Below are 144,179 nucleotides of genomic sequence, written 5' to 3' on the forward strand. Positions count from 1 at the left end.
TGTTTTTAATTAACTAAAAGAGGCTCTCTTTAGTCACAGCCTAGAGCTGTGTACCATTTTTGAGGCTTCTTTATTGTTAAACAACAAGGAAGAGGGTTGCTGAAGACAAGCTAAAGTAAGCAATAGCAATAGCAGTTAGACTTATATACCGCTTCATAGGGCTTTCAGCCCTCTCTAAGTGGTTTACAGAGTCAGCATATCGCCCCCAACAACAATCCGGGTCCTCATTTTACCCACCTCGGAAGGATGGAAGGCTGAGTCAACTTTGAGCCGGTGAGATTTGAACTGCCGAACTGCAGATAGCAGTCAGCTGAAGTGGCCTGCAGTACTGCACCCTAACCACTGTGCCACCTCGGCTCTTGTGAAGCAAGTGTGAAGGATCTTTTCTTTTTAATTTTGATGGAGAAACAAGGATAAAAAGTTGTGGGTTTATTTTATTTATTTACTACTTTTAAAGTAATCTGTTGCCTTGGATTGGGTAGTTGAAATTCTCCAAGGAGGATGAGGGGAAGGGTAAAGGGGAGGAAGGGGAAGGAGAGAAGGGAAAGGAGAGGAGGAAAGAAGGAAGGAGAGAAGAAAGAGAAGAAAGGGGGGAAGGAAGGAGGGAAGCAAGGAGGGAAGGAAGGAGGGAAGGAAGGAGAGAAGGAGAGAAAGGAGGGAAGGAAGGAGGGAATGTAGGAGAGAAGGAAGGGGGAAGGAAGGAGGAAAGGAAGGAGGAAAGGAAGGGGAAAGGAAGGAGAGGAGGAGAGAAGAAAGGAGGGAAGGAAGCAGGGAAAGAGGAGAGAAGGAGAGAAGAGAGGGGGAGGGAAGGGGGAAGGAGGGAGGGAAAGAAGGAGGGAAGGAAGGAGAGTAGGAGAGAAGAAAGGAGGGAAGGAATTGGGAGACACGGGGGGGGGGGAATTTAAATTTAAAAAATTAATTAAAAAAAAGAAATTCTCCAATTTCCATGAACTCTGATTGGCCAGAAAACAAACAAACAAATAAATTTATTTCTTGACCACAAGAGGGAGCTAAGAAAATGCTTAAAACTGAGCTCAAATCTGTCATTACGGAAGTCTCCGAAAACTTTTTACAGAGAATCACCGATATTATAAAATCAATTGGGTACTAAAGATACAAATCATACAGATGATATAAAAAGGAGCAAGAGTTGCAATTAGGTGTAGAAAACTATCAACCCACTGAGATAATTCCAAGCAGGTAATGGAAATAATTTAACTGTAACTTCGGAATACAAACCAGTTTTCATGATGATGATGGCTTGAATATAACTCTCTCAGCACAATTGAAACAAGAGTTCCAAATAAACTTGCAACTTATAAGAGGTGATGTTTGGGGACTGTTTCTTCATGGATACTAAGAAGGTCGAGAATCCTTTGAGAAAAAAAAGATTTGATAGACATATCAGAGAAGATTTTATTCCACAAGGAAATGATCCAAGCTAATCTACAATTTTTTAATAGAACAACTTTGGGACTCTTTTTTTTTAATGGATATTAACAAGATTGAGAATTTCTTGAAGAAAATACTTGATAGACATTCCTGGGAAGAAAAAGATTGTATTCTATGGAGACAAGCTGGAGGGATCCGATCCCCGGCCGGATAGGAACCAGGCCACACAGCTGGAGGATTCCTCCTCTTCCTCCCCCTGTTCTTTCTGTTACCTCTTCTTCTTCTTCTTCTTCTTCTTCTTCTTCTTCTTCTTCTTCTTCTTCTTCTTCTTCTTCTTCTTCTTCTTCTTCCTCCTCCTCCTCCTCCTCCTCCTCCTCCTCCTCCTCCTCCTCCGGAACCACAGTCTTGGGCACATAAAGTGTTAAGGAGAAGGCTTGTTTCTGCAGCTTTTGGCAAAAAGGCAAGGTAGAATCAAAGCCAAAAGCAGGTTTTTCACGAATTGATGGGTTCCTCGTAAAGTGAGAGGTTTTCTAAAGATCCTTGAAGCCGTTCAAATATATTCTCCACCCATCCTTCAGAATCTTGATTTCTCTTAACGATTTTTGAAGCCATCTCTTCTTTGGAACCGTTCCCCATTTTTCTTCAGCCTTTGGCAAGAGTTGGATGGCTTGAATTGATATTTCAAGCCATTCCTGTGGTGGTGAGGTATTCTTTGCTAGGCCTTCCATGCCGATATGTTTAAAGAGATATTTTTACCCAGCCGTCGCCTTCAAATTTTTCAGGATGTTCTTTCTGAAATTGTATCAACCCGTCCGGAAGCCAGATACCCAGTGACTCTGTTTCAGGTTAATAAAAAACTTGGTAGGCTTTTATTAAGCCCATTCTAGCACATTTTTTTTTCTTGACTCTGCAGAGGTCTTCACTTGGAGGTTATCGAAAAATGCCTTAAGCCACTGCTTTTTAATATAACTCAGTCCGTGATGTTTGTTTTCTTTCAGATGTTGTCGCCTTTTCGGTGTAATACCTCCTACACTTGTTTGCCGTAATTTTAACTCTCTAGATCAGTGGTCCCCAACCTTTTTATCGCCGCGGACCAGTCAGCCTTTGATAATTTTACCGTGGCCCGCTGAGCGCGCGCAGGGGTGAGGGGGGCGTTGTTTTAAATCCACCTTCCCAATTCAACACCTGACTCATATCCCACCTTCCATTTTGTATGTAGATTTTAAGGAATAAACAGCTGAATTAATCAAGGTCAAAGATAAAAAGAGCAAGGGCAAAATTAAATAAGCCAGAGGATAGCAATGTAAAAAGAATACAGTATTAAGGAGAGAAAGGAGAAGAAAAAACCTCGCTTCTGCTGAGGTCAGGGAAATGTTTGATACTGATCTGGCTGGGTAAGAGTCCAAGAGTCCATATCGCCAATAACTACGCGTGGGGGGAAAGGAAATGTGTTTTGTGAGGAAGAGAAAGAGCGCGCTTCACCGATGCCCGTTGGCGAAATTTTGGAAGAGAGGCAAGAGACTTCAGGCACCGAGCCCCCACCCCTGGCTGCGGCAACTGGAGCGGGCGGGAGGCAGGGAAGGGGTGGGCAAGACCACCGCTTTTCCACCGTGCGCTGCAATAGTGGCAGCGGCGGCCTGAATCTGGCGGCGGCCTGAATCTGGCGACTGCCCCTCACCACCTCAGGCGGTGCTCATACCCTCCCCTTTCCTGCGCTACCCTTAGACTCCTCTCAGCCCCCCACCCACGCCCGCGGAGGGCGCACACGTGCCAAAATCATGCACCCCCCATCTCCCCTCAAAAGACCCCCCCCCCTGCCCTCGGCTGCCCGACGTTCTCTCTCTCTCTCTCTCTCTCTCTCTACCTCTCCCGCCGTTCCTTCTCACAAGCCAAGGCTGGGCGGGGAAGCGCCGTCTCCGTCCCGGGCGCGCCGCCCCTCCTGGGCAACTCGGAGACGACTGAGCCGAGGAGGACAGCGAGAAAAAGAAGAGAGCGGCCAACAACGACCGCCGGGGAAGCCGCCAGGGCCTCCAAGGGCTCCGCTTCCAGCGCATGGTCCGCCCCCTCCTCGCCTCGCTTCCAGGCGAGCCGACTGAGGCGAGAAAGGAGAAAGAGGCGGAGGCGTTCACTGAGGGGACGGCTGACTCGGGGAGGGGGCGGAGGTGGTGTAGTAGCGGGGGATTCTTCCTCCTCGCCTCACTTGCTCCTGTGCTTCCACGCAGCTCCCCCCCTCCGGCGACGGCGCTGCATGAGTGAAGAGTCGGCCGTTGCATGGCCCCCGGCCGCTGCGCGGCCCGGTGCCAGGTACTCCACGGCCCGGCACCGGTCCACGGACCGGGGGTTGGGGACCACTGCTCTAGATGTTCTAGATGTAGCTACCTGGGCCTTCTGCATCGATGGTGAAAATCTATATATGTACAGCAGAGAGACGGGGAGAAGAGGAGGAGGGGGGAGGCAGTGAAATTTAAAGGGAATATCAGCTACGGGAGGATCCAGCCAAGTGAGAAGGTATAGCAAAAGGTAGATAGTAGAAACAGACTGACTTAAAGACACCAAATGTAATATATATAAAATATCTATATATGTACGCAGGGAGAGGAGGGGGGGGAAGCAGTGAAATTTAAAGGATTTAGAAATATCAGCTATGGGAGGATCTAGAGTGAGAAGTTATAACAAGTGGTAGATAGTAGAAACAGACTGACATGAAGACACCAAATGTAATATATATAATATATCTATATATGTACAGCAGAGAGACGGGGAGGAGGGGGGTGTGAAGCAGTGAAATTTAAAGGGAATATCAGCTATGGGAGGATCCAGCCAAGTGAGAAGTTATAGCAAAAGGTAGATAGTAGAAACAGATTGACTTGAAGACACTAAATGTAATATGTATAATATATCTATATATGTACAGCAGAGAGATGGGGAGAAGAAGGGGGGGTGTGAAGCAGTGAAATTTAAAGGGAACATCAGCTATGGGAGGATCCAGCCAAGTGAGAAGTTATAGCAAAAGGTAGATAGTAGAAACAGATTGACTTGAAGACACCAAATGTAATATGTATAATATATCTATATGTGTTGAAAGAAATGTCCTTCTGGGTTCGGCTCCAAGTGGGGAAGAAGACACTGGAGACATGGAGGCTGCTTGGAAAGATGGTTTTAATGGTGGACAGGACCACATGGCTTGAGCCCTGAACAGAAAAGGTGATCACATGCTTCAATGTTGGTGGAGAAGAAGAGAAAGGTTGAGGAAGGGGCTTGCTAGGCTTTTTATACCCTGTTCAGTCCCACCTCTCTGTTTCCTGTTCCTGTGTAAGAAATGTATTCTGACTGGTTGTCAGACTCCCATGGTGCCATGCAGGGGGCTACTCTCTAGGCCAGTGTTTTTCAACCACTGTGCCGCGGCACACTAGTGTGCCGTGACATAGTGTAAGGTGTGCCGTCAATATAGGCACAGAGTTAAAAATTTTTAACATTTTCTAATGGTGGTGTGCCTCATGATTTTTTTCATGAAAAAAGTGTGCCTTTGCACAAAAAAGGTTGAAAAACACTGCTCTAGGCTGTGATGAGTTCTCAGTTGTCTTGTGGTCAGTTGAGTAATATCCCTTCCCCCTACAGCTGCAGTGAGGAGAAGTCTTTATTATGTAAAGTGGGCTAGCCTGGCGATCTTAATGGCCCATTAACTGAGGATGGGCAGGAAGCTACAGGCAGCTATTCTGTCTTTTGAAACATGTTTCTTTTCACATCCAGAGAAATATTCTGCCTTTTCGATATTTCCTAGGATATTTCATTTTTCTGGGAGAGGGCTGGGTGATAACTTCCCACATATGTACGCAGGGAGAGGAGGAGGGGGGAAGCAGTGAAATTTAAAGGATTTAGAAATATCAGCTATGGGAGGATCCAGAGTGAGAAGTTATAACAAGTGGTAGATAGTAGAAACAGACTGACTTAAAGACACTAAATGTAATATGTATAAAATATCTATATATGTACAGCAGAGAGACGGGGAGAAGAGGAGGAGGGGGGGGAAGCAGTGAAATTTAAAGGGAACATCAGCTACGGGGAGGATCCAGCCCAGCCGAGAGAGGGGCGTGAACAAGGGGGCGGAGACTCCGCGTAAAACAGTCCCCGCCCACTCCGTCTCCTGACGCGTCGCGTCCTTCTCTCCCACCCACCCCTCCCACCCCGCTTCTTTTTCCCGGCGTCCTTTGCGTCGGGGCCTCCGCTGCTGTTTTGCCGCTGCCTGCCGCCATATTGGGCCGCTTCGCGAGGGAAAAAGGGGGGTGGGGGAGGGGCGGGCTGAGGCGAGCGGCGGTTCGAGGCGCCTCAGCCCTGGCTGCGGGTGGGGGAGTTGGGGGCGCCGGCGGCGGCGGCGGCCAAGACGGGCAGCAGCAGGAGAGCCAGGCGCGCGGGAGGGAGCGGGCCGGCCTCCGAGACCTCGCCAGCAACGGGGCCGGTGAGTGAAAAAACAAAACAAGGGGGCGGCGGGGCCTCTCTGGCTGGGTTACCTCAGCTGAGGCGGCTACAAAAGCCTCCCCTCTCGCGGCTGAAAGTCTCCAAGTCGTTATTGGGGGCGCTCAACGGGACGCGCCTCCTCTTCCTACCGTCCCCCCCTTTTCAGACTAAGAAAGACGGTCATTTTTCGTTCAAGATGTCAGCCGTGGTGGGGTAACCTTTCTCGGCTGCTCCCGCCTACCTAACGCGTAGCCTGAGGCGGTCGGAATCGCTCCGGGCCCCCCCGTGATGGCCCCCCCCCGGCCGGGCTTCGTGGTACAAATGGCGATTGTTTTTCCCCCGCGGGACTCTTCTTTGCCTGTGTGCCCTTCGCCCCGGCTGGTTTTTTTCCTTTGCCGAAGCTTCGGGTCTCGAACCTTTGACGGAAAAGGTTTGTGCGGGCGGCCCAGGGTCTCTCTTCTCGTCTATAGAAGAAGCGCAATTGGGGTACTTGTTGCCCCCCCCCCCGGGAAGCCAAGGATATTTTGCAGTCGGTGGGAAGTGAAAGTTAAGTCAGAGATGCTTTATTTTCATTTTTTTTGTCTCCTGTGGGACTCTGGCACTCGTTAAAAATGAAATTCTGTTACCTGATCTTAACGTACATATAGATATGCTATAACACACACATATATATGCTATAATGCACATATAGATATCCTCCTATAACACATAGATATGCTATAACGCACATATGGACATGCTATAATGCACATAGATATGCTATAACGCACATATAGATATGCTATAACACACATATAGATATGCTATAACATAGATATCCTATAACACACCTGTATATATGCTATAACGCACATATAGATATGCTATAACATAAATATGCTATAACGCACATATAGACATGCTATAACACGCATATAGATATGTTATAACGCACATATAGATATGCTATAATGCACATATAGATATGCTATAACATAGATATCCTATAACACACCTGTATATATGCTATAACGCACATATAGATATGCTATAATGCACATATAGATATGCTATAACATAAATATGCTATAACGCACATATAGACATGCTATAACACGCATATAGATATGTTATAACGCACATAGATATGCTATAACACATAGATATGCTATAACGCACATATGGACATGCTATAATGCACATATGGACATGCTATAACGCACATATAGATATGCTATAACAGATTAATAGAGTTGGAAAGGGACCTTCAACACCATCTAGTCTTACCCCCCCCCCCCAAAAGCAGGGGACTCTACACCAGGGGTAGTCAACCTTTTTATACCTACTGCCCACTTTTGCATCTCTGTTAGTAGTAAAATTTTCTAACCGCCCATCGGTTCCACAGTCATGGTGATTTATAAAGTAGGGAAGTCAATTAAATTAAAAAAAGGAAAGTGTTTCAGTATCGGACAAAACTCCTACCGCCCACCATGAAAGCTGGAATGCCCACTAGTGGGCGGTAGGGACCAGGTTGGTTACCACTGCTCTAGACCATTTTTGACGGATGGCAGTCCAGTCTGTTCTCGAAAGCTTCCACGACCTCTGAGGACAAGCTGTTCCTTTGTTTCATGGCTCTCACTGTCAGAAAATTTCTCCTTATTTCTAGGTTGAATCTCTCCTTGATCAGTTTTCCATCCATTATTCCTTACTGGTCTTCAGGTACTTTGGAAAACAGGTTGAACTGCTGCAGCTCCTCAAATATTGGAACACTGTCGCACCTGGTCCTTCCCGTCACTAAATTAGCCATGCCCCGTTCCTGCGTTAATTGCATGTTTTAGCCTCCAGTCCACTAATCATCTTGGTTGCTCTTCTCTGCAGTCTTTCTAGAGTGCATAATAAACATGCATATGTATATACCTACACACTAACATATAAATATTAAGTTAAGGTAGACTTGTGTTTTAATGAGCGATAGGTGTAACAATATGCAGTATTAGTCCCTTTGAAAGAGCTTTGTGTAACGTTCCCGTGGTTCGTCCATGAGGCCAATGTTGAGAAAAGACAGGACACAATCTTTCTCGGGATGGAGCGACCCAGATTGGGGGTCTGAGAGCCCCTTTTATTGAGATAGGACAAAGGCAGGAGGAGCAATAGCATGTGGTTAAAAACAGCCTGTAAAAGTACAATTTCTAATCTACTGCTCAGGGAAGTTCTGTCTATATATGGTCAAATCCTGGGCGTCGTTGGTAGGGCACATCTCAGGATGTTATGTTATGAACTATCAGGATGTTATGGAGTTTTAGGAGTTTGTTTTCTCCTGTGTGGTTCAGCGTGGCTCTGCATGCCCTGGTATGAACTGGGCCATGGGTGACCCACACCTACAGAAGGAACTATATTACAACAGCTTTGGTTGCTAGGGGTTGCTTTAAGAGCAGCCCTCAACTGATGACCGCAATTGAGCCTGACATTTCTGTTGCTAAGTGAAATATTTGTTAAGTGAGTTTTGTTCCCATTTTACAACTTTCCTTGCTGTCATTGTTAAGTGAATCATTGCAGTTGGCAAATTAGTAACATGGTTGTTAAGTGAAACTGATTTCCTCATTGACTTTGCTTCTCAGAAGGTTGCAAAAGGCGATCACATGACCCCTGGACACATCTACTATCATAATTATGAGTCAGTTGCTGAGCATCTGAATTTTGATCATGTGACCATGGGGATGCTGTAATGGTTATAAGTGTGAAAAACAGTCATAAGTCACTTTTTTCAGTGACGTAACTTTGAACGGTCACTAAATGAACTTGTAAGGTGAGGACTGCCTGTATTTTTAAAGATGGACTTTAAAGATGGACTCTTGTGGATTTTGAACTCTCTGAGCTTCCAAAAATTGTCAGGATTGACCAGAGATGTTGCTAGGGTGATAGCTGGGATGAAAATGGGAGCTCACCCAGTCACGTGGCACTAGGGTCTTGAACCCGGGTTTCTGGCTTTCCAGCTGACAAATCTAGTGTTTTAACTGCTACACAACCATGCCATTCCAGCAATATTCCAACATTTAAAATTGTAAAATTCAAAGTGTAGTTAAATGATGAGATTTAAAGATACTTATGTTTATGATAGTATTAGTTTCACTGAATATTTGTTGACTTTGTCATAGGTTAATCTATGGTAAAATGGTAACATTTAGATAATATTTGATTGATAATTAATCAGTATGCTTTAATGGTTAAAAGCAAAGTTGCAGAAAAACAGATTTCAAAAATTTTATTTAGATAGAATTTAATGTGGGTGGAGGTTCATTCTCATAGCGTGTGGATTGGTTTCCAAACATTTCCTTACCAGGCTAAGATAACAAACCTCCACTTGCATCCCTTTTCTGAGCTACAGATATTTGCCACTATTGCAAGAATTTAATGTATTAATAGTGCAAAAAAAATGCAAGATTATCTGTGTTCCACAGAGCCTGGATATTACCTATATATGAGTCACAATTTTATGTATACTTGTTTTAGTCAGTGTCTACCTGTAGATAAGGGATATTTGCAGCTGGTAGACTTTTCAGAAAGTTGATAACTCTGTCTAAAATTCAAGGTTAGAGATGCAGAAGGTGGCCTTGAGTCTTAGTTTGGAATCAAGGTATAGAGTGTTCTAAATATTTGTTACACAATTTGATTTGTGTCCAAAGAAAATTAGCTGTTGCAAAATTATTTATCCAAAAAAGTGTTCTAAATAAAATAATTCATTTAGCCTATTTTATATTAGGCAAAGAAGCAATCAAAGAAATTAGAATAGAATTCTAATAGAAGTTGAAGAGCCAGTTTGATGTAGTATTTAAGACAATAGGTTAGAAAGTGGGAAATCATGAGTTTTAGTCCCATCTTGTCCATGAAGCAGCTGGATGACCTTTGGCCAGTCATTTTCTCTCAGCCTTACAAAGAGACAATGGCAAGCCACCTCTGAAAAACCTTTCCAAAAAGCTACAGGTACTTTGTCTATGTAGTCTGTGAGAATTGAACGTGACTGAATGAAAGAAAGAAAAAATAGAAGTTCAAAATGAAGTTGAAGTGATGAATGATCATTCCCTTTGAATGAACTAAGAGAAGTCAAATATTTTTATATTATAAGTGATTTTGATTTAAAATGTTTATTGAAAAGTCTATTATATGCAAAATAATACATGTTTAAAAAGTATAAAATTTTATACATGTAAGTTCTTGTCTATAGAACTATGTATATATGACTAAGTGCATAAAAAGGAATGTGAATTATTGTATTAATATGTATACATGTACAGTATATATATTAAATACCAAATACACAAAATAAATGCAACCCCGTATATGCCTTTAGAAATGGCAAATAAGTACATACGTACATACACTACTTTGTGGCTTAGTTTCTGGATTAAGTGAAGCATGGAAATGTCTTAAATGGGAAAAAATATAATGTTGATTTCTGGTATGGGGCAAAGTAAATGGTTGTGAAATAGTCCATATAAGTCAGTTATACCCCAGCTTTTAATATTCCTACGCTGATTAGTCAAATAAAATAGTTAAAGTTAAAAATATGTCATGAACTCTCAGGAAAAAAAATGCAGAAAGAAAGGAATGTGAACAAAATATCATTGCTCTCTTGGTCTTCAACATTGCTTAATACAGCAATTGACATGTCTGAAATGTTTTTTCATACGTTGAGAATCTTTTCCTCTTTAGCTGAGTCTAAAGGCATTTCAAATGAATGTTGGAAATGTAAATGTAACGAAGGAACTTTTTATCATTTATTATGGACATGTGAGAAAACAAAGAAATATTGGAATAGGATTCACGTCTTAATACAGAATATTTTAAAATGAATATATTGATTTTTTTATTTTACTTTTGATGCTATACTGTATATGTTGATAGCAGCAAGAATACTTTTTGCACAAAAATTGATTCCCACAATGGACAAATGGCTGCAAAAGTTGATGGAGTTAGCAGGAATAGCTAAATTGACTGCTTTGATTAAAGAAAAGAATGCAATTAATTTTGTTTCCACTTGGAAACTGCTTTTCAACTTTCTGTTTGAGGTGGAAGAAAATGAAACCTTGGTTTTGCTGATTAGATAGGTTTGTTGTTATATAAATGGCTAGTACAGTGATGGCAAACCTTTTAGAGACCGAGTGCCCAAATTGCAACCCCAAACCCACTTATTTATCGCAAAGTGCTAACTTAGCAATTTAACCTGAATATTGAGGTTTTACTACCTAAAATAGTGATAAACAAGGCAGAGTTCAGCTAATTGTTCTAAGAAAAGCATGATAAATGGACTTTTATGCCCCTTCATTTTTGATGCTTTTGACATATTATGTTTAGCAACAATAAAAAAGAAAAACGTTTGTAATACCATTTCTCTTTCCCCCCTCTCTCTTTCCCTCCTCTCTCTCTTTCTGTTTCTCTGTCTCTCTTTCCCTCCCCCTCTTTGTTTCTCTCTGTCTCTCTCCCCCCTCTTTCTCTCCCTCCCCCCTGTATCTGCCTCTCTCCCTCCTTCTCTCTTTCTCTCCCTCCCTCTCTCCCTCCGTGTCTCTTTCTCTTCCCTCTCTCTGTTTCTCTCTCTTTCCCTCCCCCTCTCTCTGCCCCTGTTTCCTCTTTCCCTCCCTTTTTCTCTTTCCCCCCTCTCTCCCAGGAAGGAACCCCTGAACTGGTGCTGGGTGGTGGGAATCTAACATCTGTAGACCAATAAGATCAGGAGCAGCCCGCCAAAGTTCACCTGGCTGGCAGGAGGCAATGCATCCCAACACAGGCATCTCTGCAGGAAAAGCCACTGATTTTTTTATTTTTTTTTGGCCGAGTGAACACAGGGTCGCATTGTGGCTCCGTGTCACAATGGGCTTCAGGAGGAGGGGACCCCGTCTCCCCCATTGTGAAGCGCGCACGTGAAAAAGTTCACGCAATCAATTCCAACTTCACGAGATCTTTTTCTTTCGCGAGAAGTTGAAATTGATTGAGTGAAAATTTTTTTAGCCCCACAAACTTTTGTTTCCTTGCAAACGACGGCGAGAAACGCAATAGAGAAACGTGATAAAGCTAGGCTGAGGTGTTAGCGCACGCGCCCACAGAGAGGGCTCTGTGTGCCATCTCTGGCATGCGTGCCATAGGTTCGCCACCATGGGGCTAGTATATACTATCATATAATGAAGTTGAGTTTTAGCCATGTCTGCTAACTTCATCAACTTTGATGCCATTCATCCATTCTGGAAATCAAAGTATCCTTTCAAGGGTAGACAATCACTTTTGACCTCCAGCATTTTATGTAGCTATCTTACCTCAGGACTACAAAATCTGTGGTGATATCATGATATCAATGAAGAAGGCAGCGTTGGAATTTTTTGTTCTAATTTAGGGCTATAGAGAAATGCACCCATGTTGCTGCTTAAGTAACTGAAATGTGGAAAATCAACGTGATTTCAATTTTTCTAGTCTTTAGAAAAACAATATAAATCCTAAAATATTGTCCCTTCTACTTCATGAGGTTTATAATAAAAGTCTTGTGACTTACAGTAACATATTTAAAAATAATAGTTTGTGGCAAACAATAAAATAGTCTCCAACCTCAATTCCATTCTTACATGTGGGGGTTTCACTCAAAATTCCCAACAGTAACTATGTTGATGGGGAATTCTGGTAGTTGAAGATGTCACATCTGGAAAGCATCATATTTAAAAGAACCAAAAATATCTGCTTCTAAAAATAAAAGGACAGTGGAAATATGTGTTAGAGTCATGTATTAATTATACTTATGGAATGGCAGGATTGGCTTGCTGAGGCTTAGTATTGTATTAACCAATCTGTGTATTTCAGTTAATATATTATTTAAGTTTGGGGTGACCATGAAATGGAAAATATGTTTTGTCCAAACTTGAAACAAAACATTCATTCAGAAAGTTCCATCAGGCTGGTGCAATAGAACAAAACTGAAGCTGGCTTGGATGTTTTATGTTTTGTCAAAATAAAACTCAAAAACAATCCCAAGAGTTTCAACCATAAGAAGCAGTGGGACCTCAGAACAAGCCTCTTGGCATGAAGAAATCAAGAAGGCCCTGTGGTGACAACAAAGAGAAGATATTATATCTCTTGCCATCTAGAATGGTGGTCCCCAACCTTTTTGGCACCAGGGACCAGTTTCATGAAAGACAGTTTTCCCTGGATCAGGGATGGAGGTAGTTGTGTGCTACTGAAATCCCACATGTGCGCAGATGACACTTTGCTTGCTTGCATGGGCTGGTTCCAAACAGGCCAGGGACCGGGACCAGTCTGGGGTGGGGACCCCTGATCTAGAAGGCATCCAGATTATTGCATCCCAGCTATGGAAGTCTTAGTCCTAGTCTTCCTTGAACTTAGAATACAACAATAGTTTGTCCTGTTGTACAAGTATATTTAATAGAAAGGAATGTGAAGGGAATTGGGCAGGGAAGAGTGGGGAGGAGCCGGAGAGTCCCGGCTGCCTCTTGGGGACGGGGGCTCTCCATCCTTCCTGTTCTCCGGGGCCATCGTGGGTGAGGCAGCAGGCAGGAAGCTCATCTCGTGTGCGGCAGAGCTGGAGAAGGAGGTTTGGATGGCAGGGGCCAAGCCCCATGGTGGCGGCACCAGCAGCAGGTGACATAGTCACAGGGGAAGGCATGCAATTTGGTCTGCTAGGTGTCTGCGCAGCTGTCCCAGCTGTGGCGGCTGCAGGTAAAAACAGGACAGGCAGAGGTGCAGGGCAAGGCACGCAATTCAGGTGGCCACCTGCCCCAACCCAGCCGTGGCGGCTGTGGGCAAGCCAAAACAAATAGTGAGTGGGCAACTGCCCAGTGTGTCCAGCAGGGTGGATCACATGTTTTTGCCCCCACCCCTCCATCTCTGCTGCAGCCTGCTGCTGGGAGAGCTGGGCCGGCAGTTGCGGCTCTTGGACCCCCCCTGCGTGGGCTGCGGAACCTGTGTGCATGCCAGGGTGGTGGCAGCCGGTCCCTTGCCATCTCTGGGCCCATCATGGGCTGGATCCGGCCCACAGGCCTTGTGTTTGGATAGTGTCTGATGGATAGTGTAGAAGTCGACAGGGAGAAATTTTTCACACGGTTTGAAAACTTTATGACCTGTAGTCATCCAAGGAAACCAATTGAAACCAATATTCAAAAAAAATATAGTACTTCACACTATAAATAACCAAATAATGGAATTGATTACCACAAAACATGGTAATGGCCACTTACTTGAATGCTTTTAAAAGTGGTTGGCTAGATTCATGGTTAATATTCATGAGTTAAAAACCAGTAAGGTTGAAGACTCATTGTTATCTTTGTGGAGGCAGTTTGATTCCAATTTTAGGTGAACAGTGGTGGTATCTGTCTCCTACTTGGGAGCACCCTAGAGGTATTTCATTAATCACTATAAGAATGGATCTTATCCTGCTCTCTAGCAAAACTATTCTTATGCTTATGTCCAATCTCGTCAAGCTACATGGCTTATTAAAATTAGGAAAACTGCTTGGTGATTTTGGACTGGTCATTCTCTCTCAGGCCAATTCATCTCGCAAGGTTGTTGTGGGGAAAATAAGCAGGAATATTGGGCTTGTTTGCCATCTTGAGTTTTATATGAATATCTAAAAGGTAGGATAAAAAGATGATGATGGTGTTTCTTTTTCTTTTTTTAGTCATGTCTCAGGCTGTACAGACAAATGGCACGCAACCATTGAGCAAAACATGGGAACTCAGCTTATATGAACTTCAAAGGACACCTCAGGTATCATAGTTACTTTCTTCTCCATCTTTATATAGTGGTATGTAGCTTGTACCATCGTATTATATTGAGTGTGAACTTCCACACCACAAATAGTTTGTACCAAAAGAAATTAGGTAGAAGGAAAAGTAATACAACTGTATTAATAACAGTAATAAAAATGTAGCATTTGTAAATATTAGCTTCAATGGAGCAAGGAAATAACTTCTTGAAAACACTATTTTGATCATTAGGAAGCTATAACAGATGGCCTGGAGATAGTGGTGTCACCCCGAAGTCTCCACAGTGAGCTAATGTGTCCCATTTGTTTGGATATGCTGAAAAATACCATGACTACTAAGGAATGCCTACATCGATTTTGTGCCGATTGCATTATCACAGCCCTTAGAAGTGGGTAAGTTGAGTGACCAACGCCACCCCTCCTCCCCATCATGGTTACAGCACTGAATTATGTCTTGGAATTCTGTTCATAGTGTAAACCAGTGATTCAAAAGGCATTTTGGAGTTGAAACTGCATGGGATACAGTGATTCATGGATGTTTCAGATATGGATAAGGCTACTGTTTTTTTGCCCCATGCTGGAGTATGTGATTTGGGGTGGAAATTTTAAGAGTAATTATAAAAAAAAACTAGGTGCTTCTTATTTCAACAAGAAATGTGAGTGAATAGGAAAGGCAAAAAAAGCAGATTTCCACCAACATTTAATGATATTTGGGATTATATACACTAATACAGTGTTTTTCAACCTTGGCAACTTGAAGATGTCAGGACTTCAACTCCCAGAATTCCCCAGCCAGCGAATGCTGGCTGGGGAATTCTGGGAGTTGAAGTCCGGACATCTTCAAGTTGCCAAGGTTGAAAAACACTGCACTAATATATCTCTTCATGGTGCTTTACAGCCCTCTCTTAGCAGTTTATAGAGTCAGCATATTGCCCTCAAAAATCTGGATCCTCATTTTACTGATCTCAGAAGGGTGACTATACTCTGCTTGTTGCTGTCACAGCTCAATCACAAAGGAATTCTTTTGCTTTCTTTCTTCTCTGAAATTGTCTCCTGTCACCTATTATATGTGGCTGGCCACATTTGAGACCCAAAGAAGGTTATAAAGAATTTGCAATCAGAATGAGATGAGTATTTTTTTGCTGTCCTACTTAATCTTGTGAGATGGGGGTCCTTGGTGCTCTCTGATTTGATTGTTTCCTTGCAGACATTTCATTACCCAAACTAGTTAACATCGTCATCAATGAATATGTTACCTAGGTTGGGTAATGAAACATTTGCAAGAAAACCAAACTCAGAGAGCACCAAGGATCCTTCATTTCAACACTGAGCCCCAAATATTTACCTTTAATTGGCTTAAGAGAGATTTGCTGGAGCAATAACTGATCCAAGGCCATCCGGAGCATCTTATATCCAAGCAGAGCCTTCAAATCAAGATTTGTATCCAGCATAATACACTGACTCCAAGTAATAATTTACTTTTTTTCAATTTTTGAAAAAGTGGATGGATAAAGAATATGAGGTTCCTTGCACTGTTAAAGTTGTGATCAAATAATATACAGGACTAAGAGCAATGAGGGTCAGTGAGGATTGATCAAATCATTCTATTGAAGTCTGTACTGCCTCCTGCTCTTTAACTGCTATGTCTTTGTCAATTATGTACAAACCTTATAATGTCATTATGGAGTATAACAAATTTGTTAACCTTTAAGAATTCAGATTCTGAGATGTGAAAAATTAACAAATAACTGTTGCCCGTCCGAATAATAAAGTATTTCAAAAGAAATTGCAAAGATGTGCTAACTATCCAGTAATTATACAATTTTTTAGAATTCGATAAGAACATATTTTCGTAATTCTTTTTTTTTATTCTCAGAAACAAAGAATGCCCTACTTGTCGTAAAAAGCTTGTTTCCAAAAGATCTTTGAGACCAGATCCAAATTTTGATGCCCTCATCAGTAAAATTTACCCAAGTCGTGATGAATATGAGGCTCACCAGGAGAGAGTTTTAGCAAGGATCAGCAAGCACAATAATCAGCAAGCTTTGAGCCACAGCATTGAGGAGGGCCTGAAAATCCAAGCCTTGAACAGGTAAAAAATTATAGTGAAAAGATAGATATACAGGATTCTCTAGTTGGGTGATTGTCCGCATGCTTATTTGCATGAAGATCAATCTCCGTCTTCAGACCTCATCATAAAAAGAAAGAATAGAAAGAAAATGTTGTGAACCAGAAAGCTATATAATCGCTTCTATTTGAAATACGCATTACTGGATTGAATAGACCAGTGTCTCAGAGCTATATTGGATAGTGTCAAATGTATATTTATTTGAAATAATTGAAAAGCTTACATTTTGAAATAAATTCCTGCTTATTTTTCCTTTAATTTGAAAACTGTGGATGATGCAAAATTGACCACAAAAGCAAAATGAATTTCCTCATGGCAGAAGAAGAATGTAATGCATTGGTATTCAGCATTAATACTACCCCTGTTTTAAAACTACAGCTAGATAATTTTTTTGCCTGCTACTTACAGTATAAGCTCCTTGAAGATAAACTGCTATTTCATGGAACTATTGTATTTTTCCTACCATCTAGGTAGGGGCATGCTTAAATGCACCAGCATATCTAACGTCCCTTTCCTAATGTCCCCGTTTATTTTTATTCATTTCCTGTGTTCTTATTCCTATTTATTCTTATTCTTATCATCTTGTACATGAGTGACAAACTAAATAAGTGAAAATAAATAAATTTATACCCATAGGAGATCTATTTGATGTTTATTTACATAGCCCTCTCCCAAATTGGAAAAATCATTTCATTCTATCGCTATATGCTTTAGAATTAATCTAATCCACATTTTCTCCTGATTGAATTGAAAAATACCCTCCTTTATGGGGAAAATACTGCATTTTTAAAAATAATTTAAGGTAATATGTTTTGAATCTTAGCCAACTAGCCTTTAAGTGTAGGATATACTAAAGACTTATATTTATATCCTTCGAATATGCCTGCACAAATAAAAGGAAAAACAGGGTTGATTGTATATACTACCTTGGCATCAGCTTCCACACTTGTTCTTTTGTACATTATGAGCTGACTTACTACTGCCCCCCCCCCCCCTTTGAGTATTTTATAATTTAGAGAATCGGCTTTGATATCATTATAATTCAGCTGGAAGTTGTTGATTCTTAAAAGAGAATTTCACAACTTTGCATCCATAAAAGGACACATTGTTATTACATTTCAGAACTGAATTCAAAACAGCAGTGGAACTAGAATGCTGAATATTATATAGAGATGTTGGGCAGTTTTTTTATATTATGTAGCATAGTATCTATCTTATATAGACTAAATGGTGGGTGATGGGTTGTATGTTGTTTTTAATGACAAAATAATCATAGCATGGATTGGACAAAATCTGCTAGTTGACACAAAGACTCTAAAAATGAATAACTTGGATTCTTTCTTGATTGTACTAACTAGGTTGCAGAGAGGAAAGAAGCAACAAATAGAGAATGGCAGCGGAGCAGAAGACAATGGTGACAGTTCGCATTGCAGTAATGCTTCAACCCACAGCAATCAGGAGGCTGGGCCAAGTAACAAAAGGACCAAAACCTCTGACGATTCTGGGCTTGAACTGGACAATAACAATACAACAGTTGCCATAGACCCAGTACTGGATGGCGCAAGCGAAATCGAATTAGTTTTCAGACCCCATCCTACGCTTATGGAAAATGATGACAGTGCGCAGACGAGGTAAGCAGTAGTTCATTTTTATTTTAGAAGGAATACTGAATATGGTAGTAGGTGAATCTTGTTGAATCTTGTAGGGTCTGTATGATTTCATGTAAACAATAGAAAATAATAGATTGCTTTTACATATCTGTGGGATTGTTTTCCTTGCAAGCGTTTCTATATATGTCAGTCTTCCCTCTTGTAACCTGTAGGTACGTAAACTGTCTCTGCTTTTGTACAGGTATATTAAGACCTCGGGCAACGCTACTGTTGATCACTTGTCCAAGTACCTCGCTGTGAGGCTGGCCTTAGAAGAGCTTCGGAGCAAAGGAGAGTCTAATCAGATGAATCTGGAAACAGCCAGTGAGAAGCAGTACACAATTTATATTGCTACAGCTAACGGCCAATTCACCGTGAGTAACCGTTGGAGCAGAAATACAGTTGGGAAAAGACATGGTTTCAAAACAAATTTGAATTCTATTCAGAATGTCCTTATGCTAAACATAACAGAGGCAGAGCAAATAGGGCATGCTGTCAGGATGTGTGCGATGTTGACACTGTGTCTAAAAGGTATGATCTATATCAGTGTTTCTCAACCTTGGCAACTTGAAGATGTCCGGACTTCAACTCCCAGAATTCCCCAGCCAGCGAATGCTGGCTGGGGAATTCTGGGAGTTGAAGTCCGGACATCTTCAAGTTGCCAAGGTTGAGAAACACTGATCTATATACCCAGGCGTAACCCTCTATGTAGGAAATTTCTGAAAAGATTTTTTTTTCTATTTAATTTCACTTATGGTAACATAGCTATTTATGCATGTGTTACAATGTGAACTGGGGGGGGGGGAAGCACATGTGTGCATGTTGGTAAAAAGAGGTGATGGAAATCTAGTGTTGGTTGTGTTGCTTGGCCTCTGGCTTCTTTTGCAGCCGCAATGGGCTGCAAAACGACCTGCGTTTGCTAGAAGCAGAGGCCTGAGCGGCACCCGCGAATCAGCGGTTTTGTGAATGGAGCGGCTCAGCTGATCCGATTAAGGGGCGGAGAAGCCCTGAGGTGACCGGGGAAGAGAAGGGCTGCCCCCTGTTCTGGCTAAACCCACCCCTTCACTAGGACTTATTTTCGGGGGAGGGCTTATATTTTTGCCCACCCCAAAAATCTGGCATGGCCTTATTTTCAGGACATGTCTTATTTTCGGGGAAACGGTAGCAAGCAACCAGGATTATGTCCCGTGCTATTGCTAACACATTTGATGGGGAAATGTAAATATTTTCTGATTGTAATTGATGTGTTCTTGATGAAGGTTATCAGCGTGAAAGTTACTGGACAAAAATGCAGACAGCTAAAAGCTTTTGTCATTACTTAAACCCCAAAATTTAAATGCTGATAAGATTTTTTTCAAAGTGTTAAATGTTTGAAGATCTAAAGATATTCACTCTTCTGTCACATTCAGCGTTCAAAGATCAGAATTGGTATAATATTTCTTTCAGTTTGCAAAGCTGGAATGGCTTTTGACATTACTGTGCTTGGAACGAAGTAGCTTTATTTACCTTGATGGTAGAGTGCAGAAATTTCAAAATACACATTTGTTTATTAAAGCACTGGGCTCTATTTTGCAACTGGAAGAACATATTTAAAAAGATCTATAGCCTTTTTTTTAAATGGAAATATACTGTAACACCCTCATTTGCTCTGCAGCTGCTTTTCCTTTGGAACTGAAATATCTGGTTTAAATAGCCTATTCATAGACAGGAGTGAATGTTGTTGACCAGTTGTGATTTGTCAGTGTTGGTAATTTTCTAGTTATTGGTGGTTTTTCTTCTTTTATTATTCATTTTCCAATGGCAAGAACCCTTTTCTGTTTTTAACTTTGGCCCTATTTCTGACTCCCACTTTAGGTATTAAACGGTTCTTTTTCCTTGGAGTTGGTCAGTGAAAAGTACTGGAAAGTGAATAAGCCGATGGAGCTCTACTACGCACCAACAAAGGAACACAAATAAGCCTTATAAAAAAGGGTTGTTTTGAATTGGAACAATAATTGCTTTTATATCTTTGCTTTTAAGTTGAAGTACCATTCTCTGCATCATGGACAACTGCACATGGACTTGGATTCCCCAATGAGTATCTTTAGGCAGTATTTTGTGTGCTATTTAACTTATATTTTTCTTTCTGAAGAACTGAATGATCAGAACATTCCATTGTTACTGTCGTATGTGTTCTTTTGATTTGGTGGCTCTTGGTTCATGTGCGTGAAGTTAGTGGCAGCAAAATCTCTTTGGAACATGGAATGTTGGAAGGCTTTGGATGAGCAGACTCCACTAGCATCTTGATGTACATTGACAAAGGAAGAAGAGGTGTGATAATTCTGTTAAGTTACATATGATTAAGAATAGGTCTGCTAATAAATAACTAATTCAGATGCTAAAGAAGAAGCAGGCTGGAAGACAGATTTGCTCACAGCGGTACCTGAATTCTTATGTAATGCCCTGTCATTCTGCTTTGTAAATAAAAAAGCCACCTCATATACAACATTGTCTTCGTTCCCAGTGTCCATGGGAATGCAAGCTACTCCTTTTCCTGCTTTCATCATATTAAAGGTAAATTATTCTTTTCAAGTTCACACGATAGCTAAGGCAGCACTAACTGTAATACTGTTGCATTACTTAATTGCAGTTTGAAGAGTGAGATACAACTAGCTCTGGAAAAGACTTTATAGAATGAGCATACATTTCTGAGGCAAGTTCCAAATTTTATTAATCACAGTTCCTGAAGAGCTGATGATGTTACAATCATATTAACATTCCCAGAAAAAAAGGGAAAAATATACTGATTTGTACTGATACTGCTTAAAAATAGAAATCAATGATGCAAATGTTGACAAATTTCTTTGAAGAAACTTTCCCATGTCAACTATACTTGGCACTTGTACAAGTAAATGCAATGTGGATTGTAATGATCTTTAATTTTGATAGGCTCAAAACTATATTTACATATCGCATCATCCAGATTTCTGTAAGTCAGTTATCTATGACAGTAGAAGACTTATCCTTCTGTATGCCTGATGATGTAAAAAAAAAAACCCTTCTTTTCACTGAAATGTTGAGGGTTTTGAATATGCTAAGAAATGTTACAGAAAAGTGTGGACTTGTAGGGGATTAGCTTCAATATTTACCAACTTCTCACGGTTGGTCTAAAAATTATGATCTAGTGTAAAAGTCAAAAAAATCAATTACCACAGTTCAGAGCTGCAAATATGCCTACTAATTCGAAAGATCTGATGATCATACAAAAGAAAAAGCTTTATGGTACTCGGTTCAATGTTGGAGGTTCCTGAATTTTTTTTTTACCAGTTTGTGCCATGACAGCTATAAATCCAAGCTGGGTTGGGGGGGTGGGGTGGGGAAGATGTATCATGCTTATTCAGTTTTGTTCAGTATTTTTGGTGTAATGTACAAACTATATAGCTTGCTAGTGCATGTCCACTAAATATAATCACATTTCTTTTTATGTGAAAAATGGTTTTGTATAAGCAAACATCAGGTGCAAAAAAAGCTTGCTTTTATAACCCATCCAAGAAATTGTTTAGCCCTAGATGCAGATCAAATATAGCATTCTGAAAAGATTTTATTTGTCTAGGGGGAAGGTACATTGTTCCCAAGTTGGTGGGAAAGAATGTGAATTTTTAACTTCTGTTATGGTGAATTCGATAAGTATTTATATTTACTTAAATATATAAAGTAGCTGTTTTAATCAATGAATCGCACTGTGACTTTTTAATGGATCAACTATTGGCAGCTTTGAGACGTTGCCTTACTGCCACATTTTCACAAGCAAGCTTATTTTGGAAAAAGTGACAGTCCTGTCATTAAATGTTACATCTCATTCCTGAAGTTCAGAGATCATGGATATATATATATATATATAAGAAATCCCAAAGAGAAATAAGAGCCTGAATAATGCATCCTTTGTGACTAGCTAAGTTCTGATGTGATTCATATCCATTTACAGTAGTACTATGACTCTGAAGGAGAGGAGAATAATTCTGAAGAAGCAACTTGTCCATTTAGTGCCCTTCTCAACTCTCCGCCCAGCCCTAATAAATTTCACTGTTTTCTCTACAACAGCTCCCCCCCCCCTTTACTATATGGTAAAACAAGTGCTACAGAAGACTGTCTTTGATTGTCCCTTTTTGAGATTCCCTATCTCTGCAATAGTAGAAGCAGAAAAGGAAGACCATCTTGGATCATTGGACTCATCCATCAACTACCATACATACTGACCAAAGCAGCTGATTATTCTTCCCGGGAAGGTGCGGGATTTGGAGGAACAGAAAATTCCTCATTACAGTATAAACTAACTGCCCTTAATATATTGAGTACCGGAATGAATATGAGGGCAAGCTTAAGTGATTGCTTTTGTCTCTATGGCAATTAGCTGTCCAATATCAATCATGCTTGATAGTGGCAATGTGAACAATTCTGATGTGTGCTATTTTGCCTATTTAGATAGATACAACAATCCAAGGAAGGTAACTGAATTCCAGGAAGATGTATAGGGTTTGAAGGGTATACTTTTGTATTAAAAACATTGATAAAGACTATCCGAATATTTGTCCCTGATTTACATCTAACATCAAGGACCATATTTCAGTAATAGAATGCAAGCTTTAGAAGCAAATCTCTATATGTTGGGGAGGAGGAAGAAATTAAAGTCCATTTTGAGTTTTATCCAAATTGTTTAGAAACTACAGTATGTGAGTAGTTGCTATTTTACAAGCAATAAAAACATTAACGTTCTGACTTCTGATACTTTTAGCTACAGAAAGCAATTGGTGACAGAGCTAGACTCTTAAATATAATCCCTAGGTCAGGCTAACCAACCTCTTTCCTCTTATCCCTCCAAATCATATTTGAAAGCCACTAATGACTTGAGACTCAAAACAAACAAAAACACTTTATTGGTAGGTACCAGCTGTGCTTGCACACGTGCTCAACGTCTTTCACTTCCATGTTATCTTAAAAATATACACCTGAACAAAAAACGACAAGCCAGGAAAAACGGCGTTTACCAAGTTTAAATGCAAGCATTACATGAAAAAGTTTCCTGCTGAGCTGGGAAATTAACTGTACATTTGTGATTCCTCATCACTTTTTTTTTTCCCCTGAAAAATTTGAAATGTTAAAATAGTTGAACAAAAGTCGAGACAAAGGGCTCAGAGTAGGTTCTCTCAACGTAAATCTCCAGAAAAAGACAGCAGGTCCCAGGAGGACCCCTCTCAAATGCTCTCTTCCGCAAAGTCCCCTTCGGTTCCCGCTTGGACATCCTCAATCGCCTGCAAAGAGCCATCTGCTTGTCCCCCTGTGTACGTAGGAAGGCTGTACTTTACAAGGATGGATTTAAACTGCATCAAGGGGGCATTGGTGCGGATACCCATGGGGTCAAAATGAGTTCGGCTTACACGATATCCGGCTTCAAACAGAGAGTGCAAGAACTTATTTAACCTGGAGGGGGGGGAAAGTATAGGCATACGGTAAGTGCCTTTAGGCTTCCTCTTCCTATTCCCCCCCCCCCCCCCCCCAATTCCAACTCTTAACAGGAGCAGAGAATATGACCGGCTCCAAGATGCCCAGCTTTCCATATTCCTTAACATTTACACCATTGAGATGTTTTAAAATTGCACTTACTTTGGCATGTTCATTCCTTTAATGCTATGCCTGTGGATATTGTAGTAAAAAGCAGGATGCTCAGCATTACTTTCTAACTTCTGGCGCTTCGCTCCATTTTGGTTGAGGTCGACACTTTTCCTTTTCTCTGCAACAGAGGGCAAGCATCAGAACTTTTTAAATATCTTGGTAAATATTTGCTTAGCAAGGGAAATGGTGTATGGAATACGGAATGCGCAAAACATTTAAGTGCGTGCTTCAGCCAGCAATTACTGTTTCATGTGTATGCTGAATCTGGTCCAGACATAGATTTGCTGGCACAATTGTTCTGGATGTGAGTAGGTAGGAAAAGTCACAAAATGTTTGTTTCATACAGAGGTGGTTTCATGGATATCTAGTGCAAACCAACATTAAGAATGTTATCCCAGTGTTGTTGTTCAGTGAAAGTTTTTCTTGTTTCACTGACTTTCTAAACTCGAATATCCTAGAATAATTATTCCTGTTTTTGGATATTATTTTGCATTGATAATTACCTACCATGCACAATGTAGTAATCTGCTGCAGGATCTGATGTCTTAATGAATACACCACATTCTTCTAAAATTTAAGGAAAACAATGATAATTCAGTCATTATAAGGAACATGTATATATTTGATAAGATGAAAAGGTTGCGTTGGAGAAACACTCTAAATAACTGAAATAGTACCTTTATAGTTAAAGGACTCTTGCTTAGAATAACTTGCCCTTCAGAAGTCAGAAGACTTACTTTTTATTGTATAGCTCCAGAATTTAAAAAAAATTGATTTCTCTCATTGTTTCTTTAATATTAGAGAGGGTCTGTGTGCTTTTAGCTGCAGTTTCATTTCCAAGAACAATTTTAAATAGCTATGCATCAGAACAGTGATACACAGCATTAGCAAAGACTGATTTACTGCATATTGTGTCCAAATGAAAATACATTCAACACCAGTCCACAAATACTCAGTATGAGCTATTTAAATTAGTGCATGCTATTCTCTGCTATATGCCAAGACCTAGCACTGTTATGATCATTAAAAACTGCCATTTTAAAGAGGTGCATGGAAGTGCTAATTCTCATGCAACTTAAAGCACTTTCAAATCCCTAACCTACACATCTTATTACTCAATAAGTCGGGCTGAGAAAATATCTACAGATCCCTCACATCCTGGACATAAGCTGTTTCAATTACTGCCTTCAGGACACTGCTGCAGGGCATTGCATACCAAAACAATCAGAGACCATTTTTCCCCTTGTGCCATCACTCTGCTGAAGTACTGTCTTCTGTATATTTTACTCATGCAGTACAGCTTATTACTTTTAATCTTTTCTACTACCTTCTATTATTGGTATTATTAATATGATTATTTTGCATATACACTGAAAGCTTCTGCACCAGAGACAAATGCCTTTTATGTCTGAACACACTTGTCTAAATAAAAATTTATTTTTATTTCTATTCCTACTCCGTAACATACTACTTTATGGATGTTTTGCCTTTTTGCAAAAATTAACATCACAAATTTATTTTCCTTCTTCACATAAGTCAACAACCACCAGAACACAAAGCTTGATTTACAGCCCCTTGTTGGCTTTATGTATTAAATTGGACTTTTTAAAAATTACTAAACATTTTTTTACCATCATCATGCCTTCTCACCTTGTTTACTCTGACTGCTAGGAGCATGAATTGTAAACTGTTTCAGTGTTGTGCATTCTGCCTCACAGATCAGTGTTTTTAGAAGTGCCTGGATGTCTTCTAGGCCATACTGAACTGCTTCAAACAGCATTCTTCTAAGAAATCCTGTATTGAAGAGGGATCCCGACCTACAATGCAACAAAACTATAGAATGTAATGGAGAAATTTATTTTAAAATGAGAGAGTATTTATTTTAGGAAAAAAAATGTCATGGGGCGTTTATTTTCTAGATTTTAAAGGGATTTAAAGAATTTGGATTTGGATTTCTCTTGCAAACAACATATTTAGATAAATTAGTGGAGGTAAAAAAATCTTGGCCTGTTTCCCCACACAACAAAATTTTATTGTTCCCAACAAAAATAAAACTGGATTAAAAAAGTGTACTCAGCATATTTCTCCTAGTAAATCTTTAAAAAGAAGGAAGGAACCTATTAATTAGGGAAACTATATTCTAGTTATGCATATTCAAAATTATATAGCAAATATGTTTGCACTTTTTTTTTTTTTTTACAAAAATCCAAACTAATCAGAAATTTACCTTACGATGATCAAGCGAATGTTTTTATTCATTTCCTCTTGTTTCTAATAACCGCACAGAACTTTTTCAAACAGCATAAATCTCTTCTGGAGTGCAATGGGTAACATTTTAGGTAAAAATAAATTGCCCGATTTCAGATTGATTCTGATACAGCAGTAAATTAGAATGTAATAATAACAGAACAGCCAAGCAGAAGCGTTCTTTGAGATTCATTAAACCTCAGTGTTAATGCCTTATTGGGTTATGAGGAAGCCATAGATGAGAAACAAAGAGGCACATGGGTGAAAATCTGGATTAACAATAGAAAAGAAAACTTTATGCTGCTAAGTAAGAAATTTGTTAAATGAGTTTTGCCCCATTTTAAGATCTTTCTTGCCGCATTTGTTAATGTGAAATTTGTGAAATTATTAACATGTCTGTTAAGTGAATTGGGCTTCTCCATTGACTGCTTATCAGAGGTTCAGAAAAGGTGCTACCGTCATAAACATGAACCAGCTGTCAAGCATCCAAATGTAAATCATGTGACCATAGAAATGCTGCAATGGTTGTAAATGTGAAAAATGGTCGTAAGTCACTTTTTTCAGTGCCATTGTAACTTTGAACAGTTACTAAATGAACAATTGTATGTCTAGGACCAATTGTAACTGAAAATGGATATATTACATATATTTAGAATGCACTTCAGTGTTCAGTTAAAGCCAATGAAAAAATAGTCCCCTGAAGGATTATTTTTGCAACTGGACAGTGTAACTATTTAATTGCACAATGAAAAATACAATATAATATCCAACAAAAAGGTAAATGTAAGACGATAAGATACACCCAAATTTTCTTTTAGGGGTGTGTGTGCATCTTATACTCCAAAAGATACGGTACTTCCAAGTAAGTAAAAAAGGGATTGTACTTTAGATGCTAGGTATGGGAAAGAGTATTTTATTAATGTATTACACATCCTTCTCAATCTAATTTTTCATTCTTATTCTGAAGTGAGAAGAGACTCAGAAAGAATACTTACCACAAAGGTCCCAGTTCAAGTGCTGTCTTCCCAGTCATTTGGTTATGGCAGTCACATGGAAGCTGCCAGTAAGGATTATCTATGAAAAAGAATCAGTAAAACATGTTTTTCTAGACCAATATCTGAGTGATATATAATTTATGAATGTTATGGAAATTGAAATGCCAATAAATTAAAAGCCATTATAATTACAAAGTAATTTGTTCTGGCTGTTTAACTAAACGCTATAATTTCAGAAATGGGTGAATTAATCCCTGTAGGCATGCATAAAACATGAGCTTCTATTACAGCTTAGTTCCTCTGATTATACTTCCTAAACTTGATGGAGAGCTGAAGTTCCAGTGTAATAATAAATAGGCTTAACACTTGAACAATGAGATTGAAGTCAATCTCAATAAGTCAAAAGCTTAGGTTTTGATTTTGATCCAATCATTGTAACTTGATTTAACCTGCCTCATGGCACTACAAGAGACTAGTTTATTTCAGTAAATTTAAGGCAGATGCTTTTCCCTACGAAGCACTCCATGGAACAGACAAATTCAAGTCCTGGGAAATCATTATTCAACTCTATATGTTCACTTAGCATGTTTTACAAATATCATCTGAAGTTAAGTCCCAGTAATTGTGTACGTGATTACAGCCTTCCTGTACAATAAGTAGTTCTAATTTCTGTATAAATGTGTTTTTATTTTCCATTTTCATTTTCGTACAGTCACATATATACTGTGCATAACCGGGGCCATATAACATTAAACAATAAACACAGCCATTCCTCTTGTCAACAATACCCCCCAAAATAGAAACCCAATGTACCTCTTCGACCCTCCATACACCCTTTCTTTCGCCCCCCTCCAACTTTCCATCTTCCCTCCATCATTCTCCTCTACCCTACTTCCCCTCCCCCTCTACCACTCCTCTCTCCCGATACACTCCCTCCCTTCCTTCTCCCCCTCCCTCCCGTCCTCTCTCCCACCCTCGCTACCCCTCTTTCTTCTATCCCTCTACTCCTCCCTTCGGTGTATTTCTACAATCTATTAATATATTCAGCTTGTCCTATTTTTACAGTGGAATTAAAGAGCAACAGTAGTTCTAATTTCTCATGAAAATGATTCCGATATTGTTTTCAATTATTAGCTCATTAATTTTATTCGTCTTTATGCTGTTGCTATTTCTCATTGTTAGGAGCTTTCCGTTGCAAAAAGAGGAAAGGTATAAATAAAATTTATGGAGGACTATCATCTCGATTCTAATTCAGCACTGTACCGAAATAGTCTGCTGCACAGAAGTTAATTTGAGAATAGATTACAGTTGTGGCCCAGCAGGAGCCGTTGGAGGTGCCGCCGGACTCCGACAGCGAGGGGTCTTATGAGTCGGCCTTGGAGGAGGTGGGGGACCCTGGACAGGGTGCCGACTCCGAGCAGGGCGAGGAGGGACTGGTTGGCCACCAGGTGGCAGCAGAGCATTGGATCAGAGGGAGTGTTCAGGAAAACATTTGGGAGTTGTTTCAGGATGCACGCAGGCGAAGGGCTACTTGGCGTAAAGAACAGCTACAGGAGGTGATTACAAGCAGCTGATGCTGATTAAGATCCTCTCCTGATTATAAAAGGGGCTGTTTGTGCCACGCCCTGGTTGCAGGAGTCAACGTTCTCATTCATGTTCATGATTCAGAGAAACCAACTTGGACAAGTGGTTTGCTGTGAGAAGCTTGTTTAATTGCTGCCAGAGAGCTTATCTCTTTGTTTATTTTGGGCTTGCAGCCAACAAGAGTCTGGACTGATTCTTTTGTACGTCTATTTTGGCTTTCGTTCCTGGACGGAGAAGGGGGGGGGGGTCAGAACAGATTTACTATTGAACAAACAAGCAACAGAACACTAGCTGAAATTACAAAATAGGATTTACCTTCTATCATATTGCCCTCTCTTTTGAATATCCTCTCTTCACACCATTGACAGTGAATTAGGTACCGAATTTTCTTGACAGTGTCATCTGCAGAAGAGGGACCTCTCAACACTCTCACTTGTACTAGTACAAAATGTTCAAGAGCCACAGCAAACAAAACTTCAATGCCTTTGTTGCATCTAGCAGCAGCTCTGTAGAAAGAGAGACTATTAAGAATAGAATCCAGCAAAGGCCAAACTCTTCCCAAATGTCCTACTCCTAACTTCAATCACATTTGGCAAAGAGCTGGGCAGAGAGGCAGGGTTCCCACCAGAGCGGAGCTCGATTGAATCTCAGGGAGACCTCATCATAGCTGTCTAATTTTTTTTAAAAAAAATTCCTAATTCCATCAAATTGTTTTTTGCATGAAATCAGGCTTGATGAAGATGAACTCAAAATAAAAGTGTAATTCAAATTAGTGTTTTAAAATGTGTCTATTCGCATTGTGCAACTGATTTGTATCCACATAATGAAAAGAGAGATGTGGTTCTAGAGGGCAGGCGCCCAACAGGAGAAGAAAGTTCCTTGCATGTTATGACAGTGTTTTTATGTCAACAGTTCGATGCTGTCCCAGAATAATTTTTGGGCATTTCAAAGATCTATACATAATGGGGTTGCTGTTGACGCTTCCTAAACCAATTTGATTAAGAAACCACCTTCATAATTGCCTTAATCCTGGAATATTCTATCTGGTGATTATTCTTATGTAGCATAATTTTTTTGTTCTCCCTTTATTGAAATGGCTTTTTAGTAATTGTCTGGATGTGTTTTCTTGAAAGAAATCTATTTCAGTAAGGGCCCAAACTTGTGCAGTTGTTCCTTAGACCTGCAAACCAATAATTTACTAGACATTTAGTTTCTGCCTATTTTTGTTCACATTCAGAGACTAAAAAGGATGCAAGAGGCTCAAAAATACAACATTCAGCTTTGTGGATCAAACCTTTTGTATACAGGCTCTGAAGAAGTTTTCTGTTTACACATTCATAATTCTTGATCTAATCGCTGAAGGTTACTGAGAAACACGATGTAAAAATCAATTTTGCGTAGTCCCTTGTATAAGAATAAGCAAGGTAAAAACTGCAGCCATCTAATATTAGAATTTGAAAGAACTATTAAGAAATGCAAGTGCACCTTGCCACAGCAGCAAGTACCATCCTAGCAGCCAGCTCCTTATAGTATTCCGTCCTGATAATGTTGCAACCATAATGACGTTGGGCCACGTGCTGCGCCTTTGAATAGAGAGAACTTGTATCTGTTGATGTCACTGAAACAATTCCAAGATTTCTTATATTTCTGAAAGCTGCATCTAAGTAGTTTACTGATGATCCAAATGGGTCCAGGTGGCTGTATGATAATGTAGGAGACAGAACACAGCACAGTAAAAATTATACAAATAAGAAAATGTATGTACAACCTGTATCTTGCTTACTAAAATGCCATACACTTCAACAAAAATTCCTTTCAAAAAAGTCCTGTCTGCAATCTCATGAATTATATTGTCATGTTTTTTTTTAAAATCTACTGCCTCTTCATATCTAAAGTAAAACAAAATGTTGACAATATAAGCTGATTGTCAAAGCTATATAGATAGAAAAGTATGCAATGAGCCCAATTAACTACTTGAACCCAGATGAAGAATGCAAACAGTTTTCTAAAACTTGGGATTTAACAAGATATTGTAGGCAGAAGAAAGCAGCATGAAACCAAAGTGCAACAATGATTCTTAAGAGATATTTTTAGGCAATCTTAATTTGCCAAATCAAAGATTCCAGAACATAATTATAATTCCTTCAGCAAAAGCACTGATGTCCTTCTCCAATCAATCAGTTTGTGGCCCAGTTCACAGAATACTAAACCGTAATAGAATATCCTGTGAACTATGAATTTTAGTTGACTTAAAGAGGTAAACCTTGAACCTGCATATCAATCTCCTTTTTTGTGTTCTACATCTGTATTAGTCTCCATCTAAATATTGGAAAGCACAACTGGGGAAAGCGGGATTGAAGTAAGACAAGACACTTACATGAAATCAAATGCTCTCAAATGCATGATGACATTGGCATCCATTTTTGTCACCTCAATGGTAGGCAGGCTTTCTTCCCCTTCTTCCATTCCTTCATCACAGTCATCTTCCTCAAAATTCATCACAACTTTCATCTTATTTAAATGGCAATTTTCTCGTATCATGGTCACTGAATTTTCATTATAGTCATTAATTGTGACTTTTACTGAATTTCCGAGATGCTTTGCCCACTGTAATCCCATTATACCTGGAAGGCAGATGATACATACATAATGAACTCAGCAAAAGGCATGGGTACAGACTTGTGATCTCACTAGGCAGAATACAATATTAGGTTTGAATTATTTAGGAAATGCATATATACAGGAAGTCCTTCTTTAATTACCATAATTAGGATTAAAACTTGATTATTAAGCCAAATGGTCAATAAGTGAAACCATATCTATGCTTATGATCTTACTTCAGTTTTCCTTTGCTCTACAGACCTGAGAAGGTCATAAGTGCATGGATTGATAAAAAAAGTTACTTCTCATCATTCTCATTAATCGCTGCTACATAAGGCAGTCACTAAATAGCACATTTAATAAAAACCATGAAATCAATGCACATTTTCTCCAATTCTGTTACAAATATATATATATATATATATATATATATAGATAGATAGATAGATAGATAGATAGATAGATAGATAGATAGATAGATAGATAGATAGATAGAGACATAGAGACACACACACACACACACACACCCTGGTAAGCCCCAATTATGGGAGGAAGCTAACTGCTTCCATCATCTGTCAATCGGCTCATCACAAGAGTCCATCACGACAGAAACCCAATATATATATATATACATATGCATTCATAAAATTTAATGGCAGGACAAGCTTTTTAAAAAGGTGCATTCCTAAGCATCTTTATTCAGAAATAAATTCTATTAATAAGACTTATTCCCTCAGATTGCACTTAGATATACAAATTCTCGTCACAAATTATAAATCAAAATGCATAACAGCAATCTACCAGTGGCTCCAAATGCATCCAGACATTCCAAAGGTTTCCGTTCCTCAGTTAGAACAGTTAAAGCACAGACTATAAGTTGTCTAAAAGAAAAAGAAGGAAGTATACTGAAAATACATGTAAACCATGCATTTATTATTCTTATATCTTGTTTACAGGACAATGTCTGGAAAAAAAATAAACTATGGAACATATATAACATAATGCAGTTGTAATTATTCTCATTGTTTTTGCCAATCTAATGTACTAAGGTTTTTGGTAGGGATTCAATTGTATTAGCACTGCACAGGTACAGTATAGGTGGTACCTTGCTCAACAGTAGTAACTGTGAAAGGGATCTTGGAATCCTAGTGAACAACCACTTAAATATGAGCCAGCCGTGGGCAGCAGCTGCCAAAAAAGCCAACACAGTTCAAGGCTGCATAAACAGAGGGATGGAATCAAGATCACGTGAAGGGTTAATACCACTTTATAAGGCCTTGGTAAGGCCACACTTGGAATACTGCATTAAGTTTTGGTCGCCACGATGTAGAAAAGATGTTTGAGACTCTAGAAAGAGTGCAGAGAAGAGCAACAAAGAGGATTAGGGGACTGGAGGCTGAAACATATGAAGAACGGTTGCAGGAACTGGGGATCTCTAGTTTAATAGAAAGTAGAACCAGGGGAGACATGATAGCAGTGTTCCAATATCTCAGGGGTTGCCACAAAGAAGAGGGAGTCAAACTATTCTCCAAGGCACCTGAGAGTAGAACAAGAAGCAATGGGTGGAAACTAATCAAGGAGAGAAGCAACTTAGAACTGAAGGGAAATTTCCTGACAGTTAGAACAATTAATCAGTGGAACAGAAGTTGCCTCCAGAAGTTGTGAATGCCCCAACACTGGAAGTCTTTAAGAAGATGTTGGATAGCCCTTTGTCTGAAATGGTATAGAGTTTCCTGCCTAGGCAGGGGGTTGGACTAGAAGACCTCCTAGGTCCCTTCCAACTCTGCTATTGTATTGTATTGTATTGAATAGTTCACTTCACGTACAATGCTAAGACACAGCGCAATTAATATGATCAAAATTCAGGTGCTTGGCAACCAGTATCTATTTATGATGGTTGCAGTATCCTGGTATCGCCATTTGCAAAATTTTCCCAGCTGGCTTCTGAGAAGCAAAGTCAATGGGAGAAGCCCAATTCTATAATATGATTCATTTAATAACCAGGGCGAAAAAGGGTGTAAAATTGGGTGCACCTCAGTCAACAACTGCCTTGCTTAGCAGTGGAAATTCTGATCCCAATTATGATTGTAAGTCAAGGACTAATTGTAGTCCTAGTTTAATGATGAGATGCTATTTTAGTTCAAACCTCACTTGAATTCTTGGTTGACTGACTAGGTTTCTATAATTTATTAGGTTCTGTTTAACCCTTTATAACCCACAATACAGCAAAAATATATACAATTACAATAAGAAAATTCACAATATTTCTTTATAACTCTTCCTCAAACAATTTTATCATTTCTTACCTGCCAAGTTTCATTTTGGGGTTAAAATAGGAATCAGTTTTCTGAGGGGTTGAATAGTTAGGAAGGACTTGTACATCTGTGTCCGCTTCCTTCAATACTTCATATTTAGGAGCAAGGGCTAAGGATTATTTTCAGATGAAAGAGTGTTACAGCCCATTTCAGATGATCATTCAAAGTTCCACAAATCACAGATCAGAATCTATCCTATTCTCCTAACTTGCTAAATGATACTAAACAGAGTTTTCACATTGGGACCATATAAAAGCTAGAAAGTGGGTTCCAAAATGTACACATGAATGGAGAGATGGTTCTAGGAACAACTATCTGGTTATTGTTCCAGACTCCTTTTAATAAATTAATAAAGACATGAGTGAATGAAAGGGCCTATTGATGATACCTGCATAGTGTATAAAGTTTAAAACTACCATAATTAGATTCAAACTGAAATATGTGGAGCATTAAAAAGAGACATTGGAAGAAGTAAAACACGATTCTGATAATACTTAAAACTATGTTATGGTGAAATGTCACCACTATGCCATCATATTAAAGAGACTTTAAGCTGTGCTTGGATTCAGTCGCAATCCTTAAGAGATCCTTATTAGAAAACAAAGGATCTAATCATGTGGTAACATATATGACAGTTTTTATAGAAAACCTAGAGCAGAAGAGAGGAAACTTCTAGGTCAGGGATTATTTCTAATGGCATCTCCTACAACTGTTTTACATTGACTACGTCAGCTAGAACTGATAGGCGTTGTAGTTAAGAACACATTGAAAACCAACAGATACACATCACTATTTTGTTTGTTTCCCAATATCAATTCTCAGCAGCTTCAACAATGGTGGCATTGTAGTTCAGAAACTTTTGGGAGCCACAAGTTCACTACTTATGTCTTAAATGTATTTCATAATCAACATTTTAAAATTGTACAATTAAAAAAGAACAATGACTATTTAAGGACATATGCTTTTCCAGAGGAAGGAAACTACAAAATACGATCCTTGAATAAGTTATTTCCCCTGACAACTAAATCCAAAGATACAATAAAATAATACTTTACTATGTAACATTGTTAATAACTCAGCTTACCCTCTTTAAACAAATAAGGTCAAATAAAGATACATAAAAATTGTACCTAGAAATTACAGAAACCTTGTCCTTTTAAGATGTTCTGAGTTCCTAGACAGAAATATAAAATCATAAAGTTTCACTATTCTAAATTTATAATTTATTCAGTCTATGACACTGAATGTTCAAAATAATGAGAGCTTTATGAAGAAACAACAGAGATATGTTAACTACTTACTTGAAGTAAACCTTGATTCAGTTTCTCCTTTATTTACATGTCGTTTAATATGTCCTACCATGTCACTTCTTCGGCTGATTGTTGCTGAACAGATAATACAGTGATAATGCGACCCCATTTTTATGGATATCTATAATACACACCACATACACATTTAAAGTTCAATAAATGCTTTTATTAAAGTTATACTGTGACTGTGTCTTATATTTAAAAAAGAACCGTAGATAAATTATATTTTAATCCTTAATTCACCAAGAAAATTTAATTAAAATTAAGGTATTAACACTGATATTTTAATTTATTAAACTCAAAAAACATTTTTTTTAAATCAAAAGTGATACTGTTAGAATACTGCAATGTATGTATGTATGTTGTATTTGTGCTGATAAATAAGTAAAGGGAGACTAGTATAGATCTATTTCAAGCTATTTAACTCTCATCAGCTAGCCATACCCTTACTGGGATTCGAACCTGGGCTGTATTACATATTAGGCAGATGTGTTAACCACTAAGCCACAAGGTTCTCCTCCTTTATCAGCTGAGCCAGGGAAATAGGTATGTATTTAGTGTCACAATGCCTGGTATGCCCAAATTTATTTATCCCTTTATTTATTTATCAGCACAAATACAACACAAATGTAACAAGGGCAACAGTAAAAATATTGGGTTTCTGTATGGATGGTCTCTTGTGACGAGCCGATTGACAGATGATGGAAGCAGTTAGCTTCCTCCCATAATTGGGGCTTACCAGGGGTTGTGACTCACTCACTCACTCTCTCTTCTCTCTCTCTCTCTCTATATCTATCTATCTATCTATCTATCTATCTATCTATCTATCTATCTATCATCTATCTATCTATCTATCTATCTATCTATATATATATATACACACACACATACACATACACACACACACACATACATATATATATATATACATACATACATACATATATACACACACACACACACAAACACGCTTTTCAAAGTAGTTTAAATGGACATTTCAGTATCCAATAAACTAATGAGTAAAGCAAGGATAAGTTATCTGTTGAAAGGATTGCATTCATTTTCAACTTGTTTCTCGGTGCAATCTAATTATTTGCTATAGTACTTAAAGACAAAAAAGATATGAGAAACTTAATAATGTACTTCCACTTTTCTTACATGTCGCTATTGTGCATGAAGGCATACAAAACTGAGGTAAAAAGTTTATATTGTAAAGTGGACATTCTTTATAGTGAACGGAATATATATAGGTGAGAAATACATTGTCTAAAAGGAAAGCTTATTTCCCCCCCCCTCCGTTTACTAGAGAACTCGAGTTCAAAATTGAGATGAAGGTAATTCATAAATAACTAAAATGGAACTGATCACAGCAACAATCCACATAGCTGAGGAGCGGTTACCTGGTCTCCTACAACATTTGGTTTCACAGGCCGGCATGGCAAGTCACAGATGCACATTCTGTAGCCTGAAATTAAAAAAAGACATTGGACACCTCTAAATGATTACTCAGTTTTCAACAGTGAATTCATTCGTGTTCTGAAGTTCTATCTTGTCAAACTGTTTAATTTTAACTGCTTGAAATAAAATGTAACCACCACCAGTGATGTAAACTTCATAATATGAGATGGGGGAAGAGGAGGGCAATAGCTTCAAATAGTCTCCAAGGATTGTGCATCCATATTTTTAAAGCAAGTGCCTAATTATATAAAGCTGATGAGTGGGAGAGGCCTATTTTAACACAAAGTTCTTCTCATAAATAACATCAATGCAATTAAAGACTTCATCAATATCTCTATTGTTCAATCAAGTGTTCTAAAGAAAAAAAAACCTTTCCAGCCATAAGTAGTTGGAAATGATGCAAAGTTCTTTTAGGATGTGGGGAAGAGCTCATACTTTTTTTTAGACAACATAGTTGATGGGGTAGGAGGGGAAAAAAAGACAGCTCAAATAGGGCTTTCTTTTTATCTCATTCTAGTAAGACAAATGTAGAAAACTCAAGATTAATAGATTAACAATTAAAATAAATTAGTAATTAAAGCCAGCGGTCTTAATTTAAAAAAATCAAAACATTAAAGATATTTATGTATAAGGACAAACTACAATTCTGATTGGAATTAGGGTTTGATTTATATACTGCTATAGTATTCAGTAAATGTTCTAACATTTTACTTCACATGTTGTCTAAGAAAAATAAAAAGGTATATGGACATGTGAAACCAGCATAAGATATGATAAGATAAAATTAAGAATTAAAGAATGCCCCTGTAATCATGATGTTTAGTTACAACATTAATTACAAAGAGAAAGTAACAGTTGTCATCTAACTGCATTAGCATTAATTAATTAATTAGCATTACCTTCAAATTCAACAGATACTTTCCAATGAAGGTTCTGAAGGTGGCGACGGAGTTTGTGACTATTGCAAGCTTTGAATCTCTCTTCAGGACATAATGGGCAGGACCTCTTGTCAGCTGATATTTTAAATTAAACCAAAAATAAGAAGAAAATATGCAATAACCCAATCTTTCAGCATTGAAGTTTTTTTTGTCAATATACAGAAGTAGTATTTGCATCTCAACTCAAGACCTAAGAAACTTATTTGCTTTAAAAAGCCATGGTTTAAGGTTTATTTGAACTAGCGTTGAAATATCTGCAATCCAAGGCAGAAATCTTTTGTTTTTTTTCATACGGTTACGATAAGGTTACTAGAAAAAAGTAGCACATCATTTTCTTTATTCCTTTCCATGCTTTCCATCCATTAGGGATGATTTTGCTCCCAAGCCTCGGTGAAATTAATTCTATTGCATCTTCTTACTTGGACCTAACAACAAGGATAGAACTGCAAGTACAGCCCTAAATAAGTAAAACAATACTTCTGGATTTTTTTTCTTAAAAATATTTTATTCACTACTACTTTTGGTAATTCTTTACACATATTGCCTAGAATCATAACCATCACTGATGCACGATTCCTTACTTGGTTCCTATTTTAAGAAGATAGTTTCCTCAGATTATCTCAGTTTTCCACAGCGACCGAGCAAAGTACTTATCCAACAACTGAATGCCACAAGCATTGTATTTCCATCATTTATTGTTTCTTCTGGAAATATTTTAAATACCTGCCAGTTGTTGGTCTTCACTCTTGGAATCAGAGGAAATTAGGCAGCCTTCCTGTAAATCAGCCAGTTTTTCTAAATCATCAAGTGTCCGGTGAATTGAAATATGTTTCTCTAAAATAAACAGTTCAAATATACTTTTCAGCAAAGTCTGGGCATGTATATATGCACTATACATAATCAACTCCAATCTTTCAAAAGTTTTTTAAAAGTTTGGAGTCTTTGTATACTGTTTATCAAGCGATCCTGTTTTCATAATGGCCCATCTAATCATCTTGCCTATTATATCATAGCTATGTAATCGTTCTGTTGTGCCCTTTCCCCAAACAAATCCATAAGACTAAGAAAAAATTATTAAAAAATTCACAATAAATTTCCACAACAGCTCATACATTGACAACATATTTACATAGTACATAGGCTTCTAACTGGAATATCTGTGGATCTCATCAGCTACATTTCAGGATTATCTGACCAAAAGAGTGTGTTTGGTTTGCAAGTTTCAATGGTCACTCAATGAGTGGTTGTTAAATGAGGACTACTTGTAGGATCAAAAAATGTTTATGCTTTTTGTAAATTCATACGTGTCCATAGGTTGCACTGAAAGCAAAGAATTTCTTCTATGGAATTAGAGTACATCTTAAACTCTGATTTCTAGCTATAAAAAAGTTAACTATTTCCTATATTTTTGAACCCAGCCTATGGGAAACCATAGCCGGTCACAAGCCCGGATAAATGAGGAGTGTTGGTTCCCGTGGCGAAGGAACCGTGAAACAAGCTGAGAATCCAATGGCAGGACAACACACGGATAAACAACTCTGTAATCCGTGACGTTCTGCCTTTGGCCTTCACAATGCAACAGTCACTGCCTTGTGGACGTTGACATTTACGAAGATTAAGTCCAAGTAAGTCCTATATTTTTGGCTTAGTTGTCAGTGATAAAAAATAAATAGTGTATTTTGGTTTTATATATCTCCGGGCATAATTAGGAATGCCTGGTATTGAATATTTATTTTATGGCATATACTTAATTAGGGAAAAATCCCAGTGTATTCAATGGGCTTCCTCATTACTAACTGTATTGGGATTACATATTAAGTTTCATTGACTGGCTGGTGGCATAGGTTCCTTTCTAGAAATTTGGGGTAATTTTATAATTCATAGAAGAATTCTATTCTGTCGAACTTTGGCAGTGGCTCTAGGAGACTGCATATATATTTTAATAAACTTAAACTGGGTTTAGGCAAAGAAAAGGGAAAAGACAGGAACAGAGAAGTGGGACAAAAGACTAGGAAAAAGATCAGACAACTAGAAACTGTTACATGGGAAAATGTAAGCTAAGGTAAGGGCTTTATTTCTAAATATGACAATAAAATGGAGTTGCTAACTGGTTGAATATGATAATGGAAAGATAGCTAAATAAAGATTAAAATATATGGAATATGGACAAATATGAAACTGATATGGGGAGGTTGTAAAGCAGAGGTTTGCGATCCACTTTTATACATGATAATTAAACTGAGTTGTGAATTGATTGAATATGACAATGGGAGGACAAATAAGCATGGGTTAAGATATATGAAACATGGACTTATGAATAAAATGAGATGTTTACCACTTGTTATTCTATATAATAGATTAAAGCAATTGTATATGGAAAAATGAAGAGGGAACATGAAATATACCTACAATGGCAACTATGAGATTTAAAGACCGAATCACAACTTGGGGACATGTAAGGATGTATAATTATATAAAGATAATGATGAGAATAGCTGGGAATTGTAACCAGGTCTACATCTTGCCCAAAATTAGGCAGGGCGGGGTTTTTAAAGTATAATGACGATATATGTATACTTTTTTGTTCTATTTTTTTTTAAGGAGGAGAATACATGTTAAAATTAAACATGCATATTGAAAAGGAATTATAAATACCATCAACATAAAATGGAGCTTGCTCAGAAACTGAAATACACCAAGTAAATGAGATGAAGAGTGGGAAGTAGAGGAGGGAGGTAAGGGAAGAAGAGAGGGATAGGAGGACAAGGGGGAGGAGAGGGAGAAAAAAGTGATGGATAAGGTACAAATATGGTATATGGAGAGCAGAAGAGCCAATTATTGTTTTGGGGGGTTGATGGTAAGATGAATTGATGTAAACATTTAATAATACAATATGATGTTGGCTATGTAATAGTATACATGTGGTTATATGCTATGAAAATGAAAAAATAAAAAACTTTATTAAAAAAAACTGGGTTTAGGAACCAATAAGTAGAGGTAATACATGCCTGGCTAACATTATAAGGTTTTGTGACAATGCTATTACACTACTTCAAAAGTGATAAGCAGTGATAAGTGAGATTTGATTTATAAATATTGGGAGAAATAAATATGAACATATTGTACCAAGAATTCACATCATTCCGTGACGGTCTAATATCTTTCAAAATAACGTATTAAGAGGATGTACTTCATTTATACTCTTTAACTATATGTCTTTACTAATTTTAAAGACAGATGGAAAGAATATTTCATATCCTGTAAATCACTCCAAATAAAGCAAAGGTTTCCATATTATCCTAGCAAACCTTGTGGAGTTTTAGTGGATGCATCTAGTAGATTACTGTTAAGATCTTCAATGGAATTTTGCTCTGATTTTTTCATTTTGGCATTTATATCTTCATTAATGATTCCTCTATCTTGCCCGGGGCTATCAGGTTCCTTGGGGACATCCATCCCGTCTACAAAAATTAAGAAAGAAACAAGATTGTGAGGCAAAACAATATACATTAATTAACTACAATATTTTCTGTGTGAATCTACTACAGTGTTCTAATTAGTATATTTGCAACACAAAAAGTGTGAGATAAAAGATTAATTAGGCCCATTACAATCAACAGGATTTCAATATGTCACCACATGAATAAGACTTACAGAATTTAGTTGCATTTTTCCAAACAATAATTGAGCTTACATCTAACAATTTGAAAAGGAAAGTAGCATGTCTAGTGCCAGATTTACTAAAAATAACACTTGTGCAATATTGAAGACCAAAGGGAACAGGATTAAGCAATTAATTTTCCAAGGAGCAACATGAGAAACTGGGACTGTTGTGGAGGGCTGCTGCCCCCACATCATCACTCTCCCCCCCCCCCCGCTGCAGGACAGATAGGGATGGTCAAAGGGCTGGATATGCCTGTGGGCCATCAAATGCCTAAATCGGTTCCTATTTGAAAGGACAATTGGCAAGAAATCCCCCACCACCACCTCCAGCCTTGGAATCCTGTGCAGGGAAGGTGGAGGTTTGCTCCAAAGCTGCGGCAGAGCATTGCAGAGCATTTTGGGGAGGCCTCCGCGGGTAACATTGAGTTTGCAGGTGATGCTTGAATGAGATGTGTGCAGGCCAGGGGATCAGTACCCAGGAAAGATGGGATTTGGGGGTACAAAGGAGGAAGAGACAATCTCCCTTCCCTCCCATGGCAGGGCTGCCACTGAGCTTGTGCAGGGTAACATGACCATTGGCAAAGGGACTCTGGCAGGCCGGTGGCAGGGAGGTGCTCCAGAGGCTGCGTTGCCCAATGCCAGACAGGAGCAGCCCAGGAGAGCTGCTGACAGCAGCACAGCAAGCAGAGTGAAGAGCCCCTGCGAGGCCAGCCGGTGGGCAGAAGTGTGGGGGAGCTGATTTCAATGTGCCACACGGCCCTCTGCCTCGTTGTAGCAGCAGCCTGAGCAAGATCAGAGCTCCAGGCCTGGCGGAGGGCAAACTGTGGTCACCGCCTGCTGCAGAGCCACAAGGTGAGCTGTGGAATAGAGGGGCTTTTGGCTGCTAAGTTGCCTCACTGGGGGCAGGACTGGGGCTGGCAAGAGTGTGTCAGAAACACCTCCAAGTGCCCTGAGAGGCAGAACAAGTGGCAGCTCACAGCCCTCGCTGGCTCAGCTGATCCGCAGGGCTGCGTTTAAGGGACCGAGCCGCCATGAGGTGACTGGGAAAGGGCTCCCTCCTGTGCTAGTTGTGCCCACCCCTTCACTAGGGCTTATTTTTGGGGTAGGGCTTATATTAGGCTAGGGCTTTTCAGGGTGGGTCTTATTTTGGGGGAAACATGGTACTTCTCTAGGCATACAGTACGACAACATAAATTTATAAGATATTTTTACGAACTATAGTCAGATGCAGAAATGTGAAATATGATAACTTGCTAACAAAGATACCGCTTACCTACATGAAACAAATAAAATCTAAAGGATATGAGAATTTAGCGAACATATTACGATATATATCCAGAAGAAAAGGAAAGCAATTCTTTAGAAAAGTTTTTGCTTGGATAAGGAATTCTTCCAATTCCTTGGGCTTTGATTACCCTTAGCAAGTTGGAATTTAGCTTGAAAATAGTGATTTTGTGATTTCCCCCTTTTTGACTACAGTCTATGAAATGTGGAGGCCTTGATGCTCTTCGAGCTTGTTTTGCTTGCAGACATTTCAACAAACGATTCAGACAAAGGTTCAACTTCAGAAATATGGTGAAAGGAGGAGGAATAGATAAGACTTAATTAACAAAGCTTTGTTTCCATGGATCCAGATTTAGCTTCCATGTGCTGCATATCCCCCTCCAGAATCAATTGGCAAGTGGCTGAAAAACAGCTGACATTGAATAAGGAGATTTCAATCTGGCACTGCTTGGACAATGAAGTACTAAGCTTCCCAAATGAATTACTAATACAGGATTTGTTTGCTTAGGGGAAAGATCTGTTTAAACCATAGAATCGTGAACACCAAAAGAAAGCATCAGACTAGAACAATGATGCTCCTGGATTTGATGACTGCAGTTGAGGAACAGAAATGCAGGCAATTGAAGTTCGATGGGCTTTTCCTAGGGGCCTTCACTCCTAATCAGGCCACATGTCCCTTGGATCCGATCAATAGCATTTGGCACTATCCCGATTCTCTTTTTGACAGAGAATCATGCATGAGGGAATACACCATACAATTCTACCAATGAATTGCAATCTACCTATTCTGTGCTTTACTGCAGTGGTTCTCAACCTGTGGACCATGAACCCCTGGAGGTCCGCAAAGGCTTGAAGAAATATGATTTAAATATTGAATTAAGTCTTGGGGGTCTGTGGCCACAAAAGGTATTTAAAGGAGATCTGTGGTGAAGAAAAGGTTGAGAACCACTGCTTTACTGCAACGGAAAGAGAAGGAAATCTGGAAATAGGCGTCTCCTGGCAACGCTTTCTTCCAACTGTGGAAAGTTATCACCCAGCCCTCTCCCAGAAAAAAATGAAATATCCTAGGAAATATTGAAAAGGCAGAATATTATATTTCCCTGGATGTGAAAAGGAAGAAACATGTTTTAAATTGAAAATAGCTCCCTGTAGCTCAGTGGTAGTCAACCTGGTCCCTACCCCCCACTAGTGGGCGTTCCAGCTTTCATGGTGAGCGGTAGGGGTTTGCTGTAACCCTGCTTTATAAATTTTACAAAGTAAAGTTATTTTCCTACTTTATAAATCACCATGACTGTGGAACCGGTGGGCGGTTAGAAAATTTTACTACTAACAGAGATGCAAAAGCGGGCGGTAGGTATAAAAAGGTTGACTACCCCTGCTGTAGTTTCCTGCCTCCACCCACTTTGTCAATGGGGCATTAAGAAGGCCAAGCCTTTACATAATAAAGAGTTCTAGCGGCAATGTGGGTCAGTAGAAGGAGGTGGGGGTGTGTGCAGAGGCACATTATTCTCCTTAGAGACAAGGGGAAGCACCTGGTTCTTCCTCTTTCCGTCCCTTCGAAGGGGAAAAAAATGAAGCGATTTTTGCTTCTGCCGGTTATTTACTGCTTATATCCAGGACCAACTGGAATTGGCATCACCTGTAGGAAGTTATCACCCAGCCCCTCTCCCAGAAAAAAATGAAATATCCTAGGAAATATTGAAAAGGCAGAATATTTCTCTGGATGTGAAAAAGGAAGAAATGTGTTTTAAAAGACAGAATAGCTGCCTGCAGCTTCCTGCCCATCCCCACTTTGTCAATGAGCCATTAAACCCTGAGCTGGTCCACTTTACATAATAAAGAGTTCTACCCTTCAGCTCCAGGAGGGTGGGATTGAAGCATGATAATATTGGCCCTTTACCCAACTCCCCACATGGCATCTGAGAACTCAACCAAACCTGGATTCAAAACGCAGCCTAGAGAGTTGCCCTGCATGGCCCAACGGGAGTCTGACAACCAATCAGAATACAAGCTCAAGATCAAAGGCCAGAGAGGGTATAAAACCAGGGACTTTCAGCATCTCAGTCCTTCCTTCTCTTCTTCTCCACCAACATTGAAGCATGCGATCACCTTTTCTGTTCAGGGCTCAAGCCATGTGGCTCTGTCCAACAATAAACCATCTTTCCAAGCAGCCTCCATGTCTCCAGTTTCCCCACTTGGAGCTGATGAAAGAAATGTCCTTCTGGGTTCGGCTCCAAGTGGGGGAAAAGACACTGGAGACATGGAGGCTGCTTGGAAAGATGGTTTTAATGGTGGACAGGGCCACATGGCTTGAGCCCTGAACAGAAAAGGTGATCGCATGCTTCAATGTTGGTGGAGAAGAAGAGAAGGGCTGAGGGAGGGGCTTGCTAGGCTTTTTATAACCTGTTCAGTCCCACCTCTCTGTTTCCTGTTCCTGTGTAAGAAATGTATTCTGATTGGTTGTCAGACACCCATGGGGCCAATGCAGGGGAGTTCTCAGATGCCATGTGGTCAGTTGGGTAAAGTTCCTTAACCCCATCCCCCCCTGGAGCTGAAGTGGAGAAGTCTTTATTATGTAAAGAGGACTAGCTTGGCCTTCTTAATGGCCCATTGACAAAAGTGGGGATGGGCAGGAAGCTACAGGCAGCTATTCTGTCTTTCAAAACACCTTTCTTCCTTTTTTCACATCCAGAGAAATATTCTGCCTTTTTCAATATTTCCTAGGATATTTCATTATTATTTTTTTCTGGGAGAGTGGCCGGGTGATAACTTCCCACCGAGCCTTGAAGGACATTTCTTCCAACACAACCTAAAGAGAAATAATCCCTCTGCCAGAAAAAAAAACCGGGGGAAGCCACCCCCTTCCTCTCTCCTCACCTGAAAAGGACATCCTATACACCAGTGTTTCTCAACCTTGGCCACTTGAAGATGTCTGGACTTCAACTCCCAGAATTCCCCAGCCAGCGAATGCTGGCTGGGGAATTCTGGGAGTTGAAGTCCAGACATCTTCAAGTGGCCAAGGTTGAGAAACACTGCTATACACATTGAATGAGCATTAAAGGGCACGTTTCATGCGCCATTAAATGCTAATGAAAGAAACGGTTTGGGTTTGTTTGTTTTTTGGCAACAATTAGTCCTCTGGGAGGAACAATTGGTTGAGGGCCCCCCCCCAAAAAAACCACCTTAAAGGAGGCTAACGGTTGCATCCCTGCAAACAGCGCTATCTTCCAAATTAAGGCCGTCCAAGAAAAGAAAGACACCGCTTGGAAACCTCTGACCGACGTGCCTAACCTAGGAAGGCGCCTTCTAACAGTCCTGACAAGGTTCCCCTCAGGCGGCGTGAGTGAGGAGAAGAAAGGCCGGCGCCAACAACAACAACAACAACAACCAGTGTCTCCTCATGGCGAAACCCCCTCAGCCTGCAAAAACCCTTCCTGCCCCTTTTCCCTTTTATACTCACTCCGCTCTTCCGCGGCCTCCTTATCTTCTCCCTCCTCCCGGCTTTCCCTCAGTCTCTCTTCGTTGGGGGGCGACGGCGGTAGTTGTAACAACGGCAGCGGGGCGTCCTCGGCCGCCATATTTTTTCCCCCCTCACAGAGCGAAGTTGCTCTGCCCTCCTCCTCAGTCTGCTCTCCAAAAGCCGCTCAAAAGGTCTCCCTCGCTGGCCAAAAACCGCGGCCCGCTACGCCTCCGTGACTTTTTGAACCTCCCCTACAGCACCCAAAACCCAACGCGGCTCGCGGACTACAATTCCCAAAAGGCCGCCGCTCTGAAGGAAAAACAAGGCCGCCTTTTTTTTGCCGGTGTCGACAGTTTAGTGAACTACAGTACCCAGCATGCAACTCGACAGGGCTGGCGTTCATCGGCTCTTCTAATTGGGAGAACGCAAATTGACGGGTTGCAGGGCGGTGTAAAAGAGGAGCCGATTGGCTGCTGGGAGGGGGGGGGAGGTGTCTTTTTTTCTTTTATTGCAAGAGGGCGGAGAAGTCTATGCGTGTCTGAGAGACGTCAGAGGAAAACAAGCCTCGGCGAATGGCCGATACTTTCTTTTTGGGGCCCTGAGGTGTCTTTTAATTACCAGAAAAGAGTCGTGAGGGGAAGGTGGGAAACCTTTTCAAGGCGCTCAAAAATGATCCCTCTGGAAAGGTTGTGGCGCTCCTGGGAATCTTGACTCGAGTGTTGCGCGTGTTAAAGTCGCCTCAACTTCCCTCAAAAAAGCCACCAGGTAAGGTTAAGTTTCAGTTATAGTGTTTTGACACGGGTGTCGTTTGAATCCGTTTCTTTAACGGACTCCAGTCAAAGCGAGGCTTGGTTGAACGACGGGGAGGGTGCCCGTTTACTGACAGCCTGCGTGGGGTTTAAGTTGACAAGCGCACGAAACAGGAGGGGGGAAAAAAGTATTTTAAAATGGATTTTACAGCGGAACTGAGGGCTGAGGAAAACCAGCCCTTCCCCTTCTGGCTGTGGTAAAATCGGTTTGGCCCCACTGGGATACTAAACTAGTTGCGGTGATCTTTTATTGGCATCCCTTTCCAGTACTACTTTATCCATTTGAACAAAGACTGAGGATATTTGCTCTTTTACTTTGAATAGCTATTAAAAAAAGAAAGAGGAAACGTCCACAGTCATGGTAAGAAAGCATTAATGTCCACTAATTTTCCCCTCCTAGTATAATTTCCCCCCCCCCTAGTATAATTTTAGTTTTTAATTTCTCCCCCACCTAGTATAATTTTAGTTTTTAATTCCTCCCCTCCTAGTATAATTCTAATTTTTAATTTTCCCCCTCCTAGTATAATTTTAGTTTTTAATGTTCCCCCTCCTAGTATAATTTTAGTTTTTTAATTTCTCCCACCTAGTATAATTTTAGTTTTTAATTTCCCCCCACCTAGTATAATTCTAATTTTTAATTTCCCCCCACCTAGTATAATTCTAATTTTTAATTTCCCCCCATCTAGTAGAATTTTAGTTTTTAATTTTCCCCCTCCTAGTATAATTTTAGTTTTTAATTTCCCCCCACCTAGTATAATTTTAGTTTTTAATGTTCCCCCTCCTAGTATAATTTTAGTTTTTTAATTTCTCCCACCTAGTATAATTTTAGTTTTTAATTTCCCCCCACCTAGTATAATTCTAATTTTTAATTTCCCCCCACCTAGTATAATTCTAATTTTTAATTTCCCCCCATCTAGTAGAATTTTAGTTTTTAATTTTCCCCCTCCTAGTATAATTTTAGTTTTTAATAACCCCCCTCCTAGTATAATTTTAGTTTTTAATTTCCCCCCACCTAGTATAATTTTAGTTTTTAATTTCCCCCCCACCTAGTATAATTTTAGTTTTTAATTCCCCTATCTAGTATAATTTTAGTTTTTAATTTCCCCCCTCCTAGTATAATTTTAGTTTTTAATAACCCCCCTCCTAGTATAATTTTAGTTTTTAATTCCCCTATCTAGTATAATTTTAGTTTTTAATTTCCCCCCTCCTAGTATAATTTTAGTTTTTAATAACCCCCCTCCTAGTATAATTTTAGTTTTTAATTTCCCCCCTCCTAGTATAATTTTAGTTTTTAATTTCCCCCCTCCTAGTATAATTTTAGTTTTTAATAACCCCCCTCCTAGTATAATTTTAGTTTTTAATTCCCCTATCTAGTATAATTTTAGTTTTTAATTTCCCCCCTCCTAGTATAATTTTAGTTTTTAATAACCCCCCTCCTAGTATAATTTTAGTTTTTAATTTCCCCCCACCTAGTATAATTTTAGTTTTTAATTTCCCCCCTCCTAGTATAATTTTAGTTTTTAATTCCCCTATCTAGTATAATTTTAGTTTTAATTTCCCCCCTCCTAGTATAATTTTAGTTTTTAATTTCCCCCATCTATAGAATTTTAGTTTTTAATTTCCCCCCACCTAGTATAATTTTAGTTTTTAATTCCCCCATCTAGTATAATTTTAGTTTTTAATTTCCCCCTCCTAGTATAATTTTAGTTTTTAATTTCCCCCACCTAGTAGAATTTTAGTTTTTAATTTCCCCCACCTAGTATAATTTTACTTTTTAATTTCCCCCCACCTAGTATAATTTTACTTTTTAATTCCCCCCCTAGTATAATTTTAATTTTTAATTTCCCCCTCCTAGTATAATTTTAGGGACACGGTGGCTCAGTGGCTAAGACACTGAGCTTGTTGATCAGAAAGGTCCGCGTTCGAATCCCTAGCACCGCGTAACGGAGTGAGCTCCCGTGACTTGTTCTAGCTTCTGCCAACCTAAGCATGTAAAAATGCAAGTAGAAAAATAGGAAACACCTTTGGTGGGAAGTAACAGTGTTCCGCGCGCCTTCGGCGTTTAGTCATGCCAGCCACATGACCACGGAGACGTCTTCGGACAGCGCTGGCTCTTCGGCTTTGTAATGGAGATGAGCACCGCCCTCTAGAGTCAGGAACGACTAGCACATATGCGCCAGGGGAGCCTTTACCTAGTATAACACCACACATAGAAGCATAAATAGTAGAAACTTTACAGGTCAAGACTAAAGCAGCTTAAAAAAGATTTACATGTTGGTTTCCTTTTAAATTGCAACATTGTAATGTTTTCATGGTATTAGCATTTCAGCATGGCACCATCCATGCCTCCTTTTGAAGTTCAGTAAACCATGTTTTTTTTTTTTTAGCCAAAGCAATTTTTCATTTAATGTACAAAATCTAATCTACTGGTGAAGTAAGCAAAACTGTATTCAGAAAATAGTTGAATACACTTGCAAGTTTTAAGGAACATAAAAATGCAGCTGGGAAAGGGAGTAATGTAACCCATAGCTGTGGCATTTGTGGAATGTTATCTGGAACTGTTGTTCAATTTTCACATGTAACACTATCATTTAATGTTTGATCATTTGCTCTATTTTTGTATAATTTTTTTAATTAAAGTTTTACAAAAAGTTTAAAAACTAATGTCAACAAAGAGCATAAGAGAGGAAAAGAAACAAAAGTTAGAAAGGTCCAAAAAGAAAATAGAAGTGTTTGATTTCCTTTGCAGCAAATATAATCACAAAATTATTTCTTACTCTATGATTACAAAAACTCTTTGCTTATACAGTTTTTTCCTAATCATCAAAGCCACAAATCATAAGTTTTTTTGCTGTTTCATTCAAAAAGTGTAAGGGATTTCCAATTGACAGTAAATGTTGATATTGCTTTTTCTCTAATGAAAGCAGTTAATGTAGCCATTTCTGCAACTTCCATCATTCTGACCAACCACTCCTCTGCTATAGGTAGCATCAAGCCTCTTTTCACTTTGGGACATATAGTAATATTGCTGCAGTTTTCATATATAAAACAAAATCCCATATCTTTTTTCTAATTGTTTTTTTCATTAGCGCCCCCCTCCCCCCAAGTCTCTGGTTCCAGTTGTACTTTAACCTTTAAAATCTTTTTTAATTAAAGCATATATTTTCATCCAAAATGTTTTGGGTTTTTTTACACATCCACCAAACATGATAAAATGTCTTTTCATGTTCACACATTTCCAGCAAAGATTTGAAATACATTCTAGACAATTTCTCTATTGACAAATACCAGTGACACAATTTATAAAAAAATGTCTTAAGCCTAGAAGATAAGGTAAATTTTTAGTCCTTTCAACCACATATTTTTCCCATTGGTCCATTTGTATATTATAGCCCAAAATTTTAGCCCAGTTTATCATTCATTATTTCACTTGCTTTTCTTCTTTGTCATATGTCAATAAACATTTATAAATTTTAGCAACACGACATAATTTAGTAATCAGTACATAATTCTGTTTCAAATTCAGTGTTTGTTCAATAAAATATGTCCATCACCCAAAAATAAGTTCATCTAGATTCATAATTTTTACATTTCATGACTTCAGGTGTTACAAAAATGCTGACTCAGTTTTTTTACATTCACATATTTATGATGCACAAATAAATTCTTTAAAGAAGGGAAGATTTAAGGGAAATGGACAGCACTATTTTTTTTATTACAAACTAAACACAATTTTAGAAAAGAATTACAGGAGCAAGCCCTCATCCATTATTTAACAAATATGTTGTCTTTTGAAATGATTCCTGATAAATCTAACATTGACTGTAATCCATTTACTAAGTAATAATATATATCATGTAACTAACACATGAGCATACGAAAGATTATATCCTTGTTTTCTCTCCACCACCTCCTTTCCTTGTAATCTGTCATCGATTCATTTGTATTACACTAAATTTCAAATTAAATCTAAGATAAAAGTCAGAGATATTTCAGTACAGTATTCACTGCTTAAATTAGGAATCTCCAACCTATATGGAGCTTTTGTACTTTACATAACTGCTTGGGAAAATATCTAAACATACTTGGTCCCAAAGGTGCTTTTTCAAGAGACAACTGGACTTCTTGGATGAGAAACGAAGCGTCTTCAAAGAAAAACCAGAAAGTCCACTTGCCTCTTGAAAAAGCACCTTTGGGACCACCATAACCTGGATGACCGAGAATCTCCATAGACAGAATTTAAATATACTTGTAATTAAGACTGTAGCACTTTTTTTTCCAGATTTTCAGACCTAAGCATGTCAAAAAAACACAAAAAGAAATCCAGTCAAAAGGATGACATCTTGGATAAAAAGGTAAGAAACTGTAGCTATTACCTTTATATTAGCGGAGGAACTGTCTCAATCCCAGTGGGGTTGGCCCGCCCCACTTCTGCCGGGAGAAGGGGCATGCTATGGATCCTGTCAACCAAGGAATTTGGTTCCAGAAGAGCCTTTTCTGCAATGGAAGCTGCCATGAGGAACTTCATTCCCCTCAAAGTGAGATCTGCTCTCACTCTCTTGACCCTTTGTAAAAGTCTTACACCTGGTTTTATCCGTTGGCCGGGGGCCCAGAGAAGGTGTGTTAACGTAGAGGTGATTACTGGATTAATAGAAGATCTGACCCCCACTTTATTGTATATTCCCTGCTGCCTTACTGTTTCTTATTAAGGTATTTATTGTTTGCTGTTTCAGTCTTTGATACTATGATTTTATTGGATTGTAAGTCATCCAGATTTGTGTGACAATGAGATAAAGAGAAAATAAATTTAATAAATAATAATGATTAGAGTTGTCATTGCATTAAAAAAAAGGAAAACACTAGAATGGCACCGTGAATGGTACATGATCAATGATTAATGATATTGTATCTGATCAGTGATTAATGATAATATTCAGTCTTGTATATAAAGTTTTTTATTTTTTCATTTTCATAACATATAACCACATGTATACTATTACATAGCTAACATCATATTGTATTATTAAATGTTTACATCAATTCATCTTACCATCAACTCCCAAAAACAATTATTGGTTCTTCTGCTTTCCATACACCATATTTGTACCTTATCCATCACTTTCTTCTTCCTCTCTCTTCCCCCTCCCTACCTCCTTTCTTCCCTCTGTCACCCTTCTCTTCTCTACTTCCCCTTCCTCTCTCCTTCTCCTCTCCCCTTTCCACTCCTCCTTTCTCTCCTCCTCTTCCCCCCTGCCCTCTCTCCTATCCCTCTCTTCTTCCCTTACCTCCCTTCTCTACTTCACACTCTTCATCTCATTTACTTGGTGTATTTCAGCTTCTAAGCGAGCTCCATTTTATGTTGATGGTATTTATAATTCCTTTTCAATATACATATTTAATTTTAATAAATATCTTCCTCCTTTTTTTAAAAAAAAGAGAACAAAAAAGTATACATATATCGTCATACTTTTAACCCCCCCCCCCCAACCTGCCTAATTTTGGGCGAGATATAGACCTGGTTACAATTCCCAGCTATTCTCATCACTATGTTTATATAATTATACATCCTTACATGCCCCTACTTTGTAATTCTGTCTTTAAATCTCAATAGTATATTTCATATTCCCTTTTCCCATATCCTGTTTTAGATTACCCTTAATTGTCTATAAATGGCAATCCTTACTGTTCAGTGTTCATTACAATTCCCTTAATCTACTATATAGAATAAGAAATAGTACACATCTCACTTTGTTCATCATCTTAAAAGTTCTATATATGTCCATGTTTCATATATTTTAACCCATGCTTAATTGTCCTTCTATTGTCATATTCAATCAATTAGCAACTCAGTTTAATTATCATGTATAAAAGTGAATCACAAACCTCTGCTTTACAATCTCCCCATATCAGTTTCATATTTGTCCATATTCCATATGTTTTAACCTTTATTTAATTATCTTTCCATTATCATATTCAGTCAGTTAGCAACTCCATTTTATTGTCATATTTAGGAATAAAACTCTTATCTTAGCTTTATATTTTCCCATATAACAATTTCTAGTCTGATTTTTTCCTAGTAAGTCTTTTGTCCCACTTCTCTATTCCTGCCTTCTCCCTTTTCTTTGTTTTGACATGTCCACCCTCTTCAATTTTCCCCAAGCCGACAATCGACAATCTTATTTTTTTAGTACGCTTCAATAAAAATACAAGGAAAGTATCATTAGGTTCTTAGATTGTACCAAGGAGAGGAAGTTTATAAAGCCAAATAGGTTAAAAAAAATCAATCATAAGCATATAATTTTTCTATTTCCCATGATGGGTTCATGATATAAATAGGTGTATAGAATAGAGCAAATGTGGAAAGTCAGAAGAATTGAAAATTACTTTTGAGTGCTGATGAACTTTTGTTCATAACAAATGCAAAATTTGCAAAGCAGCAGTTTGTAGTGGCAATGGAGAAGCCATTGTAATTTCAAGAAGTTTTGATTTCTCCTTCATATTAAGAAAAGCCTAGAATTTTGTAGTTTTTTTCTGAGCAAGCATGCTTGGTTCTTTTTACTCTTGCTGCTGAATAAAGGAGAAAGCGGGGGAGCTTGACATAGGCTAGCTTCAAAGATTTTCTCACTATGAAAGATTCTTGCTTTCCATCCCTAGTCAAGGTCAGGTTTTGCAGTCTCCTGGCCAAGTTTTGATAAAAACCTTGGGATCAGTGTTGTTTATTGAAAGCTTCTGCACAGAACTTTGTATTGGGTACTGCGGAAATTTGCCACCCCTTAGTTATCTCTGCAGTCATTATTAAGAAGCTCCTGGCAGCTTGTAAGAGATTGGAGAGTCATCCTACTTGGTACGTATACTTTTTATGTTATACTTTTAAATCTGTTTGCTTGAGTTAATAATAAAGCTTAAAATCCCTTTATTCACTGGTATGCTTATTGTCTCTAGATCACACACACACACACACCACCAAATACCTGGGAATCTGATGACTTCCCTGGCACTTGACAAAACAAAAAAGACTAACTGCTTGAAGCAGTATGTTTATGCCTACTATAGGAACACCATGAAACATTTGATCTAACACTCGAGTATCAAACTTAGGGAAACTTAGGGTTTTAATGTTAAATTGCAACAGTGAGTCATACTAGTTAAGCTTTTGCAGAAACTCAAGGACAGCAAGATTAGAAGACTCTTGCTCAGTGTTTAGGCTACAAAATAGTACTTTTTTTCCTACCATACACAGAACGTCCGCAGGAATTGATATCACAAACGCAGATTGTGCCAAGAAATAGTTACCAAAACATATCTAGAATAATATAATAAACAATGATCAAGACGTCATTGTTGAATCTTAATGGAAATTTTATGAAATGGTATGTGCAGGCCCATGGAGATTAATGGATATTACTGTTAATATGGTACAGTAAAAACAAAGTGAAAGAGAAGATTATAAAAGCAATAATAATCTAACTCAGATATTGTATCCTGTACCCGACTTTGAGAAAAGAATGATGCATACAATATAGTGAAATTCCATACAATTTTGCTCTCCCTATTGTGAAATATTATTTGTTTAATATAAGAAAACACACATGCTTATAAATAAATATTTCTTATTCTTTCAGAAACCAGAATCAGCAGAAATTGGGAACAGACATGCAAAAGAACAGCTGGACCAAAGGTAATATTTTTCTTTGATAGGAGGAATGAAACTTGATATTTTGGAGGTTGAAAAATCTAAATGGGCTGCAGTGCAAACACTGTTTGAAATCTGTTGATCAATTTGGAATCTTTGATTGAATCATATTAGTTGCCTCACTTTTAATCAGTTAAATTATGGAGAAAATGATACTCTTGTAATAATCCCCAATGCACCAATTTTATAACTCTTTCTTTTATTACTTTGTCTAACAACTTTACTTGTACTATTGTTCCATTATTAGAGAAAATTTCCTACTATTTTTTGTTTTATTTGTAACCTTATTATATTTGAGATTGTGTTACTATGTTGCCATAAGCAAAGAAAATAACCTATGGAATGCTCTTTCTAGATACCATGGCTAATAGAAATAGGCATCCATTGCATATCCTCAGCTATATGATAATACTTATGTCATTTGTAAGTTACAAATGAGAATTCTTATTTCTAATGTAGCAACATGATATTCTTTGGAAGTTTTCAGTTTTAGTTCTTATAAGATCAAACTGTCATATGGGATTATAGTTTAGAATAACTGGAGGATGCTTCTAATTTAGAATTAATTTTTAGAATTAGATTAAGTATTTCATTTTGAGGGGACTAATAATTTTATAACAAGGTATCTGTCATATTTTCTATTTCTATCTTTAATATATTGATAAGTTCAGGTTTTTCTCTTAACATTTCCTGTTAAATAAAAGATTGGGTTATAATTTTAAAAATCCACAGTTTACCTTCCACAGTCTTAACTTTCTTTAAAGTGATTTTTAATGATGTTTTCACAGAGTGAGTGGTGCTGGATATGTGAAAGCAAAAATGAGTTTCGATCTCAAAAATTCTAGTACAGGACTCGAAGCAAAGATATCAAAAGACTCTCAACCCATTAATAGTGCTTTAATACCTCTTGAAGAGCGTAAAAAGATCACCATGCAATTTAAAGCCACGGCTAATCTTGGTGAGAAAAGAAGCATTATGGAGCCTATAGTTGTCTTCTCTCGTAAAGAACAGTCTGGCATCAGTGGCAGTGATCCTGATGACAAAAAAAGGAGGAAGCTGTCACACGATTTGGGAATCATAAACATCAAAGAGAAGGATAAAAAAAAAGATAAAATGGAGAGCACCAAGTTTAAAAAAGTAATTCTAAAGCATATAATGGAGGAATTCAAGGAAACCACGAGACCAGCAGAAAGTTCATTCCTTCATAAGAAAAAAACACTAAGATTGAACGAATTCACCCCGAAAATGAACTGTACCAAAACCCAGCACGTTCCAGATTTACCTTTTACTGTCACAGATTCTAAAGTGCATATGCAGGCTTCCAAAAAAGATACTCTTGAAAAGGAGAAGCGTCTTTCTTTAGAACTTTCCAGCAAAAATGGTAAAGAAGTCAAATGCACACTCTCATATCACCTGGCAAAGCTGCCCAAATGTTGGAAGTATAAAAATGAAGAACCAACACCTACTGGTTCAGAGACGGATATTTGTAATTCAAGGATTCAAGGAAATAAATTTGAACCAGTCACGTTTCATTCAAGTTGGGTAAAGTAAAAAATATATATATCATGAGATATGAAGTGGTAGTTTTGCTTTAGTTGAGATCTCTTATGGGTTTTTAAATAATTTTCTTGGGCTGATAATGTAAGAATATAGGGAATGGCTCCTTAAATAGTCAAGGAGTTTTTGCTTAGACAGTGTATCAATAAAAGGTGTTCATTCTTTCCCTTCATAAACCAATGAGGAAGATCCTAACTTCCAAACACTACTGAAATTCAGATTGACCAAATATAACAAAGACTCATTGAGCAGAGGATGTATACTGTAGTAAATATTGGAAAGCAGATTAAGTTAGGCCTAGGGCTGCTTAGATGTGATGGATAAAGACAAATTTTGAAGGAGAAATGCATGCAGACTAGTGTGGGCTAAATATGAGAAGAAATGAATAATACTTCAATAATTTAAAACATGAAAGGAAAAACCAAAAACATTTTCTAAAAGTGTAATAAAGTTTACCTAGTTTCTCTGGCATTATTTTTCTTCCTTTCAAAATTGTTTCAGATTCCAAGTAAAATTCTAACTGTAAAATTAACAGCTATGGACATATATATATCTTTGTTACAGAGTTCCAAATCCTCATGTTCTTCCCTTGAAAACATCGAAAATACAGATGTGGACCAAGAGGTTAGAGATTGTTTTATCAGCATTCCCTAAATGCTGTTTTTAGTTCATACTAGCCAAAGTTTATATTGTTGTTTTTTCTTTTCTTTTTTGTTTTGTTTTTAATCATATTGATTCTGTTTGTTCTCATCCATTCTAATATACATATGCCAATAACACATACTTAGAGACTGGATTTTTATTACCTAAACCTTGAGTGATTGCATCTACTTTATAATCACAATTAAAGCTTTAAAATGGAAACAGTATATAAAAATATAAAGCATGTAAACAATAAAAGCAGCGATAGCAGAAGCAAATTAAAATTTCCAGAAGAAATGCATGAAAATCTATACCTCTCATGAGATCATTGCAGACGTTCCCAGAAATATATGTACCTCGGTGTGAAGTGGGAGGGTGGAATGGATAACTGGGAGGAATCCAAAAGTGCTGTAGCCTAATGGGGACTGAACATATTCATTGGTCAAGGTACAGTATCTAAAACTAATGAAGAATGAACATACTTGTTCATACTTCTATCAGAAGCTAGATAGAAAATGGACAAAAAGTCCCAACATAACATTTTGAACTTGATAGTGAAACCTGTAGGAGTTCTTGTCACCATGTTTATTTAAACAATATAAATAATACAGAGTTAAGAGAAATTGTAATAGTTTGATTCCAGTCAAACAGAATCAGGATTTGAATTGGCTAATTCCCTTCTTAAATGTGTGCAAATTAGAATTTGTGGATAGGGAAATGAAAATTAGGGAAAAGAAAGTATGCTTACCTCAATGAATCAAGATATATAGACAGGTTTCATGCAGGTTTGTTAGACCTTTGAGAAAAAATCTTTTCAATGAGAACAATTTTTACTCATTGTCATTAGTATTATACATTTGTTTTCCCTTCTGTATCATATTCATCTGCAACCTAGATGGAAAGAGTAAGACAAGGAGTAGTATCTTCCCTCTCTCCTACCCACCCAAACACTTGGAGCAGTGGATAGACAGTCATAGAGAGAAGGAAAACAGCAAGAACTGGGAGTGCTTCCTTATCTCCTGCTTAAGATTTCAACTCATGATTTTACAATTATTTTTGTAGATGCAGATTGTAGAAGACTTGCATGCAGCTCGCATTGAGAAGAAGATGGATCTGCCTGTCGTGCAGGCGTGTGGAGAGTTAACTTGCATGGAAATAGATCTTGCAGACGATGAATCACATATATCCTCTAGTAAGCTTACCTGTGTCAGGTGTTTTCTGCTGCTTCTCCGTTAACGGGGCAATGGGAAGAAGAAAATAAATGAAAGATAAAGCCGCTTATTGAATTATATTTTTCTTCTTCTTTTCTAATAGATATATTCTCTGGGTTGAATACTTTGATTGTGATTGATACTAATATAATGATCAGCCATTTGACATTCATCAAATCTTTGAAGAATGCAAATATCCCAGGTATGTGCGGATTTATCTCGGTAACAAGCCTTGATCAAGTACATCTTACCTGAAATATGTTGCTTCACTATTACCTGCCACATCTTTTTTCACATCTGAAAACTAAACTTCAGCCCCAAATATTATGGCAGACAGTTTCATTTCATGAACAACTTTAGACTTTTTTTTTCCTTTTAAATTACCTTTAATAAAGCAATATAACATGATACGGTGTAAGCAGCTGTGAATTTTATTATCTTCCTTATTGACCACTCATGGTACAAAATGTACTGAAGTAGCAGACATCGCTCAAAGTTAAAAGATGGTGGATCAGTTTGATTTCAAACAAAAAGAGCTAGCTTTTTTTATTGCCTTACTTTCATAACAGCATGCTTACTAAGTGCCTCACATGCTTGGAGAATATCTATTGTGTATTATGATTCAACAAACAATTGTGCAGTCATTTAAAACAAGTTTCATAAAGCTTGTTAGGATCAGCCCTCTTCAAAACATTGAAAACAGGCATGTCATTTGGAAGGCTTGTGGAGCTGCTTATCAGAACTTCCTCTGGTAATTTGCAGGTCCCCATACAGACATTTCCACCTGTTGTATGCCAAGCAAAGTAAATCAGGACTTGCACAAATAATATTGCAAAGCTCATTCTGTAAACGCTCTGCGATCTTGTAGTCAAGAAATACTTTAACTTTCATCCCCTCATAATCATTATCAGTGTCATCTTAGCAATGGGAATTATATGCTAATACAGGTAGTCTTTGACTTATAATCACAGTTGAGCCCAAAATTTCTGTTAAGTGAGACATTTGTTAAGTTAGTTTTGCCTCATCTTACGACCTTCCTTGCCACAGTTGATAATTTACTAACCCGCCTGTTAAGTGAATCTGGCTACCCCTTTGACTTTGCTTGTCAGAAAGCCTCAAAAAGTGATCACTTAACCCTGGCACACTGCAATGGTGATAAATATGAACCAGTTGCCAAGCATCATAATTTTGATCACATGATCATGGGGATGCTGTAAAGGTGGTAACTCTGAAAAACGATCATAAATCACTTTTTTCAGTGCCGTCGTAATTTTGAACGTTCACTAAATGAACTGTAAGAAAGACGCTGGGTTGTGGAAAACTTGTAATTTCTGGTCATAACATTATTCTTCCTGGATTGAAAATAATCAGTGTAAGTGCATTTATTTAACAGTTAAGAAAGTTAGTTTTTATTTTTGGTAAAAATAAAGAGAAGTAATAGATTACTGAACTAGTTAAAAATCTAATTTAGCAAAATCTTACAGTGGCCTGACTTTTGAATTGAATATAGGAAATTTAACAGTAGACAAAATTGAGAATAGCAGTAGACTTAGACTTATATACCGCTTCATAGGCCTTTCAGGCCTCTCTAAGCGGTTTACAGAGAGTCAGCATATTGCCCCCAACAATCTGGGTCCTCATTTTACCCACCTCGGAAGGATGGAAGGCTGAGTCAACCCTGAGCCGGTGAGATTTGAACCGCTGACCTGCTGATCTAGCAGTAGCCTGCAGTGCTGCATTTAACCACTGCGCCACCTTGGCTCCTATGAATGATAAGATGCCTCACCAATTTTTTCTAAATTATATATTCATATTCATGATGCTAATTTTTTCATCTATTTGGCTTTGTATCTGAGGAAGATTGTTTTAAGTATAATGATTACCTGTTAGTTTGCTTTCATTTTGTTTCCAGGCTTTAAAGGAAACATAAAGCATCTGGCAACTATCAAAACATAAATAAATCCATAAACACACACAAAAATATTTTGAAGCAAAACAGTTCCCCCCCCCCCCCATTTCTCTGGAAGTTATAATTATGGGAATCAACAGATAAGACAGGGATTTGGAAATTAGAGAATAAATATAGAAAACGAGGATTAAGGGAATATTTTGCATAGGAATATTGAGATGCAACCGCATGGATTTCACAAATGCATTTTTTTTCTTTTAAGAACTTTGATAATTTTTGATAAAAATGTTATTTTTCTCCTAATTAGGCATAGGCAGATTTTTGCTATTAATTCCCTGGGTAGTTCTGCAAGAATTGGACAACTTAAAGCGGGGGAAGATATTGGCAAACGTTAGTCAAAAAGCAATCCCTGCAGTTCACTTCATCTATACTTGCCTGAAAAATCAAGATCCAAAGTTGTGGGGTCAATCCATGCAGCTTGCTTCTCAAAAAACACGTAAGTCATTGTAGAACTGGTCACAATTTTATTCTTATTCTTAAATCTCTGAAACCTTCAATAAGTGCACTACTTGGTAATAAACCCCATTCCAACAGAAATTATTCCATCAGAAATGAAAATATTGAAGATGGTTTTTTTAATGCCTCTTTCTTTCTCTTGTCTAAAATAATGCCAAATATTTGCTGCTTGCTATGAAGTCAGTGATGCAATTCCCAAGACCATCCCTTGGCCACCCACCTTCCTAATTGTGATGTATGGATACATCTACACAATGATTAATTCTCCCCATCGACCAGAAGGTGCAAGGAAAGACTCAAATTAAAGGATTAGTTTTCTAGACCTACTATAATTTCCTCCTAAGAATGTTTGTGGGTGCCAAAGACTTAAGAAACAGCCAGAATCTGGCTTCCCTATTGATTTTGTTTGTCAGAAGGTTGCAAAAGGGGATCATATGACCATTTCTTAATAGCAGTTAGCAATAGCAGTTAGACTTATATACCGCTTCATAGGGCTTTCAGCCCTCTCTAAGCGGTTTACAGAGTCAGCATATTGCCCCCAACAACAATCCGGGTCCTCATTTTACCCACCTCGGAAGGATGGAAGGCTGAGTCAACCCTGAGCCGGTGAGATTGGAACAGCCCAACTGCAGAACTGCAGCCAGCTGAAGTAGCCTGCAGTGCTGCATTTAACCACTGCGCCACCTCGGCTCTATAATAGTGTTACGCAATCTGGGTTTTGTGTAATGGTTTTAATTTTGTCTGTTATTATTGTGAATCATGACTTAGTCATCAAAATGAGCTGCTGTATGTTTCAAATACAATATAATAATCATAATCACCCCTATAATTGGTGCAATTAATTGAGAAGGTAACCTCTATTCTGGTCAAGTTTGTGTTCTCCTTTGAGTAGTGTTTCCTTCTGAGTATTGGTGCTTCACTCTTGTACTACATTGTGTAACGTTACATTATGTTACATTATTCGCAAGACAGAGCTCAATCAGTATAATTGTAAATGAAGAATGCCATAAATATAAAATATTTTTCTTGCCTCTTGATGTGCTATTGCTGTTTGTTTATCAGCCAACTCTTTTAGAACATGACACTATAATCTCTTGTTTCTAAATTTTCAGAAAGTTTCAGTACTGAGAACAATGATGATCGTGTGTTACAATGCTGCCTTCAGTATCAGAATCTCTATCCTCAAGCTGAAGTAATCTTGCTGACGTACGTTTTTGGTGTAGCTTTCCAATGGAGGATCTAAATTTCATTGACAGGGCAATAAGGGCTCAATCATTTTAAATACATTTTTCAAAAAAAGTAATGCAGTTACTGACTTTTCTCAGCACTATCCCCTTTTAAAAACACCTTGGTACCTACAGGTAGTCCTCAACTCACAGCTAGTCATTTAACAACCATTCAAAGCAGTGGTGGGTTCCTACCAGTTTGGATCGGTTCGGCTGAACTGGTAGTAGCTTGGTGGCCTGGGTCGTTGGAATTGGCAGCGACCCAGGCCTGCCACATCCCTGAACTGGTTCTCCTGGCAGCGCCATAAGCGCTGACATCTTGTTTTTTGTTTACGTGCAGAGCAATTTTAGTTGTATTGCACATGCGTGCATGGCACGCTTCAAGCACGTACACACACAGCGCATCCCTGAGCAAACCAGCAGTAGTCTTTGCCAGAACCCACCACTGATTCAAAGATAATGGCACTGAAGAAAAAGTGACCCATGATTGCTCCTCGCACTTATTATACCCATGGTAACATCTCCATGATCTCATAGTCAAAATTTGGGTGCTTGGAGAGCAGCATGTATTTATGACATTTACAGTATCCCAGAGTCATGAGATTGCCAGTTGTTGCCTTCTCCATTGGCTTCCGACAAGCAACATCAACTATGTGAGTCACTTAACTGTAATTATTTGCTTAACAATTGCCTTAGGAATGAAAATTCTGGCTGTAATTATGGTGGCAAGTCAAGGACTACCAGTATGTAGATTGGTGTCATATAATGGCAAATTTGTCATCATATACACTTTTTAATTGGAGATGACTATTCCTCAGACAAAGAAGTTAGAAGATTGTTGTTAGAAATAATACTTTGTTTTAGAACTGTTGTCTTTCATTTCACTGAAGAGCAAGTACTATATTGCTGTTTCAGACAATCCAAACATACGCTTATGTAGGAATTCAGGGGGATTCTAAGTAAAGGGGGAGATGTTTTTTTTTCAATTAGAGCCTCCAGAATTCTAACTCTTTGAAAACAGAATTTTGCAAGTTCAACTTCCACAATTGCTTGTGGAAAGTTTATTTTAAAATGGCTTCATACAGGTATTGAGGGATTCACCAGCTCATGTAACACAGAGATAAGATATTTTAAGTCATAGTTCATTGATTATATGTATTTAATGTTCAATCATCTAACCCAAAATCATATTCATCATATCGCTCAGTGTTATGGATACATTGAATTGTCTTCCTTTTCCCAGGAAAGCAAAACTAGGTGTGTTTATTTGTATTTATTTAATAGGGATGATAAAAATTTGTGCAACAAAGCCCTAGTGAGTGAAATAAAGGCATATAGTAAAGCAGATTTGGTTGTTGCATTCCAGGAAATGACTCCAAAGGGCACAATTATTAGTGAAGATACTGCCAATAACAAGTGGGGAAAAGGTTGGTTTTTCTTTATTTTATAAATTTGCATGACATTACTGCCTTACAAGACAATTGAGTAAGTGCTTCTGAATTCTGTGTGGTTTATTTCCGGGTAAATGTAAGATTTTGCAATCTAAAACTGAAAAAATAGCTTTACAAAAGTCATAAAATCATTTTAATCATCACTGATGAAATGCCAACATTATCCTAAAGTATATGCCATGTTAAAATCTACTTCCAGCTGGATGAAAATTATTGAGTTAATTGATTTAATGTTTTTGTGCCTCTAAATTAAGGATCCCCAACCCCTCCCCCCCCGGGCTATGACCCATTCAGAATCAAGCTGCGGAAATGGCGGATGAATGGCGGGAACCATCCCTTTAACCCTCCCCTTCCGCTGCCAGTCCACAAAGCTGGAAGGGTTGTGGAGCACTATTCTAAATGACTGTTAGGGACTAAAGAAATGGTAGTTGTTAAGTATAGGGGGAAAACGTTGCAAGTTTATCAGACTAGTTGCAATGAATTAGTTGGAGAAATAATTTATATTTTGAGGTCAGTATAGTTCCTCAGTTAAGTTAAGGAACTACTGAAGGGTTTTGATATGCAAATAGGAAAATTATCAGAGATTATTTGAATATAGCAGTTTTCTGTGATAATGATCTATCACTATTGTTGTATATTCACTGAGAGCTTATGCACAGAGATAAATTCCTAGTATGTCTAATCACACTTGGCCAATAAAGAATTCTAATTCTAATTTCAATTTGGAAGACCTTGGGCACTGTGATTATCAGGGTATTATCCAACAGGATTAGGAAGTGCTTCAGTTTTCAAACGAAAAAGTTGTGTTGACATAGAAAACAGTCTGAGCAAAGCACCAACCTGCACCTCCTTTTACAACATGGATCTATTCTCAGGTACAAAGGATGCTTATGGCCTCATAATGTTTATACCTAATGCACTGGAACTGTAATTGAATTGAAACATTAAAATTGCTTTTGCTCACGAACAGATAAGAAGACTGAAAAGAGTTCTTCTAATCATCTTTCAGAAATTATTTTTGATATGGAAAAAAGCTTGGGAGATGTTTTATCTTCTATTTTAGAAACTGAATTGAAGATTGCTTTTGGAGATCTTTGGATTGAGGTGAATATTTTCCAATATGCAAAAGAAATATAGGTCTTCCAATTAGGGAAGTCATGTGTAATGCATCTGGGGTTCTTACCTATACTTACGTACTTATGTTCATTCTGACTCCAATTTTAGTTATAGCCTATTATATATTATTAGGAATTCCTGTTGCATTTTGGGGCAGGTAGGCATCCTGCTCCTTCTATAAGCAGAAAAGGCAAGGATCATTTGATAGGACTGTTTGTGCTAGTCACAAGACCAATAAGTTCCTTCTCCCCCCCCCCTTTTGTTTTTTTTATGATGACAATTTCACAACATTATTTTCACTCTTTGGCATACAGCAAATCGTTTAATATTTTTAGATTGTATATTTGATATTTAAATGCTGTTCTCCTGTAGTCGATCTTTTAGTATCAAACTTTGAAATGAATCTTGTGGGCACATTTGCCATGTAAGGCCTCTGGTATAGTAAGAGCTCCTTCTGAAAGTTCCTTTAGAATGCTTCCATTTTGCAGCAGAATGTTCTGCACGTAAAAGCCATTGTTGCTATACAGCTTGGGGCTGTTAATTCAAAATCCACTTCTCAAGGCGGGTGCAGAATGAGAACAATGATCTAAATTATCTTTAACCACATTCTTGTTCTAGCTGTCATTCCTTGTTTTTAGCCAGTATACAATTCCCTAAATTAGGTGTGAGTCTGGAGAGGAATAAGGAGCATGGTCAGGCTAATGGTTTGCTTTCTGACCTTTTCTTTCTGTTTCTCTAAAGTAAATTCCCCTTTTCATAGGACACCGAGACATGACCCTGCCATCCATCGTGATACAACTTGGATGCATGCGCATAATTTTCAGATGTACATACATTAAAGAGCATCCTATCAGATGTTATTAATTTTTTTTAACTCACCTCCTGGGTGGGGGACAAAAAAAAAGCCAAAACAAGACAATATCTGAAACTCTGTCAAGGGGAGCAAATCTGCTTGGCAATGGTCATGGTTATTGCAAAGAATTAGGAAAAACAGAAGACCAAGAAATGATGCTAGATTGCCTCACTGGAGGTCTGGAGTTTCACATGATTCTGGGACAGTACAACTATCATAAATACATGCTGATTGTCAGGTGCTCGACATTTGTTCACATGAGCATGGGAATGCCTGCAAAGGTCATACGCATTTAAAAAAAAGATGTGTTTAAAAATAATTAAAATGCCACGGTCTAACAACTGTGCAGACGTAACACCTTTGAAACCTTCCTCAAAAATCTATCTTCATGCTTAGTGTATTTTGGATTTTAGATAATCTGAAACTTATCAAATTAGGGTGCCAAAAAACCCTAAATCCCATTGATTACGTAAGCAAAATGAGCAAATCACTTAACAAGAATGCAAATTTGCATTCTTAATGCCGGATTTGCTTGTTGTTTAAATGCTCTTCAGATTTCCTGATTCTCCATGACTGGCAAAATTCTGCCAGCTGCTTTTAGCCATCTGTGACAGCTGATTTAGGTCAGTATTTTATGTAAATGACACCTTCATAGTTTAAATAAAATCTGAAAATCTCAGGAAGATAAATTTTATCCTCAATTCCATATTTTTGCCTTTTGCATTACATGGCATGCAAATAGTCTTATCTTAACATACTTGTATCTTGTCTTATAAAACCTTGACATTTTGTTAACCCTTCATAGCTTCACAATAGTGATACAATGAGGGGTTACAAGCTATTGTAAAATACTCTCAGGATGAAATGAAGTCCCTCTGATATAATTTGTCTTTAAGGAAAAAAATAAAGTATCAGAAGAGACGGTATTAGGTGGTATTACTAACCCCATTCCAAAATCAGATTCTATCATTTATTTTATATATCTTGTCTGTTTGTCAAAATAGGGAGGAGTTGATATAATTACTAGTATGCTAGCTGATGTAGGTGGCATGTTTCTAAAAAAGATACTGAAATCTGACTAGTAAATTATTTTTCTTTCTTAGGTAGTATATCATAAACCCCCTTGGACATTAGCAAATGTGTTGGAGTGTTACAAAAAACACTGGATGGCTGTTTTTGGACAATTTATATCAAGAAGCCTTTTTTCAACTATTGAATATCTCTATGTACATCTTTGTAAAGGTAGGAGTGTTTATATTAATACGTGAAATTACTTAGATCAAAAGGGCACAGTCATCAGTAGTAAAAAAATATAAAGCTTGCTTTGTTTTTTATTATTATTGATTATAGTTGGTTGCACAGTCTGCCAGATGTCTAGTCTGGATTTTGCATTTTTGTGCACCTATTGAATCCCTCCCAGGAAGATGGATGTTATAATTTAACAATATCAAAGATACTTCCACAGGATATAAGCCCTAGACTGCGCGCACCACTGCACTCTGCACCAGTTGAAGTTTCCAAATGCTCTTCAAGAACACCCCAGTGTAGTAGTCCACGTGTGAGATGACCAGAGCTTGAATGACTGAGTGCAGAGACTCCTGATCCAGAAAATTTCTACTTATCTTCATTGAGACTATTTCCATCTTGGTTCCTTCAGTTTTCACCATTTTGTCCCCTGCTGGTATGTTTCCCGGGGGTGGCATGTTTGCCATTCCAAACTCCACTGCAGCATCTTGGCTGGACAGTGCCGAACTGCAATTCTATTCCAGATAAGTGTTTTTCCATACAGCTTCAGATCACCCATGTAAAGGAGGTGGGATAACCTGGCAAATGTTTTTGATGTTCAATAGCCACAGTTTGGCCTGTTCAGCATTGTTGACCGTGGAATAAATGCAATGACAAATAGTTGAGGTGAGAGTAAGTCTTCTTGAAACATTCCTCTTTTGAAGCTAACCTCCCCCAGCCCGTCATCATTGCCCAGCAACTCTGTCTTCTATTGTGCTATTGATCCTTGCACAGAGCTTCTGATGTTTCTACTGGTTTCTGTTATTTCTTGGCACTTGAGTCATGTTTCAGGGAGCGGAATGCCTTCTTGTAATCAGTCCAGACCACATTCAAGTTGGTCGTCCTTGTCTTACAATTTTCCAAAGTCATCTTGTCAGTTGGGAGTTGATCTTGTGTGTCTCTCTCTGCTATTCAGGGGGTTTCCTTTCTGTTCAGATGGAAGGAGCTTGTTTTCAACTCGATGCTGTTGGACTGCATCATTTACCACAATAGTTAGAAGTTTAAAAGTTGTTGTTAAGCAGGAATTGGCCTGTAGATGCCTGGTACCGTCCCTCTTGTTGGATTTTTCATTATCAGATCGATTTTGCCATATGTTAACCGGTCTTCAATTTTACCTTCTTACAATATGTTGTTAAAATACTTAGCAATGAGTGTGTGCAGACCAATCAGATATTTCAACCAAAAGCCATACAGTTCATTTGCACCTGGTACTGACCAATGTTTGATCTCCCTTGCCCCTTTCTCTTCTGTTTCTGCTGTTATTACAATATTATTATGTTATGCTGGCATCCTTTAGCCTATGAGGCCTATGATGCCATGAAACTCTTTCTTCTTCTTCCTCTTCTTCCTCCTCTTCTTCCTCCTCTTTCTTCTCCTCTACAGTTTTGTATAACTCAAGGCAGAGTAACAGAAATTAATCCAGTTTTAAGCCTTATAATATAGCAATAGCAATAGCAGTAGACTTATATACCGCTTCATAGGCCTTTCAGGCCTCTCTAAGCGGTTTACAGAGAGTCAGCATATTGCCCCCAACAATCTGGGTCCTCATTTTACCCACCTCGGAAGGATGGAAGGCTGAGTCAACCCTGAGCCGGTGGGATTTGAACCGCTGACCTGCTGATCTAGCAGTAGCCTGCAGTGCTGCTTTTAACCACTGCGCCACCTTGGCTCTTATAATTGTGTAACTCATATTTTAAAAAGTCAATTACACTTGAATAACCGTTTCTATTTAGTATACCATTTCATAGGGATTTAATAATAAAGCAACAAGAATTTTGGATCTGAACAACACTCTTTTCTACTTCCTGTCTCAGGTAAAATAATTGGATATTCAACATTGAGGAATGTCCTCCGGGAGTCAAAAATGTTATTGGAAATGTTCAGTTCAAGATCCACCTATGATGGTTTTCTTTCACGGGCTTTAGCTCAAGTGAATAAATTACTCAAGACGGTTGAAGAGGTAAACCAGGCTAAGTTTTGACAACTCTAGTTCCTTTTAAGTGCATAAATCTGGTTACAAGATTGATGGCATTCACATTTATCATCATTCAAAGGAAAAAGTTAGCTGCGTCTGAATTGTTTCCTTTTAAATGGAAATTAGTGTTGCATTTGCCGTGGATAAACCAAGAACCAAATTTCACTGCTGAATAAAAAGGATTGGCTTCTGTAGTAGCAGCGATGTGTGAAGATACAGGAGGAACCTCCAAGCGTAGAAGTCCTTAGGCTCTGACCCCTCTTGCTTCACACCTTGTGGGTTCCCAACAGAAGACAGATTGGAATAACAGCATGAAGAGAGGGAGGGAAGAGACCCAGATGCTTCTAATATTTCCCTGCTTCCATTCTTAAGTCTGGTATCACTTATGACCAGCACAACCACACCGCCACCATCAATCATTTCTTCTTCCTTTCTTCAGTAAGATAGTCTACTGGCTTCTCTTGTATTCATCCTCTAGTGCAGTGTTTTTCAACCTTGGCAACTTGAAGATGTCTGGACTTCAACTCCCAGAATTCCCCAGCCAGCGAATGCTGGCTGGGGAATTCTGGGAGTTGAAGTCCAGACATCTTCAAGTTGCCAAGGTTGAAAAACACTGCTCTAGTGCAGTGATAGCTAACCTTTTTGTCGTTGTGTGCCGAAAGCGTGCACACGCGCACCCATATTGCACTGTATGCGTGGGGGGGGCCTGTGCTCCCTGTATGCGCATATGCCCATGTGTGCCTCGTGCTCCTCCCACCCCGTGCATGCATGTGTGCCCCCCGTACACCACAACCCCCCATGCATGTGTGCATGAGCCTTTCGCATGCGCCCCCTCGCATGGATATGTGACCCCCCCCCTCGCTGGAAAAGCCCCGAAAACCAGCTGGAAGGCAGGAGGTGCAGACGGTGGAGCTGAGCTGGGTGACGGCTTGCATGCCCACAGAAAGGGCTCTGCATGCTACCTGTGGCACACGTGCCATAGGTTCACCATCACAGCTCTAGTGCCTTCTTTCTCTTCTTGCCTTTTTCTCTGTCCTGGTTGCAAAAAAAATAAGGAAAAGGAGAAAAGCAGCCAAATTTAGAGTTGTTATGATGGAAAGTATCTTGCATCCACAAGCGTATTTTAAATTTAAGAGTTGAGCAGAGGAAGAAAGGGATATCTTGCATTGTCTGAGAGGAGAGAGAGAGAAATATTTTTATAGGTTTGGGTCTGCTCCTGCAATGAGAAAAAATGGCTCCCTCTCAACCAGCTAGAAAGCAGTAGGCACCTAAATTATCTTTCCTCCAAATCCACTACCAACGTATGTATGGTAAAGAGTTCCTTGTTTGGAAATATTTGCTGGAGAAATTTTCAAATATCTCCAGGAGAGCTCTATTTATGAGCCTGGAAATAGAGCAGGTAGAAAAGCTTGCATAGTGAACTAGGACCCGGCTGGAAAATATTCAGTCTTAGAAAATCACTATTATGATTTTATAAAATTATTATATTTTTAGAATTTGAAAATATTTGCTATTGCCATTTTTCTCTGTTAAGTTTTATTAATTTTAGATTTTAAATTGCATTGTGAACTGCCCATGTATAATTTATGAAACTATATATAAATATTTCAAATCACCAGTGAAGAAAAACTGAGTTACATCTTTTTTGTGAAGGCAGAAGGAAACAAAACTTCTTGAGTTTGTTATTAACATGATGATTATGTGGCATTCCTCAAATATTTTTAATTGACAGCTGCACATTTACATATATGCAGTACTCTTACCGCTTGTTTCTTGTGTTTTCCTAAGATGGAGTCAAGTATAGGAGAAAATTCTAAAGATACCTTGAAATCTAATTTGGGAAATGATACCTGTGAAAAAATGGAAGATGTGATTTTGTCAGAACACACTCAGACAGGAGATAAGTGTCCATTAACAGAGCCCTCAGCACAAGAAAATAGACATAAGGAAATTTGGTCCGTCCTTGAAAATGTATGGAACAGAATCAATGTGTTCAGGTACCATTTGCTAAAGCAATATTTACTAAAACAAACCAGTATCCTTTTAAATAAAATCTAATGTAAAATTTTCCTTACAGGATTTAAAAAGTCCATGTGTGTCATGTATTCTAGCAAACATGCTCCACTGCTGAGCATGAACTGTGAATTCTTTGTGGGTGGGACCTGCCTAATATTTTCTTCTATAATTTAGTAAAGTGCCAGGTAAAGGAATGGCACTGTATCAATAATATTTCTACATATCGTGTTGCCACCAATAGTCTGCATATTCACTCAGATAATATTAACTAGTTTTAGAAACCATCTTGAAAGCAGCCGCTTCCTTCTGAGTAAGTCTCTGCACCAGAGTATGACACAGGGCTCAGTAGATCCTGTGTCTGCAGATTCAGGACCTACTAAGCAAAGAATGACAAAATGACAAAAAAACAAACAAACAGAGAATGACAAAAATAAGCTTACAGCGAAAACACTTGCTAGATTACCCTTATTAGGGCGCTGTATACCGAACCCCTCATTCTTATGAACCAACTAGTACTCAGCTCATTACCCAGGCAGAGGAAGGGAGCTGGTTTCTCATGCTGGAAAGCCTTTCTTAGAAAGGGGTCAGTGACTTCTCAGCTAAGGATTTGCTTATATGTGCACAGTTGAATCTAAAACCACTGCTTCCAGATTCGTTTACTTTTTGATTGGCTATTTTGAGTTTTACTTTGAATTTTGGGTTTGGACTGCTGAAACTCTAAATTGTCTTTCTCTTTTTTTCCCCAAATCCCTATCCTTGACTACACAGGGGACCAGGAAGAATAAACTTCAGCGCCAACCATTGGGGGCTTTCCCTCACTTATATCTACTATAGCACAAACGTGCCCTGGCAATATGCCATCATTAAAATATTTCCCTTCTCCTAGACACTTTGTTTTGACTGGAATCTTAAAGTATGTGATATTGTTTAGGCCTTGTCACTTAATACTTTGGAGGGAAGTCTCTTGACTGCTGTGATTTAGACAGAGGTGATAATGTTGGGTTAGGGATCATCAATCTCATGTCTGAATACAGTAGTTTTTGGCAAATTTGGTGTGATTGGATTGGAGTGGGGGAAAATGAGTCCATGTTAATGTGAAATTAATTTTTTAACATTGCTTTTTTTTTTTTAGTTTTGAAATTTTCCAAAAAGTAGACCTTAATGCAATACCCCAAACTTCGAATATGTCTTCATTTCAAGAAGCTTTTATGGGGCTGCAGAAATTAATGGGCACAGTGAATGAAATTCTTGCTGGAATTCAGCAGTGAGTATCCATGAACTGAACAGTGTGTGTGGCTCTGATATAATCTAGTGTTTTCTGGGATCAGGTTAGGTTTTAGAATCTAAACTTCTTATCTAACTTTATATGTGTATAAAATTGTTGGATAAGGGACTATGCTATAACATTTTTAACATTTAATTTTCTCTCTCTCTTTTTTCCTAGAGTCTTAGTGCCAAATAGTAGCTTTCAAGATGTTTGGGCCTTGTATAGATTCTTAACTAATAATGAGGTGAGTTATTTAACTTTCAAGTGTTTGATATGTTTGTTGTTGTTAAATTGTTTATGATAGAAAAGACAGAAATTTTGGATAAAGATTTCAAAGAAGTCTGGTACACATTTTTAAAAAAAATTAAGGTTCAATGTATGTACTTGAAAAGGCCTACACCATAACCTAAATGCACTTCACTCTCTGTATTATGCATTTGTTGAATATATTGTGCCTGTTGGATTGTAGTCTAATGAAAGTGCCATTTTGGTTATCAAGTCATAAATGGGTCAGGGTTGGTGACTCATTCGTGGTACAAAGTACCCTCGAATTTGACAAGACAAAATTATTAATCATTTGGGCAAGGTTAATCAGAAAAATAAGTACTTTAAATATGCAAAACTTAGAGCACCCATTTTGCTCTGAATGATTACATTAAATTCCCTCTTATATGACTTCAGAATATGACAGGCCATATCTTCTGTGTTCAAATAAAAAAATGTTCTCTCCCAATGTCCCTTGGGTACAAAAGAGTTGCTCTGGTTCAAACAGAGCAAAAATATATGGGGAGAAAGTTACATAGTTACATAGTAATTAATAAAATGCATGTCTGGCTTAGCACTGATTTACTAGTCAAAGCTGTAGGAGAAGAGTAGGCAGAGTTAAACTTGTCATCAGTTTAGAGTCCTTGCATTGCCACAAATGACCAAATTGCCCCCCTCCCTGAATTCCATTGACTTCTATCTAGCGCCAATTTAGTGCTGACTGTTACTAGACTAGATTCTTGTGTATAGGTTTGAATAAATCTGTGCTGCAACTTAACACATGGCCCTGTTCCTTCACACCTGACCAAAGCTTATATGAGATCCTCCCACAACCTTGATTAAGCCATTCTTTTCCCACTGCAAACAGCATTTGCACCTGCATTAAGATTATCAGAAAGGGGAAGCTTTCTCAAACCCTCGGGGTTCGCGAAAATTGTCTTCCATCAAATTCTTTTGCTGCAGCAATTCTTTTGCTGCAGCAAATTCTACAGCAATGTTTCTCAACCTTGGCGACTTTCAGTCCTGTGGACTTCAACTCCGAGAATCCCCCAGCCAGCTATGCTGGCTGGGGGATTCTAGGAGTTGAAGTCCACAGGACTGAAAGTCGCCAAGGTTGAGAAACACTGGTCTATAGTGTTAATACTGGTATAAGATCTGTGGGCCAGTTCATAGTAGTTAATTTTTTAACAAATCTGAAGCTTTTATTTGCTTTTATTACAGCAACAAACAATTCCCAGTATATAACATTAGTATTTGAGAATGACTTTTCCTACATTAGTAAGTTGATGTCTTTTCAATTCATAGGTAAATAATAGTACAAAATTTACTGCTGAGGAACTTTATGACTGTATTTCCCAAGAAATATATAGGTAAGCTTTTTTTTTTTTAAGGAACAAAAATAAAGCAATACTAAATGTTTTTCATAACCTTCCCCTGCAGCAGCCTATGCAAAATCTGTTTTTGTTAATCCTATCGCTTTGAGTTCAAGTAGCATTTTAACAAGCATTTAAAAGGCTATAATCATTTTTAATTAGATACCTCTTGCTTGCTTATTTGTTTGTTTGTTTGTTTAATTAATTATTTATTTATTGAATTTATATACATTTCCCAAGACTGTTTCAGAGAAGTAACCAGTTTGTTATGCTTATCAAATAACCTGATTCCTTTTCAAGTTCATGGTGGTATATTGACCTAAATTAGCAAAGAATTAGCAACTTTTTTATGTTTACTGTGCAGATGCTTTGGAGCATTAGAAGTAGCCTCGGCATACTACTGTAATGGAGCTACTTCACAGTCATTAAGTGAATTACATAGGCAATAAGCAAACTTCTTGGGCATTAAGTGAACATGGGTATTAAGCAAATCCCCTGGATGTTAAATCAACCAATGGTTCACTATGAGTGCAGTTTTGCCAAAAAAGCAAACAAACCCAAACCCAGAAATAAGTACTGGTTTTTAGCAAAGCAATTGTAATATGCCGTCATGTGACTGCAGGGTGGTACAAATGGCCATAAATGTGGCCGTGATGCTGACTGCCCGAAGTTCGATCACATGACAGAGGAGGAGAGAGCCCAGCTATCCAAAGTACGCAAGATCTGTAGAACACGTTTTTTGAAAGATATGGATAGCTTCATATTGAAAGTAACATTCCTCCAGGTATAACATGCTACTTACAGCTTTAAAGGCTATAAGGAGTACCGTATTTTTCAGAGTATAAGACGCACCGGAGTATGATGCACCAAGGTTTCGAAGAAGCAAATAAAAAAAAAGTTTTTGCACTCTGCAAACCTTTCACAAAAACAAGCCTCCCCCCCCCCAAAAAAAGGGCATGAATAGCCCTTAGGAGGTTTGTAGAGTATTCCTGGAGGGGTGGGGGCAAAAACGAGCAAAAAATGGGCCATTTTTTGCTCCTTTCTGCTCTTCCCAGCCCCCAAGACCTCTCTAAAAGCCTCCTACAAGCTACGCACGGCCATTTTGGTGAAGGTTTAGCATTTCAGGAGGCAAAAAAATGCTGTATTCAGCGTATAAGACTCACCCAGATTTTCAGTCTCTTTTTTGAGGGGAAAAAGTGCATCTTATACTCCGAAAAATATGGTACTTTAAGTCAATACTCACAATGGAAGCTAGTGCAACCCTTAGAAGAAAATAATCTTGTGCATTTTGAAAAACTGCTATAGAAAGTCATAGAAGAGGGGACTAGGCAAGGCTTAGCAGACTGCACTTTTTTTCTCATTTCTTCATTTTCTCATTTCCTCCCCAGAACACGGTTATCAGTTGGATATGGCCAGCTAATTCAACTGGAACTTATTGTTAGGCAGCGCTATCAATCAGTCCTTTTAGAAATCAAGAACAGAGGATGGCTCTAACTCCTTCAATTAACTGAAACACTTGAAAGACTGGTTTTCTTTTCACCTAGCAAAATAAACCTATGATCCAGCTCCCTAAAAAAGTTTAAACTTCTGTAATTTATTGGTCTTTTTTGCTGTTTTTAGCAACTTTGTTTGATGATCACACTTAAAGAAACATTAATCCATGGTTTGGCCTTATTTGTATATATGTATATGTGTTTGTGTTTCTACTTCCTGGAGGACGACAGAGTTAGAACTGGTGAAGGGATTTCTAAATCTCCCTGAAATATTAGCTTTTACTCCTCATGTAAATCACCACTTTACAGGTGAGATATTTTTTAAATCTGTATATTATCCATTCCGAGAGCAATATTCTAATGGCAATGACATAGCTCTACCCCTCTCCTTACCTAGCATATCATAACTTGGAGTTGAGTTGTGCAGACATTTTGATCATGAAGCTTACATATGAAGTTATGTATATTTTATTAGCCCATTCCCTGTTCTTTTTACAGTAAAAATCTCTTAAATCTGTTTGCTATTTTTTGATGAATTCTGTTGTTACTTTTTCACTGGTATCATTTGTCATGTTTTAGTGGAAGGAGATTCCATACTACTCAATACATAATGCCCATCTGCCTGCTTCTCTTGACCTACTGAATTTGTAGCTGCCATAACTACAGTTTCTTGAAATCCCCTCTTCCTTCCACCTCAATCACCAAAAGCTCACTCAAAAACTGCAGAAATTAGACATCAAATGTTATGGCTATGGGAACTATGCAACCATATAGCACTGGTCAAGAGACAGGGAGAAGGAAAACAGGTGATCTCAGTGGATGCTCATGGCAAGCTGCGGCTTGCATTCCTCTCCTCCTGTCCATTGTAAAGTTCTTACATTGGGACAAAATGGAATTCTTGTGGCCAATTTATCGTCATCTACTCAGCATTACTAATTATCCAAATAATTGTTGTGCCTTTGTGTGGAAAGATGTCCATATGCCCAGGAATCATGAGTGAATGTGCAAAAGATTCTGTTCCATCACCCAGAATAAAACACGATTATATAATTGCAAGCATTTTTGCTACTTTTACAAGAGAAAAGTTTCTACCTGACCGGAAACCAACTTTGTATGCTAGCAATGGAGGGAAGGTTTCAAGGTAGTAGAGGGGGGAAAAGTGTTTAATTTGTGCATGTCTCTTTTTACGGTAAAAATGTCTTAAATCTGTTTGCTATTTTTTGTTGAATTCTGTTCTGGTATCATTTGTCATGTTTTAATGGAAGGAGATTCCATACTACTATATATTCATTTCAAACATTTTAATTTCAAATTTAGATTAAAAATGTTGCCAAGGAAGACGTACATTTGATTGTTTCACTTGAGAGCCCATTTATGGATATGTGCTCAGAATGTGTTTTATGAAGTTCTAAGTATGCAAATAAGTTACAGCTACCCCCTTGATTTCTGTAGAGCTAAGTATTGTCATTCTATAAATGTTTAATTACAGTTGGATTCCTGTGCTGATATTTCAGAGCATCCACTACATCAGGGATGTCAAAACTCATGGCATCATGGCATCGTCATGTGACGTATCAGGACTTTTTCCCCCCTTTGCTAAACTGGGAATGGCCAGCGCATGACCTACCTGGCCCGTGGGCCTCTAGTTTGACAGCCACGCACTACATGTAACTTGGAATAGAAATCAATAATGTTTCATTGGAGAATCAACCACGGGTAAATGGAAGTAAATAAAGACTTGAGGCTTATTTACAGTAATTTAATATAGTTTATAATATCTGGAAATAGGTCAGAATAGTCAGGAGGAACAGAAACGGGGGAACCAATTCCATTTGGTGAGGAAACCTTAAATATTGTTTTTGAAAGCAAGTCCCAATTATCTTAATACACTAAATTACATAGATAGAAATAATATCCTAGACATGTAAAAAAATAACTTGTCTTTTAAACATATAAGGACCTAGTGCCTTTCACTATAATTCTCATTGGCCCAACCAGCACAGACCATAGTTAAGAATTATCAGGGTTGTAGTATTAGAAAGGCAGTATCTTGGGCAGTTATCAAAAACATGCATTATTGAGTAATATAATATGAAGGGCCATATAAACCCCCAATTTTTCATTCATCCCTTTCACTTGGATTGATCCGACCACTAGATGCGATCATGTTGAAATTACAACATATATTTACAAAAGATTAATTGATCTATTTTTATAAGCATAGAAAGGTATGAGTATTTTGAAATTTTCAGAATAAGTTTTTAGATTTTATTACCTGATAATCCATATATTCACATACTGATTTAAAATTGGTACTATTGGATGATAAAATGTTGATAATCTCTAGGAATGAGATCCAAAGTTAAATTATTTTAAACCTAGAATTGACGTTGTTATAAAATCACTGGATAAAGTTAGAACATCTTATGTAGTTCTTCCACTTAAAACGATTTATTCCAGCCACTTGAAACATATGGTTGATTATTTTTTTTTAATATTAAAGTTTTAGTTTTAAGCTCAGAGTGTCATCATAGTGTAGTTATACCAACATTCCACAAGAAAAGGCTCTGATAATCACAGAATATATTATGAGGAAAAGGAAGAATGCTTTCAGGATTTTCAACTTGTTTTTCAACAGCCTCTTCTGTTTTGAATACATACAGTATTGCAGAATCGTGGAAAATCATGATATGAAATTCTGTTATTGAATTATTCAGCTTCATAGATTGTTTTTAGCTTTCTCGCCACATGAGAGAATTCCTTTTGAATGGAATATTATTAGGCAAAGATTAATAATTTTACGTAATTAAAGTCCTTGGAGAGTTTAAGATGTTTCTTAACTTTAACTACGAGATAATTGCATTTGTCTTGGGAATAATGATCAAAAGCAATCCATCATTTAGATGTTCACATTTCAAAAATGGATAGTCAATTCTTGTCTACCTATTCCACCTTCTTTAAATGTTATGCCATTGGGAGAGATCGCAATATTGAAAAGGCATTTAAAGCAAATGGATGTAATTGAGATTAAGTTGCAGACAGTATAAATAGAGTTATAAACTGGGAGACCGTGAGTTCTAGTCAGTGATGGGATCCTACTGGTTCAGACCAGTTCGGCCGAACCAGTAGTGGTTTGGTGGCCTGAGTTGCTGAAACCAGCAGTGACTCAGGCCTGCCATGCCCCCGAACTGGTTCTCCAGGGGCCACCGTAGATGCCACCATCTTTTTTCTTCACTTCTGCACATTCACAGAAGAATTTTTATTGCACTGCGTATCAAGCACGCATCAAACATGTTTTCCACGTTGACTTATTTATAAAAATATAAATAATAAAATAGAATAATAAAATAAATTTCAGAAAGTCTTTTCTATCCCAGAGAAATCATGCAGCAAACAAAAAGAATGGCTATTTAAAGGTATAAATGTTACTTGATACATATCTAAAAAATGTGAAAGGTGTTATTAAAGTTACTGTATTCTTTACAGTATCTTTATCCTCAAGCTCCCCTATTTTGCTAATAAATGGCCTGAGTTTGACAGGTTTTGAGGAGCACGATGCAATACAAACTTGTACAATTTTCTTGGTTTCTATAAAGAGGAACGTTTTTTTCCCTATTTTTAACTATTTCACTTATTTATTTATTTTTGTGTGTGTTGTAAATGTGTTTTTATTTTCCTTTTTCATTTCGTACAGTCACATATATACTGTGCATAACCGGGGCCATATAACATTAAACAATAAACACAGCCATTCCTCTTGTCAATAATACCCCCCAAAATAGAAACCCAATGTACCTCTTCGACCCTCCATACACCCTTTCTTTCGCCCCCCTCCAACTTTCCTTCTTCCCTCCATCATTCCCCTCTACCCTACTTCCCCTCCCCCTCTACCTCTCCTCTCTCCCGATACACTCCCTCCCTCCCTTCTCACCCTCCCTCCCGTCCTCTCTCCCACCCTCTCTCCCCCTCTTTCTTCTGTCCCTCTACTCCTCCCTTCGGTGTATTTCTACTATCTATTAATATATTCAGCTTGTCCTATTTTTACACTGGAATTAAAGAGCAACAGTATACAAGTGCAGTCGCGTTACTTTAAAATCTAACACATACTATATATCTATATATTTATACTATATATCCCCCCTCCCCCCCTCCCCTCTAACCCCCCACCTCCCTTGTTATTTCACTTATTTTTGATTCAAGATACATATCTTGTGGATTTCCTACTATAACTTGGCAGAAAATCTTGCCATAGCTTTGATCGATGGATAGATGCAAGGCACGAGGGGGGTGGGGGGAGAAAGATATACTTTCTCAATAAGCTGGTATTGTGTTCAGGAACATGTGCACAGAATAGGAGAACAGAGTTTTTGAAATTCACCCGTCCCTGCCTGCTCTCTTTCTGACTGGTGTATATAGTCTCTTGAGTTGGAAGCCTCCATCCTTTGTAGGAGCATTTGGCAGTTTCAATTGGTCAGCTCACTATGCCAGCAGGGTATCTGATAACTCATAGGACATACATATTTTTTTTAAAAAAATTTCAAAAAAAGATTTTATTGGTAAAAAGAAAATACAACATCCATAACTTGTAAAAAACAATACAACTACATTTCGAGATATTCCCACGCTATCAAATCATTATAAACATCAAAGGTTAGGTATCTTATTCCTTCCCTCCCTCGTCTCTTCCCTCATTTACCCTTTTCTTCCCTCCCCCCCCTTACTTCCTTCTCCCCTGCCTTCCCTCCTTTCTTTTCTCCTTTCCTCCTTTCCTTCCCCCTCCTTTCCCTCCCTCGATCCCCCCCTCCTTCTCACATACCTTCCCTCCTTCCCTTCCTCCTTCCCTCCTCCTTCCTTTTCTCTTAATCTCCCTCCTTTCCTCCCTCCTTCCTTTCAACTCTCCTTCTCTCTTTCTTTCCCTCCCTCTTTCCCTCTTTACTACCCTCTCCTCTTCCCTCCCTCCTTCCTCCCCCAGTTTCTTCTCTTTCTTCTCTCCTTCTTTCTTCCCACCTTCTTTCCCTTCTCTTCTTTCTCTTCCTCCTCTTTATCCTTCCCCCCTTCTTCTGCCTTTCCTGTTCCTCTCCTTTCTCCTCTCCATCCTGACTTCCCTACTGTCCTCCTTCCCTCCGCTCTAACCTTTGTTACATTTACGTATTTTCCTCTGCTGAGGACAACCTGGTTCTCTTTTCCTTTCCTTGCTTAAAGAGGCAAGGATTATAAATCCTAGAACATACATATTGATGGTGTGGAACTTGTTGTTCCCATTGAGTTGGCTTGTCAGGACTTGGATGTTGCTGCATTCCTTGCTTCCTCCTCATGGTTTCCATGTGACTGTAGGACACCAAGGTATTTGTAGCTGGTGTGTCCGGTATGTGGCCTAGGGTGTAGTTCCACTTCCTCAGTCTTAACTACCTTCCCTCTCTTTACTATCCATCTGGCCACACTTCTCCACTCCAAATGATACCCCAGCGGTCCTCACTGTAGATGTCTGTCAGGTGGATTAGCAAGTTAATGTGTCATTCACTCTTAGCATTGATGTCATCATCCATGTAGAGAAAGTGGTTGATAGTAGTTCCACTCTTAAAATTTTATCCATAAACAGTCCTTGGATTATCTGGCTAAGGAAGTCCAAACCAATGAAGAATAGGAGCAGAAGACAATGCATCCCCTTGGTATTCACATTGGTGTCAATAACAATAGTTACTTGATGTGTGTGTATTGCAATGTGTTGCATTTATATTGTTTTCACTTGTTTTCTTTGTGATTTATATTCATGTGTATTTGTGCATATTCAAGAGGGGGGGGATCTTTAAATGCATCTAATGTAACTAATTATTTGGTGAATATATATGCCAAGGTGTGTGTGTGTGTGTGTATGTATGTATGTATGTATGTATTTAGTGTCACAACCCCTGGTATGCCCAAATATGGGAGGAAGCTTACTGCTTCCATTCTCTGTCTCGTGTGTGTGTGTTGTATTTGTGCTGATAAATAAATAAAGGGAGACTAGTCTAGATCTATTTCAAGCTATTTAGCTCTCATCAGCTAGCCATACCCTTACTGGGATTTGAACCTGGGCTGTATTACATATTAGGCAGATGTGTTAACCACTAAGCCACAAGGTTCTCCTCCTTTATCAGCTGAGCCAGGGAAATAGGTATGTATTTAGTGTCACAACCCCTGGTAAGCCCCAATTATGGGAGGAAGCTTACTGCTTCCATTCTCTGACTATCGGCTCGTCACAAGAGACCATCCAGACAGAAACCCAATATTTTTACTGTTGCCTTTTGTTACATTTGTGTTGTATTTGTGCTGATAAATAAATAAAGGGAGACTAGTATAGATCTATTTCAAGCTATTTAGCTCTCATCAGCTAGCCATACCCTTACTGGGATTAGAACCTGTGCTGCCTAAGATGTAATACAGCACAGGTTCTAATCCCAGTAAGGGTATGGCTAGCTGATGAGAGTTAAATAGCTTGAAATAGGTCTATACTAGTCTCCCTTTATTTATTTATCATTATTTATCAGCACAAATACAACACACACACACACACACACACATCAATATATTTTATATTTTATATATATATTTATATATATATATATCATATCAATATGTATGTGTGTATATATATATATATATATATATATATATATATATATATTTATATATATATATATCATATCAATATGTATGTGTGTATATATATATATATATATATATATATATATATATATATATATATATATATATCATATCAATATGTATGTGTATATATATATATATATATATATATATATATATATATATATATATATATATATATATATATATATATATATATATATATATATATATATATATATATATATATATATGTACCCACTAAGTATTTTTATAGTCCAGTAGGTGTGCTATTTGAATAGCAGCATTCAGTCTTCATTTTACGTTCATTTGTGCCGAAATAAAAATTGAAATTGTATATTTTAATTTGTAAAGACCTTTCCCCCCAGGAAATTGCATTTAATTCCCTATAGCACAGCCTCCTTTTCTAACCCACGTGTCAGGGCAATAATTTTGATAATAATCATTGTCATTGGAGTAAAATATTTCCTCCTAGCAATTAAAAAGTTGAACATTGAACAATATAATCTACCATGTCCTCACCTGCAAACACCTGTTTTTACAAGTTCAGACCTGGAAACCTCTTTGCAAGAGGCTGGGATTTGTCACAGAAGGGTGGATGCGACGGCTTTCACCTGACCCATGATCTTCCAGACTTCTGTATTTAATCTTTTATGTGTAAAGCTAAAATAATGCTAAACTATATTATGGGTTGTTTCCAAAACAATCAATCACTAGTTTTCCCAGAACGAAGAACATTTGAACATAATTTGCTGCTAATTTATAGCATTCGTCTCGTTCACACCACAATCTTTTATTGCATCTAAACTCTAAATGTGTGGTGTATCTTTTTTATGTCAGTGTGCCAGAGTGTCTGAGCAAGAGATACAGGAAACTCCCTAGAAAGTAAGATTAACCCTGAAAGAGTTCTCCCCATTGTCCCCCCCCCTTTTTTTCTCCCCAGCTGCCATCTAATAAACTTGATAAGGAAATGAACACACACAAAAAAGCTCCTCGTGCGTGGCTGAGTGTTATTTTTCCACCTAGGATCTCTCTGGGGGAAAAAAAATGGTATGGAGTTGCATGTCTCAAGAAATACTTTTCAAAGATTTTAGCTAGCCTGATTTAAGCTGCAAAATCCACAAGAAAATAATTGTCCACAAGAAAATAATTCCTTTCCTTCTGATTCTGATTCTAATTTTACTTTTTTCTTTTGCTATAACTTTGGAGGTGTATTATTATTTGGGAAGAGTGTAGGTGCTGAAGGGGATTGAGAATGGGGCTTGAATAAAAACCGGACATCGAGTTATCTATGAAATGATCCTGTGTATGCCGTCGTGACCTCAAAACTGGACTACTGCAATGCGCTCTACATGGGGCAGCCCTTGAAGAGCATTCGGAGACTTCAGCTCGTCCAGAATGCAGCCGCGCGAGCGATTGTGGGTGCACCTCGGTACACCCACGTTACACCTATCCTCCGCGAGCTGCACTGGCTACCTATTGGTCTCCGGATACGCTTCAAGGTGCTAGTCGTCACTTATAAAGCCCTTCATGGTATTGGACCTGGGTACTTGAGAGACCGCCTGCTGCCAATCACCTCCCAAAGACCCATTTGATCACACAGGGCAGGCCTCCTCCGGGTTCCGTCTACCAGCCAATGTCATCTGGCTACTACCCGGGGGAGGGCCTTCTCTGTGGCAGCTCCGGCCCTTTGGAACGAACTCCCCGCAGAGATTCGGACCCTCACCTCTCTCCAGGCCTTCCGGAAAGCCGTTAAAACCTGGCTGTGTCGGCAGGCCTGGGGTTGATGAGTTCCCTTCCCCTCTCGAATCGTGTGGCTGTTGGTTGTTTTTAAATGCCTTGTATTTGTAGTTTTTGTGTTTTTCCCTTCCCCTCCTTGGGTTTGTGCGCCGCCCTGAGTCCCGCAGGGAATAGGGTGGCATATAAATAAAACGAAACTCAAACTCAAACTTTAGCCAACTTAATATCTTCTGAGAATGCAGAGACTGGGACGATGAGAAGAAAGACAAACAATAATTTGGTTACCGGTCTCATTCAGGAAATACATAGCTGCCTTGAAATAATATTGAACAGGAATAGAAAAATAATATTGAATTATTCCCCCACTGCAGCATCATTCACTGGGCATGCTGGCTGCGACTGTTGGGAAACTGCAACTTTGGAAGATCCAAATGGCCCTAAACGCCATACAACATGCCAAATGTTCAGATGAAGCTGTTTAGAACATTAGAATGTTTAGGTGGAGATAGATGGCCATTGAATGCCCAAGTTTGCTGTCAAAACATTTTGGGGAGGACGCAACAAATGTGATCCGCTAGGTTCCAATTTGAAGTTCAGGATTGCCTTTATAGTAAGAGTTCTCAGAAGTACTAGTGGTTCCTTTGCACAGGTTCAGCTAAACAGGTGCAACTCAAAGTCTCTGCAAGGGAAATTCAAGCACTATCAAACAAGGAAGGGAAAGCTGCAAAACATGGCTTTCCAATCCTTGAAAAACAATTTTGCTTTGGGCTTATGATTGAGAAAAGAGTGGGCTTAGAACAGAACAAGCCACTGCCCAGCACCTCTCCTTAGTTCAGTGTTTCTCAACCTTGGTGACTTTTAAGTCCCGTGGACTTCAACTCCCAGAATCCCCCAGCCAGCATAGCAAACAAGGGGTTATGTTTATGGCTGGTACTATTCAGAGTGGAACAATCTTTTTAATGAATGGCAAATACCATTCAGTTCAAGGAGCTGCAAAGTAAAACACGCACTCATACACACCCTTGTTTTAGATAGACATTGAATGAATTTGACAATCCAGTAGTACGTTCTTGGGGTCACAATGGATAGCACAATGAAGGATTACTCTCTTGCGTGGCAGTTGTGAAAGACAAAATCCATACTATGGGTTATTGAAAGGAATTGAAAGCAATAAAAGGCCCAAACTGCAATGTTAAACAAATCCAGAACTCACTTGTATCTTCAGTACAGGTGGTCTACAATTTACGATCACTTGCTTGGTGACTCGAGTTGCAATAGACCTCTCCCTGGAGTGACTTGTAACCTGAAGGGTGGATTTCCCACGAAGTCAGATGATAGTATTCTGCAACCAGCCCGCATTTACAGCTGTTTGTGGGTTTCTGCTGTGATTTGTGTCTTTTGTTAGGCAGCAAGTTGTGTTTACTTATGATTTCTGGCAAAAAAAACAGCCGTTGGGTACAATGGGTCTGCTTAATGCCATGACGTCCATGTGCCAACCACATCAAGAAAAGGTTGAGTGACCTGCATCGTAACTATTGAGTTATGGCTGGAATGACACTCCCAAGTCAAGGAGTACCTGTACTGTTTATAGTTACTTTACACAGCATCTAATTAACTTGCGGAAAGTACTATTTCAAAATCCAATGGAGGGCCACTACGTTGGATGGCTTTATAAATGTAGTTTGGACAACTTATAGAAAACAAAATGCATCAATTGCTATTGGTCTCGAAGCACTTCTGAGTTAGGGCAACAGGCTTTTCAAAACACCAGGGGCAGGAGAGAAGGGGGGATAGTAGGAGAAGGGGTAGACCACCTCCTTCAAGCCTTCTAGTTGGCTACTGTGAGAAAATGTTGTACTTAAGATTTAGCAGAGCTCTGTTGTGTTCTTAAAATGCTAACGTACTTAGGAAGGTATTATTATACCTCAAGCGTCGCCAACCCTCCAGCATCAGAATCAAACAACAATTATTAAAGAAATGAAACACAATTTGTATTACAGCGTGTTTTGAGCTTGCAAGTAGAAAGATACAAACTTATACAATAATTTTTGAGATAGGTAACCTTTTCTAAGACAGCGTAGACTTTTCTTGTTTTGCATCTTATAACTCTGCACGTTTGTTACAGAACCATACAGAAAACACCCTCTTATCTTGGCTGAATTTCAGAGTTATGCTTCCTCACTCGTATTAACACTCAGGTTCAGAAACCCCATTCAGATGTGATGGAAAACAATTATGTATTAAAGAGATCATACAACATCATAGCAAAGGGGGAGGGGGGGGGATTAATAGCTCTCACGATAGTAAATTAAATGTCTTACTCCAGTCTATGAATTTTGAGATTGTCTCTTTGCATCATACATTTGTATGCCCGTGTCACTTCAAAGGTTACAAGAGTCTTGGCTCTATTAATATATAAAAAGTTATAAAAGGCAGTCAAAATGGCAGGGGGGGGGGCAGCTTTTTCTAAATAAAGCCGTTTAGCTATTTAAATAAGGCTTATGAGATTATTCCAGTTACTTTAAGAAGAAGAAAAAAAAAGGCCTATAAAGTAATTGCTGATAATGAAGACTGCTGTTTCTTTCCTGCACTGGAAACAATTCCAAAAAAATAAAATAAAAATAGTTGCTTGTGCAAATCAGCAAAACGTAACATTGTGGGGGGATGCTCATGAAATGATATGCCATCAAACTTACATTCTTGTTATCTCAGAAGAATCTAATGTTAAAGTCTAAATTAAATCCTAAATGCATACAACGCCCTTCCATTTATTCTAAAAAAATATGTACAGCATATTAATAGTATGCAATATGCAAAAGCCTTGTTGCCGGTTAGCAACTTTTAACCCTTCCCCTCCCCCCACCGTATTCACATGTGTACCTCTTACTAAAACAATTACATCACTAAGCCTGTTAGTTTTAAGGAAAATTAGAACTTGTAGATTTTCGTGTACGGGCTCCACTCGTTGGATTCCGAATTGTAGACTTCGACTGTGTTCAGGAACTCATTGCCATCAAATCCTCCCACTGCATAGATAGTGTTGTTCACGGTTGCAAAACCAGCATTGCTTCTTGGTGTGGTCATGCTACCCAACATCTTCCACTCGTTCTTAGCAGGGTCATACATTTCCACACAGCTGACTGCATGCGAGCCATCGAAGCCACCGCCAACGAAGAGTTTTCCTAGGGAGAAAACAAGAACATAAGCTTGAAGAACGGTTCCACCACAAATGCGCGAACAGCAAAAGCGCGCCTGACTAAACCGCGGTGACAAAACCGCGCGACGAATGAGCCCTGAAGCGCGACGAATGAGCCCTGAAGCGCGCCGACAACAGCGCGCCGTAACCTAACCCTAACCTTACCTTGCGCTGTTGCCGACACGCTTTTGACATCGCGGTTTCAGCCCTCTCTAAGCGGTTTACAGAGTCAGCATATCGCCCCCACAGTCTGGGTCCTCATTTCACCCACCTCGGAAGGATGGAAGGCTGAGTCAACCTTGAGCCGGTGAGATTTGAACAGCCCAACTGCAGCTAACAGTCAGCTGAAATGGCCTGCAGTACTGCACCCTAACCACTGCGCCACCTCGGCTCTTTTTAAACAAATTAAACAAAGGTTAAAGTCAAAAATTTGTAATACTTCTCCAATCCCATGAGCTTACCATCGAGAACAGCAACACCAGCTCCGCGCCTAGCCACGTTCATAGATGCAATCAGCGTCCAAGTATTGTTTTCTGGATTGTAACGTTCTACACTGTTAAGGCAATTCCATGACTCAGCTCCTCCAATGATATACAAGTACCCACCAAGTTCACATACAGCAGACTGGTGCCTACCTATAAAGACAAAAGGGAAAAAATTAGTTTAGCACCAAGATTCTGTCTCGTAGGCATTCTGGAAAATTCTGCTTTATTTTACTTGCAGCATATAATTCTTCCTGGGTTAGATTTTCAGGTGCATAAACACGCCCTTGATGAATTCTAACACCCTCTACAGGCAAAACAAGTAAAATCTGCAAGAGAAAATAAATCACCCCAAAACTTTGAAGAGATTATGAACTTACGGATATTTAGCGAAGCGCAGTTTGTCCAAGATTTGTTTATAGGATCAAAGACATCACAGTTTTTTAATCCCTTCTGTCCGTAAGGATCTGACCCGCCAACAATATACAGTTTTCCATTCAGTGCACATACTCCTGTTCGTGCAAAGGGGAAAAAAAAAAAGAAGAAGTTACATTTTGCTAAGTTTTAAAAATAAGTAGCTTTATAGAGCATTATAGATATTTTACCTGCATTACAACGATTAGTTCTCAGTTCTGGAACTGGAGTCCAATCATCTATTTCGGGATCGTACATCTCCCCACAACTCAAATCGTCTGAGTGTCCGTTTGATCCGCCAACAACGTACAGCTGTCCCTGGGTGGTGGAAATTTACATGTTATTGAAATGATCTTTTAAAATTATGTTATCTCTAAATCTGTGCATTAATAGAGAAGAGGCTTTTAAATCAGCATAATGGGAACAACTAAGATAGCATAATGGCCTAGTATTAAAGGCTTATCTCAAGATAAAATACTCCTCCGCAATATTGATCCCATCCCACTCCAGAGAATCCTACTCTCCCACCTCCACCTAATCTAACCCGCTGCATTTGTTTTTGTTTTTTTAAATCTTATTTTAAACACATAAACACATCAACAAAAACAAACACATGACTTAAAACAACATAGGAACAAGTTCCATCGTATATCATACAGCAGTTCCGTATCGCGTTCTTTATAGTTAGTGTTTTCCCTTCTATACATTTCTATCTTGCATTCATGATCCTCTTATTCATTATCCATTTTTATGTACTATTCTGTATTTATTTATACTTAGCTATTTATAACAAAATATTGTTTACCTATATTGTGCTATATGTTCTTACTCTCATTTATTCTTTTACATACAATTATAGGTATACATTCACATAGTTATTCTTTTTCTTTGCCATTCTTATACTTTTGTTATTCCATTTAAAAAGTTATAATATACAGTTTGGGTTGCTTTGTTTACCATCCCTAGCGCCTGTTGTAACACCACCTTATTTTCCCTTTCTTTTCTCCCTCCCTTCCTTCTCTACTTCCTTCCTTCCTCCTCTCCTTCCCTTACCTTCTTCCCTTACCTCTCCCCTACTCCTACTCTCTCTCTTCGCCTTCCTGCCCTCTCTCCTTCTCTTTCTCTCTAAAAGAGCCAAGGTGGCGCAGTGGTTAAATGCAGCACTGCAGGCTACTGCTAGATCAGCAGGTCAGCGGTTCAAATCTCACCGGCTCAGGGTTGACTCAGCCTTCCATCCTTCCGAGGTGGGTAAAATGAGGACCCAGATTGTTGTTGGGGGCAATATGCTGACTCTGTAAACCGCTTAGAGAGGCCTGAAAGGCCTATGAAGCGGTATATAAGTCTAACTGCTATTGCTATTGCTATTGCTCTCCCTTCCACCCTCCTCTCTTTCTCTCCCTTCCACCCACCTCTCCTTACCTCTTTCTTTCCTTGCCTCTCCTCCACTCTTCATCTTCCCTTCCTACTATCTCTCCTTCTTTCTCTCCCTTCCACCCTCCTCTCCTTTCCCTTCCTTCTTCCCTCCCTTCTCTCCTTCCTTCCTCCTCTCCTTCCTTCCTTCTTCCCTTACCTCTCCCCTACTCCTACCCTCTCTCTTCCCCTTCCTGCCCTCTCTCCTTACCTTTCTCTCCCTTCCGCCCCCCTCTCCTTCTCTTTCTCTCCCTTCCACCCACCTCTCCTTACCTCTTTCTTCTTCCCTTACCTCTCCTCCACTCTTCATCTTCCCTTCCTACTATCTCTCCTTCTCTTTCTCTCCCTTCCACCCTCCTCTCCTTTCTCTTCCTTCTTCCCTCCCTTCTCTCCTTCCTTCCTCCTCTCCTTCCCCTTCCTTCTTCCCTTACCTCTCCCCTACTCCTACCCTCTCTCTTCCCCTTCCTGCCCTCTCTCCTTCTCTTTCTCTCCCTTCCACCCTCCTCTCCTTACCTCTTTCTTCTTCCCTGCAATTGTTAAAACAGGTTTCAGCAGGGAAACGAACATGCGATTTACTTCAAAACCTACCATCAGAACTGCCATCTGGAATCGAGCTCTTGGAGTCCTCATCGGCGCGATGAAAGTCCAGCAATCTGTCCGCGGGTCATAGCATTCCACAGTGCGCAAACATTCCTCTCTGTTGTAGCCACCTGGTTTGTAAAAAGAGCATTCAAAAGATGTTATTATTGGGTTAGAGAAATGCTATCTTTAAAAAGCTTAGACAATGCGTAATCCTCCAAAGTTTCCATGAACTTGGAACTTTTGCTACTGTTAGCTCGTGACCCGTCAAAAGCGCGTTCCACAAAAGCGCGGTCGACGAAATCGCGCATGTGACGTCATCACAACGCGACGAAAAAGATCGAAAAATTGAAATAAAAATTAAATTACAGCAAGCCGATTCACATAAAGGTAAGGGTTAGGTTAAGGGTTAGGTTAAGGGTTAGAGTGTTAGCTTTACGTTTAGCGTTAGGTTAAGGGTTAGCGTTAGGTTTTTCGTTAGGTTTAGGTTAAGGGTTAGGTTTAGGGTTAGGTTTGGGGGGGTTAGGGGAAGGTTTTAGCTTTATTTTTACATTTTTCGATCTTTTTCGTCGCGCTGTGATGACGTCACATACGCGCTTTCGTCGACCGCGATTTTGTCGTCCGCGGTTTTGTGGTACAACCCTGTTAGCTAGCGTCATCTCCCAATTCCAAAAGGTTTGAAGGGCAACATATTGCTCAACTCAAGGTGTTAAGAATTGTGGTGTTACCTGCAGCAACCAGCTTGTTGTTAAGCTCGGCTGTTCCCAATCCAGATCGAGCGTACTGCATAGGCGACATCACCTTTTCGATAAGATCATCCGGTTGAACCTCAAAACTCAAACTTTTCATCAGTCGTGGAGTACTAGTTGGGGAACTCTGTGGAGTGCTCCGACCATGAAGGAAAATCACACAAAAGACACCATCCAGAACGGCAAGACAGAGATAGGTGTTATCTGAAAAGCGAAACATGCGTTTCAATTCCAGTATACCGAGGTTTTTCAAGTCCTTCCCCTCTAAATGTGTTGCGATTCTAAAATCTTTTAACTCGTTCAAAGAAAAAAAGAAAATATATATATATTATGTACACGAGCAGTAGTTTACTTCTGCATTTAATATGAACGAAATAATCTAGAGCAAAACCAGCAACAACAAAACGTTGGCTTACTTGAGGTCTTCTCTGAAGCAACAATTTTCCACTCGTGTTTAAGATTCTGCACTGCTGCATTTGGCGAAAGACTTCCAGAAGAACTGCTACTTAACTGCTTGAGATCATTCTCACGGAGTGGCCTTTTCTGCAAAATCAAAAGGCAGCTACAGAAACCTAGCCAAGGAGGGAAATTTGCTCTGCCTTTGTCTTCAAAACTATTTTGGTGGCTGTAGAGCCTCGTCCAATAGCACATCTACACAGGTAACTTGCTGAATGCTCTAACATTAATGCTTTCTTTATCCACAAAATAATGTTCTATTCCATTTAATCACTTAGCAATAGCAGTTAAGACTTATATACCGCTTCATAGGGCTTTCAGCCCTCTCTAAGCGGTTTACAGAGTCAGCATATTGCCCCCCACAGTCTGGGTCCTCATTTTACCCACCTCGGAAGGATGGAAGGCTGAGTCAACCTTGAGCCGGTGAGATTTGAACCGCCGAACTGCAGATAGCAGTCAGCTGAAGTGGCCTGCAGTACTGCACCCTAACCACTGCGCCACCACAGCTCTTCTATATACTTACTATATCCCTCAACTTTACAGGTCTACTTTTCATTGTAAAACACAATTCAAATGTATACAAATGAAAGTTTACTCCTTACATCAAATCAGCATTTACCAAATTCAAGGTCATACAATCTATATTCACACATCATACAAACCATTGGTTTACCACTCACAAAACTGGCTTCACACACTGCACTAAGACAAATGCTTAGCACGAAACATAAACCTTATCTAACTAAATCAGATATTTTAACACTATATAAATTACAGCCTTTAAATCTATTTAAATCTATTCTGTTATTTTTACTACCTTTCGATGCCTATGGTATCTACTGCACCATTTTCTTGTTAACATAAATAAAATGTCACCTTATTGCCTATAGGATTTATCAACTAAGATTAGGGAATCTATATTTTTTTTTAGAATAAAGTTATTCTGCAACGGAATTCCTATTTCCCTTTCGCCTGTGTTTCATTATTTCTTCTATTTATCCGTATATTTCCTTTCACTGCTTGTTTAAATATCCTAATCTTTTCTCCTTTTTATGCTTCTCCACTGAATTCAGCGGCCTTCATTTCTAAATCGATATGCCTAAGTTAACACCACTCACTCTCTTCAATTAAATACTTACAAAAACTTATTAAATGGCAATCGAGAAACTAATGCCATCTCTAATTCTTGTAAATTCAAAAATGAGTCACAATTAAAGTATGGAATTTGTTTCGAAGTTAATAAATGGAAGTGTGAAAACGTAACTTATTACTGAGTCCAGAAAAAAAGCAGGAATCTCGTGAAGTGAAACAAATTTTCCCACTACTTTCCGCTATATTTATCCGGAACACATTAATTTATTCCTGCAACGACAAACCTTTTTGCTCAAATGAGCCCATTGTTTACACCAGGATTTTAAAATTATATTACCATTTGATACCTAGCCGCCACTTGTGACAGAAACATGTTCTATTTTCTCCAATACTCCTGAATTGCCCCAATTCTTTTCTCCAAAACTCCTGAGGAAAGGGGAGAGTTGTTCTACCACATTTGTCTTCTCGGTTCCACCACAAAACCGCGGTCGACTAAAGGGCGCTCGACGAAACCGCATAGCTGACGTCATCACAGTGCGACAACAGCGCGGAGACAGAAGCACGCTGTAAACGCTAAACCTAAAATTAACCCTTAAACCTAACCCCCCTAAACCTAATCCTAAACCTAACCCTTAACTTGAATCGGCTTGCTTTCAAAGCGCTATTTAAAGCGCCCTTCTTTCTCCGCGCTCGCTGTTGTCGCCCTGTTGATGACGTCAGCGAGGCGGTTTAATTGGGCGCGCTTTAGTCGAGCGCGGTTTTGTCGTGCCACAGTCTTCTCGACACATATAAATCTTTCAACCTCGTGGAAGCTCAAGTTAAACATCTAATTCTACTCTTTGCTTCACGGTATTTAGTGTGTGTTAAATGAATTAAGGCACAGCTCAAAACCAGAGGAGCCATAATTATTTTTAAGTTTGTATTTCCCTAGTGTTCTAAACGGGGAAATGCCTTACTCTCATTATACCACACAACGTTTGAGTTGTGTCGTTCTACTCTACCCAGAGGTTACCTCAGACCATGTGCATTTTGTACCTGCACAAACTGAATGTGGTCATCATCACTGCCATACACCTCAGCCTGTCCATCTAGTGGATTTCCATCAAGCAGCTTGTGATCAGCTGAGTAGTACAACGTTTGAACCTGTAAAAACAACAGAACAGCAATCTGGCTATAGTCTCCATTGCTGCTTAACTAACGGTACATTGTATAGAAACTTCGTTAGGATTCCAGGAAGGCCGCCTGATCTTCTCTCCATCTAGCAGAATGGAATTATTATTTTATTTTTTTAAACAAAGGGACGTTTCTCTCACGACGGCAGATCTTCGAACACTGGATTAAAAGGCTCCTCGTTTTCACAGCTCAAAAAGAAATCTTCTTGACTTCCGTACTCCTTGCGCCGTAGACGTCCAAATGTACGACAAGTATAATGTACATTATCTTTCAGAATAAAATTTGTACAAAGTTTCTTTTTTTTTGCAAATCGACAGTTTTGAAACAGGCAAATCAAAACACTTATGTTATATAGAAGGGGTTGCAAGAAAGGTAACGGGACTATTTTTCATTTCGGGAACTTCTGTTGCCTACATCTCAGATTAAACGTAATTAGTAAACTTTTAAAGGGAAATCTGATTCCTGTTAACTTTTTGAGATTCTCAGGTATGAAAGAAAAACAGAAAAACAACTGCTCTGGAAATTTAAGGCTTTTTTCCCCCCTTCGATGGCAAACTAAATTAAATTTTTTTCCGAAACAATCTGAAATGCGAATCTCCATTTTTAAAAACCAAATAGGTTGGAAGTTACGTTCACGAAATTAAAGACTAGTTAATTTATACAAAACTTTTCAATTGTTAAAACAGCCTGCAAAGAAGTAAACACCATTAAACATCATCATCGTACTCTGCCCACAGCGAATTTTCATAGGAGAAACTGGGGCAAAACTGCTCCTTCTTTACGTGTCATTTACACTTGGAAGATTCTTCTACGGTCCTTCAGCGATGGAGTATCCTAGTTTTGTTAATAAACCTATGGGGAGATAAATCAACGGGGAGGAACAACCATTAGAACCTCTGTCCTACTTTTCTCTCTTTTAAGTAAAACCTGTAAACAGAACACATTTGAGAACAAAACCAAGCTTCAAACCCACCTCCCCAAATTTAAAAGTGGAAGATAATGGCTATACTTGGAAGTTTCCTAAAGAAAAACGGAGACAAAAAACAAGAAAGACCATCTCGAACAGTAGTTTAATCAGCTCACCTGAAACCCCCCTAAGTTTCTCAGCTTAAGGAGACCTACAGTAAAATTTAAATTCTTCATAGTTTTTTGTTTTTTAAAGGGAACAAAAAAAAAAGGAGAAGGGATCATCCTTAAATTTCAGAAAGACGTAGCCGTTAAAAGATGGCCCAATCTCATTTTTTTCTCCTTAAAAACTGACCTCTTCCATCAGATCTTCAAGGCTGTCTCCGTTCTCCCAAATGCTGCGCTGAACCCAGTTGATTACCTTGGTGTACAGCTTGCCGTTGCTGGGCAAGTTAACATTATCTTCTAGCATAACCTCCAGCTGAAATTAAAAAAAGAAAAGCACATTTCATTTCATTTCTTGAATTTCTAGGCCGCCCAATCCCGAAGGACTCCGGGCGGCTTACAGAAATGAAAAATATTAAAAAAAAAAAGAATTAAAACAATAAGATACAACAAAATTAAGGAGAAGCACAACATGCACCCAATCAATTGGGGGGGGGGGCTGGACCTCAATCCAGAGGTCAACAGCCCCAGCCCCCTGCCGGAAAAGCCAGGTTTTAATAGCTTTACGGAAGGCCATGAGAGTTGGGTAGGGCCCGGATCTCTGGGGGCAGCTCGTTCCATAGGGCCGGAGCGGCAACAGAGAAGGCCCTACTCCGAGGCGTCGCCAGCCACATAAAACAATAATAAATAAAAACAATTAAAAATTTATTTTTTTAAAAAAAGAAAAGCACACTGAGGCAACAAAGCACAACCTTATATTCACTTTAGTTGAGAGGGCCTACAACCCGAAACAAACATTGTAGATACGATAAAAGATTTCTTCAATTTTGATGCGCCTCCGGAGGGGGATCCTGTGTTGGAAGAGGGCGGGACTTGGCCCGCTGCAGCATGCCTGCCCCTACGCCCTGAGAAATGGCCCTAGTTACGACATCTTGCATCTCCGCTGAGAGGTCGGGGCCTCGATCCTGGGCAGATTGGCTGTGATTAACCCACGCTTGGACTCTCCAGAGCAGCGCCCAGGAAAATGCTGTATTCAGTGTATAAGACGCAACCAGATTTTCAGCCTCTTTTCTGGAGGGAAAATGCGTCTTATACTCCGAAAAATATGGTATTTATTCCCTTTTTCCATTTTCTTCTTTGGCCTAAAATTCGTTCGCATCAGTTTTGATTATTGTAATTAAATTGCCTAATAAAAGATATGTTCAAGTTATATGATGTCAGTGAATTTCACTGTTATGATTGTGCCAATGACCTGAATTCTGGGCTGTATATCACAGCAACAATAAATGGCTTGGAAAAATCTATACTAAATATCCCTGGTATCTTTGTGTGCTGAGGTGGCATTGTTACAAAACTGCCTATTTGCAAATTGTTTTAAGATTACAAGTTTGTGCAATCAATATTCCCAATTGTGTTAAGTAAACGTATGGTGGCTTTCATGAAACTATTTTTTTTAATTAGAAAAAGAGAATACTTGGTAAAATTATACTTAAAATGTTTACTTCCAAATGGTGTCATAATTAAACAAGAATTTAAATGCCTATACATGTTCCTGGTACCAGATTGATAGTTTTTTTTTTGTCAAAAGGTTATTTCATAGGGTTCCACCACAAATGCGCGCACAACAAAAGCGCGCCTGACTAAACCGTGGTGACAAAACCGCGCCGACAGAAGCGCGCTGTAACCTAACCCTAACTGTAAATCTTACCTTAAATGAAATTGCGCTTCTGTCGGCGCGCTTTTGAAATCGCGGTTTTAGCGCCGCCGTGTTGTCGGTGCGCTTATGACGTTCGCGCTTTTGACGGGTCACGATTTCATAGAACAGTGAATGGTTGCATTATTAATATTAATATTGTAATGTATTGTACATTATTAAAGATATTGTCCAGGTCAGCTGTGTTCAGTATAGAGTTACAACTGACAAAATAAAATACACTTAATAAAGAAGAGCCTTATATTTTGGTTACAACTAAACTAGATTAGAGGAAGCTGTGTAAGGATTTTTATTTTGCTTGCAATAACTATCTTTTGTTTCCTGAAAACAAATATTTCCCTATAGTATGTTAAGTATCAAGGTTCATTATTGATTTACCATTATGTGATATACACAGTATATCATTTCTACTTTTTATAATCTAATGAAATTTCTTATTTTTTTGTATATATTGAAGTTCTTAGCACTATATAGATATGTGTACAGAGCGACTTTTATTCGGAAAATATGTGTATTGGAAGAAAGATAAAAAAATGTCTTAAAACAAGCATGCAAATGTTAATATTAAGGTTTTTAAAATTTTTTGTAATATGTGTTTTTTTAATGTTGTACGCCGCCCTGAGTCCTTGGAAGAAGGGCGACATATAAATCCAATAAACCAAACCACTTAAGTGAAGCAATTAATATTTATGTGAAAAGCAGTATCAAGATGGATGGATGGATGGAGGAGGAAATGGGATAAGTACCTTTAAACGTGGCAGTTTGAGAAATTCTTCTTGGTCAGAGATCTGCAACAAATGCTCTTGAATGTAACCATCAATCATGTTCAGTAATCGCAAATCACTCATGTTGCTTGCAAAGTTCCGGTAAGAGATGCAGCTTTGAATACTCATCCTGGAGAGCAGGTAATCTCCACACACCTTTTATTTTTGAAAAAAAAAAAAGAGTTTACAATTACGATAATTGTGACTTTGCAACTTCATTTTGTTTTAGATTTTCTCACCATAGATCCTGATCTTGTATTCCGTTAGTTTGATTTTTAAAATGACGTAATATATTCACTTATCTACAATCAATATACTTTTTTTTTTTAAAAAAAACAACCCTCATAGGATATGGTTTCCTCCTTGTATCTTAGTCACTTGGCTAAATGATTTTCCTACGATTAAAAGAGACTTCTTGTCAAAGTTTTAACAATGTGCTGTAAAGACTTTTATTTCAGTTTTGTTGCTATGTGTAATTATGATTACAGTGTCCAGTTCATCCATTAGATATATCTTTTGAGTACAAGACAAGAGGTGGGTTCCTACCAGTTCGCACCTATTCGGTAGAACTGGTTCATCAAATCTACCGAACCGGTTAGAAGAGGTTCCACCAGTGGACCCGGAAAGGAGGCCACACCTACAGAAGAGGTTCCAAAATTTGTTTGAAACCCACCACTGGTCCTTGGATATGATTGTTCTACACTATCATGCTCCTATTTATAAAACTCAGTGCCTCCGCGAAAGGTAAGGATGACTACTGCGTTTGTGGTGCAATCAGAACATTGCGTGTGTTGAAGTTGTTTCAACGCAAACCAAAGATGCCTTTTAAAAAACAAGTTTACATCATATTCTTATGCATGCCAGTGCTGTGTGTGAGGTAATTTAAGGTGGTTCTGACAAGTGTCGTCGGCATCTTCATATCCGGTCACATGGGACGGCAAGCCACTCCCATCCGGTCACATGGGACGGCAAGCCACTCCCACAAAGGAGGCCACACCCACAGTGTAGGTTCGAACAATTTTTGAAACCCACCACTGGTACAAGAATATAACTTCTTAAATGGGTTAACAAAAATATATGGCACTGGCCCTAGAACTGAAGTATAAAGAGTGTGCCAGCAGCTATTCAAAGTACTTGACTTTAAATATACTTTAACTTGACATGGGTTTGAAAAAGTGTTCAGTTTTTATAATTTAAAGTTATGACTTGAGCTCAATTCTTTGTGCATTCATGGATATATTTGTGTATCTTGGCAGCAACCATTGAAATGGTTTATCGATTTCCAAGTCTTAGGTCTCAGCTGTAGCATCCTCTGAGTTTCCTATGGTGAGTGCTAACTAAGCCTGAATATACTCAGCCTCTGAACTCGGGCAAGTCATTCAAGTTTTGCTACCTGCCAAAACCCGTGGCACGACAAAACCGCGAAGCCCTTATCCGCGGAGACATAAACGTGTCGCTAAAGCCGCGACGTCATCACCGCCGCGGCAACAGCGCGGCAACAGAAGGGCGCTTTAAAACGGCGCCGCAGCAGAAAGCCGATTTCAATTAAGGTAAGGGTTAGGATTAGGGGTTTGTTTTAGGGTTAGGTTTAGGGGTTTGTTTTAGGGTTAGGTTTAGGGTACTGAGTGCTTGGAAATGCGCGGATTTGCCCTCCGCGATTATGTCATCGCGGTAGGGTCGCGTTTTTCCTTAGCGCTTCGAACGGCGCGAATTAGTCTTCGCGCTTATGTCTCCGCGGATAAGGGCTTCGCGGATTTGTGGTGGAACCGCCAAAACCCCATTATACCTGCTTGACTCGCTCCATCTTCAGCCTCTTAGCTGCAGAGTATACATCTTTGACCAGTTCTTTATCAGCCTTTAATCTGTTAAAATGACATAATTATTATTTAGATTTTTTTTCTGGACAGATATAAAGTTAAAAAAAAATTTGTAATCTAGAAAAAGGATCACTTACTGAGCAGTGTAAGCATAATTTAACAAGACTTCAACAGCCTCTGGATTAAGATCCTCAAATTTCACGTGAGAAACGCCATGAGAATCACTGTCATTATTGAAGATTTCAAAAAGGTAAGGGCTACAGCAAGCTAGCACTGCTCTGTGTGCCTGCATCTCATGTCCACAGACCTTCATGAAAATAAAACCCTGAATTATTGGAAATAGAAACTGTTCACCAAATTATAAACCTCTAGTTTGAGTGACTCATGACGTACCAAAACACTTGGAAAAGCACTTTAACTTCTGGTTGATTTAAAAGTATTAAAACATTTCCATCATAAAAGAAAACATTTAATTAGGATTTATTTTGGACCAATCATGATCAGAATTAGAAACACCAAAAGAGGCTTAAAAAGAAACCTCAAAGGAGTGTGAACCGATCTCACAACAGGTAATAAAAGACCACTTTATTAATGTATTATAATGGCGCCTGCCCCGTTCACTGTCATTAAATTGGGTCACCCACGTTACTAACCCAATTTTTTTTTCTTTTGCAACAGTTCTTAAGCAATTGCCACAGCCATTAAGTGAACCCACTGTTCACAATGGGCTGATTTGGCTGAAAAATGGAAGTAAATTCAAGTTTTGGGCAAAACTGCTCTGAATTTTGGCCACGTGACCACAGGATGCTTCAAATGGGCATAAATGCAGGCATAAAATACAACACGTTTACATTACCTGAAGCTTAACATCACAAAATTGGCCACTTTTGCGCAAAGCATTTAACTTGGCAACAGATGATTCGATGAAGTTTTCATCTTCAAACATCAAATACCCATTAGGAATCATTTTGCTGTTTCCGTGGCTGAAACAAAGAAGAGCTTGTGAACTTTAATATAAGCTACAGTTCTTTTTACACAAGGCCGTCTTAAAATTTATGCATCATAATATGGTGTAAACTATGCAGAAAAAAAAACCAAAATTCAGGTCTGGGCAAGTATTGCAGTAAATTATGAAGATAATTTACTATTAAATTATGAAGTAATTTTCTCTCTCCCTTGAATAGATTCAATAAGTAGCAAAAATATGATGCATTTAACCCGGAGGAGGGCCTTCTCTGTGGCTGCTCCGACCCTCTGGAACGAGCTCCCCGTGGAGATTCGAACCCTCACCACCCTCCAGGCCTTCCGCAAAGCCCTTAAAACCTGGCTGTTTCGACAGGCCTGGGGCTAAAGAGCTTTTGCCCCCCCTCTCGAATGGTATGGTTGTTGTGTGCTTTTAAATTGTGTATTGTTCTGTTTGTCTTTTTTATCCCTTATCTGTATCCCCTTCCCTGACTTGGATTGTGAGCCGCCCTGAGTCCCCTTCGGGGAAAAGGGCGGCATATAAATGCAATAAATTCAATTCAATTCAAATAGATAAGTTCTTTTTTCATTCTTTCCCATTGTAACTTCATGTGTCTCCTATATAATCTCTGTCAATGTACAAAGATAAGCTGGATCCCGATCTCCTCTTGACTGGAAATGAGCTAATTTGGAGAAAAAATATTTTGTTGTTGCTGTTGGCTCTTCCTTTTATAGCAATGTTAGACTTATATACCGCTTCATAGGGCTTTCAGCCCTCTCTAAGCAGTTTACAGAGTCACCCCACAGTCTGGGTCCTCATTTCACCCACCTCGGAAGGATGGAAGGCTGAGTCAACCTTGAGCCGGTGAGATTTGAACCGCCGAACTGCAGATAACAGTCAGCTGAAGCGGCCTGCAGTACTGCACCCTAACCACTGCGCCACCTCGGCTCTTTTGCCCATTGCCCAGAATGCTTTCTCCTTTCTCCCTCGATATGTGTTAGGAGGCACATTTAGCTAAAAAAAACCCTAGAAGACTTTTCCAAACCTCAGAATTAAGTGGGATTAATAACTGAGCATTCATTTCAGGAAAAGATAATTTGCCTTAATGCAAGCTGGGAAATCAATATTGAGGGGGGATAAATGCTTTTATGCCTCTCTCTCCTAAGGGAAAAGAACAGCTTCGAAGAGGCTTGCTTCTGCTTTTTAATTTTAAAAATGAGAGCAGTTCGACTTTGCAACTATTTTTTTTTTGTGCTTTACAAATGACAGTATTACAAAAACTGGCAGAGTTATCTTCTTTTTCTCTCAATGATTATTTTTCAAGAAAAAAGTAACCAACTCAGCGATTGGGAGTTTTCACAGTGAAATATATGGCTACAATAACTGCTCTGTTTGCTTTCAAGGTCAGTAAGAATTATCTTCTTTCCCAAAATTGGTCCAAGGAATCTATCAAGTAAGACTTCTTTATGCAACTATTTACAATTTTAGCAAAAATTCTGTTTTGGTATTTACATTTGTCTGGTGTAGTCATTTATTTCCTTTTTTTTTAACTCTGGGTTTAAGACAGTGGTTCCCAAACTTGGCAACTTTAAGACTTGTGGACTTCAACCCCCAGAATTCTCCAGCCAGCTGGGAGTTGAAGTCCACAAGTCTTAAAGTTGCCAAGTTTGGGAACCACTGCTTTAAGGTATCAGAACATGGGAAAATCTATCTATTTAAATACCTACCGATTTACATTTACAATAAATCACATGAAATATTACTTACAAGCACACCAGAGGTGGGTTCCTACCAGTTCGCACCTATTCGGTAGAACCGGTTCGTCAAATCTACCGAACCGGTTAGAAGAGGTTCCACCAGTGGACCCGGAAAGCAGGCCACACCTACAGAAGAGCTTCCAAACATTTTTTGAAACCCACCACTGCTAAAGGGTTAGAGGTGCAAGGATCTTGTAACTTGACTGCTTTAAGACTTGCATGCTTCAATGCCAGAGGTCCTGAGCCAACGTGACTGGAGAAGGAATTCTGGGAGTTGAAGTCCACAAGTCTTAAAGCTGTCAGGTTTGAAGACCCCTAGTTTTTTTTTTCTAAAGGTTTAGGGGTGCAAGGGTCTTGTAACTTGACAGCTTTAAGACTTGCGTGCTTCAATGCCAGAGTTTCTGAATAGCTACTCGGACCGACCTAAGTACTAATTCATAATTTCATATCTGGTCACATGGGTGGCAAGCCACTCCCATCTGGTCACATGGGTGGCAAGCCACTCCCACAAAGGAGGCCACACCCACAGAGTAGGTTCGAACAAGTTTTGAAACCCACCACTGAAGCACACATACATGAATAAACTCACCAGTTAGATTTATGCTGTGATTTCGCAGTTAGGAGGCTTTCAATAATCCACTGTGTGTGCTGTTACAGGGGATACCAATTTATATTCCTTCTTAGGTAAACCACTGGTTTGGAAAAAAATGCATGCAGCTGTAACTTCTAAACTGTTGACTCCAAAACTATCAGGCTTTAAAACGATGTAATCAAAGTCCTTAAAAGCTATAGACACGAATTTCTTCTGTGATAGTCATGTATCATACTCTGAAACAACAACAACAAAAAAAATAGATGTTAAATGAATTTGGAATTCCCATATATCTTAATTCAAATTTTCTAGATGTTATTTGAAGAACAGATCTATGAAAATTGCTCCCCCTCCCATGAACAGAAATCTAGGGACAATTTTATACTAAGTATATATTCTAAGATACAGCTGAAAAATACAGCCTACTCCATTTGAAAACAGAAATCTTCAGTTCTGTGTTATACTAACTAAAAATACTATTTTAGAATGTAATATAAATTGAGCCCAAGTCAGATTAAATAGCGCAGCACTTGCTACGTAAATATTATATAAATTGGGGAGGGGGGGGAAATCTATCATTGCAATTCGATACAATGAAGAGAGATGAAATTTGTTTTCCTGAAATTCATTGTACTCAATATGGTTGTTTAAGAGTCATTTTGATGAATTATGGCTAAATAAACATCTATAAAAACAATTTTCAAGCCTCTTCAAGGTACCAAATTGTAATGATGGAATAGCATGACCCACAGCGCATAAGAGAATAGAATATAACTTTATTGCGGACATAGAGCAGCAATAGACATCACTGTTTACAATATATTAAAAAATAGTACTGACATTAATAGTGGATAATAACATCCCTGTTGAGAAAATACATGCTCTCAAACTCCCTAGGGACCCCCCACCCTAGGGTCACTCCCTAGTTTACGTGAGTGGAGAACCGATAAGTATGTGAGTAAATATAATTTTCCAAAAATGGTTAAGAGACATCTCCAAAAATTGGCACACGTTGACAGCTATAATTCTGCAACTAATTTGTTTCCTTGTGAACATTTCAGCAACACAGAATTTTGCCACTGCGCGTGGTAGCTGGGTTTGAGTCCTGGAGGAGGAAGCATACATTAAAAATTGTCTGCCCCCCCCCTCCCCAGGCATCTGGTCTAATAAGAGGAGAATATACACTGACCTATAAACTCTGTATAACCCACAGTACAGTAAATCATGTGAGATATTTTCGACTTCTCCTTTTGGAATTTCCCCTTCAATTTCCACACCATATTTCAACAACTTAAGACTTTAATCATTTCAGGCAGGCTGTACCATATGCATACATTCCCTCATGTATTACTGGCATAGTTTCAAGAAATTAAATATTCAAATCCATAAGGTTAACTATTGCCATCCTAGATTGTTTAATGCTACAATTTTCAGCATCTCTGAGGTTTAAGGCAGTGTTTCCCAAAGTGTGGTACGCGTACCCCCAGGGGTACGGGAAGAGTTTGGTGGGGGCACGCGTTGCACCAGAGTTTGGTGGGGATCACATGGGAATATCCACTGCACCGTGAATAAGGAGTGTACTTTAACATCATTCTGGTTACAAATGCAACATGTGTATCCGGTTTTAACAGAAAAAGTCCTGAAATACATCTTGCCTTTTCCAACTTCATATTTATGCCAAGTTGCTTTTTCTGCATTTTTTTAAAAGTAATCTTTATTAGTTATACATTTTTTTAAGAGTAAAACATACAAATACAAATACAGTTTTAAACATTTGTAGACATTAAGTCGAAAAAAAGGAACAGACTATTGGACGTGGAACCGCATCTCAGATTAAAATTAACAACCAGGGAACCAAATTATGATGATCTGTCATCTCAACATAAACAATTTCATCCTTCTCATTGAATCAAATAAATGTTCTTTATAATATAGCTTCCGTTTATTTTGCCAATGTACCAAAAAAGGAAAAAATAAATATATTTTAATTTTTATTAAAGCATATGTTTTTTATGGGGGGTACTCAGCGCTACAAAAATTATAGAAGGGGTACACATATGTCAAAAGTTTGGGAAACACTGGTTTAAGGGATATAAGTAGTATAATTTATACTACTTATAATATATATATATATATTATTATAAAAGTAGTATAATATAAGTAGTTTAATTTGAGTTGGATGAAGGGACATGTGGCATAAGAAACTAAAATGTAAAATTGTGCAGGTTTAAAAAGTATAATGAGAGATTTACTAGAGAATGATCTTGAAGGAGACAGGTTCCAATTCATGAAAATATTTAAATAGACAGTTATATAACCAAATTATGACACTTGGAACAGCCATGCATATTTCATAATGTATGCATCTCATAAAAACAGACGCCCAAACCCTTAATAGCTGCAACAGCAGGTGAAATTAAAATCACTCTTCATACTTAAAAAATACAAAAATATTGTGTAACTTTATGGCTGCCTATGCAGCTATGCTGCAATCCAAGTTCGAAAATAATTGATAAATAACCAAATGTGATTGTATACAGATGTGCAAATCTGAGATTTTATGCTGAAAATGTACTCCAGGGGAAAGGAGGCAAACAACCAAGATCAAAATAGTGAAAAAGTTGCAGAAGTTTATTTTTTTCTTTAAAAAAACAAACCACTCCTATCACTGTTTATAATATTTCTAAACAGAGTAACAATTTCTCAATGCCAGAATGTTGAGAAAATGCTGTTAAAAGCCTGGATGAGAATGGAATACTGCATTAAACAGCAAAGTATGAACAAGTCATAGGATAAAATAGTATAGTATTGTGCATTAACCCTGTTCTAAAGACAGAAATAACAAGTAATGAAAGTTGGAAAAACAGCTTCTTGACATTCATCATATATTATGCCTTTTAATATTGGTACCCTTGTAAGCCCTTCAACATGTGTGAAGTTTAGCTCAAGTAAGCAAAATAAGCCTAATATAATTGTGGCTGAACCTTTTCTAGGTTTATGTTGATCAAAGCGGTTCCATCACAAAACCGCGGACGACAAAATCGCGGTCGACGAAAGCGCGTATGTGACGTCATCACAGCGCGACAAAAAAGATCGGAAAATGTAAAAATAAAGCGAAAACCTTACCCTAACCCCCCCAAACCTAACCCTTAACCTAACCCTAAACCTAACGAAAAACCTAACGCTAACCCTTAACCTAACGCTAAACGTAACGCTAATGCTCTAAACCTAACCCTAACCCTTAACCTAACGCTTACCTTTATGTGAATCGGCTTGCTGTAATTTTATTTTTATTTCAATTTTTCAATCTTTTTCGTCGCGCTGTGATGACGTCACATACGCGATTTCGTCGACCGCGCTTTTGTGGAACGCGGTTTTGATGGGTCACGGATCAAAGCAGCCTCACTTGAGGCCAAGTTCATCTTTTCCACAATGCGTTCTTCCCATCTCACAACACTCTGGTTTCTGTTCAGCCGAAAGTATATATTTCACCCTATTAATTCTCCCTCGCAGAAATAGCTATTAACAGGGAGGAGGAGGGGGGCCATGATACAGGTATGTAAGCCGTACTTTTAAAAAAAGCACAATATTTGACTGAGAAATGATAAGGTGAAGGGGAAAGTTACAAGCTCATTAAATGCAGAGCCCTTCCCAACTATTTTAGAGGAAGAAAACCTTCCTAATATTATTTTGAACCCTAGATTTTTTGTTTTGTTTTAATACAGAATACAGCTATTAAGTTGTGCTATTCAGGGACAAGGCATAAATTAATAACGCCAACGCCATGCTAATATTTGTGGGAGGTTTACATTTTGACTACGAATCAAAACCACAGATTTATTACTTTCTTTACTTAAAATCCCACAAATAACAGTATTATATACAGTATTTCAGGAACATTCTGCATGAAGAGATTAAGGCAATTGTTTTATAAATGTGGTTTTCACCTTCTAAAGTACTACCCACACAAGTTTAAGATATGGAAGACTAATAAAAAGCTGGTCTCCCTCCTGCGAAGCTGTGCAACACACACATGTGTGCATTTAACACACACGTTCGATTGTACAGATTTCATCTTTCCATTGGTTGAAAAAGAAAGCGCGCTAGCCAATCATATTTCTACCACCAAGAAGCATAGCGGCTTTTCAATCCCGCGATCTTGGCAACAGCAACGTGGAGGACGAACAAAGGAAAAGCAGAATAGGGGGGGAAAAAAATCTACCCAGCTTCCAAAGAATGAACAATTTTTTACCTTATAGCTTATTTCCCCCACTTCCTAGCAAATTCTAATATTGCAATTCAAAAATCCTCGCCGATCCGTGTTTTTCTTTCAAACAAGGATACTCCCTCTAACCCAGACAAAATAAAACATGTCTCAGCTTGCCATATGCCAATGCTTTCAGACACAGCCAATCGTGGGAATCAAAATATCCCGTATGAGGGCATCATTTCTGGGAAAGGTCAGGGCTCCCTTCCCCAGATTTCAAGATTGGTTTGGGGGGGGGGGGGGGGAAGATGACAAGTCAGATTCGCTGAAAACGCCAACATTTAACGTGGCTTTAATTTCAAATCGCTCTTCCCATCTTAACGTTATCTGACCCGCAAAGAATACCCTCCCCTCTTTTCCCTTTGCAGTCCTTTGGAGGATTTGAAGGAGAAGAAAGGCAATGGATGGTGGTAACTCAACAACATTGAAGCCTGGATGGAGCCTCCCAACTCAAATGCTGCAAAATCGGAGCGACTTCGGGGTTCACTGTTGGTTTTTTTCCACCCCACCCAAGTAGAAATACTTCTTACTGAAAAAGTTTATGACACCATGAATAAATAAATATATATATATATATATATATATATATATATATATATATATATATACACACACACACACACACACACACCCCTACATATCTATCTATCTATCTATCTATCTATCTATCTATCTATCTATCTATCTATCTATCTATCTACCTACCTATCTATCTACCTACCTACCTATGTTGTATTGTTGGCTATGTTGGCAATAGTAAAAATATTGGGTTTCTGTCGTGATCGACTCTTGTGATGAGCCGATTGACAGATAATGGAAGCAGTTAGCTTCCTCCCATAATTGGGGCATACCAGGGGTTGTGACACTAAATATATACCTACCTACCTACATATCTATCTACATATCTATCTATCTATCTACCTACCTACCTACATATCTATCTACATATCTATCTATCTACCTACCTACCTACCTACCTACATATCTATCTATCTACATATCTACCTATTTATCTACATATCTACCTACCTACCTATCTATCTACATATCTACCCATCTACCTACCTATCTACATATCTATCTATCTACATATCTACCTACGTACATATCTATCTATCTACATATCTACCTATTTATCTACATATCTACCTACCTACCTACCTACCTATATATCTACCCATCTACCTACCTATCTACATATCTATCTACCTACGTACATATCTATCTATCTACATATCTACCTATTTATCTACATATCTACCTACCTATATATCTACCCATCTACCTATCTATCTACCTACATATCTACCTATTTATCTACATATCTACCCATCTACCTACCTACCTACATTTAAACCGGGTAGCCAGCCACCGATTTAGGGGAACGCCCACTACTACTGCAACCCTCCACGTTGGACTTAAGGGCATACTGACACAGCAAACCCTCCTTCTTCTTCTTCCCGCTCCTCGGCGGAAGAAAGCTACACCGAGTGTTTAAAAGAACATTTCCCCCCCCCCCCCGCCCCTTGGAGCGAATGGGAGGCTAAAAAAATCGAGGTGGAGACACCCCCCCACACACAAAAAAGGAACCAAAATCCCTCGCTTGGAATCCCCGCATCACGAGATCTTTTCAGACGCGGAAACCTTCCCCCCCCCTCCACCCTTTAAGCAGAATCCCCCTTTTTCCGTTCCCACTGCGCATTTTATGGACCGAGCCGACGTCCACGTGCGTTGCCCCCCGAGTGCCGCACTCTTTGCAAAAAAGCTCCCGCAAGCAGCTTGCCCCCTTCGCTTAATTCTTCCCACCGCCTCGAAGCTTTGACTCCAGGCGGGATGATCCAGAGTCTGTCCTCCTCTTCGAGATCCACGGGTCTCCTATTGCACGGAGGGACCCACGGACGTTTCTCTTCCCCACCTTCTTGGGGGAGACAAAAGCCCCAACCGCGTGCTCGCTCGCCCGCCCAAGCGCGGACTTTAAGCGCTTTATAAACGCTGGAAAAGACGCCGTTGGGCTTGCATTGCTATACCCGGCCCTTCCCGCTTACCTGCAGTTGCACAAGGTAAACGACACCGTTCATATTGAGAACGTCCAGGCTGCAGAGAAGGAAAGGCGGGCTTCGGCTTCCAAGACGTGGGGAGCGCCGGGGCAACTACCCAGAAAAAGGGGTGGGGGCGCACGAAGTATATAGGAAAGGACCAAAAAATAAATTAAAAAAAAAAATAACCCGGGAACGGGCAAACGGCGAGAGGAGAAAGCGCGCAACTCGACCCCCGCGTGGCAAGGAGGGCAAGAGGATCGCGCGCAAGGAAAGAGGATGGCGCGCAGGAAGAAGGGAGGAGGACGACCGAAAGGCGGGAAGGAAGGACGAGCAAATCCGACGTCAGCGGTGACGCTTTTATTTCCCCCCTTCCTTCCTTCTTTCTCCTCCAGCGGAAGAGATCGAGAAAGAGCCGCGACGCGCCCTCCTCCTCCGACTGCGGCTCTCCGCCTTCTGCGGCTCTTCCGGGCGAGGTGGCTGAAAGACGTCGCCGCGGCCGCTTCTATAGGTAACCCTCCGCCGAGAAACGGAGCCTGATTGGTTAAGAGCTCGCTTTGGGGTTGGGTTACTCTACTCGTATCGTTCCGCGGCTCGCAGGCTTTGGCGCGATGCAACTGGAAAAAGAGGAAAAAAAAGAGTCCCGAATTGAAAATAATAATAATAATATTAATATTAATCGTAATTGAATACACGTCGCACAATGCAAGCGGGGTATTTAGTTGCATTAGATGAAAAATCTATTATTATTGTAAATGCCATGGAGAATAGGGATGCAGAAACACTTGTAACCAAACGACATGCTGTATGTAATGGATGAGAATTTTTTTTTAAATTTTTATTATTTTATTTCTATGTTTAAAAAATTAAAAAAAAAACAAGTTTGTAATAAAAGAAAAGTTCTGCCTTGCAACAGATCCGGCTGAGAGCCCCTCCTCCTCTGTATCTATGCCCCCCACCCACCCACCCAGCACCTCCACCCGCTGGCAGCAAAGTGGGTCAGTAGGAGGAGGTGGGGGCCGTGCAAAGGCGCGTTATTCTCCTCGGAGACAAGGGGAAGCGCCTGGTTCTTCTTCCTCTTTCCGTCCCTTCGAAGAGGGGGGAAAAAAACACTAAGCGATTTTTGCTTCTGCCAGTTATTTACTGCTTATATCCAGGACCAACTGGAATTGCCATCCCCTGTAGGAAGTTATCACCCAGCCCCTCTCCCAGAAAATGAAATATCCTAGGAACTATTGAAAAGGCAGAATATTTCTCTGGATGTGAAAAAGGGAAGAAAGGTGTTTTAAGAGGCAGAATAGCTTCCTGCAGCTTCCTGCCCATCCCCACTTTGTCAATGAGCCCTTAAAGCCTGAGCTGGTCCACTTTACATAATAAAGAGTTCTACCCTTCAGAGTGATGGGATTAACGCTCTCTGGCTTAAAAGAATAAAGAACCCGGTAAACTTCCTTCCTGTAAGAAAGGTTGGTAGGTGTCCTTTCTGGTTGTGGTGGCAGCTGTACGAAGGGCTTGTAGGAAGTTATCACCCAGCCCCTCTCCCAGAAAATGAAATATCCTAGGAAATATTGAAAAGGCAGAATATTTCTCTGGATGTGAAAAAAGGAAGAAAGGTGTTTTAAAAGACAGAATAGCTGCCTGCAGCTTCCTGCCCATCCCCACTTTGTCAATGAGCCCTTAAAGCCTGAGCTGGTCCACTTTACATAATAAAGAGTTCTCCCCTTCAGCTCCAGAGTGATGGGATTAAAGCATGATAATATTGGCCTTTTACCCAACTCACCACATGGCGTCTGAGAACTCAACCAAACCTGGATTCGAAACTCAGCCTAGAGAGTTGCCCCTGCATGGGCCCATGGGAGTCTGACAACCAATCAGAATACAAGCTCAAGATCAAAGGCCAGAGAGGGTATAAAACCAGGGACTTTCAGCATCTCAGCCTTTCCTTCTCTTCTTCTCCACCTACATTGAAGCATGTGATCACCTTTTCTGTTCAGGAGCTGAAGCCATGTGGTCCTGTCCACCATAAAAACCATCTTTCCAAGCAGCCTCCATGTCATCTCCAGTGTCTTTTCCCCCACTTGGAGCCGAACCCAGAAGGACATTTCTTCCAAAAGGCTTCAAAAAGATCTTTCTTGCAGCTTTGCAAGATCCCTCTGAACCGGCAACTGGGGAAGAAAGACCAGTCGAACCGGGCGGATTAATTTTGAATAATAAGACATTTGTGGAACTGCAGCCATATTAAGATGATTTGTTCTGCCTCTTGCACGGGGAAGAAAAAAAACTCCTTTTTAGACAATCATTCTTCGAGTGTTCTCAGGCTTTAGAACGGGGCTAAAATGTGGATTTTGTGACTTAATATGGCTTTTAAATTCGGCTCTTAAGGTTCAGCATACAGGTAGTCCTGCTTAAGGACAGTTTGCTTAATTTGTAAGAAGAAATCACTCACTCACACACACACCTCTTATCCCAAGAAAATATTGCAACAAGAAGCTAACTGCAGATGCCAGTTGGGTTAAGGAGATAACCCAACTATGTAGATGGCTCCATTCATAAGCAAAGCAAATACTGCTGGCAGAAGTCCATTCCAGACAGGATATTCGAAAGCTCCTTACAGCAATTTCCACAGCTAATAATAGCAGAGTGGTAGGATTAGAGCAAGCAGCCCTTCATCCAAAAATCTAAACACAGGGCATAGCCATCAGCCACAATAAGAATTACCCAACCGTGGCACGACAAAACCACGCTCGACTAAAGCGCGCCCGATTAAACCGCGTCGCTGACGTCATCAACAGGGCGACAACAGCGAGCGCGGAGAAAGAAGGGCGCTTTAAATAGCACTTTGAAAGCAAGCCGATTCAAGTTAAGGTAAGGGTTAGGTTAAGGGTTAGGGTTAGGTTTAGGGTTAGGGTTAGGGTTAGGGTTAGGGTTAGGGTTAGGGTTAGGGTTAGGGTTAGGGTTAGGGTTAGGTTAAAGGTTAGGGTTAGGTTTAGGGTTAGGTTAAGGGTTAGGGTTAGGTTTAGGGTTAGGTTAAGGGTTAGGATTAGGTTTAGGGTTAGGTTAAGGGTTAGGTTTAGGGTTAGGTTTAGGGTTAGGTTAAGGGTTAGGATTAGGTTTAGGGTTAGGTTAAGGGTTAGGTTTAGGGTTAGGTTTAGGATTAGGTTTAGGGGGGTTAGGTTTAGGTTTAGGTGTTAATTTTAGGTTTAGCGTTTACAGCGTGCTTCTGTCTCCGCGCTGTTGGCGCCCTGTGATGACGTCAGCTACGCGGTTTCGTCGAGCGCGCTTTAGTCGAACGCGGTTTTGTGGTGGAACCTTACCCAACACCTTTTCAAATCACAAAGCCCATATTGCACAAATCCAAAAGCTTCAACGTTACAGCAACTATAAAGTTCCACTGAACAGCCATTTGTTCAGCTGTTCCAGAACCACACGCTGCTGCTAATTCACCACCATCAATAAATAAACCAACTTTCTTTCCAATTAGCCTCCCTTTTATTCCCGGCTTGGAACTGCGACTGGAATTTTTCTTCCTACATACTGTTCAAAGTTACAACGGCACTGGAAAAAAACGACTTATAACCATTTTTCACTCTTACAACTATTGCAGCATCCCTGTGATCAAAATTCAGCCGCTTGGCAACTCATTTTTATGACGGTTGCAGTGGCCCGGGTATCATAAGATCACCTTTTGTGACCTCCTGACAACGAAAGTTAATAGCAAAGATGGATTCATTTAACAATCATGTTACTAATTTAACCACTGCAATGATTCACTTAACACGGTGTTTCTCAACCTTGGCAACTTGAAGATGTCTGGACTTCCAACTCCCAGCATTCTCTGGCTGGGGAATTCTGGGAGTTGAAGTCCAGACATCTTCAAGTTGCCAAGGTTGAGAAACACTGATTAACAATTGTAAAATGGGGCAAGATTCATTTAACAACTGTCTCAGCAACAGAAATTTTGGGCTCAATTGTGGTTGTAAGTCAAGGACTGCTTGTATTGAGCAGACTCGGGCAAACGGATTAATTCATACATCCCGGGGCAACGTGATAGCAATAGCAATAGCAGTTAGACTTATATACCGCTTCATAGGGCTTTCAGCCCTCTCTAAGCGTTTTACAGAGTCAGCATATCGCCCTCAACAATCTGGGTCCTCATTTCACCCACCTCGGAAGGATGGAAGGCTGAGTCAACCTTGAGCCGGTGATATTAGAACCGCTGAACTACAGATAACAATAGCAATAGCAGTTAGACTTATATACCGCTTCATAGGACTTTCAGCCCTCTCTAAGTGGTTTACAGAGTCAGCATATCGCCCCCACAGTCTGGGTCCTCATTTCACCCACCTCGGAAGGATGGAAGGCTGAGTCAACTTTGAGCCGGTGAGGTTTGAACCGCCGAACTGCAGATAACAGTCAGCTGAAGTAGCCTGCAGTACTGCACCCTAACCACTGCGCCACCTCGGCGAGAGAGAGGACTGGCTCCCAAAGTTGCTTTTTAACTTCATTGTTTGCCATTTGGAGTCATTTGTTTATCCAATGGGCAGGTTACCTGAAGAAGATGAATAAGTAAATATGAATATTTGCTGTTGCTTGTAATTGCTTCAATTACTTCTTATAGAACCAGCCTTGGTATTTTAAAGATTTTTTTTATTCACAAGATATAATTACTTTCTCATCTATGAAGGAAGCATTGATTGGTTAAACCCATGTTAATAAAGATAGAGGTCCCCTTGCATTAATTAAACCCAATCTGAAGTTTATTGGAAGGCTGCTTAGCTGCCCTCACTTTATTGTATTTGTACAACTTGTTGAATTACAGCCAAGACTTAATCTTAACTGACATCGGTGCTTGGAGTTGCCATAACTTTTGAATCAAGGTTTAACTTTGAAAAAATTCCAATGAGAAATAACTTATGGATTTTGAAAATCTCCAATCTGCATTATTCTCCCATATTTTAGCTTTATTTACATAACTCTGTTGTGTCAGAAAAAAAAAAGTCTAATTAATGAGGTTCCAGGGTGCCATTTCACCCTATGTATTTATGAGAATCAGAGTTTAAACATAAGTTAAACCTTGATTTAAAAGTTATGGCAACTCCAAGTACAGATGTCAGTTAAGATTAAGTCTTGGCTGTAATTCAGCAATAGCAATAGCAGTTAGACTTATATACCACTTCCTAGGGCTTTCAGCCCTCTCTAAGCGGTTTACAGAGCCAGCATATCGCCCCCACAGTCTGGGTCCTCATTTCACCCACCTTGGAAGGATGGAAGGCTGAGTCAACCTTGAGCCGGTGAGATTTGAACCGCTGAACTGCAGATAACAATAGCAATAGCAATAGCAGTTAGACTTATATACCGCTTCATAGGGCTTTCAGCCCTCTCTAAGCAGTTTACAGAGCCAGCATATCGCCCCCACAGTCTGGGTCCTCATTTTACCCACCTCGGAAGGATGGAAGGCTGAGTCAACCTTTGAGCCGGTGAGATTTGAACCGCCGAACTGCAGATAACAGTCAGCTGAAGTGGCCTGCAGTACTGCACCCTAACCACTGCGCCACCTCGGCTTTTAACAAGTAGTGTCTCATCAGCACAGTGCAGGTTTCTTCCTCCAATTTTAAACCATGTGCAACTTCCAATTCAGCTTTCTTTACGTATTATAATAATATATACTGTATGTGTTCCTCAAATACATGTTTCCTATATATTTGGCATTTAGGTTGAATAAACAATGGGAGTCTTGCTGCATTCCTTTCCCAACTGCAGTTAGTCTCCTTTGCCATGTTCTGTCCGCATTGTCATTTCATGGCCTGTATTTAAGTTTCTCATGAGAATAATGAAATGTTCTGATGAGACGAGGCGTTCTGATAAGATACCCATTTTTCTCAGCTCTTCCCATGATTCGAAATGATCAGCACAACTGAATTTCTATAATTATAATTATATAATTGACCTGGATACCTACGGGACCGCCTCCTGCCACGTACCTCCCAACGACCTATAAGATCCCACAGATTGGGCCTCCTTCGGGTACTGAATTCGGCCTGCGGTCTTTGAGTTTGACACCCCTACTGTAGTGCAAGATTAGCTGCCCGGAATCCTCAGGGATTGGGCGGCCTATAAATCGTACCAATAAAATAATAAATAAAAAACGAAGATTGATCAATTATATAAAGCTGCTTTTGTCTTTCAGAAACTAAACGCCGTTCTTCTCTACAGTGTCTCTCTCCCATACTTTGACACCGACATTATTGTTCCTACAATAACATAGGATATTTCACAGTATTGAGTTTGTATGCATACACAGGCACACCAGTGGTGGGTTTCAAAAATTTTTCGAACCTACTCTGTGGGTGTGGCCTCCTTTGTGGGAGTGGCTTGCCGGCCATGTGTTTTTTTTTTTTCTTTCTTTCTTTCTTTCTTTCTTTCTTTCTTTCTTTCTTCTTTCTTTCTCTCTCTCTCTCTCTGTCTCTCCCTCTCCCCCTCCCTCCCTCCCTCCCTCCCTCTCTCTCTTTCCTTCCTTTTGTCTCTCTGTCCCTTTTTCCTTTTTTTCTTTCATCTCTCTCACTTTTTCTTTTTTTCTTTTTTCTTTCTTTCTTCCTTTCTTTCTTTTCTCTCTCTCTCTCTCCCCCTCCCCCTCTCTCTCTCTCTTTCCTTCCTTTTGCTCTCTGTCCCTTTTTCCTTTTTTTCTTTCATCTCTCTCACTTTTTCTTTTTTTCTTTCTTTCTTTCTTTCTTTCTTTCTTTCTTTCTTTCTTTCTTTCTTTCTCTCTCTCTCTCTCTCTCTCTCTCTCTCTCTCTCTCCCCCTCCCTCTCTCTCTCTCTCTTTCCTTCCTTTTGTCTCTCTGTCCCTTTTTCCTTTTTTCCTTTCATCCCGCTCACTTTTTCTTTCTTTCTTTCTTTCTTCCTTTCTCTCTCTCTCTCTCTCTCCCCCTCCCTCTCTCTCTCTCTCTCTTTCCTTCCTTTTGTCTCTCTGTCCCTTTTTCCTTTTTTCTTTCATCTCTCTCACTCTTTCTTTCTTTCTTTCTCTCTCTCTCTCTCTCTCTCTCTCTCCCCCTCCCTCTCTCTCTCTCTCTCTTTCCTTCCTTTTGTCTCTCTGTCCCTTTTTCCTTTTTTTCTTTCATCTCTCTCAGGTTTTCTTTTTTTCTTTCTTCCTTTCTTTCTCTTTTGCTCTCTGTGTGAGTCTGTCTGTCTGTCTGTCTGTCTGTGTTAGTGGGGGCGGGGGGGGGGGTTCAAAATTTTTTGGAACCTCTTCTCTAAGTGTGGCCTGCTTTCCGGGTCCACTGGTGGAACCTCTTCTAACCGGTTCGGTAGATTTGACCAACCGGTCCTACCGAACTGGTGCGAACTGGTAGGAACCCACCTCTGAGGCACACATGCTCTTAAGGTTTTCATTCATTTATGCTAATACATTTCCTTTTTAATCTGTAGCTGCATTTTAGTTCTTCTTCCCTTTTGAAAGCAAATGCATGCTCTCAAATTAGTGTAAAACACATCAAAGGGAAATATATATTCTAGTCATAGCATGTTTCTTTCTCTCTCGGCAGTCTGTTGAGAAGACAAGTGGCCACATGGTTCTGTAAAGCTCTCATTGTTTTATTTCGGAAGGTATTACTCAAGTTTCAGACTTACTGGCTGTGGATGTATAGCAGTAGTGGGATTCAGCCAGTTCGCACCTATTTGGGAGAACCGGTTGTTAACTTTCTAAGCAGTTGGGAGAACCGGTTGTTGGAAGAAATCTCCTTTTGTTTTTTCCCCACTTTACAAGGCTAATCCTGTAAGGAAGGCAGGAAGGAAACATTCTAGTGTTGTTTCTAGCCTAATCTTTATTGCTCTGCTTACAGAAACTGCCTCTCCGGTTAACCCTTATTCCATTGTAACAGCTAAAGCGAAGCATCCATCGATGTGAGTGACGTTGAGTTGGCCATGCCCACCCACTCTCTTGACCACTGAGCCACACCTACCCAGCTGGTCATTAGGGCAGAGAACCAGTTAGCAATAGCAATAGCAGTTAGACTTATATACCGCTTCATAGGGCTTTCAGCCTCTCTAAGCGGTTTACAGAGTCAGCATATTGCCCCCAACAACAATCCGGGTCCTCATTTTACCCACCTCGGAAGGATGGAAGGCTGAGAGCCGGTGAGATTTGAACAGCTCAACTGCAGAACTGCAGTCAGCTGAAGTAGCCTGCAGTGCTGCACTCTAACCACTGCGCCACCTCGGCTCTTGTTGTTAAATTATTTGAATCCCACCACTGATGTATAGTCACTTCGAAGTAAGCCACATTGAATTCATTTTGCATTAGCTTCCAAGTAAAAACATGAAGGGAAATAGGCTACAAAGGAAGTGTGCCTTTTATTTATTTATTCTACAATGATCGCATGATACTTTTACCTTGAAGTATGGTAATTCCCAGACTACTACATCCTACAAATAATGAATATTTATGTATCATTGGAGTATGGCAGATGTATTGATGGTAGTCAGTAAAAGGAGGCAGATGGTCAGAGGCAGAATGAAACGAAGCTGCAGCTTACTTCAATTGTACTATCAGGGAAGCTTTGTTGTTTACTATTCTTAGAATCTTCTTAATGATTCTAAGTCATTGTGGATCGTTGCAATCATAAACAGAATTAATACTCCAGCATTCTGCTGTTTTAACTGTTGTGAGAAGAAATAAAACCCAGCATAATTTCTACGATTAATTATATTGCATTTTATATTTGAGCATAAACGAACATAAATGATGAAGTACATCCGGGTATAAAATGTTTAATACATAAGTTAACATAATACAGGGATGATATGAGTGTTCAGGGCAAAAATTTGGCAGTTCCATATAACTGGGTAATGGCTAGACCAGGGGTGAAATGCTACCGGTTTGGGCCGGTTCGCCTGAACTGGTTAGTAAAAAATGCTAGAAATCGTGCGGCACAGCTGATTGTCGCACAGCTGATCATCAGAACTTAAAAAAAAAAAACTTTTTAAAGTTTTTTTTTACTACCGGATCAATGTGACCCGTCAAATGTGCACACGTCAAAAGCGCGCCGACAAACCACGGCGAGAAAACAGAGAGGACGAAATCGCGCCCACAGAAGCGCGCTGATAAATGCGCGCTGACGAAAGCGTGATTAGGGTTAAGGTAAGGGTTAGGTTTAGGGTTAGGGTTAGGGTTAGGGTATTACGTTGTTTTCGCGTTGTTTCTTGATGGCACGCTTTTGTTGGCGCGCATTTATCAGCGCGCTTCTGTGGGCGCGATTTCATCCTCGCTGTTTTCACGCCGCGGTTTTGTCGGCGTGCTTTTGTCGAGCGCGCATTTGTCGGTGAACCCCGGATCAATAGTTGATGGACAGCCATATGTATCTTGACTTCTGATGTCTGAATAAAAGCATAAAAAAAACAGTTATTCCCATGCTTTTGTGGGAAAAACACAGTTGTTAAAAGAACTTTTCATGAGCTCATTCAAATACAACTCTTGCAAATACAAGTAAGTTTGTAAATAAGTAGGTAGGCAGGGAGAATACTTAAATGTTTCTCTGGTTCATACTTTTATTCCAGGTATCCAAAGTCATTTGATAGTGAGTGGACAACGTATACATTTAATAAATAAATACAAATTCCATCCTCACCATGTTGATAATCACACACATGCCTGGTTCACAAAATAGAGTTTTAAATGAGGTTGATTGATGCAGTTTGTTTAGTTTTTGTCTTATATTGAATAGAAAAGGCAATGACTGTTGAGACTTTGGACGTATAACAACATTAAACCATAATGTGGTTATTTTGGTTTTAGGCTAGAAAGTTATATGGACCAAACTAGTTATAGTTTATTTGGTAATCTGTGGGTTTAATAAGGAACAATATTGTGCAATATGGGGACTCAACTCTCACGGTATGTAATATTGTACTAATTAGCCGTAAAAAAACATGCCCTTGAATAGTATCTGTAAATTAGTGCAAATGTGTTTTATTGAACACCTTAATTGAATAAACGTAGTTTTAAAAAGGAATAGAAAATCCATGGCAGGCTTTTGCTTGTGAGCTGTGGTTTGATATTTTAATGTTTGAAACAGTTTAAGTATAGTAGGTACTACCGGTGTATATTTAGCTGGTAGTATCCTGATGCTTTTCTCTTTCCAATTTTTCTTACAGTATTAATGTTGGAAAGAGATATTTCCTGAAATGGGCGTCATGAGAACAGCTATTCCTTTCCACCGTCCAGAATACTTTGGAAGGAACCTAAAGCAGAACTTAATTTTTGTACTCGATTTGTGCGTACAGGAATTGTAGCTGTTGCATAAATGGAATAATGGTATATATTCATATCTGGAACGGCCGCCCCCATTTCCACTCATGCAGCTTTGAAAAGGATTCATATGGGGCAGTGAGGAAGGAAGGAGACATCTGCTTAACAAGTCAATTCACTCGACAATGATCATTGGGGGGTAACAGATGCTGGAGGCAGATGGCTCTCACATTTTCCTGGGTGCACAATAGTACAGACATAGCAAGGAGGAAGTTCTGTTTGTTTTCATCTCATCTTTGACAAAGCACGCAACACCTGCTGGGTGTTTTTTCCCCAAGTTACTTGCCTTGAAATAGAAACTCTCTGGAGACATATTTTGTACTGAAGTCCTGGACAAGGGGAAGGCACAAGGCAGGATAAGGGTTGCTTGAATTCAGAAGAGAGAGGAGAAGGGAGCAATGACACTACTGCTCACACTCAGCATTTGAAGTCTTGCAAATGAAAACACTCCGTAGTTTTGCACTTCCAAATGCAGTGCCGCTGAATGAGAAATAAATTATCTCAGTTCTTGAACACTGCTAATGTTGTTAAACAATATAGGTTTAGAGCAGAGGTGGCAGAGGGGATAACAGCGAAGACCACAACACAGATCAGAAGTGATCACATGACCAAGGGGATGCTACAAAGGTCGTTAAGTGTGAAAACTGTTCCTACATCACTCAATGAACTGTTGTAAGTTGAGGACTACCAGTATATTCATTTTTTTTTAAAATTGGTTTCCGTTTTGTATTTTTATTTATGTACAGTATCATGAGCTTTTATTAAAGTGAAAGGCACCTGTAAATGGTTGATTTAAAAAGCAAAATATGTTTAAATAAAGTACAGACTTTTCTTTGAATTTTGTTTTCCTGTAGATCATTGGTACCCTTGGGGGGGAATTTTACAGAAAGATCCAACAACCGCAATCTTTAAAAGCACACAAAAATCAGCTATGCTTTTGTTTTATATCCCTTTTAATTGCTGCTGGCTCAGGTTTAGGAATAAATATGATAGTTGTCTGTTGTGGCCCAGCAGGAGCCGTTGGGGCTGCCACCAGACTCCGACAGCGAGGGGCCCTAAGAGTCGGCTTTGAAGGATGTGGAGGACCCTGGACAGGGTTCCAACTCCGAGCAGGGCGCAGAGAGGCTGGTTGGCCACCAGGAGGTGCCTGAGCCTTGGACCAGTGGAGAGGAGACAAGGGAGTGTGAGCCGGACATCAGCAGTGAGTTGTTCCTGGATGTCCGGCACCGGAGAGCTAATAGGCATCAGGAACAATTACGCAATTACAGGAGGTAATTGCACTCAGCTGGTGGTCATTAGTCTTGTCTCCAGACTATAAAAGGACTGCTTGTGCACACGCCCCTTTTGCAGAAGTCAACACAGGAACTAATGTTGGAGAACATTATTGTGAGCTTGGCAGGCTAGATTGCTGCCATGGCTTATCTGTGCTGGATTGCTGCCCAAGCTTGTCTGTGCCGGTTTGCTGCCAAGGACCTGTCTGTCTGTTAATTAAACGCCGTAACTTATCTCTGGCTCGGAGTGTGTGTGTTGGTGTGGGACGAGGGGGGTCAGAACAGTGAACTATATGTAAATTTTATTATCTTTAATAACATTGTATATGTTGTAAATCATTTGGAGAGCCTTGGAAAATGAATTATGAAATTATAATATCAGATATAACGTGTACTTGTAACAGCCACAAAACAATTGCCATTCCTATCTAGCCTTATGTTAAACCTGCAAGATGCAAGAATTAAATATGGAAGCTATTCCATATTCATCTGAATTAAAGGGCCAGATCAATAGGATTGTCTGAAGTGTACCATGAAACCGTGGATTAGGATTAGATTACTAAATGAGATATTTTTGTCTTTACCATTTACTTGCTTACTAAAGTAGTCATTTTGCTATGTGCAAGCCAGAGTTATCTACTATATCTAAACTGATATACTCTTGGTTTCTATCGCTTTGCAAATTAGAGTTTAATACTGGTTTTCTGACAATTAGAAAAAATAGTACATAGTTCTGGACATAATGATGAATAACAGTATGTCATGATCCAGGGGTTACACAGCAAATCACACATAAGAAATTAAAAGGAACACATAACCAATTAACTGGTTCCTAGTGGCACTAACTAGTAGATAGAATCTATTAGTTAGTGCGGATGGTAAGAAGAGTGAGAATCACATGGGAGAACAGGTTACAAGTCAGTTCTGATTCAAATGTGAAAAGACTTATCCAATAAATTAATCAGATCAGGAACGAGTGATTTAATCATCCATTCTCTTTCTTCTTATGCAGGTATGTTTTATACACTTCTTAAATTATAGTTTCCTCTCATACTTTAACCAGAAAACTAATTTTGGCGCTTCCTCCAAATCATAACATGACACCAGGAATTAAAAGAATTTTGTTGAGATGGGTATAAGAGTGGAGAAAGATCAACAAGACAATGCAGTTTACATTATCTTCTTCACTCAATAGGCCAATAGGTTATAGCTGAATCATATTTATTCCATTGTTCCAAACTGATAATGAATATTTGCTCATCTGTGAAGTTTACTAAATCGCCAAATTGCTCTCTCCCATTGTAGGGAATTGTATTGTAGTATTATAAGGATTAAAGGATATAATCTCATGGATACAATCCTAGTTGAAATGAAAGGGCAAAATAGTAATTTATACTGTATATATGGAAGGATTAGGAATCCCCCCCCCCCCCATTGGTGACACCTTTTTGGTTCTTGTGTCTCAAAATTAGCACATTATCGGCCGTGAACATTTCTACCTAATAAACACATGAACCCAGAGTTTCTCCCACCCATTGATATACACCAGACAACTGGTGTTCCTTGATAAATCCTTGTATAACTCATAGAACGTGGCTGAAGCGGAGAAAATATTATTTTTAAAAAATCTGTTTATCTTGTGTTCTGCATGATGTTTTTCTTCAGGGTGTTACTTAATGTTGACACTGTAAAAATTGGCTTGGCTAGGTTCATGCACCATGCTTAAGCAGATAAAAAAATAGCAGAGGCATACATACGAAACATAGTTAACGTTAACTTTAATTTTTTTTTGTTTTTTGTTATTAAGATGTTTTTATTTTCCATTTTTCATTTTCATACAGTCACATATATACTGTGCATAACCGGGGCCATACAACATTAAACAATAATCACAGCAGTTCCTCTTGTCAACAATACCCCCAGAAATATAAATAAAATAAAACTCAAACTCAGACTCAAATAGAAACCCAATATACCTCTTCCGCTCTCCATACACCTCTTTCTTCCGCCCCCTCCAATTTTCTATCTTCCCTCCATCATTCCCCTCTACCCTACTTCCCCTACCCCTCCACCACTCCTCTCTCCCGATCCACTCCCTCCCTTCCTTCTCACCCTCCCTCCCATCCTCTCTCCCGCCCTCTCTCCCCCTCTTTCTTCTATCCCACTCCTCCTCCCCTTGGTGTATTTCTACTATATGTCAATGTATTAAGCTTGTCCTATTTTTACGGAGAAATTAAAGAGAAACAGTATACATGTGGAATCGCATTACGTTGAAATCTAACATATAGTATATGTCCCCCCCTCCCCTCCCCTTCCCCCCCAACACCCCCCTCCCTCCCCCCCGACTTCCCAGAGCCCGTACACGGTATAGATTTTTAACAATCACAGTCTAAAATATGTTGAGACAAAAGAAATTTTAAAAAGGGTTAATAACAGTATACATGTGGAATCGCATTACGTTGAAATCTAACATATAGTATATGTCCCCCCCTCCCCTCCCCTTCCCCCCAAACACCCCACCTCCCTCTCCCCCCGACTTCCCAGAGCCCGTACACGGTATAGATTTTTAACAATCACAGTCTAAAATATGTTGAGACAAAAGAAATTTTAAAAAGGGTTAATAACAGTATACATGTGGAATCGCATTACGTTGAAATCTAACATATAGTATATGTCCCCCCCTCCCCTCCCCTTCCCCCCAAACACCCCACCTCCCTCTCCCCCCGACTTCCCAGAGCCCGTACACGGTATAGATTTTTAACAATCACAGTCTAAAATATGTTGAGACAAAAGAAATTTTAAAAAGGGTTAATAACAGTATACATGTGGAATCGCATTACGTTGAAATCTAACATATAGTATATGTCCCCCCCTCCCCTCCCCTTCCCCCCAAACACCCCACCTCCCTCTCCCCCCGACTTCCCAGAGCCCGTACACGGTATAGATTTTTAACAATCACAGTCTAAAATATATTGAGACAAAAGAAATTTTAAAAAGGGTTAATAACAGTATACATGTGGAATCGCATTACGTTGAAATCTAACATATAGTATATGTCCCCCCCTCCCCTCCCCTTCCCCCCCAACACCCCCCTCCCTCCCCCCCGACTTCCCAGAGCCCGTACACGGTATAGATTTTTAACAATCACAGTCTAAAATATGTTGAGACAAAAGAAATTTTAAAAAGGGTTAATAACAGTATACATGTGGAATCGCATTACGTTGAAATCTAACATATAGTATATGTCCCCCCCTCCCCTCCCCTTCCCCCCCAACACCCCCCTCCCTCCCCCCCGACTTCCCAGAGCCCGTACACGGTATAGATTTTTAACAATCACAGTCTAAAATATGTTGAGACAAAAGAAATTTTAAAAAGGGTTAATAACAGTATACATGTGGAATCGCATTACGTTGAAATCTAACATATAGTATATGTCCCCCCCTCCCCTCCCCTTCCCCCCCAACACCCCCCTCCCTCCCCCCCGACTTCCCAGAGCCCGTACACGGTATAGATTTTTAACAATCACAGTCTAAAATATGTTGAGACAAAAGAAATTTTAAAAAGGGTTAATAACAGTATACATGTGGAATCGCATTACGTTGAAATCTAACATATAGTATATGTCCCCCCCTCCCCTCCCCTTCCCCCCCAACACCCCCCTCCCTCCCCCCCGACTTCCCAGAGCCCGTACACGGTATAGATTTTTAACAATCACAGTCTAAAATATGTTGAGACAAAAGAAATTTTAAAAAGGGTTAATAACAGTATACATGTGGAATCGCATTACGTTGAAATCTAACATATAGTATATGTCCCCCCCTCCCCTCCCCTTCCCCCCAACACCCCCCTCCCTCCCCCCCGACTTCCCAGAGCCCGTACACGGTATAGATTTTTAACAATCACAGTCTAAAATATGTTGAGACAAAAGAAATTTTAAAAAGGGTTAATAACAGTATACATGTGGAATCGCATTACGTTGAAATCTAACATATAGTATATGTCCCCCCCTCCCCTCCCCTTCCCCCCAAACACCCCACCTCCCTCTCCCCCCGACTTCCCAGAGCCCGTACACGGTATAGATTTTTAACAATCACAGTCTAAAATATATTGAGACAAAAGAAATAAAAAAAGGGTTAATAACATCTCTACATTGATCTTAGCTTCTTCCTGTTACACTAACTTTGAACAATTGTTAACTTTAATTTTTGTGGGTTACCTTATATGAATCCAGACCTGTTTGGTTAGCTTATGGCACAGCGTATCACATGAATTAAGAAAGGGAACTAATTCAATTATCAGGTGAAGCATAAAATGAATATAGCCAAATAACACACATAAGAACGGGCAGTCCCAATTCATTTATCACAAATTTCTTAGGTAATCTATTGTTCATACTTGACACAGAGCCAGTACCCTATTCCTCTCATCTTTTTTCCTTGCTGTTTTTAATAACTATTTCTGGTTAAAACTAGCATATTATCTGATTACAGCCACCCTTATTTTAAATAAAACTTCTATTTTTGTCTGGATTTGAATTTGGGCCAGTGGTGGGTTTCAAAAATTGTTCGAACCTACTCTGTGGGTGTGGCCTCCTGTGTGGGAGTGGCTTGCCGCGCCCATATGACTGGATGGGAGTGGCTTGCCGCCCATGTGACCGGATATGAAGATGCCGATGACACTTGTCAGAACCACCTTAAATTATCTCACACACAGCACTGGCATGCATAAGAATAGGATGAAAACTTGTTTTTTAAAAGGCATCTTTGGTTTGCGTTAAAACAACTTCAACACACGCCATGTTCTGATTGCACCACAAACGCAGTAGTCATCCTTACCTTCCACAGAGGCCCTGAGTTTTATAAATATGAGCATGATAGTGTAGAATAATCATATCCAAGGACCAGTGGTGGGTTTCAAAAAAGTTTGGAACCTCTTCTGTAGGTGTGGCCTGCTTTCCGGGTCCACTGGTGGAACCTCTTCTAACCGGTTCGGTAGATTTGACGAACCGGTTCTACCGAATAGGGTGGCATTTCTATGCCGCCCTATTCCCAGAGGGACTCAGGGCGGCTCACAAACCAAAGTAAGGGAGGGCGGGGAATACAAACAGGGTGGGCATGGCCAGCTCAATGTCACTTGTGTGAAGGGCCCTTGTGGCCCTGTGTGTGTGTGTGTGTGTGTGTGTGTGTCTTTGTATGTACATAGAAATAGCAATAGCAGTTAGACTTATATACCGCTTCATAGGGCTTTCAGCCCTCTCTAAGCGGAATGCCCCGAGCATTCACGGCACTCCTGAGCTCTGTTTTCACTGGCAGAGGGTTGCAGGAGGCTGTTGGCAGCCAAAAATGGAGCCTAGGAGGGCTCCACACAGCCCTGCTCTAGATATCGCAGCTCCCAGCACTCCAGCCAGCCTGCTCGATGATCAATTCTGGGGTACTACTACCGCAGAACAGCAATATCTGAGGGGTTATAGGTCCCCCCAACGTCTGCCCTCCATAAACGCAAGAACATACGATTTGTTTCAGTGGCAATGAGCTGGCACGATTCTAATTATCTAATGTGTTGATGTTTTGCCAACAGTTGTGGCTGGCATTCTGAAAGTCATCTGTATACTTTTTGGCGGCTCTGAAGGAACTGGGCAGGAAATGACTGAATCCATGTCCTTTATTTGTAGAATTCTCTAGACTTCTGGAAAGCCGTTTTCTGATTGGTTCTTTGTTGAGGTGAATATGCAATTGGTCTGATTGGAAGAAATTTCAAATGGGCTAATTTTTTGAAAGTGTTTTCTACTGTTTCCCCCCCTTCTCCTTTTAAGATAATGGCAATAGCAATAGGAGTTAGACTTACATACCGCTTCATAGGGCTTTCAGCCCTCTCTAAGCGGTTTACAGAGTCAGCATATCGCCACCACAGTCTGGGTCCTCATTTTACCCACCTCGGAAGGATGGAAGGCTGAGTCAACCTTGAGCCGGTGAGATTTGAACCACTAAACTGCAGATAACAGTCAGCTGAAGTGGCCTGCAGTACTGCACCCTAACCACTGCGCCACCTCGGCAATAAGTTTGCTTAGATTCTATATGATATTGGTTGAACACTAGGATATCAGGTTATTAGGCCATGACCTATGAGCTCGAAATCTCATCAACATTTGATTGATGTCTGTGTGTGTGTGTGTGTGTGTGTCTTTGTATGTACATCTGTGTGTCTCAAATAATTCTTATTTATACATCTATTTGTTCATATATCACTGCCCATGTCAAGTGACTCTGAGTGATTATCCACAATAAAAAACAGCAAGAAACAATGAAAAATGCAAACTAAATTAGAAACTGAGATAGAAGAAACAACAAGAATAAAAAACTAACCATAAATAGAAATACAATACAAATGTTTTAATAACATTAATTGAGCAAACACTGCAGATCCAAGCTTAAGAGCAGAGCCATCTCTCCAGGGCCTTATAAAAGAACCGAGAAAGTCCAGGGTAATTTGATTTCCAGTGGAGATGATGTTTGACAGATCTGTGACATAAAAGGCTTTCTTCTAAGCTACCTCTCGGGCAGTGGTGGGTTTCAAAAATCTTTAGAACCTCTTCTGTAGGTGTGGCCTGCTTTGTGGGAGTGGCTTGCGGCCATGTGACCAGGTGGGAGTGGCTTGCCAGCCATGTGACTGGGTGGGCGTGGCCAACTTGTAAAATGTGGTGAAACTCACTTAACAATGCCCTTGCTTAGCAACCAAAATGTTGGCTCAGAAACTCTGGCATTTGAAGCATGCAAGTCTAAAGCTGTCAAGTTACAAGACCCTTGCACCCCTAACCCTTTAGAAACAAAATCCCCAGGGGTGTTCAAACTTGACAGCTTTAAGACTTGTGGACTTCAACTCCCAGAATTCCTCCTCCAGTCATGTTGGCTCAGGAACTCTGGCATTGAAGTGTGCAAGTCTTAAAGCTGTCAAGTTACAAGACCCTTGCACCCCCAACCCTTTAGGAAAAAAAACCCAGGGGTGTTCAAACTTGACAGCTTTAAGACTTGTGGACTTCAACTCCCAGAATTCCTCTTCTCGCTCTTCATCTTGATGATCGGCAGACGGGGGGGGGGGGGAGGGAGCTGGAACCGGTTCTAAACGGCATTGTAGATTTGTGGAACCTCTTCTATAGAAGAGGTTAGAACTGGCAGGAGCCCACCCCTGCTCTCAAGTGGCAGTCCATATTGGATGGGACCTGGTACATGCATTTCCTGCCAGATCTGATGAGATTGGTAGAAGTAACGAGGAAGATGTGGTCTGCATATACCAGGGCCCCATGCCACAGACAGCTTTATTGGTAACCACTAACATTTTGAGTTGAACCTGGGAATATACTGGTAACCAATGCAGCCTATGGAGCAGACGCGTAAAATGCACCATAATTGCCCATATGTTGCAAATTTCTTTTTATATCAATTTCGGGATGCTCTCTAAGGGCGGCTCCATGTACAGAACATTGTAATAGTATGTCTGGGAGGTGACTAATGTGTGAGTGGCAAGAATCTTGAATTGTGCACCAGTTCCATTGGGAATAATGTAACCCCATCCAGGTCAAGAGATGGAGAATCCCTGGAACCCGGGGGTCTAGTACCCATACTACTCATGAGTCATGACCTCATACTACTATGAGCCGAGGTGGTGCAGTGGTTAGGGTGCAGTACTGCAGGCCACTTCAGCTTTACTGTTATCTGCAGTTCAGCGGTTCTAATCTCACCGGCTCAAGGTTGACTCAGCCTTCCATCCTTCCGAGGTGGGTGAAATGAGAACCCAGACTGTGGGGGCGACATGCTGACTCTGTAAACCGCTTAGAGAGGGCTGAAAGCCCTATGAAGCAGTATATAAGTCTAACTGCTATTGCTATTGCTATTGCTACTCAGTCTGGCTAAGTTTGAAACCTGATGTCCTACCACCCAAACCCCTTCAGAAAAAAAGCTTCCACATCCCAAGACAGAGAGATCTTGATATAATTGATGTACAGTATTAATATTCCAGTAGTGCTGTCAGATGATCTTAGCCAACAGCTTTAGGTAGTTATTAAAGAGCTAAACACACTTAACTGATTTTTTAAGATTTCTTTTCTACCACAGGAATTGCCTACAGATATACTGTTGATCTTTATATATCCAGCTCCGGTGCTTTGTATCCGTTTCCTCAATCCTCCATTTTTATTTATGGATCTACCTTATCTATACATAAATAGACCAACTTTATTTCCGTTTCTTCATTCTATTTGTATGTAAGCTCAAGACAGAGAACAAAAATCGTATACACTTCCAATAAGCTCCTGTATTATATTCTCTTTCACACTTCTGACAACTCAGAATACAAACCTTGAGGATTTATGTATCTATGCACAATATATCAATGTTGCATTTATCATATAATATATCAGGCACAATCCTTGGGGGATGGAAATAATTCTGAAATTAATTTACACAGTGACTAGTAAGAACATCTCTCATCTCTAACTTTGACTTACAAGTGTTGTGTTTATTTGAGCAAGATATAACCAACTTTATCTGCAAAACACAAGTGATATTATCCAGCAACTGTTAAGAGGCTTGGTAAATTCTCTCCCTCACATCATCGAGATATAAAAGTCTTGTCACCACATGTTGTGGCCCAGCAGGAGCCGTTGGAGCTGCCACCAGACTCCGACAGCGAGGGGCCCTATGAGTTGGCTCTGGAGGATGAGGAGGATCCTGGACAGGGTTCCGACTCCGAGCAGGGAGCAGAGAGGCTGGTTGGCCACCAGGAGGTGCCTGAGCCTTGGACCAGTGGGGAGGAGACAAGGGAAAGTGAGCCGGACTCCAGCAGTGAGTTGTTCCTGGATGCCCGGCACCGAAGAGCTAATAGGCGTCAGGAACAGCTGTGCAGTTACAGGAGGTAATTACACTCAGCTGGTGGTCATTAGGCTCCTCTCCAGTCTATAAAAGGACTGCTTGTGCACACGCCCCTCTTGCAGAAGTCAACGCAGGATCGAATGTCGGAGAACATTATTGTGAGCTTGGCAGGCTGGATTGCTGCCAAGCCTTATCTGTGCCGGTTTGCTGCCAAGGACCTGTCTGTCTGTTAATTAAATGCCGTAACTTATCTTTGGCTCGGAGTGTGTGTTGGTGTGGGACAAGGGGGGTCAGAACACCACACTATAACAGATGCAGTACTTGTGATCCAGAGTAGAGTATTTCCTTTCTACTACCTCATAGTTCCATATGCAAACATAAAACACCAGAAATAAAATCAGTAGAAAATCATTGATTTAGCAAAATTCACGATCAGCCACCACTGATATTTATCCCTAGTTCTTTCTCTCATATCTTTTTGAATAAAATAATCTAGATGCAACACCATCAGCTGTCAGGTATCAGAAGAGATCACTTGGCGCATCTTACACATTACATCACTGAATTTGTCTTTATGAACTAATTTATATTAGCATGTGAAATACAATAAATAGATTCAAGGCTCGGGTTACCTGTGAGGTTTGCAAAAATACCAGTTCTTTTTGGGATGGAACAACTAAAGAGAAGAAACCTCAAATGAGAATAAGGTGTTTCAGTGCTTATGAAATTTAGATTAGATATTGAGGAAAAAAAGAATAAAGATAGAAAACTGGGTTAATCTTATGATGTTGCTTTTGCCTCATCCCTAACTCATGAACGAGACAGCAAATTGTCCTGTTTTCTGCTATAACTCAACAATATTCAACTGAGCCACAATATCTTTATAAGATTTATATCTATTGTCACAGGTGACATTAGATAAGTATTGAGTGGAATCAGAATGATGATTGTTGGCTATTTCGGACTGATACAAGCAGATCAGTGGTGGGATTCAAATAATTTAACAATCGGTTCTCTGCCCTAAAGACCATCTGGGTAGGTGAGGGTCGCTGGTCATGTGACTGGGTGGGTGTGGTCAACTCAAGATCACTCACATCAATGGACGCTTCGCCTTAGCTGTTACAATGGAATAAAGGTTAACCGGAGAGGCAGTTTCTGTAAGCAGGTCAATAAAAATTAGGCTAGAAACAACACCAGAATGTTTCCTTCCTGCCTTCCTTACAGGATTAAAGTGGGAAAAAACAAAAGGAGATTTCTTCCAACAATCGGTTCTCTGAACTGCTTAGAAAGTTACGAACCGGTTCTCCCGAATAGGTGCGAACCGGCTGAATCCCACCACTGAAGCAGAGATATCCAATTTTCCAATCCCTGATCAGCTTTATCTGCTGCATTATGCTGTTCTCTAAAGAGCTGGAGATGGCACTGCCCTGTTGGTGCTCTATCGAAATCAGGCAATAGTACTAGAATGTGTGGGAATACAGAAATTGCTTTAATGGCCTTTTCCGATTTAGAATAATTACAGGACTTCCATCATAGTCTACCAAACCAAACAAGGAAGAATCTTTAAGTCAACAATACAAGAAAGGAAAGACAGAAGAATTCCAGATGAAACTTCTACATGTAACCCAGCTCCTCTTTGACTCCAATCTGTTTTCATATATATATATATATATATATATATATATATATATATATATATATATATATATGTGTGTGTGTGTGTGTGTGTGTGTGTGTGTGTGTGTGTGTGTGTGTGTGTGTGTGTGTGTGTGTGTGTGTTTCTTTTTGTGCTGATAAATAAATAAAGAGAGACTAGTATAGATCTATTTCAAGCTATTTAGCTCTCATCAGCTAGCCATACTCTTACTGGGATTCGAACCTGTGCTGTATTGCATCTTAGGCAAACGTCTTAGCCATCAAGCCACAGGTCTCCTCCTTATCAGCTATATATATATATATATATATATATATATATATATATATATATATATGTGTGTGTGTGTGTGTGTGTGTGTGTGTGTGTGTGTGTGTGTGTGTGTGTGTGTGTGTGTGTGTGTGTTTATTTGTGCTGATAAATAAATAAAGGGAGGCTAGTATAGATCTATTTCAAGCTATTTAGCTCTCATCAGCTAGCCATACCCTTACCCTCTCTGATGAGAGCTAAATAGCTTGAAATAGATCTATACTAGTCTCCCTTTATTTATTTATCAGCACAAATAAAAAAACACAAATATAACAAAGGCAACAGTAAAAAACATTGGGTTTCTGTCGTGATGGACTCTTGTGACGAGCCGATTGACAGATGATGGAAGCAGTTAGCTTCCTCCCATAATTGGGGCTTACCAGGGGTTGTAAAAATCTAATATATATATATTAGATATGTTATATTTGTGCTGATAAATAAATAAAGGGAGACTAGTATAGATCTATTTCAAGCTATTTAGCTCTTGCTGGGAATCGAACCTATATATATATATTCAGCTTGCATTTGACAGTTTGGTGTGTAGGAAGAGTATAGGCATGATGAAGAGTGTGTCCCGCAGCTGGATCTGTTTCACACCTGCTCAATGTGTGTCTGGTAAATATGTTTATTACTGGCTACTGATGTGTAGGAGAGGGAAACAGCTAAGTAGAAGCAATTACTCTGTTTATAACTTGCTGCTCATGCGAAACTAGACAGCTTTATTTGATATTGAATCAGAAGGGACCCAATAAAAACAAGATAAGAATCAGCCATGAAACCAGCAAATTTCATTCAAGTATAGCTTTCACTGGAATGTAGAATGGCTGGATAGCATTTTAACTCGGTAAAGGAGAATGTCCCACTGTATCTCTTGTAATGCTAAGGATCTTGATTGTTTCACAACAATTTGCATATATTAATGCAGTCTTGCTAGCCTTGAAATATGTTGGAATAGGAAATTCTGGGAATTATATCCTATCATATCTTGAAGTCAATAAATTATAGAAAGCTAAACCTAATCTATGATTTTGAGGGATAAGGAAACTTTTTATCCTAGTTCACATCACAATCACTATTAAATATTCATTATAGCAATGACAGTCTTCTAAAAACACACTGAAGAATGTTGTGACTGTGTTTGTTAAAAATCTATACCGTGTACGGGCTCTGGGAGGTGGGGGGGGGGGAAGGGAGGTGGGGTGTTAGGGGAGAGGGGGGGAGGGGGGATATATAGGGTGTGTTAGATTTTAAAGTAACGCGATTGCACTTGTATACTGTTGCTCTTTAATTCTAGTGTAAAAATAGGACAAGCTGAATATATTAATAGATAGTAGAAATACACCGAAGGGAGGAGTAGAGGGATAGAAGAAAGAGGGGTAGAGAGGGTGAGAGAGAGGACGGGAGGGAGGGGGAGAAGGAAGGGAGGGAGTGTACCGGGAGAGAGGAGTGGTAGAGGGGGAGGGGAAGTAGGGTAGAGGAGAATGATGGAGGGAAGATGGAAAGTTGGAGGAGGGCGAAAGAAAGGGTGTATGGAGGGTCGAAGAGGTACATTGGGTTTCTATTGTTGGGGGTATTGTTGACAAGAGGAATGGCTGTGTTCATTGTTTAATGTTATATGGCCCCGGTTGTGCACAGTATATATGTGACTGTACGAAAATGAAAATGGAAAATAAAAACACATTCAAAGATGAAAAAAAAAAAGAATGTTGTGACTAGACCTGGATGGACCAAGGTCAGTTAGTGTCGTATACTTAAGACAGGATCCTCTTACACATAATCTTTATTACATATTAGCCCACACAATCCAATTTATAACTACTTTATTTTCCGTAAAGTTCTCCTTTCTCCACATTAACGTAAGTGAGCGTCTGTTTTACTAGTAAAAATTTCCATGAGAGCCAGCTACAGGAAATAAACACTGACTCACAGGATAACGTAAATTGCCACAGTAGTCCTCTGGCCCCAATATTTTTTTTTTAAAAAAAAGACCTTTTGAAGGCCTAAAAAATATTTCATTCATGCTTCAATTACAATTTTGAAATAGAGTATTTCCTTTTCTTTCAGAAAATGACCTTAGTGTTTCACGCTGATAATCATATTTGAATGAATCTGTCATAGGTAAAGGTAAAGATTTCCCTCTCACTTATGTGCTAGTCATTCCCAACTCTAGGGGGCGATACTCATTTCCAATTCAAAGCCGAAGAGCCAGCGCTGTCCAAAGACATCTCCGTGGTCATATGGCCAGCATGACTAAACGCCGAAGGCACACAGAATGCGGTAACCTTCCCACCAAAGGTGGTCCCTATTTTTCTACTTGCATTTTTACGTACTTTCAAATTGCTAGGTTGGCAGAAGCTGGGACAAGTCACGGGAGCTCACTCCGTTACGCGGCGCTGGGGATTTGAACTGCCGAACTGCCGACCTTTCTGATCGACAAGCTCAGCATCTTAGCCCTGGAGCCACCGTGCCCCTCAATCTGTCATAAGCTTCCTTTAAAATCTTTTTTTTGGGGGTAAAAACTGTTTTTTTTTTAAAAAAGATTTTGAAAATCAGATCGATGCCATGTGCTAGGATATCGAAGCAATGGCATTTCAAGTTTACACAAGAACAAAGCAGCGTGGTGTAGAGTTGAAACACACGAAGGAAAATCTGGTGTGACGGCTGGGATATGCCAATTAAAACAATCAGCGAAGCTGAACATGGAAAGCTCCTTATGTGCAGTATTTTGTCTGTAAGACTAATGTTTATGGAAGAACATTCTAGGCTAATCTCCCCACTCAGTGATATGCTGAGATTATTCTTACCGTAAGTACTTTAAGCCCATTTTAGCTCACCGGCAAAGAAAAGATATTGTGTGGGTACAGAGCACATTTATTCTTCCTATTGTCAATTTAATACTGTCATGAAATGGAGTGAAACTAGGGCCATTGAAAAATGAGAAGGGCCACAAGCATACTTTAAGAATCTTTCGCCTGTCATACTCTCATTAAGGGGGGGGAATAGTAAGGGGTAGAATGTGTTGTTTTCGAAATAAAAAATTCCTTTCTAGAAGACCAAGGTCATCTTTTGTCTCCCAAACCTTTGCACCTGACCGGAAGCAGCTGGGTGTGGATGCCAGCGTGGAAGAAGAAGATTGGACCGTGTGATGGATTGTGGGTGTGGGGACAAGATCACGAACTTTTAACTGGGTGGGATTCTGATGTAACTTCCAGAATTGGGATTCCATAGCAATGTGCTAAGATGTTCTGCTTTATTAAATTGGAACCTTAAGGAAGGTTTTGCCTTGGACTCTGATTTAATTCTACATAATACTTGGAACGCTGACACATACTTCATCTCAAGATATTTGATGAAGGATAAGAGGGTACTCTTCCTTTCTGCATTTCATCTTTAACACTGGATCAATTTGTTTGTTCTCTCAATATAGAATAGCATTCTGCATCTCGTCAATAGAAGTAAGCTAACTTGGGGGGTATTACATTTATTTCCATAAATGTCAACGAATAGCAAAGTAATCACCATAGTGATCTTCTCTTCCATTAAATCTTTGGCTTCACAATCTTTTTTAGGTTATGGGACCAGCCCTGACTCCCAAGATCTTTAGACCCACAAAGACAAATATGTGTCAAACCAACTTTCGGTTGTGGCTGTGCAAATTATTTATGAGCTGAGGTGGCGCAGTGGTTAGGGTGCAGTACTGCAGGCCACTTCAGCTGACTGTTATCTGCAGTTCAGCGGTTCTAATCTCACCGGCTCAAGGTTGACTCAGCCTTCCATCCTTCCAAGGTGGATGAAATGAGGACCCAGACTGTGGGGGGCGATATGCTGACTCTGTAAACCACTTAGAGAGGGCTGAAAGCCCTATGAAGCGGTATATAAGTCTAACTGCTATTGCTATTAATGTACATGTGAAGGATGCCTTTGGGCCTGATGATTGGGAAAAAAAATGCTCGTATTGCTTCCTTATAGAAAGGTAGAAGAAGCAAAAAGACTGCAAAACCTCCAGGGAGATTGGTTTGATAAACATATCTGGGAAAGTATCTGGCAAAATTTTAATTAGAATGGTATGAAACCATAACAGTGAACAAACTTTGAGAAGTGCTCTTTAATGCTAGTTAAGGAATGTGCATACCTTTTCAGCTGGTTATTGAAAAATATATCAATGTGAGAAACCTAACTGTATGTTTGAAGAAAAAGCATAGGGAAAGATGAATTATGGAACAGGATTGAATCATAGAATATTTTGTGATGATATGGAGTTGGAAGCTGATTATTAAATGCAGTAAAAGCACTATGCGATGAAAATAAAACATGAGGGAGAATAAATGGAATACTCAAATGAATGGTTAAACAATCAGCAGTGAATAACACAAGGATGTCTGCTATCCTCTTATATGTTCAACATATTTATGGATAAACATTTAATAAGGAATGCTTCTGGTGGTATTAAATCTATATTAGTTGGAGATATTTATGCATGTACATTTGTATGCAACTTTATGCATGTACATTTGTATGCAGCTTATGCTAAAATCCAGCGGTGGGTTTCAAAAATTGTTCGAACCTACTCTGTGGGTGTGGCCTCCTTTGTGGGAGTGGCTTGCCGCCTATGTGACCAGATGGGAGTGGCTTGCTGCCAATGTGACCGGATATGAAGATGCCGACGACACTTGTCAGAACCACCTTAAATTACCTCACACACAGCACTGGCATCCATAAGAATATGGTGTAAACTTGTTTTTTAAAAGGCATCTTTGGTTTGCGTTAAAACAACTTCAACACACGCAATGTTCTGATTGCACCACAAACGCAGGAGTCATCCTTACCTTTCACAGAGGCACTGAGTTTTATAAATAGGAGCATGATAGTGTAGAATAATCATATCCAAGGACCAGTGGTGGGTTTCAAAAAAATTTGGAACCTCTTCTGTAGGTGTGGCCTGCTTTCCGGGTCCACTGGTGGAACCTCTTCTAACCGGTTCGGTAGATTTGACGAACCGATTCTACCGAATAGGTGTGAACTGGTAGGAACCCACCTCTGCTAAAATCCCACATGATTATCTTATGACTTGACTGCTGCAATGCTCTCTACATGGGGCTGCTCTTGAATATCAACCAGAAGCTTCACCTGATCCAGATGTCTTGGCATGAACAGCAATGGCCATGCCTTAATATGCTCCTGTAACATCTCTATAATGTGAGCTGCACTGATTGCCAAGTTGCTTCTGAGTGCTATTCAAGGTGCTTATAAAGTCCTATATGACATGGGGTCTAGTTACTTGAGGGAGAATCTGTCTGCTATGACATCTGTGTGACAGAATTGATTCTGCAGAGCTGCTTCAGGTTACTTCAATTAAACAATATCATCTCTCAGGACCTCAAAAGAAGGGGCTGTCTTCTGAAATGAAGTTCTGGATGTCCTGCACTCTGTTGTTGCTTAGAAGGGCTATGGGAGGAAGCTAACTGCTTCCATCATCTGTCCTTCGGCTCGTCACAAGAGTGTGCCTGGTGTGCCTAGTATGCCATATAGCCCAGGTTCAAATCCCAGTAAGGGTATGGCTAGCTGATGAGAGCTAAATAGCTTGAAATAGATCCATACTAGTCTCCCTTTATTTATTTATCAGCACAAATAAAACACACACACACACACACACACAGATTCTTTGAGAGTCAGGTGGCATACACATTTAATAAATGTAATTGGTGTTATTTGGAAAGGTTAAATCATAGGGTGTGTGCTTGTCAGAAATAACAAAATGGATTCATGTGTTTCTTCTCACTTTGGTACACAAAGGTAATTATGACAAAAAGAACAAGTTATTTAAATGAAGTGTATAGGGTGGAACCGCAAGAGGGAGGGTGAAGAATGAGTGGGTGCTGAAATGAAATGTGGACCGAATACAAAAGTAATTGGCTAGAATGAAAGGACTATGCTGCGGTTGTTTCGTCATATATAACGAGAGCCAATGAGAATCCGCTTGCAAAAGAAATGAATGAAAGAAGAAATAAATGGGTCAAAAGGAAGACAGAGAAAGTCATGGTTGAATGACATTGATGAAATCCTCAGAGAGAAAAAGGGAAAGGCATCAAATTTAAAGAACCAAAGTGATGGATGGATGTAATGAAAGAAAAGATAGCAATAGCAATAGCAGTTAGACTTATATACCGCTTCATAGGGCTTTCAGCCCTCTCTAAGCGGTTTACAGAGTCAGCATATCGCCCCCACAGTCTGGATCCTCATGTCACCCACCTCAGAAGGATGGAAGGCTGAGTCAACCCTGAGCTGGTGAGATTTGAACCGCCGAACTGCAGCTAACAGTCAGCTGAAGTGGCTGCAGTACTGCACTCTAACCACTGCGCCACTTCGGCGCAGGACAGAAAAAGATAGAAAAGTTAAAAAATAGTGTTGGTGTATATGTTACATTTAGATTTCTTTTTCTCTCCTATTTTTGGCCTTTCAATTTACTTTTGCTTATTATTTCTTATTACTGTACTTTTAATGCATTGTGTGCTTCAAAAGGGAACAGCATGATTGATATGTACATAGCTAGTTTTCAGACTTCGTTTGGTTCTGCAGCATCATAACCAACATTGCTTTCACAGCTTACTGTGTCGTTAATATACATGTTTGTTTTCATTTTGCAAAATTAAAGAGCCAGGTTCCTATTGTAAAAAGCTCATGATCCAAATCGTTCTAATACCCTTTAAATGTGATGGATTGTAACTTCTGTAATGCTGACTGTGGGATGCTGAAATATATTGTCCAGCATTTTTAAAGGGCAAAAGGTTGGGGAAGACTGAGCTATTGATTACAGGAAGACAAAGGGATGTCAAGGATGAAGCAATAATAAAACTAGAATCAATGAGATAAAATATACTCAGAAAACATACTCAGATAAAACATACCTCAGAAAGAGCCGAGGTGGCGCAGTGGTTAGGGTGCAGTACTGCAGGCCACTTCAGCTGACTGTTATCTGCAGTTCGGCAGTTCTAATCTCACCGGCTCAAGGTTGACTCAGCCTTCCATCCTTCCGAGGTGGGTGAAATGAGGACCCAGACTGTGGGGGCGATATGCTGACTCTGTAAACCGCTTAGAGAGGGCTGAAAGCCCTATGAAGCGGTATATAAGTCTAACTGCTATTGCTATTGCTATTTGGTCCATTATCAAATCCCCATAAAAATGTATAATGGGGAATGATTTAAACAACGAGAGCTAGTTTGGTGTACCATTATGAGGCATTGGGCTGAAAAACCAAAGATTATACATTCTAGCCCTGCTCTTAGGCACAAATCCAGGTGACCTTGGGCCAATCACTCTCTCTTAGCCCTTGGAAGGAGGAAAAGACAAACCATTGCAAGAAAATTGCAGGGACTTTTCTAGAACCGGATATGACCGAATGGAGAAAGAAAAAGAACAGCATAGCAGGTCAGTTAAATCTTTAATATTCCGTGCTCCTTCATCACAGTGATGTTTAAACCGTTTTTCTTACTGTAATAACCACCAAGAGAAGAGGAAGAAAGCTTTTAATGAGTTGTTTGATATGAAAAAAAAAAACACAAGGCCTTGCCCTTTCAATACATCACTTTATATTTTATAGGGAGTTTTTGGCTCATATTATATATGCAGCACCAGTGTGGTGGCCTACAGTATTTAATTTAGGGAAATGATTTAAGCAATGAAGGCGAATGATTTACAGAAAGATGGGTTTTAAAGAAAGCTTTGGAAGAGGAGAGAGTGAGATGTTTTGAGAGCACCTAAAAAGATAGCAGCTGAAGGTGACGATTACAATAATGTCAGAAATACATTGGATTATAAATACCATATGAAGCAGACAGCTTGCATAATACTTTCTTTGGAGCTCAGCAGTCAGATGTCTGAAAATATGCTGGGCTTTCACACAGTAAGGCAACCAGATCAATGATTTTATTAGGGAACTTTGGAATTAAAAAGCTAAAACAGCTGGATTATTGTAACGCGCTCGACATGAGGCTACCCTTGAAAAGCGTTCGGAGACTACAGCTAGTCCAGAATGCAGCCGCGCGAGCGATTTTGGGTGTACCGAGATACGCCCATATTACACCTGTCCTCCGCGAGCTGCACTGGCTGCCAATTGGTCTCTGGACGCAATTCAAGGTGTTGGTTATCACCTTTAAAGCCCTACATGGCTCAGGACCAGCGTACCGCCTACTGCCACACACCTCCCAACAGCTGATAAGATCACACAGGGTGGGCCTCCTTCGGATGCCGTCAGCCGGGCAATGTCGGCTGGCGGGCCCCCGGAGGAGAGCCTTCTCTGTGGCTGCTCCGACCCTGTGGAATCAGCTACCCCCAGAGGTCCGGACCTCACCCACTCTCATGGCCTTCAGAAAAGCTGTTAAAAACTGGCTGTTCTGGCAGGCCTGGGGCTGTTGACCTTATTGTAAAGGTCCAGCCCCGATTAGAAATGTTATGTATGTTGGGAATTTTTAAATTAGTCTTTTATTTTGCTTTTCTTTCTTTTTCTTTCTTTGTAAACCGCCCAGAGTCCTCCGGGATTGGGTGGCATAGAAATTTAACAAACAAACAAACAAACAAACAAACAAACATTAGCAAGTCAAGAAGCACATACATTCTTGGGCAATGCTGAAGTATGCATAATAGAGACTTTAAGGCAGCATCGATTCGGTGTGAGGGAGTCTTCTTAAGCTCAGTTGAACATTTTCTTGATGACTTGAATAGGATTATATTGAATTGTCTAGGTCAAAATATAGGAGTGTTGTGTGTGGCTAGATTCTCAGATCTTTAATGTTGTGACAGAATAAAAGCCTAAATGTTTTATGTAGCTAGGTAAGAAATGGTTCCTAAATTTCTGGATGTACAGTACAAACTATCTCTTTTGTTGCCCTTTGTTAAAGTGATGCAAGTAAGTAATTTTTGTGAGCTGAGTGGTTTTTTAAAAATTATAAATATGTGGAAGTGTCTGGGACAAATAGGGCAGCAGAGCATTACACTTCCTATGACTCAGTAATTACATACTTTACTTTAAAGCAAGGATTATGTGTAATCCACATGAGTAATTCTTTTGATTACAATGAGAGAACGGCACAATTTAGACAATTACTTTATTAACATTTCTTTTGGACTGTGTATTTCTACTAACATCTAATCTAACATCAATGATGATGTTGAATGTCGTCTTGACAATAAAAAAGAAAAATATTTGAATGAACAAATGTTGCTCTTGTTTAAACTAGCATTGTTGTTTCTTATAAGCCCTAGTTTATTAAATTTGCACATTTCTCCAAGCTATCTTTTGTTTCGTGTTCTATTTTAGTGGTCAGTTTCTGATATGCGAAGCCATTAAATCTTGGTTTTAAAATGCAGGTGGTGGGTTCATGCGTCATATTAAACCAATATACTATATAACATATAAACCATGTGATAGTTTTGACTTGTAAATTCAAGAATTGGTAAGTCTACATTAATTTGGTTTCCCTTTTGGGAATTTCCCAAGATTAAAGAAAGTAAGGATAATCAAATAATAATTTTTAATATTTGTTTAATAGTTTGACCCTACTCTACTGTCTGGTTAATAAAACTGTTATTAACAGTGAGCAAATGAGTTTGTGGGTCTGTTGAAATGCTTCCATCTTGCAGTTCACTGACAAAAGGGCGAACGACAAAAGCGCGCCCGACTAAACCGCGGTGACAAAACCGTGAGTTCTAAACCATGCCGACAAATGAGCGCTGAATCACGCCGACAACAGCGCGGTGAATGAAGCGCGCTGTAAACCTAACCCTAACCCTAACCCTAACCCTAACCCTAACCCTAAACCTAACGCTAACCCTACGCTAACGCTAAACGTAACCCTAACCCTAACCCTAACCCTAACCCTAACCCTAACGCTAACGCTAACGCTAACCCTAACCCTAACCCTAACCCTAACCCTAACCCTAACCCTAACCCTAACCCTAAACCTAACGCTAACCCTACGCTAACGCTAAACGTAACCCTAACCCTAACCCTAACCCTAACCCTAACCCTAACGCTAACGCTAACCCTAACCCTAACCCTAACCCTAACCCTAACCCTAACCCTAACCCTAACCCTAACCCTAACCCTAACCCTAACCCTAACCCTAACCCTAACCCTAACCCTAACCCTAAACATAACCCTAAACATAACCCTAACCCTAAACATAACCCTAACCCTAACCCTAACCCTAAACATAACCCTTACCTTAATTTAAATCGCCCTTAAATCGCCCTTCTGTCGACGCGCTGTTGTTGGCGCGCTGTTGGCGTGTTGATGATGTCGCAGTTTTAGCGACGTGGTTTTGTCGGTGCGCTTTTGTTGTGCGTGCTTTTGTCGGGTCACGCCATCTTGCAATATGATTTTAAAAAACCTGTACTATTTCAGAAATACTTTATAGGGCAGAACAAACATTTTTCACAGTCCATTTCATGTAAACCAAATTTACTAATATAGTTCAATTTTGGAATGGAAATCATTACACTAAACAAATCAAATATATAATATTTGGGAATGGGCCATTTCTTGGATACTTTTCAAGATACCATCTCTATTCAACTTTTATAAGAACAAAGTTCATATTTGTGTTTGTGGGTTTGCTTGACATAGGGTGTTATTATACAATTACATGATTGACAGTATAATATTAGCATTATTGTGTAGCCTTTCTAATGATAAATATTGACTTATCCTTTTGTCCCCATGCCATTTTCGCAACCTTTTAAATCATAATGTCACGGGTTTAGCTACATGCTTATATACTGCTTGTGGCTTCATCTCATCAATGGCCTCTTCCTATTTATTTCACTAATTTCAGAAATAATACGTATCCGTCTACTATTAATGAAGCTTACCTTAGTTTCCTTCTTTCTTATCTACATTGTACCATAGACCATATTTTTCTGACATTGTGGCAATTATCCGAAATCCATTCATGCTACAGCACTCAAGCCAGTCTTCTTTCTTTGAAATGGGCTATCTTATCCAGTTTATCAGTTACCGGCTGACAATCCCTATTGTATAACTTTGAAGCAAAATGATAAAGAGTTATTTTGGTAGTTTTCGTTGCCACAATGTAGAAAAGATATGGAGACTCTGGAAAGAGTGCAGAGAAGAGCAACAAAGAGGATTAGGGGACTGGAGGCTAAAACATATGCAGGAACTGGGTATGTCTAGTTTAATAGAAAGAAGGACTAGGGGAGACATGATAGCATCTTCCAATATCTCAGGGGCTGCCACAAAGAAGAGGGAGTCAAACTATTCTCCAAGACACCTGAGGGCAGAACAAGAAGCAATGAGTGGAAATTAATCAAGGAGAGAAGCAACTTAGAACTGAGGAGAAATTTCCTGACCATTAGAAAAATGAATCAGTGGAACAGAAGTTGCCTCCAGAAGTTATGAATGCCCCAACACTGGAAGTCTTTAAGAAGATGTTGGATAGCCATCTGTCTGAAATGGTATAGGGTTTCCTGCCGAGGCAGTGGGTTGGACTAGAAGACCTCCAAGGTCCCTTCCAACTCTGCTATTGTATTATTGTATATTTTAAACCAAAACATCTAGTGATATGGATATCTGATGGACTTCAAACCTTTTTAAATGTAATATCATTGGTACTATCTTACTTACTCACATAATAAGTATAATGGCAGCATATTTTCCCAGTGATCCTGTTAAATATAATTAAGCCTCTTCTTATTGAAGTCTCTGGTTATATATAAAGAGAAATCAGATACAATTTGTTCATTTTAAAAACCCCATTGTCTTTATAGAATTCCACAATCCTATATTCTGTTTGTTCACATAACACACATTACAATCCCGAACCATAATAAATACTGTACAGAAATTGAAAGAGTCAAATCTCTTTATGTTTATTCTACAAACACATTTTTCAAAGAAGAGAACATTATGGACTTTTATGGATGGCCACACTTCAGTTTGAGGCAAGGTCTGCATAGAAATGATACATTATCTGGACAGTTGGAACATTTCCTATTAATATAGATATATGGAATTTGTTCTGAAGATTTAATTAGAACAGGAGCTTCCTCTGGAACATTCATGGTCGAGATAATTCTATGAATAATGCAAATTTAGGCGGAAATCTTCCGTAGTTAGTATTGATGAAGGTAGAGAAAGGTATGTATTGTTAACCCATAAAATAAAAGAGAAAACACCGAAGAAGACTTAGTTGATGTTTCTTTGTGATATGTTAAGAGTTTTCCCCCCCCAAACATGAACATTTCCCCTATATAGCAATAGCAGTTAGACTTATATACCGCTTCATAGGGCTTTCAGCCCTCTCTAAGCGGTTTACAGAGTCAGCATATCGCCCCCAACAACAATCCGGGTCCTCATTTCACCCACCTCGGAAGGATGGAAGGCTGAGTCAACCTTGAGCCGGTGAGATTAGAACCGCTGAACTGCAGATAACAGTCAGCTGAAGTGGCCTGCAGTGCTGCACTCTAACCACTGTGCCACCTCGGCTCTATGGGAACCAGTGGTGGGTTTCAAAATGTTTTGGAAGCTCTTCTGTAGGTGTGGCCTGCTTTCCGGATCCGCTGGTGGAACCTCTTCTAACCGGTTTGGTAGATTTGACGAACCGGTTCTACCGAATAGGTGCGAACTGGTAGGAACCCCACCTCTGATGAGAACATTCAGGCATGCAAGATTTCATGGCAAGGGGCTACGGTTATCTGAGGGACACATTACCCACCCTCATTAAATCTGTCAGGAAGGCATGCTGCAAATACCACATTAGCTAGTGTCCTATTTTGATAGACCCCAGGAGATGCACTTTCTATTCCATTGTATTCACCTAATGAAACATTCTTCCCTGCAAATTAGATAAGTTGCATTCCTTTTGATAGGGTATTCTGGAACTCCCCCAAGACCTGATTATATTATCAAGCCTGGGAACTGCTGATACACTTAGATGGCTCTATTGCCGAGGTGGCCATTCTTCTCTTCTCTAGGATTTGTATTTTTGTTTTTATGATATTCATTTCTTAATGTAGATTTCTGTATAATTTTTGTATTTGTTTCTATATATGTATCTTTTATTGGCATTGTTTTTCACGGGATGGGCAACTCTACAAATCTGATTAATTAATTAACCAATTTATTAATTAATTCTTTATTTTGATCCTAAAGGAAATAGCGCCAGAAATACACAGAAGACCAAACTAATGACTAAAGTACACCAACCAGTCTTAGAATTGACAATGAAGATATTGAAGCGATGAGCGACTTTTGTTATTTAGGACTGACTAATAACAGTTAAATAGATCCAGTTTGGTGTTCTGAGCCCCCTCGTCCCACACCAACACACACTCCAAGTCAAAGTTAAGTTATGGCATTTAATTAACAGATAGACAGGTCCTTGGCATCAAAACGGCACAGACAAGCTTGGGCAGCAATAAACACAGATAAGGCTTGGCAGCAATCCAGCCTACCAAGCTCACAATAATGTTCTCCGACATTAGTTTCCGCGTTGACTTCTGCAAGAGGGATGTGTGCACAAGCAGTCCTTTTATAGTCTGGAGAGGAGCCTAATGACCACCAGCTGAGTGCAATTACCTCCTGTAATTGCGTAATTGTTCCTTACACCTATTAGCTCTCTGGTGCTGGGCATCTAGGAACAACTCCCTTGGCTCCTCCCCACTGCTGACGTCCTGATCACTCTCCCTTGTCTCCTCCCCACTGGCCCAAAGCTCAGGCGCCTCCTGGTGGCCAACCAGCCTCTCTGCTCCCTGCTCAGAGTCGGAACCCTGTCCAGGGTCCTCCACATCCTCCAGAGCCGACTCATAGGGCCCCTCGCTGTCGGAGTCTGGTGGCAGCTCCAACGGCTCCTGCTGGGGCACAACAGTTTGGTATGGAGGTTTAGCACCAGGCTAAAAACCTGAGGAGACCACAAATTCTAGTTCTGCTTTGGGTTCAAAGCCACCCAGGTGATCTTGGGCTAGTCACTTTCTTTCAGCCCTAGGAAGGAGGTAAACAACTTCTAAAAAAACTTGCCAAGAAAAGTGCAGGGACTTGTCCATGTAACCTGTCAAAATCAGACACAATTGAATGGAAGGAGGAGGAGGAGGAGGAGAAGAAGGAGGAGGAGGAGAAGGAGGAGGAGGTGGAGGAGGAGGAGGGGGGGGGAGCAAAGGTCCAGCTAAAATTTTAAAACTTTAATGTTCCATATTCCTCACCTTAATATAAATTTAAGAAATAAAATGAGTAAACCACAAAAAGATCAGAATTTTGCAAGCAATTACCGTACTCTGGTAGCAAAAGCTGGACTTTGAAGGCACAGGACTGAAAGAACATTGATGATTTCGAATGTTG

The 144,179-nt window shown here is 39.4% G+C and overlaps 4 protein-coding genes across 4 annotated transcripts; 2 read left to right on the forward strand and 2 right to left on the reverse strand.

Moving 5' to 3' along the window:
* Positions 1–5,695: 5,695 nt before the first annotated feature.
* On the forward strand, positions 5,696–22,068 carry RNF2 (ring finger protein 2). Its single transcript, XM_087726165.1, has 7 exons — positions 5,696–5,848; positions 14,495–14,583; positions 14,814–14,974; positions 16,458–16,673; positions 18,068–18,340; positions 18,561–18,732; positions 20,213–22,068. Exons 2-7 carry the CDS (start codon positions 14,497–14,499, stop codon positions 20,312–20,314), a joined length of 1,011 nt encoding a protein of 336 aa, XP_087582291.1. The 5' UTR covers positions 5,696–5,848; positions 14,495–14,496; the 3' UTR covers positions 20,315–22,068.
* Positions 22,069–23,253: 1,185 nt separating this feature from the next.
* On the reverse strand, positions 23,254–46,047 carry TRMT1L (tRNA methyltransferase 1L). The gene is made up of 16 exons (XM_087726164.1): positions 45,863–46,047; positions 40,764–40,916; positions 38,179–38,289; positions 37,417–37,530; positions 36,460–36,524; positions 35,051–35,180; positions 33,741–33,858; positions 32,236–32,315; positions 31,211–31,457; positions 30,319–30,531; positions 29,149–29,339; positions 27,250–27,328; positions 25,658–25,824; positions 24,515–24,574; positions 23,999–24,125; positions 23,254–23,815 (listed from the first exon to the last, which is right to left on the reverse strand). The coding sequence occupies exons 1-16, from the start codon at positions 45,978–45,980 to the stop codon at positions 23,590–23,592; spliced, it is 2,199 nt and encodes a 732-aa protein (XP_087582290.1). The 5' UTR covers positions 45,981–46,047; the 3' UTR covers positions 23,254–23,589.
* A 305-nt stretch (positions 46,048–46,352) lies between these two features.
* On the forward strand, positions 46,353–75,053 carry SWT1 (SWT1 RNA endoribonuclease homolog). The gene is made up of 19 exons (XM_087726166.1): positions 46,353–46,627; positions 50,954–51,026; positions 54,294–54,349; positions 55,153–55,906; positions 56,486–56,545; positions 57,626–57,755; positions 57,878–57,976; positions 59,991–60,179; positions 61,312–61,405; positions 62,710–62,841; positions 63,239–63,255; positions 63,847–63,980; positions 65,949–66,087; positions 67,944–68,089; positions 69,893–70,101; positions 71,253–71,384; positions 71,565–71,631; positions 72,957–73,021; positions 74,413–75,053. Exons 2-19 carry the CDS (start codon positions 50,970–50,972, stop codon positions 74,516–74,518), a joined length of 2,586 nt encoding a protein of 861 aa, XP_087582292.1. The 5' UTR covers positions 46,353–46,627; positions 50,954–50,969; the 3' UTR covers positions 74,519–75,053.
* A 9,815-nt stretch (positions 75,054–84,868) lies between these two features.
* IVNS1ABP (influenza virus NS1A binding protein) lies at positions 84,869–107,602 on the reverse strand. The gene is made up of 15 exons (XM_087726167.1): positions 107,445–107,602; positions 101,130–101,368; positions 98,676–98,802; positions 97,957–98,126; positions 97,789–97,864; positions 95,985–96,158; positions 93,715–93,840; positions 92,316–92,423; positions 90,149–90,275; positions 89,712–89,936; positions 88,993–89,114; positions 87,186–87,312; positions 86,961–87,092; positions 86,560–86,733; positions 84,869–86,084 (listed from the first exon to the last, which is right to left on the reverse strand). Exons 3-15 carry the CDS (start codon positions 98,784–98,786, stop codon positions 85,831–85,833), a joined length of 1,926 nt encoding a protein of 641 aa, XP_087582293.1. The 5' UTR covers positions 98,787–98,802; positions 101,130–101,368; positions 107,445–107,602; the 3' UTR covers positions 84,869–85,830.
* Between the last annotated feature and the right edge of the window lie 36,577 nt (positions 107,603–144,179).

The sequence above is a fragment of the Thamnophis sirtalis genome, unplaced genomic scaffold, assembly GCF_051295495.1.
Source record: "Thamnophis sirtalis isolate CommonGarterSnake01/CBP01778 unplaced genomic scaffold, rThaSir2_p1.2 scaffold_12, whole genome shotgun sequence".
Taxonomy (NCBI): domain Eukaryota; kingdom Metazoa; phylum Chordata; class Lepidosauria; order Squamata; family Natricidae; genus Thamnophis; species Thamnophis sirtalis.

Bases quoted from the DNA above. Each gene is read 5' to 3' on its own strand.
- RNF2 (XM_087726165.1), top strand. From the start codon at position 14,497: ATGTCTCAGGCTGTACAGACAAATGGCACGCAACCATTGAGCAAAACA. The intron at 14,584-14,813 runs GTATCATAGTTA...TTTGATCATTAG, and splicing joins AACTTCAAAGGACACCTCAG to GAAGCTATAACAGATGGCCT. The intron at 16,674-18,067 runs GTAAAAAATTAT...TGTACTAACTAG, and splicing joins AAAATCCAAGCCTTGAACAG to GTTGCAGAGAGGAAAGAAGC.
- TRMT1L (XM_087726164.1), bottom strand. From the start codon at position 45,980: ATGGCGGCCGAGGACGCCCCGCTGCCGTTGTTACAACTACCGCCGTCG. The intron at 33,859-35,050 runs GTAAGTAGTTAA...AATAATCCTTAG, and splicing joins TGAATCAAGGTTTACTTCAA to CCCTTGCTCCTAAATATGAA. The intron at 27,329-29,148 runs GTAAATCCTATT...TCTTTTTCATAG, and splicing joins AGAGGGCAATATGATAGAAG to ATAATCCTTACTGGCAGCTT.
- SWT1 (XM_087726166.1), top strand. From the start codon at position 50,970: ATGTCAAAAAAACACAAAAAGAAATCCAGTCAAAAGGATGACATCTTG. The intron at 60,180-61,311 runs GTAAGTCATTGT...CTAAATTTTCAG, and splicing joins GCTTGCTTCTCAAAAAACAC to AAAGTTTCAGTACTGAGAAC. The intron at 71,632-72,956 runs GTGAGTTATTTA...TTCAATTCATAG, and splicing joins GATTCTTAACTAATAATGAG to GTAAATAATAGTACAAAATT.
- IVNS1ABP (XM_087726167.1), bottom strand. From the start codon at position 98,786: ATGATTCCTAATGGGTATTTGATGTTTGAAGATGAAAACTTCATCGAA. The intron at 98,127-98,675 runs GTAATGTAAACG...ATTTTCATGAAG, and splicing joins TTTGTGATGTTAAGCTTCAG to GTCTGTGGACATGAGATGCA. The intron at 89,937-90,148 runs GTAAGCCAACGT...TTCGCTTTTCAG, and splicing joins TGCTTCAGAGAAGACCTCAA to ATAACACCTATCTCTGTCTT.